The 144179-nt window shown below is 33.0% G+C and overlaps 8 protein-coding genes, 1 non-coding gene and 1 pseudogene across 13 annotated transcripts in view; 5 read left to right on the forward strand and 5 right to left on the reverse strand.

Annotated features, from left to right (window-relative positions):
• LOC125830151 (RING-H2 finger protein ATL8-like) overlaps positions 1-500 on the forward strand; it is a 796-nt gene extending 296 nt beyond the window's left edge. The window contains exon 1 of the mRNA XM_049509349.1: positions 1-500. This exon is cut by the window's left edge and continues 296 nt beyond it. Within this exon, the coding sequence (XP_049365306.1) occupies positions 1-291 (291 nt within the window). The 3' untranslated portion in view covers positions 292-500.
• A 2140-nt stretch (positions 501-2640) lies between these two features.
• Positions 2641-8503, reverse strand: LOC125830235 (uncharacterized). Of its 2 annotated transcripts, none has more exons than XM_049509443.1 (6): positions 8318-8503; positions 5067-5127; positions 4814-4949; positions 4369-4693; positions 3445-3573; positions 2641-3352 (listed from the first exon to the last, which is right to left on the reverse strand). In XM_049509443.1, the coding sequence occupies exons 1-6, from the start codon at positions 8430-8432 to the stop codon at positions 2901-2903; spliced, it is 1218 nt and encodes a 405-aa protein (XP_049365400.1). In that variant the 5' UTR covers positions 8433-8503; the 3' UTR covers positions 2641-2900. The 2 variants fall into 2 exon arrangements, with proteins under 2 accessions (XP_049365400.1, XP_049365401.1); XM_049509444.1 differs by having other exon boundaries at positions 5054-5127; positions 8318-8471.
• An 896-nt stretch (positions 8504-9399) lies between these two features.
• On the reverse strand, positions 9400-15371 carry LOC125830157 (monosaccharide-sensing protein 2-like). Its single transcript, XM_049509356.1, has 6 exons — positions 15191-15371; positions 13634-13780; positions 12874-13440; positions 11325-12232; positions 10668-10855; positions 9400-10106 (listed from the first exon to the last, which is right to left on the reverse strand). Exons 2-6 carry the CDS (start codon positions 13710-13712, stop codon positions 9671-9673), a joined length of 2178 nt encoding a protein of 725 aa, XP_049365313.1. The 5' UTR covers positions 13713-13780; positions 15191-15371; the 3' UTR covers positions 9400-9670.
• A 12533-nt stretch (positions 15372-27904) lies between these two features.
• Positions 27905-33744, forward strand: LOC125830154 (mitochondrial phosphate carrier protein 1, mitochondrial-like). The gene is made up of 6 exons (XM_049509353.1): positions 27905-28143; positions 29675-30024; positions 30114-30157; positions 30975-31189; positions 31347-31471; positions 33587-33744. The coding sequence occupies exons 1-6, from the start codon at positions 27970-27972 to the stop codon at positions 33651-33653; spliced, it is 975 nt and encodes a 324-aa protein (XP_049365310.1). The 5' UTR covers positions 27905-27969; the 3' UTR covers positions 33654-33744.
• A 10509-nt stretch (positions 33745-44253) lies between these two features.
• On the forward strand, positions 44254-47944 carry LOC125830149 (3-hydroxy-3-methylglutaryl-coenzyme A reductase 3). The gene is made up of 4 exons (XM_049509347.1): positions 44254-45282; positions 46295-46476; positions 46679-47025; positions 47315-47944. Exons 1-4 carry the CDS (start codon positions 44321-44323, stop codon positions 47546-47548), a joined length of 1725 nt encoding a protein of 574 aa, XP_049365304.1. The 5' UTR covers positions 44254-44320; the 3' UTR covers positions 47549-47944.
• Positions 47945-48818: 874 nt separating this feature from the next.
• On the reverse strand, positions 48819-48946 carry LOC125830287 (U6atac minor spliceosomal RNA). The gene has a single exon (XR_007443135.1). It is a non-coding gene; the product is annotated as a U6atac minor spliceosomal RNA (small nuclear RNA).
• A 975-nt stretch (positions 48947-49921) lies between these two features.
• Positions 49922-53744, reverse strand: LOC125830208 (thioredoxin reductase 2-like). Its single transcript, XM_049509412.1, has 2 exons — positions 52767-53744; positions 49922-50243 (listed from the first exon to the last, which is right to left on the reverse strand). The coding sequence occupies exons 1-2, from the start codon at positions 53680-53682 to the stop codon at positions 50173-50175; spliced, it is 987 nt and encodes a 328-aa protein (XP_049365369.1). The 5' UTR covers positions 53683-53744; the 3' UTR covers positions 49922-50172.
• Positions 53745-99760: 46016 nt separating this feature from the next.
• On the forward strand, positions 99761-104297 carry LOC125830153 (protein PIN-LIKES 3-like). The gene is made up of 10 exons (XM_049509352.1): positions 99761-99942; positions 100484-100563; positions 100653-100777; positions 101436-101557; positions 101655-101882; positions 102608-102700; positions 102814-102914; positions 103375-103427; positions 103533-103718; positions 104124-104297. Exons 1-10 carry the CDS (start codon positions 99808-99810, stop codon positions 104246-104248), a joined length of 1248 nt encoding a protein of 415 aa, XP_049365309.1. The 5' UTR covers positions 99761-99807; the 3' UTR covers positions 104249-104297.
• A 7986-nt stretch (positions 104298-112283) lies between these two features.
• LOC125830242 (probable L-type lectin-domain containing receptor kinase S.5) lies at positions 112284-116844 on the forward strand (annotated as a pseudogene). Its single transcript, XR_007443133.1, has 2 exons — positions 112284-113621; positions 115841-116844. The product of XR_007443133.1 is annotated as a probable L-type lectin-domain containing receptor kinase S.5 (transcript).
• Positions 116845-117844: 1000 nt separating this feature from the next.
• LOC125830244 (auxin response factor 8-like) lies at positions 117845-126226 on the reverse strand. Of its 3 annotated transcripts, XM_049509456.1 has the most exons (14): positions 125744-126226; positions 125442-125554; positions 125247-125345; positions 125093-125149; positions 124839-124994; positions 124674-124758; positions 123239-123329; positions 122957-123121; positions 122747-122869; positions 121929-122004; positions 120672-120819; positions 119184-120190; positions 118906-119096; positions 117845-118272 (listed from the first exon to the last, which is right to left on the reverse strand). In XM_049509456.1, the coding sequence occupies exons 1-14, from the start codon at positions 125784-125786 to the stop codon at positions 118095-118097; spliced, it is 2532 nt and encodes an 843-aa protein (XP_049365413.1). In that variant the 5' UTR covers positions 125787-126226; the 3' UTR covers positions 117845-118094. The 3 variants fall into 3 exon arrangements, with proteins under 3 accessions (XP_049365413.1, XP_049365415.1, XP_049365414.1); XM_049509458.1 differs by lacking the exon at positions 125744-126226 and having other exon boundaries at positions 125093-125145; positions 125442-125557; XM_049509457.1 differs by lacking the exon at positions 125744-126226 and having other exon boundaries at positions 125093-125157.
• Between the last annotated feature and the right edge of the window lie 17953 nt (positions 126227-144179).

Here is a 144179-nt window from a genome sequence, read left to right on the forward strand (position 1 = left end):
AAGTATTTACCGAAATTCAAGTATGATCCGTCGAGCGGTGAGCTGCCGTTCGCGGCGGAGTGCGCGATTTGTCTGGTGGAGTACGTAGAGGGAGATGAAATTCGAGTGTTGCCGAATTGTGGCCACCGGTTTCACCTCCAGTGTGTTGATACGTGGCTTTTGACGAACTCGTCGTGTCCTTCCTGCCGGCAGATTCTCGTCGTTGCTCGTGCTCGGTGCCGGAAGTGCGGCGAAGTTCCTGCAATTTCCGGCGAATCTTCCGACGGAGGTCAAATTTTAACGCCGGTGTAGTCTACAACTTCCGGTAGGTAAACAGTAAACGGAGTTAATATGAAAAAGTCGCCGGCCGGAGCATCGTGGTAAGTGTAAATTGGTAACGGTGTTTTTTTTTCCCGGTGATGGAAATGGGCCCCGCATGAGGTCGAGGGATAAGGCATACTTTCCTTGTGATTATGATGGGAGGGTAAGAAAGTGACAAAAATGAAATTATGGCTGTTGGAGGGGACGAAGAATATTGAGATTTTTATTTTTTTTTTGAAAAAAAAAAATCATTTTCATTTTTGTTTTATGTATTTATTTTTTGTTTTTTCATTTTGGTACAATGAAAAAGACTAAAAATATAATTTCTAGTCTAATGTTGCGCGCATTGATTCGCCTCTTTTCAAATATGTTTAATAGAAGCCTTGTTGATATTCAATAAATATCTGCAATCTTCAATAATAGTTATTAGAGGATGATGTTGTATATAGGTAGTTTATTTCCATTCTAATGGAATGACTTACAATACGCGATACAAAATTTACTAGATAATGAGTTTGTTCCTTTACCTTTTCACTTAAATACCATAATTTAGTTGGTGAAAGTATGTTATTAACTCAAACATTATGTGTTGCATTGTTATTACTAGACCAAGAATTGTTGATCACTCAAAGCTTAGGGTGCTTTTACGCAGAGTCAAGAATTAAAATTTATGAATTCAAAATGGTTATTGGACCCTAAAAGTAAGAGTAATACATAGATAGTCAATGGATTTCTTAAAACAAATATAAGATTTGAACTAAAATTACTAAATTCAATCGAGTCTATGAGTCCAATCTTATTTCTCCTAAAAAGCAATGAGCCAAAGGGATATGTATAGATAGAGAAGAAACCCACTTAACACAAATACCACCTTACCTACTAGTCTATTACTATCACTTATATTATTAAAAAAAAGAAGAAGCACAAATTGGGTAAAAGGCAACTAAATGTGGATACTCTATATTTGTTAATGTCAATAGTTAATTTTTATCAAACTTGAGTAGGTCAGTGGTAACAAATCAAGAAGCGTGGTTTCCAATAACAAAATTAGTCCATGAAAACATAATTTGGGTCATTAATTCTTGCATAATTAATTTAATTCATTTTGACTTGTCCAATCTAAAAATATGATTTGATATCTAGCTCAAATTGACTCATAAAAAATCTTATTAAAAAGTTCAATTTTCTTTTGATTTGATATACTGTATATATATGGTCGTAATAAAGACGAGATAGTTTTACCCAAAGATTTGGCCTAATGCTAATGCTCAATGAAGTAAGTTGAGAATCATTAAATCTCATGTTCAAATATATTTGTTGCGTTGGAGGTGGCAAATATTCAGTGAAATTAGTCGAGGTGCACAAAGTGGCCATTTTACTTGAACAAATTAATAAAAATTCAGTAAGAATTGATGGGGTTGAGCCATTGAGCTATAACCCATTGTTTAGCTTTCAAGCCGAAGTAACTTTAGGGCAGGTCATTAACTCGATCTATTTTGACCCGCCCAAATTCAGCCCTACCGGCTACCGGGTAGTTTGACACTCCTAATATTGCAAAGTAACCACTAGAACAAGCAGAAGACATTCCATGTGTAAAAAGGGGTTAGGAGATAAGATGGAAAAAGTGAAGAAGATATATTAGTTCCACCCTATGACCTCCTATATCTGGGAGAATAAGACCTGCACTAAAGCTTCTTTTCATGGCTTCCTCATCACTTCTAAACCTTCATCCACTAGTGGCAGTTTCACAGCTTCCAAACCAAAAAACTGTTGCAGAAAGTACGTATTTATAGCAACGTGCAAGATAGAAATGAGTGACACATATCCTATTCATAATCCTGGTTTTTGTTTTGCCTCTACATGACACCAGAAACCATGGGAACACAAACTACACTAGTTTACCTGATTAGTCTGATAATTCGAATGTGTACTATCTAACAATTGTTAAGTGATAACAATGCATGTAAAGTACTCATGAGTTTGTATAAATACCGGGCATGGAAAACTTAAGTTGAGGCAAGAAGCAGCATAGTACCTGTTTCTTGCATCAGAATATCGCGTCCCTCAAGGCCAAACCTTTCTGCGAGGACCATTCTTGAAATGTGCCAAGCCATCTTCATGATGTGAAAGAAATAGTGGACTTGAAAGTACCACCAGCCTCAGAAGTCAGAACCACTGTATTTGCTCTTGGGTGTATCAACAAGAGAAGATACCTGATTCTCATAAGTCATAACATAACCAGAAGTTTAAGAAATATAGCAATAACTGATTCTCGTAACATAAATTATTACTCTTGCTAGCATCACATAAAATCGCTTCTGCCAGGGAAATCTAAAGAACTTCTGTAGAAGCCTGAACAAGCTAAAATCATTTCTACCATCTCCAATCACCTGTTAGGACTTGTAAATACTGCTGCGTTTGCATCATAAACACAATTAGATCCGTAAATTTTATAGCAGATATCTTTGATAAAATATCTTGTCGATATCACTTGACATGAATGCACAATGTGCTTATGAGATTCCTTTAGTCTATGAACAGCTCTACAAGAAGTGAAACTGAGGCATTCGTGATCAGTCAACTTTAAAGGGTTTCTCCTATCATTCCAATCCTCCTTCATCTCCACTGCTATCACCAAACATGGAAGCCATTTTCATTGCCAAATTTGCAGCCATTTCCCTCCTTTGGAAGTCTGGCATTAACCTTAAGCTGTCTCGAACATTCCCAATCTCGGACATTAACTGTTCCAAATTCTCAAAATCATATGTTGTTCCTTTATCATCCTCTGAATCACCATCAGCTGCATCTGCTCTGGGCAGTTCTTTTCTGTCACTTTCTCCTTCCAATTGAGATGTAGAAGATGAGGGTTGCATTTCTCCTCTAATTAACCCGGCTTCACTCTTTCCATTGGGAACTGATCCCTCGGTTCCAGTGGTTGCAACGGGAGCATCTGCAGATACCCATCCTATATCTGTGTCATCCCAGGGATCAGCCGAGCCAGCAGACAAGATTTCATATTCAAGTTCATAATCAGATTCTTCATCTGACAACTCTGAAAGGTGGGAATAAAAATGTTATGTCAATTAAATAGACCCTCAAAAAAGAAAAAGATATATTTTCATCATTGACCAGATATTGTAAGACCTTGATGTTCAGGTAATGAAGGTTCAGTAATCTTATCACCAGACTTCAAGATCATTCCAGGCCACATATAAGCTGAAAGTGCCCCAAAGAGCCGTTCAGCGCCCTGAGAATCACCATCCACAGAAAGACCTGCCATAAAAAGATTCTTAATTTCATTACTGAATTCCGAAAGGTAAAAGTTAAAAAAGGGGTAAGAACTCTCCCATTTCGGCTTAAGCATCATTGAAAAGACAAACTAGAACCAGCTCATGGATCAAATAAAAAGCAGACACAAAAGTTATGAACCATAATTGGCTGCAAAATGGAGCAGGCATGCCACGATGGGGCATCAGGTCCCAAAGCTCTGCAGCAACTAATATCACAACATGTGTTGTATCATGAGTCATACTAATGTCGGCATTTAGGGCCAGTGAGTGAACTATTGGGGTATAATTTAGCTACATTTCAGATTTACTCCCATTTGCAATTACCATAGATTGCCAATATACAGATTAATACAAAGGCATATCCAGGGACATGTGAGTAAGTATCTCTCTATATACAGATAATACCAACCGACAACCTTGGAGTGACAAAAGACTCCATTTGGAACTACACTACGAAAACCTACAATGTATAGACAATGACTAATGCTGCCACAAATCTCATCAATGGTGGCACAGTAAAATAACTGGGACTAGAATAAATAAAATTCTCTAATGGGAACCTTCAGACACTCCCCTTAGACTTACATGAATCAAAAAGCGAAACAGATAACCTTAACCACCTCAATTTTCTTCCTTTCACTCTTTTGCTTCTGTATATAAGTGATGCAGCAAAAGGATTTTATCTTCTAATTAAAAAAAGAGGAGATTGAAAAACCGGGGAACAAGGAACGTTGTGACAAAGAAGGATAGAAATGTCATAACAAAAACTAAGACATACATTTGTCAAATTCAGCATTTGATGCACAGGCTTCAACATATTCTATGCTGTGTTCGAGGCACCATTCCAAGTAGGACCTTTTAGTATCAAATGAATCATCATCATCTCCTAGTAGACTGCTTCCTTCTGTTTCAGAAATTCCAGAATCCATTTCTGTATAAGGGCTACCAGAGGAGTCTGCACTTTTCAACAGGCGCCGTCTGTATTCAACATGAGCAGAATGACCAGGAAGAAGGTCCACTTTGTTGCCAATGCATAACAAAATCTCAAACTTAAGGATGTCAGTGCGGGAGACAAAATCTTTAAGTGCAACAAAAGATGAGAGCTGCACATGGTAGCAGAAGAGAAGTCATCAGATTTCTGAAATAGAGTCTATAGTCTCGTAGATAACAAAAGCTTTTGTAAAGTAGGAAACGAAACAAATAGGGAAAAGGGTCTGGCTTACATCTGTAACGTCAAAGACCATCACCAATGCAACAAGCTGATCATATGCTGGCAGAGCTCCAATGGAAAAATCCTCATGAAGATGGGCCATCCAAACAGAAACATCAGCATTATAATACTTGGTGTTGATTGTCCACCTGGTCAACAAGGCAATGATGCATAATGATAACATAGAAAGGAAGTTCAAGATACAAGAGAATTTTTTGCAACAATATAACTAATGAAAGGGGAGGGGATATACTTTGTCAACTTACAGATAGGATAGGATGTTAGAAGATGATTCGAAGGCATCTTCAGAATCTACTGAAAGTAGTCCTGCACGCAAAAAAGTTGAAGTTTATCAGGCAATGTAAAATAAAGTAAATTCACATCCACAAATTAGGTCATTAACCCAATATATTTTATTCGAAATATGACGCAGATACAGCAGACTTGGTCAATGTACCCGAGCCAAATAACAGCATTGTTGACACATTAAAAAATGAACACCGAAATTCTTCTTCACTCACAACCAAGAAAGGAATGAGACACTAAATTAGGATTTACACGTGATCCTTTTTAATTCTCCTGGTGTTGAGATAAATCAAAAGAACTAAGGGAAGATAATTCCAGGAAAACCCAAAGGGACTTGACAAAAAAAACTGGATAAAGTATACTATACTTACAGGACAAATTATAAAAACAAATGTAACATGTTTCTCTGATGAAGTTAGAGGCGCCTGGTATCTGTTACAAACTCACGAATACATTTCAAGTAAAACTTGGATAACTTATCAAAGAGAAGCACACTACTTGATCTGAAGGTAAGTTCCACATATGCATCAATTATATGGGAACTTGGGAAGAACGTTTCCATTTCCATATTTCAGTTCAAACTGTTGGGAGATATTATTATCCTTGTTCTAGTATTTGGCCCATACAACATAAGGGCTCACAAACTCACTTGTGTGGCAAAATGTGAGTGAGTCTTATGAGGGCAAATATGGAATCTTACATTGTAATAACCATCTCCTAGAAAAGTTAGCAAAATACACCCATTTGGCATGGATGCTGAGGAAATGAACAGGTCAAAAATAAGGGCTTAAATTCAAAATGCAATCTTTGGGAGTGCAAATATGGCATGAGTCCTATCAAGGCAAAAGGGGAATCTTATTTATCGTAAAATCTCAAAGAAAAATTTAATAGTATGAATATGGGCCCTCTTTTCTTTTTTATGAAAGTGGTGTCTTAGTCAACTAACACAGAACACGACTATTCCAAGTACATGTTGCCTCCCACCAACACAAGTACCGGTAACTCTGTGCACTAAGACTTGAGACCTTATATTTTCCTCCTACTTCATTGACCACTAGAACATACCCTTGGATGCTCCACGAATTGGCCCTCTTGACTCTTCAGGGCAACTTTTAGTTGGCATTATGAACACGAATTGAGAATTAGCTCCATCTTAAGTGACTTACTTCACTAACTTTAGACAATTTCATTTTACATCAGAAATAAGATTCATACTAGATAATTCAACAGAAGGGTGTGGAGTGAGTTACAATCAATGAGTCAATTCATAACTAAACATTCTCTACCTAGCACGGTAACCACCCACCACCAATGAATTGTCACGACTTGGGCCAGCTCATCATCTCATTTTCTGTTTGACTAGCATTCGTTTAGTAGCTTCTTTTAAAATTAAAAAGGAAAAGACCAAGGGTACACTTGAAGTATTCAATTCACCTTACATTTTCCCTCTGTTACCTTTAAATTGGTGGGTCCCCTCATCTTCTATTTAGCACCTCCTACCCCCCTCAACCTTATGGACAGACAGAAAGGGTCAACAGATGCATTCAAATTTACTTGATGACGTGCATGACTTATAATAGGCCTACTCAGTGGAAACAGTAGCTCAGTTAGGCTCAGTTAGGCCAAATGGTGGTACAATGCCAACTACCTTGCAGCCTCAGGACAAGAGTACTCCATTCGAAGCTCTGTCTGGTTATCCCCCTCCTCAGTGATCTGTTACTCCTGATCTTGATTCCACAGTCCAACCAGCTGAAGATTGGGTGATGAAAAGACAACAGATGCAACAACTACTTAGGCTCGGGAGAGAATGAAATACTATGCTGATAATAACAAATTAGAGATAATTCCAAGTTGGAGACCTAGTTTTCATCAAACTACAACTATACAAACAGATGTCAGTGGCGTTCAGAACTCAGTAACAATTTTTGTGGTCCCTACAAGATGTTGGAAAGAATAGGGAAGATGGCCTACAAGCTGGAACTACTGGCTAATTCCAAGACGCATCCAACATTTCATGTATCCTTATTGAAGAAGGTTGTCAATTGAGCTAGAGAAGATGCCAGTTCTTAGTTAAGACACTAACTGTATTAAGGAGACAGCTAGCTAAGAGGTGCAATGCTGCTGCTGCTGTTAAGATCGTGGTACAATGGTCTAACTTGCCTCCGGAGGATGCTACGTGGTAAGATTTTGATTATACCAGAGCTACATTTCCAGAAATGTGTATGATCCAGATTAAGAGCTGATGGAGGGCTAAGATCCAAAGTTGGATAATACATAACCAATGGATTCTAAGAAGAGACTAATGAAATTGGTAATTTCCTTCTTCACATGCTCCTTCCTTCTTCTCCTCTATTCTATTCTCTCAATCATCAATCCTTCTTTCTTCTATTTCTGCAGGTTAAGAGGTCGACGACAATGGCGATTTCTATTCTGCAGGTAGTTAATTAGTTTGTCATTTTCTCCTTCCAGTTTTAATTTTGATTTGATAAAGTAATAGAAAATTATCCCAATCTTCCATATCCTTGGACTGTTACAACAAAGTTGAACTCGACCCAAATCGGAACTACCCCAATTAAACATATATACAACAGGACTCATATAAAATATTCTCAATTTCCATTTCCTTATACTGTTAAACAAAGTTGAAGTCGATCCAATTTGAATTACACCAATTAAACACAAATTCACACAAAAGATTACAAATTTATGCATCAACCGACATCTCAATGCCAAATTAGTTGGGTCACCCACATGAATCATCAGTATCCATTCCACTTATTCTGAGTCGCATTTCATTCTATACAACTAACTAATAGCAGCAAAGGAAACATAAGGTTGTTATTTTCTCCTCCCAATTCGCAATTCCGAGTTTCCATTACGTTAGACTGTTACACAAGAAAATTGAACTCGATCCAAATTGGAATTACCCCAATTAAACACAAATACAACAGGATTCATATAAAATTGTCCCACTTTCCATTTCCTTAAGACTGTTTAACAAATTCGACCCAAAGTGGAACTACCCCAATTAAACACAAATACAAAAGAATTCATATAAAATTGTCCCAATTTCCATTTCCTTTGACTGTTAAACAAAGTTGAACTCGACCCAAAACACAAATACACCCCGAGAAAAAGAGATGTATATGAATCATCATATGTGTCCAATCTGCTCTATTCGGTCCAAATAAAGAGAGAATAGAGAACTTACGAGCGATAAGGGCACGTTTGCCGACATTGGGAGATCCAAGAATGAGAATTCCTGGCTTCTTCTCGAGCGATTTACTGTTAAATGTTGGAGGATCCTGCTCCTGTTGATGATCCATTACCTTCCTTCCTTCACTACAGTAGATGCAATGCAATGCTCTGTAGAAGAGAGGAATTTGTTGAGCTTTAATATGCTAGTGTTTTGACTCTAAAAATATTGATTATATTGTATCTATCGTACTATATTGTTTTAATGAATACAATGTTTGAATATCGTTTTTTGTAGTTACATAATGTCAAACATTCATAATTAGAATAATAAATGTACCAGCAAAGTAGGGTAGGAGGTAGAGTTAATATGAAAAGGTAAGATAAATGATAAAATATGATTATTAAATAATAAATAAAGGAAAAAATAAGAAGAAAATATTAAGATAATGACGTGATCACACCAAATCGATCATTACATAAAATGGGTTTTTTTGTCATTATCTAATGATGAATTTAAACGATACGATACGATACGATATATATTAAGTAACAATCAAAACAAACATCGTATTTAAACTAACAATACAATACAATACAACACAACACAACACAATAGGTGACAACCGTCCAAACAAAGTTTTAATTATAATTTCAGTAAATTATTTACTTATATGTTTTAAGACAGAAGGGAGTGGCGGAGCAACACTAAAGTTAGTTTCATCGAATTCGAGCAGTGAAAATGCTCAAGCTGTCCTTTTAGTATGATACCGGCGGTTTTACATCTTTATGTATTTATTTTCTTTACCAAATTGATATGTGTAAAATTGTAACTTTTAAGTACTTTTCGCAGTCATTACTTTGGGACGGAGGGAATAATTAAAGAAGGTGACATATTTTAAGTGATTAAAAGGAGTAATGGACCATGAGAACACCTACAAAAACTTTTCCAAAATTTGAGCTAAAAATATGTTCATGTACTTAATTAGAACATATCATTGTTCAAGCGTCTAGGTGAAATATACTAGTAAGTTCCAAATACTCTTTTTCAACTTCGAACTTCAAATATTGCGAAAACCGCCTACTTAGATTATAAAGAAAGGGGAATAAGCAAGTGTATAAATAAAATGTTCAAACATTAACATTAGATGGTGCCAATGACAAACTTGACATCCAAATCTTGAAACTCTGAAAGAGATGAATTCATAACTACAATCTTGTTAACTGATTACTTCACTTCTTTCTGGGAAATCACCAACATTTCTGTAGGTCTCGCATGAATCGCCTCGAGTCACGAAAATACAGTTGACCAGACCTCATATTCAGGGAAAGAAAACAGCAAGTTTTTCAAATGTCTAGTTTAGGTAACTTATTCTGTGGCAGCTCTCTTAGCTCCAACGGCGAAGAACTCTGTAATGACTTCAAGGGGCATGCCCTTTGTTTCAGGAACTTTCAAGAAGACGAATACCCAAGCCACAGCACACACAACAGCATAGATGGCGAAGACACCTCCAAGTCCAATGGAGTTGAGCATAATGGGGAGCGAGTAGGTGACAATGATGTCTCCGATCCAAAAAGTAAGAGCACATATAGCAATGCAGATTCCACGAACGCTGGTGGGAAATATCTCAGAGCAGAGGATATTTGGGATAGGACCAAAGCCCATAACAAAGGTGCAGAAGTATACCACAACGCTAACAGTGGAGATCACAGCGTGCATGACCTCACCCATGTTAATAACATTGCCAAGGACTAGTACAATAAGTGACGATAACAAGACGGGCAATGTAGCCAGCAAAAGCCACCTGGAGAAGAAACAGACAGTAAAACTTCTCTTAGACGGAAAGTCGAAAGAGTTAAAAATGCATGCTTCTAAAAGAATTAGATACTTTCATATATGCAGTTCACTCAAACTTCAACATGGTCAAAGTCCAAGTAATAATTGAACAAAAGTCGTGATCAATAAGTTTAGCGTGAAGTGTCCCTGAATAGTTGAGAGGATGGGTTGTTGATTATTATCATTATGAAGTTTCGAACAATCCTGATCTCGTGAACTAACTTACTCTCCTGATGACTTATCTAAACTAAATAGGAAGTAATTTGGTTAACCCTATTTGTAAGGGTAGGATTGTTTGAACTTCAAAGTTTTCTAGTCTTCAAAAGAGAAGACATTTTAGATGTTGAAAAGAACGGATCTTGGGCCTAACTCAACCCCAAAAGCTAGATCCTCCAGATTGATTTAGTAACAAAAACTGATCTACTCAGGAGGTAACTATGGTGTACGATGAGTAGACAATCGAGCAAGGCTTGATATGTTATCATTTTCATAGTTTCATAAACTATACAATTAATAGAATCGTGAATACCTTCTGCCAGCCAAGTCCATTAGTCTCATTGCAACACCAATAGTGGGAAGCATTAACAAAGTTGTGACAGCACTTATGAGGAAAGACGCAGAGTCTGAACCAATGCCCATATTCGATAGGAGAACTCCTACACCTGCTTGTTCAAGAATTTGAGGAGTGTAATAAAGAACCCCGTTGATTCCGGAAAACTGTACAAGGACCAAAGCAAATCAGTAGCTGAAAGTAAATGGTTTAGTTCATATGCAAGATAAGGTGACAAAAGGGGGTTAATATTAAACACAACATATGAAGGTAAGAAAACTAATGAAGTTATTTTGTCGAGTAGAACAACTAATGAACTACAACTTTTTTGTTTGACATAGTCATGCAGGAGAACCTGCTCATGATCTAGTTTCCTATGTACTTATGACTGCCTGATGACTTATCTTAACCAAATGGGAAGTAAGTAAGTTGCTTTTCTGATTTGTAAGGTAGGATTGCTTTTAACTTCAAAGATTTCCAGTCTTCAAAAGAAAGACAATTTAGATGTTGTAAAGAAATGGATCGGGAAGGATTGCCCAAGTCCATATAAGCATACCGCCATCTAACAGATGTCACTAAGCCGGAACCTCATTTAATTATCAAGGCCAAACAGCAAGTTCATAGAACAACTTTTACCTGCTGAAGTATTTGAAGTCCAACTCCAACAATCAGTGCATGCTTGACTCCTGGCTCAAGAAGTGCTTTCCAGACTGACTTCTTCGTAACAGTTTCAGATTGTGTCTCGATTGCTTCTTCTATAGACTGTTGACCCAAGAGGCTCTCAGCACGAAGAACAGACTGACTCACTAAAGCAGCAGCATGAATGAATTCACCTTGATCTGCATGAGTATCTCCTGGAAGAGAAATAATGGACCCCCGTCGTGATCCACTGCCTCCTTCTTCATGTAAATAGATCCTTTTGAGTGCTCCTTCCTTTTTCTCATCTTTTCTGTATGCTAGCTGCCAACCACCACCAATACCCATGCTGGCTTGCTCGCCGACGCCATTCGCCTGCATGAAATTGCTGCCTTGCCTCATGCTTAATGATGTTGGAGGTCCCATATTTCCTTCTGCATTTGTACCTTGACGTGAGAGCAGCGGGCTTCTCAGATTATCATCAGATTCTGCCCCAGAACCATCAGACATATGATTTTCCTCATCCTTTTGGCTTTCTTCATCCCAATTATCAGTTTTTCCTTGATTCTCTGTGATATTGAACATGCTTCCAACATTCGAAAAGAGCATGCTTCGCATGCTTCCCATCTCCGGCATCTTCTCATGAACACTGCCAAACAGAGTAACCAACGGATCCATAAGAGGCATGCTTTGGTTTGCCATACTCCCGTGACGGGAGACCAGGCCTAGAGTACTTTGTCCAGTGACAGGTTTTGCTATCCATGAAAGACCCTCTTCGGCTCCATATAACTTGATCTGATCTTTCTCATCCTGGTTGTCCACAAGTTCATTGTCCGGACCAATTATATACTCTTCTATAGATACTTCACCTCCAACACCTAAACCTTCCATCAACAATGCCATTTCGCCTGTAGATTGAGAAAATTCCATTAGACATCAGAATCCTGGTCTAGAGTGTTAAAACCAGAGGAAGATAATTAACTTCAAGTATGAAAAAGTGTAACCTGAACTTAAGAACAAAACTTAAAGAAAACTATTGTAATAATTCAATGGAAATAATGTACACTTCTTTTTTATAACCGAGAAATCCCCTAGTGCTGTTGGTGTATGTGTCTGAAACTAGATGAATGATGAACTGGCCACTCTACCCTTCTCCACTTAAAATACCAGTTTCTTGTCTGCCACGAAGTTCGAAATCATGGTGTGCACCTAACCCTTACTTCACACTTGCCTCTTACCACTAGACCAAAGCTCGGGGAGCGATGGAAATATTGTATATTTGTCAACAAATAGATGATAATGAACAAAAAGGATTTCACAACCAACATATAATCTGATAAGTAAGGCTTCAAAACAAACTTGTATCTTATGCATAGTTGGTTCTAGTGAAACAAGCCATTCAAAGAAACATTGCTGATTACACTAAAACCGAGGGGATCACAGTGTTAGCTCATTTGGCTCTTAAAAGTATTCTGAGGAGCAAATATATTCTCTCATACAACAAAGAAATAAGTTAATTGTGAACAAAGAAAGGAACCACGAGACAAACCTGAGACATCTTCTCTGCCACGTAGTCTCTGTAAAACTTGTTTAGCCTCCTTCATTCGACCTTTACTGACCAGCCACCTTGGAGATTCAGGTAAGTAAAACAATGTAAGAAAGAAGTAAGCAAGAGAAGGAATTGATAGAACCCCAAGCATTAGCCTCCAACTTGGTGCTTGTGTCAGTGACATTCCAAAAACCATGCAGTATGACAAAAACATTCCGAGAGAACCGGTGAACTGTGGAAATGTATTCAATTGCCCTCTTATTTCTGGTGGGGCAGTCTCGGATATATAGACAGGAACAAGTGTCACCGCAAGACCAATTCCAAATCCATCCAAGAGCCTTGCTAAAAGTAACACATAAACATTTGGAGCCCATAACATCACTAATCCACTGAGGAAATAAAGTACTGATGAAATTATAAGCATTGGACGTCTTCCAAGCATGTCCGATACAGGTCCCGAGAATGTTGTGATCACTGTTGCTCCAATTAGAGACATCGCAACAATTAGCCCTTCCATGGTTGGCTGTGTTTGCAAATTAAATTCCTTCTTGATGTAAAGAACAGATCCTGAAACAAAATAGACATTTTCTTTCAATAAGATCACTGTTCAAGTTGTGCTTCAACATGAATTCATTTGAAAAGAACAAGTTGAAGATTTGCGAGTAAAAACTAAGACAAGCTTTTTAATATTTCCAGCATTTCAAAAGTGCTGAAGTTCTGTATGTGCAAATCAAAGAACAAGAATGTACTGAGGTAAAACCTGCTATCGTTGCATTGTCCCATCCTTGCAACATGTTGCCAATGGCAGCAGCAAGTGCAATAAGCACAGCTCCTCTCATCCTTAATAAATCAGATTCTTGATTTTATGTAGAAAAAATGAATTTCCAACTTCTCCTAATTGGAGCACCTGCAATCAGAACATGATAGTAGATTAGACTGAATCTTGAGAAACACCGCTAGGCCCTATGTATAGAATATGCATAATTGAAAAATATCAACATGATTAATATAACCAGTCAATGCAAAACACACGGTTGTGTTCCTGAATCAGAACTAGAAAAAACAGAAAGATCCTAACTTAAGACTTCCATAAGTTTCCTGTGCTACATTTGCAACCATAAAACCGAACTGATAAACTTTTGAAACCCGCTTCCATAAAGATTCAAGAAAACGATATACTTCAATCGAGAAAGAACCTAAAAACATACATAGAGTGCGTAGTCATGAATCTGCAAATAGAGATTAACAGATCTAACTACATTACTCTAACAGCATATGGACGAAAGGACATGTCACAGCCTCATTGCAATATGATTCTCTTACATTAGCAAAAAACAACTAATCCAAGAATAGATTAGGAAACTTCGAAAAAGGAATGGCAAAAGCAGAATTCAAGATACAGATAAAGAAACAATTAAAGGCTATCAGAACTGGAAATTCTTGATTAATTCCACATGTTTTTAGCTTAAAATGTAATGAAAGACAAAAACTTTATAAAGAGACAATTGGTCTGGAACATTCAAAGAAAATAACTTTTAAGGGTACCCCAATTGGGTAAAGAAAACAGAGGTATGCCTTTCAAAGACCCAACAGACCCTTAAGAGTAGATCTAACTACATTACTCAAGTTCCAGCCCTGCGGGATACGAAGTTACTTTTATTAGGGAGCACTTTACTCCCAACGTGAGACTTCCCGCGCGAATCCGGATTTTGTCTGGCCCCAATGTAGGTGCCGGACACTGGATTAGAAACCAAACAAAAAACTACATTACTCAACTGCATATGAATGAACGAAATGTCACAGCCTCATACCAAAATGATACTTTTAAACTAGCAAAAACAACTAATCCAAGAATAGATTTAAGAAATGATGAAACAGAAAAGAATGGCAAAAGCAGAATCAAGATACCAGGGAGAAACACAGAAAAAACCAAAACTGGAAAATCTGGCTAAATTCCACATGAAATGCTTAAAACATCAAGAAAGACTGAAACTTTATATAGAGACAATGGGGTATGGAAACATTCAAAGAAAAAATGGCAAGAATGGCAAAAGCAGAATTCAAGATACAAATAGCAAAAGCAGAATCAAGATATCTGGTAGAAACAGAGAAACAAAGAATGAGTTAAAATACTACTAGAACTAGAAAAATCTTGCTAAATTCCACATGAAAGACTCAAACTTTATATATAAACCCCCACATGGCAAACCCCAATTGCTCTTTTCAAAGAGCAAGTAAATGGGGTTTGTTAAAAGTGAGTAAACATTAATGTAGCAATCATAAAAGACAAGAATGGCAAAAGCAGAATTCAAGATACCTGAGAGAAACAGAGAAAACAAGAATCAGTTAATGGCTACCAGAACTGGCTAATCTTGCAAAATCCACATGAAAGACTGAAACTTTATATAGAGACAATGAGTATAGAAACATTCAAAGAAAGTAACTTTAAGAAAAACCCCAATTGCTCTTTTGAAAGGGCAAGTAAATGGGGTTTTATTTTTTTTTATTTAATTTTTTTTTATCCTGATATATGCAGTGCACACTCTCTTGAAGGCAAATAATGGGGTTTTATTAAAACTGGGTAAAAAGACAGACTTTTGAATAAGACACCATATGATAAAAAGAGATGGGATCTTAAAACCAGTTAAAAAGGGGATGATGTGACCAAGGAACGTGCTTAGCTGATCTGTTTCCATAGCCATAATTCATTATTATATGAATACCATCTTTTGGAAAGATTCAGAATTTTGGTGAGTAGACATGACAGTGAGGATCTGTAATATTTCTTTTCTATTCTCAGCACATATCACTTCCCATATTTACCTATATTCTTCTACTTCAACTCTTGATTTGTATTTGGAGCCATTTAGACAAATTTTAATTGGAAAAAAAGTTTACTCTATTTGATGTTTTTTTAAAGTACTAAGAAAAGATTCAAATTTGCTAGTGTACATTGAATTTTTATGATATCATTTCATATTTGTCTTTGTTATAAAAGGATCTTTCAATCTTAGATGAGTTGGACATCTGACTTAACGTTTCAAATTCTTCGAGAAAAAAAATTGAAATTTATCTTCTCAAATTTTCATCATTGTTTAAATAATAACATTATTAACATATTCAGTGTAATCTCTTACGCGGAAAGGATTGAAATTTGTTAATTTACATGGAATTTTTAGGAGATCCTTTCATATTTGTCTTTGTTATATAAGGATCTTCGGTTTTAAATGAGTTGGACATCTGAACTTCACGTATTCAAATTCTTCGAGAAAAAGAATCAAAATTTATCCTCTCAAATTTTCATTATTGTTTAAACAATAGTATTATCAACATATTCAGTGTGGTCTTACGTGGAAAAGATTCTAATTTGCTAATGTTCATGGAATTTTTAGCATATCTTTTCATATTTGTCTTTGTTATAAAAAAAATTCCGTCGTAAATGAGTTAGACTTTAAGTATCTAAATTTTTTGAAAAATTAAATAAATTAGAATTTACCTTTTTAAATTTTGATTATGATTTAAGCAATAAGAATATCAACATATTCCCTGTAATTTTATTAGTAGAATATGAGGAGAGTAGAATCTAAAACGCTAACAGAGTCGCAAACCTTCCAAGTTTTTTGTGTATTTAGTACTGAATAGTCACATGGAAAAGATTCAAATTTGCTCATGTGCATTGAAGTATTAGCATATTCTTTTATATTTGTCTTTGTTTAAAGAGGATTTTCGAGGAACTTCACCTGTTCAAATTTTTCGAGAACAAAATCAAAGTTTACCCTTTCAAATTTTGATTATGATTAAAAATTATTCTAAAATTGGAGCTTTGTTAAGGGTCATGGACAAAAAGAAACTTTTCTAACCGCGGAAAAAAGATTAGATCAAAATTATAATGGACAATAAAATTGAGCAATTTCAAATAGAACAAAAATAGATTTAAACTTTTTTTACTGTTATATTTTCTTAAGGAGGTTTGAGAGTGTAATTCACGACTTTTACCTTATGATATTTTTGGCGGAATTGTAATAAAATCGTGCATTAACAATATACGCTCCCTACGAAGGATTAATTTATATTCAGGGCTCGAACTCGAGATCTCTGATTAAAAGAGGAGCAACCTCTATAATTCTTGAAATATATATTTTCAAAATAAAACTTCTACTCCATGTCCATTGTATCGAGGAGATTTATTTGAAGAGCTTTGGTTATGAATGAATAGGCATGTGGGAACAACATTGCTTGCATTGATTCAATTGATTTGAAGTGGCGGTTATACTAAACATACATATACGACCTTGAAATAAATCTTAGTCGACTTTCATTAGGATTGTTCATCATTTTCTAAGTACGTGTTTATTGACTACTGATAGTAGTATATACTTTCTTCGTCTAACAATAGTTGTCTATTATATTATTTTAGGATATCTGATAATATTTGTCCACTTATGAAATTAATGGATAATTTTACACTTAGTTCCTAATTTACCCTTATCATTAATTAAAGTTTTTTTTTTCATTTTTCAAGACATTGTATTTATTATATTCAAATGGTGATATAGTAAAATTACCCTTCTATTTATAAATTTTTTTAAAATGCAAAGTCAATAGTGAACACGTATTGTTGGAAAGAGCGAATGTATGTTAGCTTATCATAAGTTACTTTATATTTATTAAATATAACAATTTATAACTTAAGTAAATTGAGACTCAATTAATGGTATTGAAATTTGAATCCAAATTTTGTAATAATCAACTCTCTTTTTTTTATTTGAAGTCATTTTTTATAGAAAAAATATTAGTTAATATTCTTTTCAAATACATCAACGATTTATTATATATTTTAGCAGTCTTATCTAATACATTTGTCTATAAATTAGTTTCAACACAGAGTAATTTTTAGCGCTTCATATTTATCAATTATTTTCAACGCGATTTGATTTTTTTTTTCCTGAAAATCACCTTAAATCATTTTTTTTTTAAAAATAAAGTATTTTTGGAAAATATTTTTGTTTGTTGGGAATTGTTTATTGAATGGTGACAAAAAACGTTCCCTATTAATTGATTAAAACAATGCTCCCCTTGTTGTCCCAATAACCTTTTTGCCCCTCTCAAGAATCACATGATGTCTTTTTCTTCTATTTTAGGTGGGGTGGGGTATTAATGCAATATAAATTCGATAAAATTCAGTAACTTAAGTTTAATTTTTTAGTTTTTATCAAAAAACCTAACATATATAAGTATTTCTTTTTGTACAATGCAATAAATAAATATAAAAATATATGCTTCAAAACTCATAAAAATTCTGATTTTGCTGGACATGAGACAGTTGAAATATGAACTTCACATTTGTTGTCATATATCGCTTTTCGAGAATTAATTTAATTAATTTTTATAGCTAAATTAAATTAATGTGATATTTTAAAATTGAATTTATATATTTAAAAATTATACGAAAAATGCTATAAATTTTCTCATATTAATATAATAAAATATTTATATTTTAAAATGTTAATTAAAATTTTATATTATTTTTAACTAAAAGAAAATTATGAAAAATATTTTAAAACTAAAGAAATCCCTTCGAAAAGAAACAAAACTTACAGATCTTCTAAAAGGATGTTGACGACAAATAAAATCTACATAAAGATCACATCACGTCAAGAAAATAATAATAATAATAATAATTAAAAAAAAAGGTACTAATTTGATAATGGTTTATTATGTCAGTGGACCTGTTATTATTTGAATTTTCAAATCTAATAATTTAGGTTGTGATGAAATGAATGTCTATTTCTTAATTCTTGATTTAAATTTTAAAATATTAGATTGAGTCATTTATTTGTACAGTCAAAAAACTTTGTAACAATATTATTTATATAATATCATTTCACTGTAACAAATTAACAATCAAATATTTTCTTGTATTATATTTAACCTTTTTATATTAATTTTTAGCTATAACAACAATAACTATTTTTATAACAACATGTTTTTTCTTTATAAAAAAATTACCTTTCCAGAATATCTTTTTTATTTTTAAAAAAAATTGATAATATAATGGTAATAATTAACTATCTTCTTAGAAATAGAATCTCTCTGATTCAAAAATAGTTTTAGAGATCAAATATTTTGATATATTAAATTATTTATGATAATTAATTACAAAAATATATATTTCCATCATTAAAAGATTTCTCTCTTTATTAGCTTAGGATTTGACATTTTTTGCTCACAACAATTAAATATTATTTAACTATCATTAAAATATTTATTTAATATTTTCTATAAAGATGCAAGTTTACCGCTATTTATCTACTTTCATTGACTACCGTTAATATTGCCATTGACCATTGTCAATTATTAGTTTATATATATTACCATACGTGACTTACATCAGTTATAAGTTTATAACTATACTGCAAATCACCACAATTAATCGTCATTATTATTAATCATCAATTACAATTATCATCATCGATCATCATTATAACACTAATTGCTATTGAGAATTACCATCATTAATTACCATTAAAAATATATATAGTCAACCATCATAATTAACTATGACTATAATTTACAACCATCCGCAAATTACTACTATTAGTCATCACCACTACTGGTTACTATGGACAACTATCATCACTAGCCATGTACCACCAATATAAATTTTAAAACTTTTTTATTGATATAATATTAGATTACTTTAATATTTTATTTAAATTTTATATTGACTAACTTTATAGCTAATTTCCTTATATATTATTTCTTAATAGAGGCTGGCCTGCATGTCTTAGATTTCATACCATCGTGCACAATAGTAGTAGTAATCATCTTTTATGATTTTTATTTTTTAAATAAATATTTACTAAAAAAACTACTTCTAATAAAATAAAAGAAACTTATATTCAACGTATATCTTATATATTGTCCTCCTCATACTTATGTCAAGCACACATGGAATGATAGAATCAATGTCACAATCAAGCTAGTACCAATTAATTAAATTTGAAATTGATGACATAGTAATAATAATACTATTAGGAATTAAAGACCAAAAATAAATAGGTTTATAATACTTTTGGCATTTTATTTATTGGTAAATTCTAATTTTAATCTTTATGATATATATATGTCTAAATATATATACCTTCAATTGATTGAAAACACGTACTTGTAGTTTACCCACTTTATTGAGAACACGAGATATGCTTAGTCAGATAATCATAAAAATTTAAATAAAAATTTAATATTAATTTAAATCAAAATTTAATATTAATTGAAGTTAACTTTGTTCTTACTATCTACATTGTTCAGACTCTTCAAAATTTACTCACATTTAAATTTTCCAAGATGCATTATTTTTAAAGTATTTAATATATATTTATCAACATTTTTAAAGAATACAAACAATATAACTTAGAACCCAAACTTTAATATAAACATTCAAAGGTCTCTCTATCTATCACTTTTCCCAGGGAAGATATGTATATAATGTCCAAACACATAAAGACAGATTAGAAAATACAAAATTTTAAAATCGGAGACGGATAGGATCGAAGAGCCCATTCAAATTTTTTTGGTAGAAAATTATACCATAGTAGTAAATATTAAATCCTCATTAGCTACTTCAGATATTTACTTTTTCATATTTTGAATCCTTCTGAGTCCTAATTTCATTACTGTCTAGTTATCACTTCTATATATAAGGTGAGAAATTATCATTCTAATTTGTTTGTCTTACTTTCTTTTTGTCAGTTTAAAAAAAAAACATGTCTTTCCTGTTATGAAAACTCCTTAATGCTAACTTTTGACATGACATTTTTAAGATCACAATGTTAATATGAAATTTTAATATATTCTACCTCTGTACATATTTTTAGTTTAAGACCACAAGATTTAAAGATCTTCTTTATTTTCTTAAACTTCATATAAAATCAAAATCACACAAACAAATTAAAACATACATGATACGAATATACAAATTTATCTGTAATTATTTTAAAATGATTCAGATATATACATATTTTTATACTGTCAATGCTTACATAGAACTTAAATTTTATAATCATAAGTATTATTTTATGAATTTTACGATTATTGTATGACCAGTAAAAATATATAGAAATTTATAATTATTACTATTATTATTATTATTTAAAGGAAGCAGATCGATGCTGATCGATCTTGACCATCATCCTTGGCTATGTCTCTGACTTGTAAACATGATTGAATAATTTTCTTTTATTTGTCATATTTCTCTTTACGAAAATTAATTTGATTTATTTTTAGAAATAATATTTTAAATTTAGATTTTTAAAAATTATATAAAAAATATTGTAAGTTATAATTATCTCATTTCATATTAATTAAAATTTATATTATTTAACTTTTGAAAAAAATAATATGACAAGTAAACAGAAACGGAGGGAGTAAAATTAGTTTTTTGTTTTTTTATAATGAAGTAGTTGTATATATAGATCGTGATAAGCTACTGAAAAGACGTGAACATGTTTCATATACTTTCATTAATGACAAGAAAAAAAAGAGTAATTAAAGAAAAGACATTCTTAATTAAATATGTAATTTCTTAAACTAAGTACGGTTGAATGAAAGAAGAGAGAAATTAAATATTATTTCCTCTGTTTTTAATTTGTTTATGTTGTTTTGAATTGATAGGAAGTTTAAGAAAGTGAATAAGATTTTTGAATTTTGTTGTTGTAAATTAAAGATATGTAGAATATATCGAAAATGTATATAACCTTATGGTCATAAACATATGAAAAATTGAAGCTAAAGAGTTATCAAAAAATGAAAAGAGACATTCTTCTTAAAACAGATAAAAAAGAGTAAAACAAACAAATTGAAGCGGAGAAAGTATATATAGCATCATTAATAATATTTTTGGTTTGTGTATTTTGATTTTTACTTCTTTGTTATCTACTCCAATCGTTTAATTACCCATGTGTTATATCAACTTGTATTATTATTTCATTTTAAATGGTGATATGATTATAAAAATAGCTTAAGATAACATATTTTCACATAAAAGGATAACACCACACATTTTAATTAATTATACTTAGTCAGATATTATAAGAACAAAGTTAAAATTTATCAATAATTGAAGAGTCAAAAAAATTATTATTCCTTTATTCCATATAAACTTAATTTTTTCATTATATTATACTATTATAGATTAATATTCTCGTCTTGGCTGGTTATTAGATGATTAATATTGTTAAAAACAAAAATTGTAAGTCATGAAATAATCATTAATTACTAATTCAAAATCTAAAACCAAATCAATGACATGTATGCAACAAAATATTCTAGTACTATATAATTATAGTTGTTGTCTTCTTCTTAATTCTTATAGTGATTAGATCAACCTTAACTTAGTTGGATCTACGTGGATATGACCAATAATTTTTGGATTTATAATTTACTTGTAAATCTCTACGAGTGGTATTAGCACTGTTTTTGTAAAAAAAAATTATTCTTTGATTTTAATTATTATCTGTGTTTTTTAAGTAAAATTAATTTTTTAGGTCATTTATAATATTTTTTTAAAAAAACGAAAAGGTCATTTTTCTTCTATTCATTTTGTAAGTGGTCAAGAAGTTTTAATTTATTTATTTTTTGTGCTCCAGTTATCATATTGTTATTTTTTATTATTACTATTCTTTCCATGGTAAGTTGTGTACTATTCTCCATTAAATTTTACATTATTCCGTTATTATTGCTCATTTCTATATTTCCTTTCAAACTGCTGGAAAATGCATTGTTTTAATGGTCTATCAGAATTGTATCTCTATTTTTACGAGGTAAAAATAAAGATCTCATACACCTTCACTTATAAAATTACACTGAATATTATTGTTATTGTTATTATTGTATCTATATTCCACGTCATGGCATCATGTATTTGGAAGAAAACCAAAAAAAGTTAAATGAAAGATTAATCATATATATATAAATCTCCGAATTCGCAAATAGTATCTCTATTCTTACGAGATAAAAATAAAGGTCTCATACACTCTATTTTTTTCAGACATCATTTATAAAATTACACTGAATATACTATTATTATTGTTATATCTCTATTCCTCATTGTCATGGCATATTGATTTGGAAGAAAAGCAATAAAATTAAATGAAAGATTAATCATATATAAATCTCCAAAATAATAATACATAAATGTATTGCTATAAGGCCACTGCTACGCCTTTTTAATTCAACCTTTCACCGCAAAGCACAGACAGTTAATCTAAATACATGATTAATCGTATATATAATCAATTTATATGTAATCAGTATCAAAGCTGATATGATTTTTTTCTTCTCAATATGAATTCTAAAACTGGTATGAAAATGGTATATATCTCTTTATCTAAGATTTGCATATTTATTCCTTTATAAAATTACATTGAATATATTTATTATTATGTTGTTGCATCTCTATTCCTCGCTAGAGGTGTTCATGGATTGTTATGGGTCAGTTATTGATCAAAACTAAAATCAAGCCAATTTAATCGATAATTTTAAATTATCAATATCAAATCAAACCAAATCAAATCTAATATGCATTTATCAATTTGGTTGTTATCAATTTCAGTTTGGTTTGGTTCGGTTATTCGTTATTAACCATATACAAAAATAAAATGAACGATTCATTCAAAGAGGGAAAAAAAGACAACAATTCATTTCAAACAAAAAATAGTTAGACTGATCGACCGACCGACATTACATAACTTTTGATCACTAGATTTACTGTGAATAAAACTTCAAAATTCACCATTTTGGCCTAGAAGGAAGAACAACAACATTCCTAGTTCCACAAAAGATTGTCATAGACATTCATATGCATGAAATCAATAAGATAAATATTCTTGTCTTGGGCGTTTTTGCTTTCATAAAGAAATTATAAAAAAATATGATGAAAATATATATAAGAAATTTAAAATTATTTATAAAAATAATATTTTATGTATATATAATAATAAAATATATGTATGTAATCTGTTGGTTCGATTTTTTTAAAACAAAATCGTCACCAAACCAAATAATATCGATTTATAAAACTCTAAACTAAACCAAATCCAAATAAAGTAAATTTATTTAATCAATTTGATTCATTTTTCGATTGGATCAGTTTTCATCTAAACTATATGAACACCCCTATTAAATCCTCCCCATGGCATCATGTATTTGGAAGAAAATCAATAAAATGAAAGAATCATATATAAATCTCTAAAATAATAGAAAAAAAACATTGCAAATAAGGCCATTGCTACAAGTTTAAAAAGGCCCAAATGTCTTTATTTTGGGTGTTGTTTAATTATTTCCTTATAATATTTGAAGTAATCAAAAAGGATAAAAAATATCTCTAGCTAACATTGAAATATAAATAATTTTTTGAGGTTGCGGATTAGGGTAGAAGATTAGAGTGAGTTGAGGGTTGCCTCGTTTTCAAGCAAGATAGGCTTGGTGGGTAGTTTGAGGCTCGATATTGATTTCTCCTCGCATATCAATAATGTTAACATTTTTTCTTGTCCTTTAATATCTGTTATTACCTGATATTTTATGTGCTTTAATTATCACATCATTTTGCTCTAGATATTATATACACTTTTCGTATTATTTGCTATGACTTAGTTACTATTATGTGCAGAAAATCCTTTTAGAGAGACGCATATTGTCATTGTTATTCTGTAGGTTATTTGTTTATTTGATAATTTGTGTCATTCAAATTAAAAAAGCTTACCATATAATAATTGATGTAATTAATTGACAAGAATTACATAAGAGTTTATAAAAGTTAAAATAATACACCCAAATAAACAATGAATAATTTTACCATCCATCGAAATTTCTAAATTTAGCACCATTTATTTGATGCATATCTAAACTATTTTTTGTTCTAATTATCCTTGAATTTGATAATTTGATAGCTTTAGCCCCTTAAATTCCGACGTGATGAAGAGAATGAATATATCTTTTTTAGGCGTGTGAGAGTGAAAATATTTTAAAAATCTACTCACATCAAAGTATTTTTATATCATTAATCAAACTATAAACATGATAAAGTTTATTTGTTCCAAATTATGTAGTATTATTTTTCTTTGAGAATTAATGTTTGGAAAAACCAAAACATTCATGTGTGATTTTAAGACATTAAAAAAAAGTATATACGTAATATATATATATATATATATATATATAATTTTTCTTATTAGAAATAACTTAGCTTTATTTGTATATCAGATAAACTTAATTCTAATAATTCAATTTCTTTAATGTCCTCCTCTTCTGTTCTAACATGTAATTTAGTACAATTACATTCTTTTCCTTTATTACATTTTGATGTATTTGTATTATCAGTATTCTTAACATACCTTCACTGTTCATCTCTTTACCTTACTCCTTTCATCTCTTTTCTTTACCCATTTTCTTAGCACCTGCTTCTTTAACCACACCCTGGGGATTCACAGTCCTTTTGGTTTTCTGACCATGGCGGACTTTCAACATCCCTAGGTATTTACAGGTTAATCTATCGGGGTTACTAAGAGGATAGAGAACTAACCATTTACTAAGAATAAATCAAAGAGTGAACATGTTAACGAAAATCATAATAGCATATCATAATAATATGAACATCATATCATATATACACACATAATAACATACACAATAATAACATAGTACATACACTTCGGGAGAAGATTACTAGGATCTAGAAAACAGATAACTACTTACATGATAATGGTCGGAATGAGGTTTCCCTTTCGGGAGTCCCCGAAGTGACCTTGCAGGTACTTGTAGGAAAATAAACACTCACACTCTTTGTACAAACACAACAAACACTTGCTCACTTTTTATTTTGAAAGGGAAGGGGAATATGTAAACTATTACTTAGAAATATTTAAGCTTTTGCTCTCTGCTCTGCACTTCGCTCTATATCTTTTCTTGTAATATGGTTCTATTTATAGAAGTCCATCCGGATTTGAAATTCGGATTTCAATTTCTAAAAACTTTCTTCACCTGCCGGGTGCTCTTTGGGCCCCATCGTCACATGGCTTTGTGAAACCTTTGTTGAAATTGAGTGTCCTTCTTTGTCTTCTTGTGATAGTGGAGTAGTGGACATGTAGTGGAGTTTCTTTATTATAATGGACTTGTAGTGGAGTCTTGTAGTTGATGAAGGCTTGTGATGTCACTGCTTACCTATTTGTAGTGGAGTCTTGTAGTTGATTTGTAGTTTGTGATGTCACTGCTTACCTATTTGTTTGTCTTCTTGCGTTGATGTTATTGCCACGTATTTCTCTAGGTATCCAGGTTGTGTAGTGTTACAGAATCAAAACTCATCCCTGAATCATTGTCGTCATTTGGATCATAATGTTGATTAAACTGGTCTGATAAATTATTTTCGTCACTGCTACTCTCGTGGTCAGAATTTGCTGGATCTGGCTTTGGATTTTCTCGTATGATTTTTTCTTGTACTTCTTTAGTCTTTTCTGTGAGAAATTTGTAAAGGGAACTTTTTATTATTTTTTCTATCTTTTTATTATTATTTTTTCTTTTTTGGAGGAATCCTTTTGTCCTTTTACTTGTCTCTGCCATTGTATTGAAGCTTGCTGGCAGAATTCTTACACTTTTTGGTAAAGTGTCAACCATCAACGGATTTGATGAGTCTTTACCCGCTACCGTTTGAACGGGACTAGCTGTACCTTTAGCTGGTACAATAGCTTTTTCTACATTCGTTGGGGAATGTACACCCGTCTTATCCATTTTGTGGGGAGATGGAGAACTCTTATTTTGATCGGAATTTCCAAGTAAAAATCTTATCCTCTCTTGTAATGAGTGGATATGTTGTGTCATTTTCCCTTTTTCTGTTTCTAGTCTTTCGATTGTCTGATTTAGCCTTTTGAATCCTTCCGTCATTGAGGAACAATGATCGCAGAAAATGATTCTGTTTGTGTCTTTCTGAATATTGTATTGCAAAGACGGTCTTGAAATTTGTCTTAAAGCTGGACTGATGAAATAATTAGGCCCGAGAGTTCCTCTAGCATAGTCTAGTGCTTCATTCAAATTATTGAATCCCTTAAAGAGTGGGGTAGGGAAGTCTTTAATTGAATCTACTACTTCTATCCATGTCTGGAACACGCCCTGTAATTTTCCTTGAATTACTACATAAAATCTAAATTTTTTGTCTTCATTTTTGTCTGTAAAATAATGGCTTAATGAATTTACTACGGACACGAAATAACTGTTGTCTCGAGGAATCTTGTTGTATGCTATCCATAGGTTGTCTATTAAGCATCTTTGAGGTCTATCTATCTTCGTTTCTGGTTTCACCCTGAAACTTAGATTGGATGGAGGATAGAAAATTAAATTTTGTTTTCCAAAATATATTCTTTCCATGCTCGTTGTATTTTGTTTTGTTTGTGGTTGAAATGAAGTATTTCCTAAGAGAGTCTGCAACAAGTCTTTGTCTTTTTGCCCACTTGAACTTGAACTAGATGCTCCGTCTTTATCTGTACTCATGCTGAAAACAAATAGTTAGTTTTCATAAGTCTGCTTAGTTGATCTGCTAAAGAATTATCTTTCCCCTTTATATGCTCTAAAGATATATTGTATATTGATGTAGCGTCTAAAAAATTTAACCATCTTCTTTTACTACTATTTTTTCCTTCTATTTTTTGGTGAAATTTTACAATAGCCTCGCAATCCGTTCTTACCAGAATTTCTTGTTTATTAATAATGTATAACTTAAAACTATTTAATCCGTATATAACTGCCAAAATTTCTGCATCTATGCTTAGAAATAACTTAGCTTTAAATATCTTTTTTACCTTTAATAAAATAATTTCACCACACAAATTTTTAAATATTTTTTTTATTACAAGTCAAATATTATCACATAAATAAATAAGGAAACAGTATATTACGACGTCGTTTAGCTCTTTTACATAAACCCTGTCCAAAACCCTTTCCAAATTCTTTGGAAGATCCATTACATTAGCAGTTGAAAAAAAATTCGAAACTTTGGGTGCAGATATGGGTTGAAAAAGAAGAAAAACGAATTGGGGTTTCTTCGTTTTCATGGAAAACCCTAAAAAGATTGCTTCTTTAAATATGAGTAAATTAATTGGAGGAAAAGTTTGTGAAGAATTTACACCTGGGTATTATGGTGTTTGTGCAATTGGAGGGATGCTTAGTGCTGGAACTACTCATCTTGCTATTACCCCTCTTGATGTACTCAAAGTTAATATGCAGGTATATTTATCATCTTTTTTTCTTCTTCTAAATCTAGTGAGTTAGTGATAAGAGTTCGAAAAGGTCAAATCTTTGATGATTCCATCATCTATGATTGAGTTTTGTTATTTGCTGGTTAAAGAATGTCCTTTTTAGTTGCTTTGGAACAATTAGGAGATTCTCTAGAAGAAAAACTGAAGTGGGGTTAGTGACTCTTAAACATGATTAGCAGTAGCTTAGTTTCTGAAGAATTGACATTTGGTTATTATGGTGTTTATGCAATTGGAGGGGTGCTTAACACCCCCTCTCGATATACTCAAAGTTGATATGCAGGTACATTTATTATCATTTTTCTAGCAACTAATACCTCTTGTTCCCAATAATATATAGACTTCGAAAAGGTCAAATCTTTGATGATTCCTTCCTCTATGATTGAGTTGTGAAAACTTTTGGATAGGTTTTCTATATCTGAACTGAATTCTTTCTGGTTAAACTATCTCATTTTAGTTGCTCTAGAACTATTAGGAGATCATCTAGAAGAAAAACGGATTGGGGTTTTTCTGTAGAACCCAAAAAAAGAGTGATGCTTTAAACATGAGTAGTAGTACCTTAATTTGGAGGAAAATATGTGAAGAATTCATTTGACCTTTTTCGAACTTGTCTCTAACTCACCAGATTGGTATCAAGTGGTATTAGTTGTTATTAGAAGAATGGTGATAAATGTACCTACATATTAACTTTGACAACATCAAGAGGGGTGATAACAAGATGAGTAGTCCCATCACTAAGCATCCCTCCATTTGCACAAACCACATAATATTCAGGCGTGCTTTGATGATTCCGTCATCTATGATTGAGTTACGAAAACTTCTGGATAGATATTCTATATCTGAACCGAATTCTTTTTTGTTAAAGAATCTATTTTTAGTTGTTTTGATACTATTAGGGGATTCTCTAAAGAGGAAATATGGGGTTCTTCTACTGGTGATTTTCAATGTTTAACCCGACTTTATTTGGATTTTATCAACGCGCACTCAATTTTGGTGAGGATTTATCTTATATAAATAAAACTGATGTTACAGACTTGGGAGCTTGTAGTAATGTGAGAAAGCTTGTACAGGTGTGGAGTTGATCAAGACTGTAATCTTTTGGGGTTAATGTTTTTCTGTCAATTGTATTGATTAAGATTATGTTACTTCTTAAGGCTGAGAAAATAATTTTGGGTTGTCATTTGGTCAGAATGAGTCAGAAGTAAACGTAGAGTTGCATTTCTGATTTCTTATACACAAAATGCTAAGATAAAGAGTTGGCTAATGTCGCAGAATGATAGATTTTTAAATTGTATAAATATTAAAAAGTCAAATTATTCGCATTTTGAATGATGCTTCAATAGAGTGAATGGATGCAAAGCATTATTAAGCTGACCCAACTAATTTGGAATTTTGATTCATAGTTGATTGATTGATTTGTGTACACATCAATCCCCTTTCGGTTGATATAGTTGCCCATTCATTTATGGACTTAATTATGAATTACTGTTTGTAATTTGTAGGTGCACCCTATCAAGTATGGTAGCATTTCCACATGCTTTACGACTTTGTTGAGAGAACAAGGTCCCTCGGCATTTTGGCGAGGATGGGCTGGGAAGTTTTTTGGCTATGGTGTTCAGGGTGCTTGTAGATTTGGTCTGTATGAATACTTTAAGAAAGTATACTCAAATGTACTTGTGGATCAGAACAAGAGTTTGATATTTTTCGCCAGCAGTGCATCAGCTGAAGTAATTGCTAATGTCGCTCTCTGTCCATTTGAGGCCATTAAAGTTCGTGTGCAAGCTCAGCCTCATTTTGCCAAAGGCCTTTCTGATGGCTTTCCAAGAATATATGCATCAGAAGGCCTCCATGGGTATGAATCCAACCGTGGGACTTCTTTTCTCCTTTGGTGCAACGTTTCTTCATATTAACTATCTCTACAACTCCTTTTTCTGATTTCAGGTTTTACAGGGGACTTATTCCGCTACTGGGTCGTAATATACCATGTATCTCTCAGTCTTTGACACTCTATTCAGTTGATGTAAATTTGTATACATCTTATGAAATTTTGTACCTATATGTGATACCTATGAAACATTTGTGGGCACTCTTTTCTTTTGAGGTTTAGAGAAATAATTAAAATTATTATTCATAATTCTTCATATTAGTAGTTGTAGACTTGTAGTATTGCTCATGTAGTCTCTTGTCCTTCAATTCTATTACTATCTGTTGTTCCTTGTACCGCGATTATCGTATTGCTTTGATGTAGTTTCTGTTCTGTTTCTTGTACTCCCGTTACATCTTGTTTGGGGCTGCTTTGAGTTGTCTTTCTTTGAGCCAAGGGTCTATCGGAAACAACCTCTCTACTTCTGAGGTAAGGTTAAGGTTTGCGTACACTCTATCCTCCTCATATCCCACTTTGTGGGACTACACTGGGTATGCTGTTGTTATTAGTCAGAATTCTGTGGCCACTTAGAACTGTTTTTGTTAAGTCTGAGGCAGCATTATTGGCTTTAGTTGAAATCTAGCTGAAATGCGTTGCAATGGTAATACGAGTATCATTTGTGCTATAGATCAAATATTACTCTACCATCTGTTATTTCTAATCTTGGTCTAGTTGAATGGTGTATTTGTAGAAGAAATTGATGACTTTTAGCTGATATGTTGTTCGGACTCTCCAAAAATATTGCCGCACCCGCTGAAAATTTCGAGGAGTCCCGAGAAACATAGATTAGATATACTGCTACATTGTAAATGCTTTTGGGGTTTTCAGTAGAATGATATCGATAAAATTAATGTTGGTTACTGTTTTTCCCGTTGCAGTCTCAATAGTTATGTTCTCAACTTTTGAGCATACAGTGAATTTTCTTTATAAAAAGTTAATCCAGAAAAGGAGGGAAGACTGTTCAAGAACTCAGCAGCTCAGTGTAACTTGTTTAGCTGGATATGCCGCTGGATCTGTTGGTAGTATTATCTCTAACCCCGCTGACAACATTGTTGCTTCTCTTAACAACAAGAAGGCCAGTAGCCTAAAACAGGTAAAATCTCTTACTGTTTTCCCACACCCTAAAATAAATAAAATAATATGAAAACAAAAATGAAAAACAAGAAGTACCGACAAAAAGAACAAGAGATGTCTACTACAATGATTCTCATGTTTGCTTCATTTCTGATTTTACCCGTTTACCTTTTCAGGCTGTGAAGAAAATTGGGTTTCTTAATTTGTTTACGAGAAGTCTTCCTATTAGGATAATGCTTGTTGGACCAGTTGTGACTTTGCAGTGGTTGTTCTACGACTCCATTAAAATATTAAGTGGATTGTAAGTTCTGTTTCCATACTCATATAGCTAATTGGTACATGATATGATTCAATTTCAACTTTCACTTTTCTATTGTTGCATGTTTTGCATGAATATTGGCATGCGATTTCTTGTTATTTGGACATGCATCTGCCAGTTGAAAGCCATGAGAGTTATTAGTTACACATAGCTATTATTAATGTGAACTGCTTTTCTTGCTTCTCATGAATTGGATAGATTATAGGATTTTTGACCAATTATAAGACATAGAAGAGCCACAGTAACTCGAGAAGTGATAATAATTGCTCTCACCAGGCATATGTGCACACTCAAGCACGTATAATTGACATTCACGTTGAGCTTTATCTAAACAACTTAATGTTCGTGCAAGTGGAATATAAGCAAAAAGAAACAGGAGAAGTCAACAAAAGATTATAGAATACCTTCAGCATGTGATTTTGTATGCTGGATACTTTTTTTTTGAAGTAATAAATTTCATTAGAGAAGGGCAAAGGCTTGCCTGTATACAAGAAGTATTGTATGTTGGATACTTAGTGGGCTATCAACACAGCAAAAGGGGGTTTGGCTGCTTTCAGGGAGGTCGCATTGGCTGCCTAGATATTCTAAAAAATGTATACAAGAAGTATTGTATGTTGGATACTTAGTGGGCTATCAACACAGCAAAAGGGGGTTTGGCTGCTTTCAGGGAGGTCGCATTGGCTGCCTAGATATTCTAAAAAAAAAGGGCAATAGCCAAATTTTTGTCCAAGTCTGATTTGAAAGGTAGTTTCTCTATCTGAATTAATTAGTTCAACAGAGCAGTAGCCAAATACATTGTCCAAGTACTGGTTATAGCCTCAATTTGCTTGTGATTGAGGCATAGTAGTAGTGTAGCCTAGTGGTGAATGAGGGGGGAACTATGAGGTCTTAGGTTCAAATTCGGCAAAAAAAGCACCAGGTGATTTCTTCCCATCCGGTATAGCCTTGGTTGGCAGAGTTATCCAATACATGTGCTTGTGGTAGATACAGTCGAACCTCTCTATAAGCCGTCGTTTGTCCAGATATTGTTTGGTTGTTTACCAAAATATTGTTTTAGAGAACGTATAATATAACATAACATGAAAAAATGATTCCAATGAAAACCTGGCCGTGATAGTGAAATGTCATAGAGGATGATTGTTATAGAGAAGTCTGACCTTAGTAGGTACAAACGTACCCATCGAATTAGTCAAGGTGCGTGCGACTTGGTCCGGACACCACAATCATAAAAAAAGAGAGTTAAGGTCAGTACTCCATCACTTTGACAAGGGTCAACTGTAACTAATACCACTACCCTTCAAATTCATTACTATTATAGTTCGAACATCACACGTTCTGTGTTAAGCCTTTGAGTAGCTAATCACGAAAATTTTGTTTGGAAGAGTTATTATTCCGTGTAGGAATTCTTCTGTGATGGGAGATACAGAAGAATTCTGGCCTGAAAGTTCCAGTGATGGGAGACTCCATGTTTTTATTTCGCTTCAGGATAACTGGAAGCTTGGCGAGTTTTGGGTGGAGTTTTAAGGTGGATGGGCTACTCCATCCATTACTTTAAGGTATTAGGTTGTATTATCAGATTCTTTCATAAATATCAGAGTCAACTTTTGGTAAGCTCATTCTTACACTTGTAAATTATATGAAAGTTGCCGCGTAAGTGCAAAAATCAAGTAACGTTGCAGGAAGGTATTGAGTTACATGGTTGTCCTACGTGAGTTGTGTAAGAGCTTTGGGAGGGGTTTATACAAGTTTTGAGCTATTCCACCCGTTACCTGAATATTTTGGGTTGGATGCTCAGATTGTTTTGCAAAGTCAAAGCAGACATTCATGTTATAGAGGGAATACATTATCTAGGTTGACTCTCATAGTAAAAAAATCCACTAGGATATTTGTTTCGCTGCTTCTTCTGAATTTTCCCGTCACCTGCATTCTCTGTCAATGTCCAATTCTTTGTGTAATATGTGTTAGCTATTATCAATGTATCGTCAATTTGGATGACTGTCCGAGATTGTCCTTGAATCAATAGAACAAAATCGTATTTGCTTTGCCTTTTATATTGTCCAAATGCTTGCCTTGATGTTTTGAATGTATATTTTGTAGGCCAACCAGTGGACATGTAATCAAAGATATAGAAGAAGATGAAATGGATCAAAGTCATTCAAGATGAATCTAATGAGCACACGAATACTCGTGCACCTAATTTTGCAAATAGGGTGAACTAGCGATCCTCTTAACTGTTTTTCGGAAATGCTTGATCATTTACCAACAAATAAATCGATGTACAGGCCATTTGTTATCAGCAAATAGCTCAATTTCCTGGCTGGCTCTAGAGTGGGACAGATTTCTTTTAAGCTACCTGAAGAAGGTGAAATTTTTTTCGCGAGAAGAGAGGCTCTCTCGCTGTCATGCACTAACTTACACAACGGCGCAGGAGTTGTATCTGTGGCCCGGATAGTTACTCAATAATGGTTTTAAGAGATTCCACTAGCTAGAACCACAGTTACTCAAAATGTTGTTTCCTGTTTTTGAGTACATGTCAGTTTACGGTATCGATCTGGCAAATTTTGACTTCTCAGTTTATGGTGGCGGAGCCAGAATTTTGATAATAAGCATGATGAATTCATCTGATTTGTATGATTTCAAAGCTGCTCAAGTGAGCACCTTATTGTTGATTTTTGTTTTCATATTTTGGAACCATTTTGTGAAGATATTGCATAAAGGCATTTTTGCTCCTATAGCTTCTTCTCCTTTAATTTCTGTTACTCTCTGTTGTTTCTTGTCTCTCGATTTTTGTATTCTTTTATTGTTGTTTTCATTATGTTACTATCTGTTGTTATTGTTATTATCTGTTGTTTCTTGAACTTCTGTTACTTCTTTCTCGAGATTGCTTTGGAGTTGTTTTTTCATGAGGGTCTACCGAAACAACCTCTCTAGAGACCTTTGAGGTAGGGTAAAATCTGCGTACCCTCTACCCCATCATATGTTGTTGTATTGCATAAAGGCATTTTGTCTCAATCTCCAAGTTAGGAATTGGACCATATTGACACTAGTTTTTCCAAGAGGTTTCAACTATATTTTCTATGGGGCAAAATTAGGAAATAGCCAACTCTTTTGTGTTATTGAGAAATAGTTATTGTCTTGGAGTTTCAAATTTCGCTGGTAAAATTTGGAATGTCTTGGGAGTTTCTTCGGCATAATTTGGAACTTCATGATACTGACTGTTTCTCAACAACATGGCCAAAAAGAGGCTAGTGAACGTTATTTCTTGTCTTCCAAAATATGAGTCAAAATTGACATCATTAATATAGGCTATAAGTAATGATGATGACAATATTGCTGGGCACTTAAGTCTACAACCCTAAAATTGGGGACAAAACAAGAAAGATTATGTCATAGGTAAAGTAGTCCAAGAAGTTGCATCGTACGCGAATTGGTAAAGTTATTGTCATGTAACTGATTAAAATGTTACGAGTTCAAGCTGTGAGAAAAATAGTCTATTGCAAAAATATAGAGTCACCTTTGTGGTCTAGTCTTGCTTGAAGTCCCGTGCATAGCCAAAACTTAGTGCATCAAAGTGGCCTATATGCACATATAGCCCAAAAATAGACGAGATGATAAAAAAAATGAAGTGATGATCACGTGTTAGCCCGACTTTTCATTGGCCAAGCATGTAAAACTTCTTTTGATGATATGTATCGTTGAAATTTTAACCTACGACTCTTCAACAAGTCCTTTATGTGCCTTCTAGAAACTCCTATTAATAATAGGCGGAAATATATTTTACTTTTCGAGTTGCAATGAGATATTTTAAATTTAATATAAGATATCTTGTCAACTTTGATATCATATTCAAGTGAATGACCAGCTTATTTAAAAATTTAAATAGTTGGAGACGATCATACGAGACTGACCAGTTTAATGAAACAAAAAATTATATATTCCATGCATACCGATCTTAAATTTTGATCAAATTTGATTTTACTACTACAATAACATCAACTAGATGACACTATTCAAACTATTTAAAAAAAATAATCAAATTCTTTAATTACTGCTAATTTTGGTCTTCATTATAAATATCTTGCGAAATGCATTTGAACCTCATTTAATTTGTAGCATTATTTGTTCTTTTCAATTTATTTTGGGTTTTTTAGAGTAAAAAATTGCGAGGTCAATTTTTTTTTAAAAATAAATAAATTTAAAACGTATAACAAGAAAAAAATCGAAGTCTTAAACCAACAAATATTAATGGTTTAGTAGTAGAAATGTATCCTACTATGGTTAAAAAGTTTCAAATAAAGAAAACAAATTGACCACCAGAGATCGATTTTGAAAGTCATGTTTTCATTTTTTTAATAGTATTTTAATTAGCATAAATATTTTATGCTTGAGAATCAATATAAGCTTAATATTAATTATGAGTACGACATATTTAGGTTCTTTTACAAAAATAATAGTAATATCAATTTCGATTTGGCTTCTTACTCTTAAGCACATTTAAAATAACTTCAAATGTGATTTTTGGGAATATCTAATTGGAATGAAGAAAATATAAACCACATATTACTCTTTGATGAAAAAAAACAAAAAACATATCAATCGTATTAGGCGAAAACTCCAATTTTTTTGGTTTAAATTCTTATCATCACCATATAGGCTATGTCCTTATATTCATTTTTTTTAATAAAAAAAATAGTGATAATTGCGTGTTTGCACCCTTAATTACTAATAAATTCTAATTTTGATGATTCTTATAATATTTAGCTAAACACATATAACATTTAATTAACTAAACAATGTATTTTTGGCCTCTTTATAAAGATCATGTGATAGTTGGATTATATTTAGAATTATATTCTCTTGAAATATGGAGTAATAGTAAATTGTGAAAAATCGACCTCTAGAGTTTTGCTGTTTGATATATATATATCAATAAGGATAATAATACAACCACATATTACAAAATCAATTAATTACATTTGGCTTTGTTATTTCAAATCACATTATGACATTAATATGCACATGATCAACTAAAAATGGTTGATTGGCATGAAATGACAATAATAATTAAATAGATATTTATTAGAGAAAAACATGTGTCCATAAAAATTTGCTCAATCCTTATCATCATTACAAAAACTAGGTTGTTAAAATTGTTTTGAAGGTTATGGTCATGAGTTTGGTAGGAATGAAATTTTTTATGATGAAAAATGTTTTCTTATTCAAAGAAAAGAAAAATGGGTCATGATCAACAACATCAATATATGATCAAAGTTTGAGGGTGAGAATAGGAAGGAGATAATGAACGTGAAATGCTATTTATGAAATTTGTGATTCCTACGGCTTGTCAGGATGACATATTTTTTTTTTCATTTTTTAAAAAACTCATTTCCTCGAATAAAGTGTTTTTCAAAATATTTTTAACCAACCAAATATAAAAAAAATTAAAAACATTACAAACGCGAAGTTAAGATTTGAACTTTATAGATTCTATATTATAATGATTAAAAAAATACCTTAAGATTCCAAATAATTGAGACCATCAAATTAAAAGAAAGTTTTTATAACTTATAGTCTAAAATTCTAAGACCTTTGTGTGGTTATAAATACCCCATTAAAGATAAAATAACCATTTTAAAGTTAAATTATTACTAAACATTTTGAAATGCGCACAATGTCAAGTATGGTGATGTACGTCTCACCTAAATATACCCTTAATAAAATGATTTATAGCCGCATAATTTTTTATAACTTATTTTAGATCACAAGTTTAAAAAATAGTATTTTCTTTTTTAAACTTCGTACCGAGTCAAACTAACTCATATAAAATGAAACCGGAGGAGGTAACCAACTCAGGTGAAAGTTGGTTGAGCCTTTAAAAAACTACTATAACGGCTCAATGTTCTATTTGTAATCACCTCTTTCATTTTTTTTTTCCTTACCCTCGATATAATAATTAAAATATTAACTTCGCCTCCATATGATAATATAAAAATTTCTTATACATATAATATATAGCTTAATTATATAATACTTTTTAGAGTCAAACGATATGAATTTTGACTAACATTCAAGATGTAACAAACTCAATTCCAACAGAAGCACTCTTATATATATTAATTACTGAATACAAGTTACAAGGTAGAATACACACAACAAAGTAATAACACACTAATTACGGATAGCTTAACATAGACGAAGGTAACTAGAAAGGGATGAGATACTAGACCATAGAAAGGAGATGAGATGATCAGAAAGTCAAAGCTTCACATAAATTCCATGCCCCTTCTTCTAACTTCTAGTCCTTTTTAATAGAGATACTAATTGGGCCTGGATCCCCAAATAAAAGTATCTAATAGCCCCTAGGCCCTTACCAAGTCACGTCGGGTTCACAACACAAGATGTGTTTTTCATCATATTAAAATGAAAAATATTGCAATTTATAGTATTTTTCATATAGTTTTTAAATATCTAAAATTTTATTTTAGGATATTGAATTAATATAATCTTATTTAGTTTTAAAAATTATTCAGATTAACTCTTGAAAAATACATGACAATATAAACGAACGGAGAAAATAAGAGGACAGCCGCCCGCCATATGCATGCATATTGCAATTTGCATGCATTCCTCATTGGAAATCAAAAGTCTCCTTTCACTTTGACACTCGTATGAGTATTAATTAATAACTTTAAGAATACTCAATCAACTTAAGAACCACACGATATTCGAAATATGTTTAATCTAATTTATTTTGATTTGTAGGGTTTGAAATAGGGGTGTATATTATTTGGATTAAATCAAAAAATCAAACAAATCAAATTTTAATTAAGATTAATTTTTTATTTGATTTTGGATTAAAAAATTACTTTGCTTGATTTTTCGGTTTGGTTTCGAATAAAAAAAACAAATAAACCAAAAAAATCACTTTCGTTCCTTTTTAGTTATTTTTTTTCATTATGATTTAGTTTATATTTTATGTTTGGACATCTATAGTTGATATACTTTTAAGAATTGTGTTTTACGTTTTACTGGTAATTTATATTAGAAAGTATATTTAAGAGACTCAAAATTATTACTCCACCTTGTATATATATTTTTTTTTTTCAAATTGCAAATATAACTTTGATTATGTTTCTAATTATTGACATAACCGAATAACCAAATCGAAAAAAACCATATTGAAAAGAGAAAAATCAAACCAAACAAAATTATTTCGATTTGAATTGAGTTACACTTCTTCAAAAAATAAAAAAAAAAACTCAAATTGAAAAATCGAATGCACACCCTTAATTAAAAAATACTCTATCAAAAAAAATAAAATTTCTTTCTTTAACCTTAAATTCTAGCCTTTTAATAACGATATAGGTTGGCTGGAGCTATAATATATAAGCTCATTACTAGTGTTAGAATTTACATGAGGTGCAAATAGTATTAGAGAATATTAATCATATCAAATTATGATTTTTGACTTATTTGAGCGATAATATAAATTATTGAAATATTATTCATGAAAAGTGGACTTTGAAATTTACAATAAGTTAGAAAAAAGATTAGTGGAAAAATAACTCAACTAACATATAATTCATTCCGTTAAGATAAGGAAACCAATATTTTAACTAAATTAAGTAAATTTCAAAGGCATAATAGTATATTGGAATGTGGAACAAGCTAAGTCTTGAAAATTAGGGGTGGTTTAACAACACTAGTATTTTATAATTATAGGCTGCTAATCTTTATTTATTAATAGAAGATTATTTGTACTTATTTTTTAGATAATAAAAATAAAATAAAGAAAAATTAATCTATTATTAGATCAATGCCCTCTTCTTACAGACAAGTGGTTGACCATTTCCTCGACTCAGTAATAAGAATCGATTATGAAATAGTTTTTTAATCGAATTTTTCGTTCTTAAGAACTTTCTTGCCGATAAGCTTTATTAGACTTGTCTCATTAACAACTAGATAGGAACTAGGATATTACATATATAGTTATACTTAATCTTAAGAGAAAAGACATAAAGTGATACCTGAAGTTGTCCCAAATTTTTAAAAAGACATCTTAACTATGCGAACATTCTATTACACCCCTAAACAATTTCGAACTTATATTATTACATCATTTTATGATCAGTCCCATATTTTAAAAAACAAGTATTATTGCACACCAATCATTACTTGACACGTGTTAATTTAATTTGAAATATAGTTTTTTTTTTTCATTTTAAGTTTATCTTTATCTTTTTTTTCTTTATTTCTCTCTCTCTTTTACTTTTTGACTTACTTTAATTTTAATTTCATTTTAAATTCTAGTTCATCTTCCACCCTCCATTTTCTTTCTTCTCCTTCTTCTTCACCTTCCACCCTCAGTCCCTCACCCTACCCCCACGTCAAGTTGATCCCCTCCTTCATTTTCTTTGTTTTTTTTTCATATTCAATCAAATTCCTTTCTTCCAGTGATTTTTTTTCCAAAAAAAATCATACTATTTTCAGGACTTTGTTGAGTTATTGATAACAAAACTAATTATTTTTCTAAGAAAAATCAAAATTTTGAAGGTATCAACAATTAATTAATCTCCTTTTCATATAACTTCAAAATTAGAAATGATAATTTGAAAGAATCAATGAATTCCCCGAAAATCTACAAAGCTTAACTGAAATTCGGATAAAAAAACTAAATGATACCTACTAATTATCTTGAAATCTAATGGGTTTATCAAATTGTTCGAAATGTAAAAAAATATTTAGATATAATTTTAAAATTGAAGAGAGTTAAATTAACAGTAGTAAAAAAAGAGAGGTGGAGTTGTGGTAAAAGGTGACATTGAAGGTGAGAAGTTTCGATGGAGATGACAATGAATTTTTGAAGGAGGAGGAAGAAAGAAAAAGAAAAAGAATAAGAAAAAAAAGTTAAAATAATAAGAAAAACAAGAAAATATATTTTATAGCAAAATACTTGTAAAAATAAAATTATATTCGTTATTTTAGTTTGTTCACACTCTTTAAGAGAGTGCATCTCTATGTCAGGTGGATAAAAAATGATGTAATAATATATGTTCAGGTTTGTTTAGGGAGGTAATAAGATGCTTACATAGTTAAGGTGTCTTAATTCGAGATAACTTCAGGTGTTTACATTATGTCTTTTCTCTAATTTTAACTTAGAAACTTTACACACACAAATTGACGAGTCATTAAGAAAAATATAATTGAAGCTAGGAAGGGGAATTAGCATCGCGCAAGTACTTAAACGTCAGTCCAATTAACCTGATATGTCTATTAAAAAGTTCATTAAATATATACGTGCAATTCATATTTTAAATTCGCCTCTATAATAATTTCAATTGTGTACAAACGTAAGAGAGTCGATGCATGACTATAATAATTTCAATTGTGTACAAACGTAAGAGAGTCGATGCATGACTGCCCATTTCTTCGTTTTTGGCTGTCTCTATCTTATCCTATAAACCCATTAAATAATAAAAGTCTACGTTTTATTGTTTATTAAACAAAAAATAGAGAAAAAAAAAAGAAGTACTATTTTTGAAAATTTTAAATTCGGTATTGGGGAAATAAGTGAATTAAATCATTGTGTTATTGCATTATAGTGATTTTCGTTTTTATATTTTTCATTTGTTCACTTCTACATGTCCACGATGAATAATATTTATATTAATCTGTGTAAAGTCTCAGTGAATTTTAGAAATAATTTAGACAATGAATAATTAATGTTAAAGATAAAATACACAAAATAGAAAAAAAGATATAATTGTCTAATGCGTTAATTTATGTAAAAACGAGGAAGCTATATGTAAGTAATAACTCTTTAAGTTATATTAATAGAATTAATTAGGTAATCCCTAATACATTGTGTTTTGTTATAAATAGGGAGACTTTATTTAATTACGAAAGGTAACAACATTTCGATTTCAAAATAGTGACATATAGCTAAGGTGTTTTTGGACCACAAATATATTTGGAAAAAATTGGGCACTACTGTTTGGCCTTATTATTTGTCATTATTTGGCAAATATATTTGATAAACATTTCAGGTTTTCAAATTCTAGAAAAAAAAGTAGAATTTGGCCATTTGATTTTTTTTTTTAAAAAAAAATCAACCCAATTTTTTTTTATAATTTTATAAAAATATTCATATTTATAAATTTCAATTAATATCTATTTACAACCAACTCCATTAAAAAGAACAACCTGTTTTTAATGAGTTATAATTTATCCTGTATCACTGACACATTTGAGTATACAATTATTGTACTGCTCTTGCCCATACTGTTGTTTTTTTGTTGATGATGATTGACATCAACTAAATAATAAGGTTATTTTTCACGGAACATATTTACTATAAAATAATAAGACAAACTTATGAGAAATTTTAATAATTTTTAGAACTTATGGATATAAATCGTGTTATATGTAAAAGTCAAATAATTCTCCCAAATTTTATGATCAAACGCATGATCAAACTTCACTTAAAAATGACATGCAAAAAATAATTGAAAATTTGTGACAAGCTAAAAAAGTTGGGGAGAGAGATTATTATTATTCAAACTAATATAAAAATGAACTAAATTGAATTTCTAATTATAGAAGGATAAAAAGTGTTGTATAAATTACTTACAAATTTTCTCCTTAATTACAAGGTTATCCAACTGTAATTTAATCTTACTACAAGTTTATTCAATTAATTACAATCTTATCCAACTGTAATTTTATCTTATTATAAATTTATCCAATTACAAATTATGTCATTACAAACTTATCCAATTATAAATTTATCCAAAATTTTAAGTAATATACTTTCACAATATATTGTATTTATATAAATATCCATATTTGTGTTTACTCCCACATTCCAATTTTGGAGTCAACTTGACTAAATAAACAAAAACCAAGCCTTTTTATTATTTTGTATATAAGCATTTATTTTCACTCCATTTATGTGAGTTTTTGCTAGATTTAACGGTGTTAAATAGAAGGATTGAGTTGATATTGAGCAAATTGAAATGTAATAAATTAATAAAAAATCACTTGGGTTAAATTGATCAATTGAAATGAGTTGTGTCCTGATCCCGCCAACTTGACTTAATTTTTTTCTTGAATGGCCAACTCCCCCCCCCCCCCACCCCACTATTTGCTCTAGTACACCTCTCCCCTACAATCCATCGAGGCTTAAGCCTTCGATTTCGACCCCCAACTTTGACCCTACCCGATCCAACCCTGCATAACTTAAATTTGAGACATGACCGCAATCCGCAATTCGACCTCAATTCAAGACTTGAGACCTAGGATTCGATCCCGACATCGAATTAAATTAAACCTCTAGACTTGAGACTCGATAACGCATGATTTTGATATTCGAAATTCAAGACCTATTCAATCCTGACCTAGGACCTGATACTCGAGACATGGGATTCGAGACCCAAAACCCAAGACCTGATCTTATTGAGTATGATGAAACATATTTCAAAAAAATAATTGTGATTTAGTGAAGACAAAAAATGGATTGAAATTCGCGATTAAACTATGTTAAGCTAAAATGGATAAATTTGAATTCAGATTTTATGGGATCTCCTTTAATGATTAGTCTATATTAATAAAATTTAACACATGCTAAAATTGATATTAGTTATGATATTTATAAAAGGATGCAAGTCATTAAACTTAATTAATATGTTACATAATGTAAAATAGAAGATCTTTCCAATGCTATATAGAATAACCATGATATAAAATTAATATATGAATATTTTTTTTCTATTTACAAACCAAACAATATATAAAATTAGATACATAAATAATCAAGTGTATGCAAAGTTTTTCATTTCCTCATGGAGTTAGACAATTATTTTAGAAGGATTCAATTTTCAACCAAGTAATTAAATGAGAGAAAAAATACTCTGCTTATAGGGGGAGCTAGTAGCCCACATTCAGATTCACCAAATTCAATAAATTTTTCTTAACCAATATTTTTGTATCATTTCATTCCGTGTATACAAATTTAAATTTAGAATCCAATTATTATCACTTAAAATCATCATTATGATATTCAGAAGTCGTTTCTAGATCCCAATACATCCAATGCCAGATAGCTGCCAAAAAACATAAACCAGAAAACACAATATGTGCTCCGGCTACACTTTCGTAACTCTAAATACCTGGATTCGTTACAGCCCCCCCTGTGATACTCCAACAGCCCCATGAACTGGTTATTCCTAAACGAGTCATGAAGGGTATAACAAACATACCCTGTCTCCACATTGAATCAACAACATGATCAGAAGGATAAAAAACCGCTAATTCATATAGAGTCATCGAACCGGCCAAACCAGTAATTAGAGTTGTAGTTCGACCGTTATTCCCCCGTCTAACTCAACTATTCGACTGTACGACTATTGTGTTTGCGAGTCGAAAGGAATGGAATAGGAGTGAAGTGGGGATCACGAACGGTTTTAAGTGAGTTTGAAAAAGTTGAAATTCTACCTTCGTTATTTCAATTGTGTTGATCCAATATAATTCTATAAACGAGGTTCGAAAAAGAGTGTTTTTTTCCCTACATAAGAAATATAGATCTAATTAATAAGTATTAATTTATCAAAAAATATAAAAAGAAATTTATCAATAGACAAAATTTAGTTTTTTTTTTCTAAAAAAAAATACTAAAATTTAATTAAGGGGTGGCCATAAAAGTCAAGAGGGCCAGCCGATGTTTTTTTTTTTTGCTATAAATACATTTCCGATACATTAGCTTTATCACTCACAATACTTCCTCACATTCCTCCAATTTCCTCTGTAAATTCCGGCGACCGGAAAAGTTTCACGATGGACGTTCGCCGGCGACCTGTAAAACCCCTTTACCCTTCCGAACACATTTCCTCCGGCGAACCTCTCAAACCCCATAATCAAGATTCCTCTGTTAAAGCTTCAGATGCTCTTCCATTACCTTTGTACCTTACAAATGGTTTGTTCTTCACCATGTTTTTCTCTGTCATGTATTTTCTTCTACACAGATGGCGTGAGAAGATCCGTAATGGAATTCCACTCCACGTGCTTAACTTTTCTGAATTAGTTGCTATGGTTTCGTTGATCGCTTCGATTATTTATCTGTTGGGGTTCTTTGGTATTGGGTTTGTTCAATCTTTCGTTTCTAAGGGAAATAATGATTCTTGGGACGTTGAAGATGAATCCCCAGAACAATTTATTGATAGAACTGTTACACCACCACCTGTTCGACGAAATATCCCAATGAAATCTGTACCTATTGCTGAAAAAACTGCTCAGATAATCACACCATTTTTGTCAGAGGACGACGAGGTGGTTATCAAATCGGTGGTGGAAGGGAGAATACCATCATATTCATTGGAATCTAAGTTGGGTGACTGTAAAAGAGCTGCTTTTATTCGAAAAGAGGCGTTACAGAGGAGTTCAGGGAAGTCATTGGAAGGGTTACCATTAGATGGATTTGATTATGAATCAATTCTTGGACAGTGTTGTGAGATGCCAATTGGGTATATTCAAATACCAGTGGGAATAGCTGGACCTTTGCTACTTAATGGGAAAGAGTTTTCTGTGCCAATGGCAACCACAGAAGGATGTTTAGTTGCTAGTACTAACAGGGGTTGTAAAGCCATTTATGTTTCCGGTGGCGCTACGAGTGTTTTGTTCAGAGATGCGATGACTAGAGCTCCTGTAGTTAGGTTCGGCAGCGCAAAGAGAGCTGCAGAGTTGAAGTTCTTCGTCGAGGATCCAATGAATTTTGAGACTCTATCTGTTGTTTTCAATAAGTGAGTGTTCTTGATCTTGTTCTTCTTCTTCTTCAAGTTTTGATTTTTAATATGTTTATACTCATTTTACTGCATTTATCTTTCACTATGAAGCTAGTAGAATCATAGTAACCCCTTAAATTTGACTTATATATCAGACTAGTTATGAAAAAGTATTAAATTATTGTTAAAAAGTAGTAATTATGATAGAAATATCATCATATCAAAGTCCAGGAGTTGAATAGCTTTATAAATGTGAATTCTTGAAAATGGTATAAATTAAAATGTATATACTCCCTCCGTTTCAATTTGTTTGTCTTGCTTTCCTCTTTAGTCCGTTTGTTTTCTCTTTCATTTTTTTGGCAGCTCTTTAATTCTAAGGGCATTTTGGTACATTCAACATTTCTTTAGTTCACAAGATTCAAAAGTTCTCTTTTTTTTACCCCTTAAACTCCGTGTTAGTCAAAACCATACAAACAAATTGAAACAAAGAGAGTAGTATATTGCTATGTTGCTCAGACTCTTACAAAATGTTGTAAATGTCAGCGGGTGCGTGTCGGATTCTCCAAAAGTACTGTATTTTTGGAGCATATGACATGGGTCCGCATCAAAAGTGAAGAATCCGCGCAACTTAGGTATTTTGCTTTGTAGTTGATGAAAGTTACCATGAGAGTGTTCAAACAGTATGGTAGATGAGAACATCTGGATCTTTCCTTCTTTCTTCTATTATTGACTAATATTTCAGACATCTTTTCTTAATGCGTTTTCCTTTTGAAGATCCATTGATGTTGATGTTGATGTGTTCAGTGAATGAATCCATTTTTTGTTTCTTCTTTCAACAATGTCTTTTTACCCTCTCTAGAACTTTCATCATTGTCTTTATGATTTTATTAGATTTGTCTGTTACTTCAATATCTGTCATTTTCATTAATTTCTTTGGATAAATCTTTGATTTTTTTTTGGAATCAGCACGTCATCATCCAATATTATGTTTACTAGTTGTATAACATTGTTTTTGATTTGGACTTTACAGATCAAGCAGATTTGCTAGATTACAGAACATTCAATGTGCAATAGCTGGAAAGAATCTATACATGAGGTTTAGCTGTAGCACTGGTGACGCGATGGGAATGAACATGGTTTCCAAAGGTGTACAGAACGTTCTTGATTACCTTCAGAATGAGTACCCCGACATGGACATCATTGGCATATCTGGTACTCCACCTGCCTTTTTCTAAAAAGAAAAATCTTTTTTGATACCCTGCGTTCATTGGTTTTTCATGTATACTTGATTTTCATACTGCCTAATGCCAATGCAACGTAGCGTCAACCCTCAACGACAGCACACCTATTTTTTTCTTCTTTTACCCCCATGATCTGGAGACACTTATTAATTGGAATTGTTGAACTATGACAGGGAACTATTGCTCGGACAAGAAACCTGCAGCAGTTAATTGGATTGAGGGGAGAGGAAAGTCAGTAGTTTGTGAGGCAATCATCAAGGAAGACGTGGTGAAGAAAGTTCTGAAAACTGAGGTTGCTACTCTAGTTGAGCTGAACATGCTTAAAAACCTCACTGGCTCCGCCATGGCTGGTGCACTTGGTGGCTTCAATGCCCATGCCAGCAATATTGTCTCAGCTGTATATTTAGCCACTGGCCAAGACCCGGCTCAAAATATTGAGAGCTCTCACTGCATCACTATGATGGAGGCTGTAAATGATGGCAAGGACCTCCATATTTCCGTCACCATGCCTTCAATCGAGGTATGCATTAAACATATTAATACTTATTCTTGATCATCATTATATTCTTGGTACACCGTCTTTCCACCCCCAAACTTTTACATGTGACAATTTTAATGAGTTTTAAAACAACTATGCCTCAAACCCCAAGGAAGTTATAGTTGTCTATATGATTCCTCTATGCTTTTATCGAAAACAACCTCTCTACCTCTAAGTTCTGTGTACACTCTACACTAGGTATGTCGTTGTTGTTGTTGGTATGAGTTTCTTCGTGGTACTTATTATGCATATTATTGTGAATATTTTTCAGGTGGGTACAGTAGGAGGAGGAACTCAATTAGCATCGCAATCAGCTTGCTTGAACTTATTAGGAGTGAAAGGTGCCAACAGAGAGGCACCAGGGTCAAATGCAAGGCTCTTGGCTACAATAGTAGCAGGTTCGGTTCTCGCGGGTGAGCTATCCCTCATGTCAGCTATCTCAGCTGGGCAACTTGTTAAGAGCCACATGAAATACAATAGATCATGCAAAGATGTCACAAAGTAATATGCAGCAACAACAGCTAATTTCTCCCCATCTTGATGTTTCAAAATTGTACAGATTTTATTATTCCCAACAAGCAACTTTTCTTGAAATATAATCATCATCAACATCTTTGAAATAAAGGATTATAATACCAAATTTAGGAAATAATATTTTCATATTATTAGAGACAAGATGATCTGTATGCTGTGTTGTATGTATTAATATGCAAATATTTTTTTAAAAAAGATACTATGTGGGGAGAAGGTAGTTGGTATCATTAAGTTTCAATTTGTGTCAAGGTGGATGACCTTATAATGTCTTTAATTTTGTATTTTCTTTTGTACTTGTTATTACTTTGTAATTTATTGCCAAAAACAAAATGGCATCTCAATATTGGTATTGTTTTGATCTGCACAAGCCACAAAGTGTTGTATCTTTTTAAATAAATTTCCTTCATTCACTAGTGGAGTACTTTCTCTTGTCAGATATTAAAGAAAATAATATTTACTTAAAATTCATTATCGTATCTAGTGACGTGCACCCCATTTCACAATTATCTCGTATTGAAATGGATACAAAAATAATCAAGGAATTCAACTATATTTATATTATTTCTTTAATGAAAATTCTGACTTCGTCGTTACCCATATGACTCATTCCCTTCATTCACCATATAATTTCAAATTCACTTTTATGACTCCACTCGGTCTGTGTTAATTGAGACATTTAAGATATAAAGGATATTTGACAAGTACTCTTATGAATAAGGCTATCAAAAAAACTTTCTTAAAAGTTGTAAAATTATAAAAGAGTTAAACGATAGAAAAAAAATAATTGAATTACTTTGTGAGTTTCACACTTTAACTATTAATTTTCTTTTTTGTTATCTTAATTATCATAATTTATGTATTAAAACACATCTTGAAGTAGATTAGGCCAACTATCTATTGTTCCCATTTTTCATCAGAACTATCATCATTTACTCAACTAAGTGTATTTTTTTAATACATAAATGGTGATGGTTCAATTAAGAAAATAAAAACCGTCTGATATTTAATTAAGATATGAAACTCATAAATAAATAATATAGTTCATTTAGGTTTTTCTTAAATAGTACTATGACTTTTGTAGCTTAAATATAAGAAAAAATTATCTAAATACACAATTTATTTTATTATGTTCTCTAAAAAAAATTATCATTTGAAAAAATTACTAAAATTTCTACTCTGTTCTCGAAATAAAATGTATTCGAAATTGGAACGTGGCCAAATTCCGCCAAAGATAATTTTCTAAAAAAATTGGGTAAGATCCACCGAAGTGGGTAGCCTTAACCGGATGTGTCTGATAACAGGTAAAGCCCGAAAGCTGTTCCCGTCCCTGTCGGGGGAGATGCCAACCATCTCTCCTTTCTACGAACACATTATTAGACCAAGTTATGAAATTATATAAATACAATTTTTTTTTAATATACTCGCGATGTGGGACAATTTGGTAGACTTTTCTCAATTTCACTTCCAAATGTCTTTAGCAACTTTAAGCAAACACTATTGAGGTGTTAATAGGTAACTAATGAATAATTTCTAAACAAGAAATTTTAATGATACAAATACAGTATATATATATATATATATACTGATTTAGTATCAGTTAAGCATAATTATCAATCCTAATGATACTAATATAATATATGATACTGATTTAATATCAATTAATGAATTGGGTGTATGGGTTGTAATTTTTTTGAGAAAATGAATATTTCTTGAATTACTTTGGATTAGGGTATGGACATGAAATTATTTTGAGTTTATGGCTCATTTATGTAATTTCTCCTTTATTATATAACCCAGCCCAAAGTCTGCTAGTTGAACACCCATACTTTTTAGTTGTAATGGATCGATGCGAATTTAGAATTTGAAGTTTATGGATTCTTATAACGATCTTTAGTTAATACATCCTTCCTTTCACAATAAAATATTTATAGATATTTAATTAATTGTTAATACATATACATAGTTTGAACAAAAGCTATTAAATTCATGTGAACCTTCATGTACCATGGATCCACCCCTAGTAATAGGTCCTATGGATGGAGGTTACCCATTTTGTTTGTTATTATACACATTTTTTGAGGTTCTTACACGTAAAGCACCAAGAGTTTATTGCACCATTAAAATTGCAACAAATATTATATTCGAAATTCATATTTCAAAAGTATAATGAGTTCAATATCTTAGAATTTTTTAAAAGTTGAACCTATCAAGTTTAAATTTGCCTCTAAAAAGTACATATACAGTGTAATCTTACAAAGTGGAGTTTGGAAAAGATAGTGTACGCATACCTTATCACTAGAGAGGTTGTGTAAGTCATTCAAAATTAATCAAATGGCATCTAATCTTGATTACAAAATTACAGCTCTTCAAAGCATGAAAGACTGATCACATGATAGAATTGCAATAAAGCAAATGCTAGCCATTGTATCCATCAAATTCATCCAAACCTTGAGGTACCAAGGATGGCCCTAAGGTTTTGTAAATCGTTGCAAAAAAGTTTCTTCTTGTCGATAAATTCATGATAACAATAATTTATTTGAACAGATACAGAATTTAAGCAAATACCGATTCTTTCGCGGCTAGGCTGCCATGCTATCAATCACTCTTCCCTTCTTGGGCTCCAAGTTCTTGCAAATAATGCTCTGCATCCAACGCTGCCATGCATCCTGCAAAACAAGTTTTTTCAAAGAGGATCACTAACTTTGATACCTGAAACCAATCAATCTTAAGACAATTCTAGAAAGGATATTAACACACACATACAGACTAACAATAGACCATATAAATGAACCACGAGCACCAACATTGTCGCAAACTGACACTAGATGTGAAATTTTCATAAACTTGAAAAAACTTAGATATCAAGATTGACAACATATTTCATGCATTCAATGTAAAGCTTACCCCTTGAAAACTACTCTCTTCAAAGCATGTGTCAAAGTACTGGTTAATACAGGGAGTTGAGAAACATGCATTGTCTAATGTTTGTGAGACAAATCTTTGACTTAAATCCAGCTTGAAGATCAGTAATATAATGGAGATTCACATTCTCCACCAAATCAAAATAGTAAAGCGACTCGTTGTGTCATAAAGAACAACAGCCCACTTATGAAGCCCATAGCATATAAATGTTAACAGTTCAAAATTGGTTAAGGTAATATCCTTATAGGTTCAACACTGATTAATAGTTTGGAAGTCGGGGTTAGCACTGAAAGGTGCCAACATAACAAATGCACTGCTTGACATTTGTTGACTTGGCATAGAAACCTCCTATAAGTATAATGATATCAGAAGATCATAGAATCAAATGGTCGGTACAAATGTTTGATGTTGATGCTTAGACAAATAGGAGGTCACAATTTAGATTTCAAAAAGTGCAGAACTATGTTAGGAAAGGTGTAAAACCAATTTATTTTATATTTGAGTTGTATAATATTGGACTGGAAGAAATGATTAAAGTTCACTTTAGATGGGAAGAAAATTTTCTTTTCCATGGGACAACTAAGACAGGAGATTATAGTAGCACTAGCCAGAACAAGAAACCAGTGCACAAGAAACAATTGTTGGAAAAATATATATTGGTTGATCATTATATTGTGGTCCATGCAAGTATAAAAAAAAAGAAAAAAGTCCAATGCACAAAGCATCCTACATCACGGTCCGCAGAAGGGATGCACTCCAAGGGATGTGATGTATTCTAGGCAGCTTATCCCGATACAATCATAATTGGTTGATTCCATGGGTCGAACCCGTGACTTATGGGTCATATGGAGACAACTTTACCATGCTCCAGGCTAGTACATTAAGAAAAATTGGCAATCAACTTCCTATCAAATACTTTTACCTCCAGAAACTCTCAAGCTCTAGGGAATTGAAACAATTTTCCAGAGAACTATTGCTTATAGATATATCAATGCACTACACTATACCCTTGAGGTGAAAAATATTTTACCTATCTCAGGAAGTTGCTTTCTGCTCAAGTAATCCTTACAAGATACCATCATAATGGACTACAGAAAATATCTTTTTGATTAATATCAAGGGCAACAAATTTATTGTTTAATAAGGGTTGTTCTACCATTCCTCTTTAATTGGAAGTGATTTTTCACTAGTTGTCCAGCAAAATCTTGGGCAAAAGTCAAACCATAATCAAGTGACTTTGCAAAAACAAAAAAAAATGAAGAAAAAAACTCTTCCACAACGACTTCCCAAGAACATACTAATTATTACAAACAATGCATAAAGAAAATTGCTGGTTATACCAGGAGCAGCAGGATGCTTCATTTCCTCTTAATCAACTTCCATTTGTATTCATTATGTATTTCTGGTTACTCCTATATGATACCCTTCTTCTCATTCTCTCTTACATGGCATTGAGCCTTGAGGAGTTTCATTTACTAAGCTATAAGCTGAATAGATCTTTCCCCTGATCAACATTTGAACCGCTACACCACCTTTTGCTAAATAGAAACCTCACTTCTTTTATTACATCTATGATGTCTCCTGGAAGTCAGTATCGACACTTGACACTACTAATTGAATAGTTTTTGAGAAATTCCTATTTTCAAACTTTGATAACCTAACCCTCATGCAATAGAGCCTGCCAACCTTCCGTAAAAAGTAGAGATAGGGGATCCAATTAATAAAAAATGCAGGGTGCTACTGTTGTAGCTGCAATGAGGAATGCTTCCTTTGAAGCTCTCTTAATATGATAGAAAGTGCCTCCTTATTCTCAGCATCTATCAAGGTCGTGTACTGTAAAATCCTTGTACACTTGTTATCAAAGTAGCATACTTTAAAACATTTTGATGCTTTACTTCCAGCTCAGAAAATAAAGGGTCAAATTGCTAACATTTGTTCAGTATTTCCAAGAAGGACATAGTATTATCCAAACCTTAACAGTTAAAGCTATAGAGAATCACCAAACTAGAGTGAATAATAATTAATTTCAAAAAATGGGATTTTGGATTATTTTTATGACTTTCACATCCATCTATGTACAAATAGCCCAAGATTCAGACGGGCTTCGATTGAGGCTTCGTTTTCTTGTTGAAAAAAGGGGATTCTTCAGCACTGTTGTAATTTCAACTCTATGACATTCATCAAACACAACCAATAGAGAAGCTGTAGCCATTCTCAATGAAGCAAACTAACAAAGAGCAAACAGCAAAGTAAATTAGGATCACTACCTGAACCAGCAGCAGTGATGGCTTGCCGGTACTTCTTATCTTGCACATCACCAGCAGCAAATACACCTCTAACGCTAGTCTTTGTCGTCCCTGGCACGGTTGCAACATACCTCTCAGCATCCAACTGCAGTTGTCCATCCAAAAATTTGGTAGCAGGTTCATGCCCAATAGCAAAGAACAAACCCGAAACCTCCAAATCTGATACCTCTCCAGTAACCACATTCTCCACCTTTAATCCACCCAAAGACTTCTCCCCATATGCCTCCACCACAGCAGAATTCCAAATCACCTCTATCTTAGGGTTACTCAATGCCCTATTTCGCATAATCTTCGAAGCCCTAAATTCATCCCTCCTATGAATTATATACACTTTCGAACCATATTTCGTCAGAAATGTAGCTTCTTCCATTGCTGAATCTCCACCACCGATCACCGCCAAAGGCTTGTTACGAAAGATCGGAGCTGCGCCGTCACACACAGCACAAGCCGAGATCCCGCGATTCCAATATCCATTTGCGCCGTCGCCGGATCCAGGAAATTCAAGCCGCTTGGCAACAGCACCAGTAGCGATAATAACAGCGTCTGCTAGTACAGTCCTTTCATCGGACATGACTTTGAAAGGACTAGCAGAGAAATCAACGTTACTTACAGTTTCAGTGAAGATCTGTGTACCGAATCGAACAGATTGAGCACGGCACCGGTCCATGAGTTCACCACCGGCGAGTCCTTCCGGGAAACCGGGGAAATTCTCGACCTCGGAGGTGGTTGTGAGCTGTCCACCTGGCGCGATATCATTGGCCATCCATCCTTCAAAAAGGATCGGTTTTAGCTCGGCGCGTGCTGCGTAAATGGCGGCGGTGTGAGCCGCCGGTCCACTTCCGATGATGCAAACTTTGGTCTTCTGTATGTCCGCCATAGAGGTTATATTAGCGGCACGGTGATGGTGGTAGTTGGTGGCGGCGACGACGGCGACCGGCGGAGAGTTTATATTGTGTTTTGGGCTTTCTGGAGTGGATTTTTATGACATGTGGCCAATAGTTACGGATCAAAACTTTATTTTAAATGGGTCGGATTTTGGCGGGTTCGGTTTTTTCATATTTTCATTCTTGAGTGGGCTTTGGCGCCAAATTCAAATAGCGGTTAAAAACGAAAACCATTAATTTTCTTTTATTCAAATTGGGAGATTTTATTTCATCCTTTCTTTATGCATTATATCGGCCACAAGCAAGTAAGGTTGCGTATCAGTCAGTTGGGTTTAATTTTAAAATTTATTGGTTTGATTTTTCGATTATTAATTTGTACACATGTCAAATCATTATAGAATTATCTTAATATAGGTTTATTGGTTATAAATCGTTAGTGGCTCAGTTATCGGTTTAACTATTAAGACTGGACATTAAAAATAATAATTGAAATTCACTTAAAAAGAAGGTGACAAACCAAATAAACCATACATATAAGTTGACAAAGTTCATCTTGCTCAAAAACAAACATTGTTACATTGTAGGATAATCGAAAGTTTGAAGAACCAATAATAAAAGTATGAAACTAAACTCTAAATCAAAGAATTTATATATGTTCAAGATCTCAAATTTGATATCTCTGATTAAAAGAGGAGCAGCACATCCGTTGCAATATATTGATTGATGATGGTAAAAATGGTCCTGGATGTGAATTCATAATGTGAAACGGGTTGCTTTTTTCTTTTCTCTTTGGAACAAGGGATAGATGGTAATTAGTACTCACATATTATTTTTGTTGTCTTAATTAAATAACATGTCATAATTGTTAAGATGCGTGAATAATATAAAAATAATTTACACTATTGATAAACATAACAAGTGTATAATTATATAATAATTATTATTATTTATATAATTTAACTTAATTTTTACTTTTACTCTATTTAGTATGATAATAATAAATTTTGATTGAGATTATAAATAAAGCAATATGAATTCAAGAGATGACAGAGACATTATTATTATATTAACATTCTAATGAAATGATTAAAGATAAAAAAGACTTTAATCTCAACAATTGACTAATTAAAGCAAAAGTGCTTTTCATCATGGAGACATAACTAGTGAACTTTCCCAAAGTTTGAAAAATAGGACGTGGGCTTAATCTAATAATTATATTAATTTTCAAACCCCCAAAATGTTCTCAACAACACAACTTTTAACATAAACTTTTATTGATTTTAGTTATGGTCAAAATAATAGACTTTTGTTAGGTGGCCACATAATCTTTTGAATCTCCACCCTATACCTACTAAGGACCTTCTCCCAAAAATAAGGCAGTTTATAATACTATTATTTTTAGCAAATTATCAATCAATATTTATCATAAAGATTTATTTTAATTATCTTATAAATAGATTACTTATATAAATACTTTATTGGTCTCAAATAAGTATCATTTTAAGTATTCAAGATAAAATTTAGTATGTTTTTTTTTCCTTTTTAACTATACCATCATATATTATCTTTTTAATAATGTTTAATTTTTAAGAGATTTGTTAAATAAGAATACTTTTTAGTAAACTATACATTATTTTTATTGATTTCTTAATAGACATGATTTTTATCAAAATAACACTTGTTTTAGAACAGAAGGAAGACCTTTTTCCCAATATCAAATTATCACTACATACATAAAGCTTAAATACCAAAACAAATATAAAAAGTACAACACTAATGCCATAACACAAGCATAATATCCAGTCAGAGAACAACACTCACTACAAAATAAAATTCATACACAAAATTTGAACCCAAGATCTCAAAGCAGCTCCATTCATACAACAAAACCTGTCCTATTTCCATTGTAATTTTGTTCGTTTGAAAGGTCCACAACATTTCCAATCATTCAACAAGAAGAAACACAAGGACAAACAGAACAGTATCCAATGTACAAACAAAAACATCAAGAAGAAAAAGACAAACAAAACACACACAAAATGTTCTATTTCAAATCTCATGACCAGGCAATTTTCACCTGAATTAAATCTAAGGTACCATATGATCAAACAACCCAAAAACACATTAAATAAAGAAAATAAAAATCAAGGTGGAAATATATAGTACTTATCTTAATATATTTACAAGGATTTTGACTTTATTTTAGATGGACTAAACTCACTAATCTGATTAATTTGAATTATCAATTGCGTTAAGCTCATTAAAAAATAAAATATTTCCTTGCAATTTTTTTCTCAATTTTCACGATTCAAATTCAAGACTTCTCCATCGACTTGCCATCTTTTCTACCTTTCTGGAAATTTCTCTAATTTCAGAACTCAAACTCATAAAATTCAAGAGCTCTTGTTAGAGTTGCAGAATATCTCTATTTTCAGAACTCGAACTCAATCATGACACCTCTTGTTAGACTTGCAATCTCATCAACCTTTTGGAAATTCCTCTATCTTCAGAACTCGAATGCGAAATCTCTAATCAGTTATTGTGATCATTTCAACATTGAAGTTTCATGATTTTCCTCAATGGAAAGAGAATTCCTCTTGATGAAATCCAAACAATCAGCAATAGCTTCAGCATAAAATGAATTTGAACTTGTAAAAGACTTTAATTTATAATCATTTCTATTACCATACATACCATAATCAACTTTTTTCTTCACCAAATTCTTCTCATCTCTTTGTTTTCTTCCACTAAAATTCTTCTTCAACAAAATTAACAAATTCCCACAAGTTGATTTTCTCAAAATCTTGAAAAAATTCAAGAACTTCACTTGTAGTCTTTGAACTGAAAATTTTCTTGAATTTAACTTAATTCCTCTAATTCCATAACACTTTTTTCTTCCAATTACTCTGTTGTATCCCATATGACCCATGATATAATTTTTTTACAAAAATGATGAATTGTTTTTTTTTTTGGATGGAAATTGTGTTATAAATAAATGTGGAAATTGAATGAAGAAAGGCAATGATTTCAAGTTGGTGAGTGGAAAAGGGAAATAACTTGGAAAATGGGGTGTTTTTGGAGGAGACTTTTTGATGGTCTAAACGCGGATTTGTAAGACTTAGAAAAAGGTTTAGATAGTCGGAGATTTTGTTTCAATTAAGCATCTGAATATATAATAAAGTGTTTAGATATTTGAATCGAGACTTATTTTAATTGAATATCTAAATATATAATAACTGTTTATAAATTTAGAAATTTTACACAAATAGTTTGGTTTGATATTTGAAAAATCTGAACCAACCCGGTCATGTACACTCCTAACTTAAACAAAGACTTGTTTTAGTTGAACCTCTAAACATTTAATAAAGTGTTTAGATATTTGAATGAGGTCTTGTTTTAATTGAACATCTGAACATACAATAAAGTATTTAGAAACTCAAATGAATATTTGTTTTAATTGAGGATCTGAACATATGATATAGTGTTTGTATTACACATTTTCAAAATATTTTGAAAAAAAAATTTGAATGTGTTTTCACGTGTTTATTGTGTTGATAAGTTAATCTCTTAAGATCGATTTGTCACCTCTTTTTAATTGTATGTATTTGCCTTAGTAAGCCGTCACCCTAGACCTTTACAATCGAGATTAATGTATATATTTAAAGGAGATGACATATTTAACATGGTTAACTTAACTACTCAATAAATATTTGAGAACACGTATAAAAAAAATTTCAAAATTTGAATCAAAAGTGTTTGATAGAAACAAGTTGTTCCTAAAACCTGAATACATATAATAAAGTATCCACTTATACATTAGATATTTTCAGTTCAATTTTTTTAATAAATATTTGAACGTATTCTCAATGAAATTTGCTGAAATAAATTAAAATTAAAAATTAAAATTTATCAATAATTGGATGACATTTTTCTTTTTTTATTGAGAATATAATCAAGACGGAATATAGGGAGACAAACGACAGAAAAATAGGGAAAGTGTCTTATATTTCACAAACCAAAGTGACTGGAGTAGTTGTGAGATTAGATAGATAAGCATAACAAATTAGTGGATTAACAAATTGATAATCACAAATTTTGTAATGCAATAAATTAGATTAACAAGTAGATTACAACATTCTGTCATGCAATATACACAAGGTCAATTAATTAATTAACATGTAAGATTATTCGCCTGGGACTTACGCCCCGTGTCTCGGGGCGTACGTCTCGCCCCATTTAAAATGCCTTGCCTTACGCCTCCGTCTTTTAAAACACTGCACTTAATTTTGTCTTATTAATTGCGTGCCTTTAATTAAGTGGTATACTTTCCTTTCCATCAAAAGATAAGCTGTAAGTTGGTTAACTATGTACTCCTTTTATTCAAATTATCTGTCCTCTTTTTATCTCAAATAGTTTATTATTTTAAAAGTTTAATCTTTTTTTTTGTCTGTAATAGTCTTAAAAGCTAATAATTTTTTTTTGACTAAATATCTTTAATTATAATTTCCTTTTTAGATTATTGTATGCATCGTTAAATTTTTAATTAATAATTTTAAGAATCGTGTAAGAAAATATCACAATAAATAATTTGAGATGGAGCGAGTATTTCATTAAGAAGTATACTTACACTGTATCGATTACATTGGTATATACATCCACTATACATATATTTATTACTAGCAATAAAATAAATAAATTTGGACGGTTGTAACAGCAGTTTTCCACTCAATTATTTTTTTTAAAAAAAATAATTAGCAAGTGAAAGTCCAAAGAATATTTTAGAGCTAATTAAGGATGACTTTTTGGATAATGTTTATAAATCTTCGAGCAATAAAACAAAAACAAATTTAAGCAGTAATAATATGCATATTAACAAAAAATGTTAAAATAATTATCAATATTATTTAGTTTTTATTGGATCTACCGTTGCTATGAGTTTTAGGAACATTTACAAAAAATGTTAATAGCCTCTAAAAAACATACCACAATTAAGCTATTATTATTAATTAATTTTCGTTAAAAATAGTTTTGTTGTATTGAAGATCAACTCTTAATTTTGTTTAACATTATCCCATTGTCCGCTAAAAGTTGAATAAATTATTGACAAAAGAGTGGAGAAGGGTGTGTTCGATGCGACGAAGAATATTTTTTAAGAAATAAATTATATTTTTATTTATTTATTTGTAATTGATAAATAATAATAAAATATTATTCTAAAATTGTTTATACACATTTTATGTAAACATTATGGGAACGGTAGTGAAAATATCTATTATAGTAATTAACCCTGGTTCTAACAGACTATGAGAGAGAAGAAGCCATTTTATTTATGGAAAAATGAATTATGTATATATTACAAGGAATAATGAGTTGTCCTCTATTTATATTTATTTATTACAAATATACAAATATAAAATATAAAATACAAGTGGCTGGGGCCAACATTAAATAAAAGTTGAGAGAATAAAGATGAGGGAAAACTCATATTTGCGATAAAGACTTATACTATAGTATAGGAATTCATGTCTTTTCGATCGCCTTTTTGATTGTTGCATTGATTTAGTCAATTCGATTGGCGCATAGGTCCGGATGACTATTTACCAAAAACAGAGGCTTCCATAAAGTCGTAAGACCATGTATGGAGACTGACGCCTGCCCAATGCCGCAAGGTCAAGGAAGTTGATGATGTGATGATAGGGAAGCCGATGACCTTTGGACACAAATCATGATAATGTGTATTTGTTTTCGAATCAGTCATTGAGAGGAAACTAATTAAATCCTTTTAAGAAATAAAGTTTTTGCATCCTTCTACATTGTCCCCTAGTACAATATACTTAAGAAAACGATTTTCAAGGTCAACCTATTTAACTGCATGTCAGACCACTAACTCAAGTCAAGAGTGTCTCCATCTTCAACTCTAACTTCAAAATTTTCAAATAAAGTGAAAAAATATTTGTAATAATATATAGTAGCTTGTATATATAGATCTAATATATGACATTATGTGACTATTTGTTTTGAGATATTACTTTTTTAGAGCAAATTTGATAGTATGTTTAAGGTAAATAAATTGAGTTGGATGATTTTGTTAGTTTTTAGAAATTGCAAGGTATAAATCATATTTTTAAAAAGTACATTCAAATATTAAATATTCCTTGCAAAAAATATATGGTTAAACAAAACTCCAACTCCAACTTGAGATTCAAATGATGATTTAAGACCATAAATTTAACATTGTCCATTGTTTTAGAGAGGCTAACAAGTCAGCTGATGCATTAGCCTCGCTAAGTCACAAACTTGAGGAAATCAAGGTCTTCACTCTCTTCTCTAATCTTCCCAACAACATTCGAGGGCTAATCAATCTGGACAAACGGAGTCTCCCCTCCTTTAGACAAATTAAAATTAAACCATCTCATTTTGTATATGAACCATCATGAATTGTGTCTATAATTTTCCTAGTGTGTTAGTCTCCAGAGTTCTAGTCTCTTCTCAATGAATTATGTACAAAGTTTGGAATGTCAAACTCAAAATTTTAACTTTTTACACATCAATGATCAAATGAGACTTTTAATAATAATAATAATAAAATAAAAAAATCACCTTCAACTTTACTTTAAAAATTTCATAACCAAACGTTCACTCAAAGTATTATTTAAAAAATATATATTTCAAAATAATTTAACTCGTTAAACAAAAAAAAATTAAGTTAATGTTCTGATTTTATTTTGGACTCCACAAAAATAAAAATCTCGACCTTAGCTATTTCAAAGTCTTAATTAATATTTAATGAAATGGCTAGCTAAAAGTCCAATCACAAGCTCAAATTACTCTGCTACCTACCACCTCAAAGCATCTGCATTTTAATATTGAAAGAGTGTTATAGATTCAAGAGAGTATATATCAACTAAGACAATTTGTAGATAATAATCAGTTTGCAAATTGGTTCTTTAAGCTGAACCCCCAACCACAGAACAATAATAAGCTAAATGCAGAAGAATGAGAAACCTAAAAATTCAATTTTTGTTACACCAATTCAAACTCCTTACCCTTATGGAAAAAAGTGCCCTCCTAATTAATTCCATGCTTCCTAATATGTTAATAAACTGACCCCCTTAATTTCATTCTTCCTACAATGTAAATAATAAATTTTAGACACAATATTTTACAAGATTACAGATTTTCAGAATAATTTATTATAGTAGGTAGATAATTACTGAAAGAACATGTTCATCGCTCGCTAGTTGAATAAAAATTCTGTTTTGGGAAAAAAGTGGAAGTCTTTTGCTAAAAGGATGCATAATTCTCCTAAACTGCAGGGGAAAACATAATATACCCTTGACTTATCCCACATAAAAATTACATATATAGTTGCCTTGTGATGAAAAGAAGAATGTTATCTTTCCTTGAATAAACCAAATTAAATTTGGTGAGGTAAGTTTTAATAGAACTCCCTTTCATACATCACAAAGAGTTAAATTGTCTCATATGCACCAAGGAATTAGAGTCTTTTGTTCAAACCATCAAATATAAGAATTAAGCATTAAAGAGATGCCAATTTAATTATCTACTATTTGTGTTGATTAGGTTAGGGGATTAGTAAAGCTCGATCGAACATCACACAGATATTGAAACTATAAACTATATATATCATCATGTGTTTATAGGGTTAGAGTGCACTCTAGCTATTAGAAATATGAAAAAAGAGTTTCAAACTACTCAAGGGTTGAAGAAACCAGTCACAGAGAGTGCTGCTTGCAACATTCATAATTCAGTTTGAAATTTATTTAGTATTTGTGTTGATGGGATGTAGCAGGCAGGTCCATTCTGTATATTCACACCTAAACCAATTAATTAGCAGAAAACACAAAAGAATTAATTAGCTAATAAATTAAAACACAAGCAAAGAATCAAATCTACGCTGATCACCAAAAGAACCACTCTCAATCCTACAACATGATCCATTGTTATTTCCACTTCAGAAATTTCGTCCAGCCAAAATAATTAAGATTGGTCCAGAAAATCCAATTCTTTGAATATTCATCTGACATTTCATATTCAAAACCCATTAACCTGCCTCTAAAATCAAAGTTTTATGAGCCAAATGTAAAATTTGGAGAAACCTCAAAACAAAATTAAGGAAAAAATATATGAATATGACAACTTAATTAGGAATCCAATCTTACAAAGAGACAACAAAGAATTAACTCAAAATTATAGACAAGATTAATTGAAGATGAAAAGTTGCGGAAGATCTACTTCTCATATATTTATTATAGTCAACAATTTGAGGAAATTTGTGAAAAGACGATTTTATCTATTACAAAAACTTTTAATGAATGCTAAAAAGTTCAAACAAAATATTTTAGCATCACTATCTTAAACATTTATCCTAAAAATATATTTCGGATTTTTCTAAAATCTATTTTTAACTGATCTTCACGTAGTCACGTTACTTTTTTTATATTTTATATTTTTTTCTTTCTTGTAATAAATGGCATTTCTATTTTGAAATTTAATTTAAATATATATTTTTTAGATAATGCTTGATAGTTCCACAAAATTAGGCTCCATATTTTTTAAATTAAGATATTTAAAAGGATATACTAGATGGTTCCACAAATTTAGATAATGCTTTGATAGTTCCACAAAATTAGGCTCAAAAACTAAATTTCAAATGCAAAACTTCCGTGTGTGTTTTTTATTTTTATATTTTATATTTTCAACGTTTAATTTTTTATTTTAAACTTGAAAACCACTAAAAATTAGCATTTCTATTTTGAATTTAATTTAAATATATATTTTTTATGTTGTCATTTGTCATTAATAAAATAAATTGAATTATATATTTTTTTTATGTTTTTGAAGTAAAAATTAGAGACTAAAATTCTATTTTTTAATTATTATCTTATATAAATTTTAAAAATTATAAATTGGTTATATATCACATTAAATTTAAGTAATTCTATAAATAAATTTAATATTTTTAATTTCGAATTTAACATAATTACAAATAGTGGATCTTATTTTTTTAAAAATAAATGTGCAATTATATAAATTTGTTTTTTTTTCATTAACCACATTACTTGTTTTATATTTTTTCATTATTATCAAATAAATAAATGTGCAGCTATATAAATTATTTTTTTCACTAACCATGTTGGTTGTTTTATATTTTTTTTCTAGTTTTTGTCAATTGACATTTTAAATTTTTTTTCGCATTTTTTTAGGCTGACATTTGTAATTATTTGTTTTAATAGATGATATATGTCTATTTTTTATTTAAAATTTTAATTTATAAAATTAAATTAGTTTTAATTAAATCCAAAAATTGAGAATAACTCAAAAGCAATACTTTTTTTAATAATATAAAATATATAGTATAAATTCAAATACAATAATTTAATTAAAATTATTTTTGTAGTTCAAATAGTTAATATTAAATCTGTAAACTTCAAAAAAAAAAAAAGAGTTCTAAACGTACTATATTGATTTATAGTTACACGTTTTTAGGACTCCAACATGAAGAGTTAATGTGCAGATAGGAATGCTAACTAATTTGGCGTAAAGTTGTCCAGAATTTGTGTGTAGCTATGATACTTATTTGAATTAAAAATAAAGATAAGATTTATAATTTACAGTTACATTTAATTTTTTTAAAAATTGTTTTAAAATTTTATCTCATTTAAATGTAAGAATTGATTTTAAATCATTTTTAAAAATAAAATAGTAGTTTATTATTCAAACTAATTACACATCATTAATTTTAATTAATTAAAAAAATTATTTTTGTGGTGCTGACACGTGACACTTTTTCTTCTCCTATTATATATAGAATATAGATTAGGGTTTTCAAACTATCATAGACATTGGCGCAGCTTGAATATGAAATCTACACAAATAAAGTCAATTCCTGAAGAGATAATCTTCGAAATATTCTCACAGCTTCCGGTCAAGTCTTTAATGCGTTATAGATGCATTTCTAAATTTTATAATTCCCTTGTATCTGAATCAGATTTCGTGAACCTCCATCATTGCCGCTCTATGACTCGTGTTGATGGAAGAAAATATCTCGTGCACCAACCGGAAGGATTTTATACCGCAGATCTTAAGGAAGATGGAATTGGCTCCTTTTCTCGTATTGAGGATTTGCATACATATTATCGTTCAATGTGCGTTAATGGTTTATTTTGTGCATGGACAGGCGTGCAACATGTTGTAATTTGCAACGCCAGTACAAGAGAAGTAAGATTTCTTCCTAGCCTAAATGAGTATATGCACCCAAATTATGGTCTCTATTTTTATTCAATAGGTTTTGAACCAGAAAAAAAGAATCACAAAATTTGCTTGTCTATTAATGTCAATGTCTTAGAAGGGTACACAAGAAATTGGGTATTCACTTTAGACACGGATGAATCATGGAAAGAGATGAAAAGCATTAATTGTTTTATGTCCGAACAAAGAATTTGCATGAATGGAGTTATCTATCTACTGAGTTACGACTGTCTTACATCCAGATTGAAAATAGTTGCATTTGATGTCGGAACTGAAACATTTAGAATTTTAACATGTCCTTATAATTCCACTAGCCATAATTATGACTATGAGTTGATAGAATTGAAGGGCAAATTGGCTGTCTTGAAGTGCAAAAATAATTCGAAGAGAGATATAAAGTTGTGGATATTGGAAAATGATAATTGGGAGAGTCACATAATTAACATCCCTTTACCATGGAAAAACTTTGGAAGATTGGAATCATTAAATTTTATGTGCACAAATTGGGATAATCATGAAGATATCATATTTGAAAGTAATATTATGAAAATTGGTGTATGTGACTATTTCTCTTATGATATCACAAGAAAAAGTTGGAGAGAATTCAAAGTTGAAAATTTTGGTGCAAAGAGTTTGTGCAACAACATTTTTGGTTACGTAGAAAGCCTCTTCTCGTTGGGAAAAAAATTGAAGTAATAGTCTTCAAGATTAAATTCCTTTATTTTATTTTATTTATATTTGATAATTTAATTTTATTCATTTTTATGTAATTTTTTGGAACTTTCAATATAGTTTTTCATTTGGGTAGTTTAAGTAAAAAGTTAAATTTATTTTTTTAAAAATGCAGAAGTAATATATCTTATTGTGTTACAACAAATTAGAAGTCAAAAAAAAGTTTCATGATACAGGGCATTCACGTTAAATGTCTGCAGAAAAATCGAATCGATCGATAAATTAAACTTAAAAGAATGGTATTGGTTTATGGTTACTTGGTTATTGGATTAGTGGGTTTTTAATAGTTTTATAAAAAGAATTATCGGGTTATTGGTTGGTTTTGATTTATGAATATTGATTATTGGGTAAACCGATAACCCATTAAGATTGTAGTAATTTAGTACTAATTACCCGCATATAAATATTAAATATTAATTTCAATATCTTACTAGTTACCATTTTTGCTTTTAGCCTTTAATTTACATTTACAGTGACTTTTTGAGTTCACAACTTCACATTGTACAAAACGTCAAAAACCTAAACTAAGAACCCTATTCCTCTTAATTTCTCTTTGTGTTACACTAGTATAGTTCTTTTCTTGTTAGTTATTTTTATTTCTATTTTATGAGCATTAGTAAAGTTACATTATTGTCTTGTCATATTAAATTGTTGGAGAAATCATGAATTTGTTTTATAAACATTTTCTTATTGGTTAAACCGAAAACCAAACCGTTAAGGATCAAAGTCGATAAAAAAATCTTATTTATTTGACTATTAGTTTATCGTTTTTAAAAACTGAAAATCGATAAACTGAACCAATGATGTACACCCCTAAAAATATAAGACTTGTTAAAGAGGGAAGCACTCTAGAAAACCTTGGAAGTAGTTAATGTCAAGAAATCCAAGACGAATCTTATATTACACGATCATTTATATCAAATATAGTTTCCTTTTAGAGATTAATTAATATCCAACAATAGACAATAAAATTACACGATCAGTTTATTTTTAAGAAATGTTCTCAAGTATTTTCACATGTTATTAATATTTAAATAAAGATTGTTTTATTTAAAAATATATGTAAAAAAGGAAAATGATTAGATTTTCGAAAAATCGATTAAACTTATGATTTAAGAGAAATCGAATTTCCAAAAGAACAGAGTCGCCACTTAATTTTTTGGTAAAAATCAAGAAAAGAACTTAAGTTTTCAAAAAGATTTAAACAGATAAAATCAATTGAAAATAAAAGGATTCGAAGTTCAATGTACATTTCGAGAAGGTGTTAGGCCCTTGGAATGCCCGCTAACTTGCGGTTGACCGGCGATTTGACTAAAAATGACTTTGACTGATTTTGAAATTTTAACTAAATAAAAGGACTCATCACGACGTTGACTAATTTTGAAAATTTAACTAAATAAAAGAACTCGTCACGACTTTGACTAATTTTGAAATTTTAACTAAGTAAAAGAACTCATTTATATTAACTATATTTTTTTTTTGAAATTTTAACTTAGTAAAAGAACTAATCTATTATAACTTATTTATTTATTACTATCATTATTTTTATCATTATTACTTTATTATTGTCATTTTAATTATCTTAGGGGGAAATGAACTAAGGAGAATTTTTCTAAAGGGGAATAATTTAAATGACAAGACTAATAAAAAAGAGCAAAGACTAAATAAATAAATAAATAATAATAATTTGAGTATGATAAAAAGTTGAAATGACTATCTATGGGAATTTAATTAAATTAGACCATAATCAAATAAATGGTTAGTCAACATAATAAATAAATAAAGAGCAAAGGAGAAAGATATCAAACTTGGCCTTTAGCCCAAATTCATGAACCTGTCCTAATACTAAAAGTGTCCAAAACATGAGCTCGGGCCCATTTAAATTCTCCTCTGTTCTGTTGAATTTCATTTGGGCCTTTGAACCCAATTTTTTTTTATGTCTCGTATGCACAATAAATGCATAAATGTACGCATCTAGTTGTATATCAGCCCTAAAAAATTGCATTTTTTGTTCATTTTCTTTCTCTGTAATTCTTTGTCCTTCAACCTGTACTTCGATTTCTTGTCGGCTGACTCGATGAACAAGGGTATTGGGCCTTTATGGCCCGATAGGGAAGTGCTAGGAGAAGGGGTATAATCCATGAGGATTCGGAGGAGATTTCACATGAAAAAGAACATATAAATAAGAGTTAGTTCCTACTCACAATGATAACGCGAACAACAAAAAAAAAACACGCGAAATTTGATCGATCTAAATTTGATTTTTTACATGGAGCTCATTCAACGGTAGCCAATGAGAATTGTAATATAACACTCGAAGGCAATGCAAGTCATGTAACTTAGATTTAATAAAGTTAGATTTCAAAACAAAGGGAGGCATGAGGCGGCAGGAACATTAGAGGAAGCAGTAGTCATCATATTAGGAAATAATGGTAAGTTAATGACTAAAATCCAAGGGAGGTTATGTTGCTTAATATTAGGAGTCTATAACCAGATGCCACTGCCATAAGAGACCCACTTACTGCGTTATTACTAAGAAAACAAAATATGTAATAAAGTCAAAGAGTGAACCACTACTAGTATTGAAATAATTATTCATCCAAATTAAAACAATCAAGACAAGACACGGTAGTAACTTAGCTAAGATGAAGAGCAAACAAAGTTATATCGTATTACCAAAGATTCATCAAATTAAAGCCACAACTCAAATGGAGGGACAAATGACAAGAAATCTAAGGAGAAACAAGCAGCAAATAGGGTTGGGGGCAGATGAAAATAATGTACTAGTTTGTGATAAAAAAAGGGTAAACTTAATCGATTTAGGAGAGCAAACATCGCAAATTTTAGGATTTTAAAAAAAAACCCTCTAAAATCTGTATCAAAACTGATCATAAACAAACACATAAATACGTTTCATGTAAAGAAAAGAACAGGATCCAACTTGGCGAATGTATACGAAAATAGACAAAACGATGCATCACGAACAAAGTGACACCTTAATGAGCACATTTAAAGAAGGACAAGGAGAACCAAGTTTCGAATGGATAGAGCGACATGTGAACAAAGCTAACTGATTCAGTGACATATTCATGATAGAAGCCAAACTTAGAACCCTCTTGGAACTTATGAAATTATTTAAAACGAGCAGAAAATACAACACATGAACTCCAAATGTTTGGCTTCTTAGTTCATCTATCTAACTCAAGATGAGAGAATGAAGAATAAGATGTCAAATATGGAGTGAAAATACAGATTCAAGACAAACGAAAATAGACTAAGATGAGTAAAAATGAATCAAAAACTAAACAAACTTTTGCCGTGAAAACTCAAAGAAAACGAGAAGAATAACAACTTTAGCAAGAAAAAAAAACAGTTTTGATATTCACGTTCGCTATCCATACACATATACTTAGGTCATATTCTCGAATAAACAGCTATGAGAGATTACGACACGACAATATTCAAAATACTTCATGAACAAACACAGCCAACAACACTCGAACCTCTGGAAAAAAATACAAAAACCAACAAACTCGTGTTCTACTCAGTCTCCATAGATGTTTGAAGATGAGCAACTCACATGAAGGACACACTTTATATATTAATCAGCTAAAATACCCCACTCGAAACAAAACAAGTTTTGGTCAGGCTATTGGCAACAAGCGACGGAGGACAGAGCGAAATAAAGAACACGAAAAATCAACAGGGCACTTTCAGTTCTTAAAAAACAATAAAGCATCGATCAAATGAAATTAAGGTTAAAAGGAGCTCACCTTTTCCGGGGCAGCAAACGGGACAAACAGACTAAAGAACAGTGACTCCACCACAAATCGAGCTTCACCGAATTCCGACGAGCTTTGCCAAACAATGAGCAGGAGAAAAAAAAGGAAAATGAAATCTCCTATCTTTCGCAAACTGGCGATTCTTTTCGTATTCTTTCCTTAGTATATCTTTTTATACTCTATCCTCTAATTATTTTCTCTAACCCAAAATTTTCCAACTTCAAAAAATCTCCCCCCTCAACAGTGACTAAGAGGGAATATATAGGGGATTTTAGGGTTCCCAATCTTGGGCGGAAAGAGGCGAAAATTCGGACAAAAACGCCTAATTCAAAAATCAAACTCCCAATTTTTTTTACCATTAAGGGGAGACACCTTTTCTGAAGCTTTCTCCCCATTACGAAAGAGGAAAGGTAGACATACGGCTATGATCAATCTCTCGTCCTTGAGTGCCGACGTGGAGTAATCTCGTAGTGGTAGGGACAAAACAACAGTCTGCTATAGCCGAAAGCACTGTACAAGACAATACTGGACGAGGAAGAAGACGTCGTTTGGTGCCGTGTATCGCCGTTACTGGACTCTCTTGGAATTGTCGCTGATGTGGTCAATGTTTGTGAACGTTGGGGGATGTTGTTTGGTGTGTTGGACTGTTGCTGCTTAGCATTGGAAAATAGATGGATTTTTGGGCTTCTTTGTGAAGGGGAATGGGTCGGGTCGGGAGAAAAGAGTGGGCCGCTGCTATTGGAAATTACTGGAAAATGTGATTAGTTGAAATGGTGGGCTGCTGGAATTTGGATAGAGGGTTGTTGGATATTTCATGGGCTGCTGGAAAAAATTAGAAAAGGCCCAAATTTCTCTTACAAGTTGATCCAAAAAGTGGGACAAGAGATGATTATGTTAGAATGACCAAATGAGCTGTAAACTTAGTCATTCTTAAGTTTAAGATCTAACCAAATCGAGATTAATTGGTGAAATCGGTTAAAAATTAAGTAGAATGAATTAGTATAATTAACTAACGAGCTTTCTAATCTTAACGAAATAAAATAGGTAGCTCAAATATAAACTAAATAATTTAAAATATAAACTATTATATAACTTAACTAATTAACCAAAATATTTAATTAAAACAAAATCTTTTTGAAACGATTTTCAAATAATAATAAAATATACTAATTATATATATAATTATGTAAAACATATATATTAACTAAAAATTATAAAAAGTGACAAAACTTATTTAAAATAACATGCTAACTTTTTTTTTTTTTGAAATTTATAAAAACTAATATCTTAAATCGTTTAAAATTGGAGAAGCTCAATGATCAATCTATGTTGGGGAGGGTCAAAATTGGGTGTCAACAACTGTCCCTCGTTTTACTCGGATTGATGCAAGAAATTCGAGGAACATGAAATTGACTAATCCAATTTTGATCGACCACGTATTCATCTTTCTGAAAAAGGGTTTTTGGTACGGTCTTTAGGAATTATGGCCGAACCCCAGAAGTGAGTTTCCTACATATCTCAGGCTATATGAGAATTCAGGCCACTTGTAGTTCGATATGCTTGATTTTACGCACGATTTTGAAAGAATTCAAAAGTCATCCTGATACCAAATTATGGATGGACCGGAATGCTCGAGAATAAGATTTAAGAGCAAATGATTGGAATACAGTCGAGTTTCAACACTGATTCTGCCTACATATCCCTCTGCTTAGGGAATCAGGCTGTTTGTAGTTCGACTCGATCGGTTGGAAAGGAAATCTATTATGCTAAATCACCTTTGATTTCGGAAAAGCGACAAAGTGAGTCGAGTATGAAAAAGAGGTTTGCAACCTCTTAGTCATGAAAGTGGTGCGCTTCACACCCATACTTAAAAACTTACACGGACATGCTTTTCAAAGCTCTTGGCGTATTTGTCACTCGGATTGGAAAACCGCTTCCGGTAGAGACCAAAAATTTTCGGAATAGAAACTGAAATCGACAAATCTAAGAAAAACCCACATGCCTTCTGATAGGGGTGTGGTTTGATTGTGGTAGAAGTCGCTCCTCTGCTCGTGTCCTAAGAGTTTGACACTCCTCTTTGGACTATGTCCTAGTTCGCTGGTAAGAAAAAGTTCCACGTTGTGCCGTATCCTTTTTGATGTCGTTCGCACCTGTGCTTTATTTTGGAGAATTCATCCTTTCGGATGCTCTCAACAAAGACTGAAATAAAATTCATTTGCATAAAAATGCAATTCAAATGGGAGACTGTGTCTTTTACCGTGTTGACACTTAATTGTTCTCCTTGATCATTTGACGTCAATTCTATCGGGTTTGACGTGAAGCAAATAAAGCTTGTCTCATATTTGCAATATAATCTTCAATGTACTCTTCCTTTGAATGTCAAAGCAATAAAATAAGTTGATGTAATATGTTGACAGTTTTCTTGATCTCGTCTTTGCAAAGAAAAATGATGCAGTTGATGTTGATTCTCTTGTGACGGACAAATCTTTCTCTTGCGCTGCATAACTCGCTCCCGTGCTATGCATGAATCCTTCTCTTGCGATGCATGAATCTCTTTTCACGCGATGCATGAATTTTTTTCCCGCGATGCATGAATCTTCTCTTACGATGTATGATTTTTTTTTTGCGATGCATGAATCTCTTTTCTCGCGATGCATGAATCTTTTTCCCGCAATACATGAATCTTCTCTTGCAATGCATGAATCTTTTCTCCCGCGATGCATGAATTTTTTATTTTTTTATTTTTTCTCTTGCAATGCATGAATCTTTTCCCACGATGCATGAATCTCCTCTTGCGATGCATAAATCTTTTACCCGCAATGCATGAATCTTCTCTCGCGATGCATGAATCTTTTTCCCGCGATGCATGAATCTCTTTCTCGCGATGCATGACTTTGTTTTTTCTTGCTATGCATGACTTCTCCGCGATGCATGGCTTTCCGTGATGAATGACTTCTTTCTCTTGCTATGCATAACTTCTCCGCGATGCATGACTTCTTTCTCTTGCAATGCATGATTTTTTTTTCTCTTGCAATGCATGAGCTTCCTTCTCTTGTAATACATGAATCTCTTTTCTTTCTATGAATGACTTCTCCTCTCACAATGCATGACTTCTCCGCGATGCATGATTTCTTTCTCTTACTATGCATGAATCTCTTTCCCGCGATGCATGAGTCCTTTCCCGCAATGCATGACATTTTTCTCACAATGCATGAATCTTTTCTTGCAATGTATAAATTCTTCTCTGCAATGCATGACATTCTTCCCGCAATGCATGGCGTTTTTCTCGCAATTCATGACATTTATTCCGCAATAAATGATTTATTTCTCGCAATGCATGACTTCTCTTTCTCACGAAACGTGATTCTTTTCTTTGATGCATCTCTGATACCGAACAAAGATAGTGCTTCACCGAGCAACATAGGTGATCTTTTGGGTATCTTTTGGATGGCGGTATCGTCTCAATCGACAATATAAATTAAAAATGACCCTCGGAGCAGTGGTATCATCTCATTTGACAATACGATATAAATGACTCTCCGGTTAGTGGTATCGTCTTATTCGACAATACAATAAAAATAACCTTCAGGGTAAGAATATTATCATATCTAACAATATAATGCAGATAAACATCTTCCAGGTATCTTTAGTTGCTGGAAAAATATAATATCGCTCTCTTCGTGGTTTTCATTTGTTCCATCTCCGAACAATAGTTGCAATGTTCATTATGATCCTCGCTTTGCTGAGGATTTGAATGACATAATGCTACTCTTATTCCAATTCTTTGGTATAAGAAGCATAAAAAATTTTCCTGCATCCACAAGAAAAATTGTCAGAGCTCTTCGCTCCTTTGACTTCACCATATTCATTGAATGGAAGAATATGTCGATTTTGAGGCAACCTATAGACCTGCATCCACAGAAAAATTGTTAGTTTAAAAATGAACTGATCTGTGTTGATTTCTTCGGTTGTCTGCTCCTTGCCTTGCTGTCTCCGGTTGATTTCTCCGATCTCCCGCTTCTTGATAGATAAGACAATACATTTTTATGCAAAATAATTGAAACATGAAAGAAAAGTTTTTTTAAAAAAAGGAAACTAGATTTTCAAAACTAATGTTTGGAAAAGGTTACTGCCAAGTCACGTCACGTCGAGCTTAATGAACGTCTTTGAGGTTGGCGCCTCGAGGTCTATCTGATCACTTGTTGGGAAGTATTCAAAGTTGTTATGAGCTGCCGACAAACCCTGTTGAAATTTTGAGTCCATCTCAAAATTTCTGTCTCAGTTAACTGTCTTGGCTTATCTTTAACCGTTGGTGAGCAAATCAAGGAATTTTTGAGATCCTCTCAAAATTCTGTCATAGTTGAGTTATCAACGCATTCTCAGTCTTTACTTGTTGAAGAAATCCTCTTCTCGAGAATTTTTGAGTCTCTCTAAAAAATTATGTCCTAGTTTCTATTGTAAAGAGAAATAGAAATCTTACGGGAAATATGACCGAGCCGTTGTGGCGCATACGTATCTCGTTGAGGCAGGAATCAGGTCAGACGTAGTTCCCCTCTCGAGGATTAATAAAATAAGAAATTTACAAAGAAATCGACCGAGGTCGACATAGGCCGCCTACGTATCTCATTCTTGAGAATTCAGGTGGAACGTAGTTCCAATTCAAAGAAACATTTAAAGGGGATAAAAGGGTGACCGAGGTCGACATAGGCTGCCTACGTTTCTCATTTTTAAGAATTCAGGTCAGACGTAGTTCATTACAAGAGGGATAAAATTCTAAATATAGACGATTACAAGCAAATATAACGATTACAAAGAAATGACAGAAAATACAAACAGAAACTTCACACATAATATCTCTTGACTGCATCTGAGTTGATCGATTTCGGCCATTCGGTGCCATCCATCTCCGACAGGACCAAGGCACCTCCCGATAACACTTTGCGAACCATGTAGGGTCCTTGCCAATTTGACGCAAATTTTCCTTTGTACTCATTCTGATAAGGGAAAATGCGTTTAAGGACCAACTGACCAACCTCAAACATTCTGGCTCTTACCTTCTTGTGGAAAGCACGAATCATTCTGTGTCGATATAGTTGTCCATGACAAACAACAACCATTCTCTTCTCATCAATCAATGTTAACTGATCAATCCGCTTGCGAACCCATTCAGCATCACTCAATTCAGCTTCTTGGATGATTCTCAATGAAGGTATTTCAATTTTTGCAGGTATAACTGCTTCTGTTCCATATACTAGCAAATATGGAGTAGCTCCAACTGATATTCTGACAGTCGTTCGGTAACCCAACAAAGCATATGGCAACATCTCGTGCCAACCTCTGCGATTATCAATCATTTTCCTCAAAATCTTCTTTATGTTCTTGTTGGTAGCTTCTACGGCTCCATTCATTTGGGGACGATAGGCAGTTGAGTTACGGTGAGTAATCTTGAATTGTTCACATATCTCTCTCATCAAGTGACTGTTAAGATTCGCTCCATTATCAGTAATGCTAGATTCTGGTACTCCAAACCTACATATCAGATTGTTGCGAACAAAATCAGCTACAACTTTCTTGGTTACCGACTTGTACGAAGCTGCTTCCACCCACTTGGTGAAGTAGTCAACAACAACCAAAATGAATCTATGTCCGTTAGAGGCGGCTGACTATATTGGACCAATGACGTCTATGCCCCAAGCTACAAATGGCCAAGGTGAACTCATAGCGTTGAGTTCGTGAGATGGCGCCCGAATCAAATCTCCATGCACCTGACATTTGTGACATTTCAGCACAAACTTACAACAATCATGTTCCATAATCATCCAAAAATAGCTGGCTCGAAGCATCTTCCTCGCCAAAGTGAGCCCATTCATGTGAGTACCACAAACTCCGGCGTGTATCTGTTCTAGAAGCTTCGTAGCTTCGCTAGCATCAACGCATCTGAGAAGACCTAAATCTGGAGTCCTCCTATAAATGATTTCCCCACTTGCAAAGAAATTGAGGGCCATGCGGCGTATCGACTTCTTCTGGTTGAACGTTGCATTCTCAGGATAAGTCCCGTCCTCTAAATACTTCTTGATGCCAAAATACTAAGGCAGACCATCTGGTGCCGCTTCAATATGCGAACAATGGACATGCTGCTCTTTTACCTCTATATCCACTGGATCAATATAACTTGTATCTGGATGTTTAATCATTAAGGCGATGGTGGCAAGAGCATCAGCCAACTCATTCTGTGTCTTGGGAGTGTGTCTGAACTCAATCTTGCGAAATCGTTTGCACAACTTCTGTATATACTGCACGTACGGTGTGATCTTTGGGTTCTTTACGGCCCATTCTCGTTGAACCTGATGAATCAACAAATCTGAATCTCCAATAACCAGCAACTCGTGAACATTCATATCAATTGCCATCTTCAGACTGAGGATGCAAACTTCATACTCAGCCATGTTGTTCGTGCATTCAAATCAGAGTTTAGCCGCCATAGGATAGTGTTGACTGATTTCTGACACTAAGACCTCTCCGATTCCTTTTCCTTGGTTATTTGCCACTCCATAAAAGAATACTCTCCAACCAGGGCATGCTTCAGAAATATCTTCACCCACAAATGAAACTTCCTCGTCGGGAAAATAAGTCTTGAGCGGTTCATACTCCTCATCAACTGGATTCTCTGCAAGATGATCAGCCAAGGCTTGTGCCTTTATCGCCTTCTGAGTCACATACAAAATGTCAAACTCACTCAAAAACATTTGCCATTTAGCCAACTTCCCGGCCGGCATTGCTTTCAGGAAAATATACACCAACGTGTCCATCCTGGAAATAAGGTATGTGGTATAAGAAGACAAATAATGTCTCAGCTTTTGAGCGATCCAAGTCAAAGCACAATATGTTCTCTCCAAAAGAGTGTAACGGGCCTCATATGGAGTGAACTCTTTGCTAAAGTAATAAATGACTCGCTTTTTCTTCCCAGTTTCATCATGTTGACCAAGCACGCATCCCAATGCGTTATCTGAGACAGACAAATATAGCAATAACAGACTCCCTTCTTGCAGAGGGACCAACACCGACGGATTGGACAAATAGGTATTGATGGCATCAAAAGCAGTTTGACATTCTCCGGTCCACTTGGTCGAGACATCTTTTTTCAATAACTTAAAGATGGGCTCACACACCACGGTGGATTGAGTTATGAACCGGCTGATGTATTTCAACTTTCCCAAAAAACTCATCACCTCTTTCTTGGTCTTCGGATGAGGTAATTCCTGGATCGCCTTGATCTTGTAAAGGTCAAGCTCAGTGCCCCTCATGCTGACTATAAATCGCAACAACTTGCCAGCTGGCACTTCAAAAGCACACTTGGCGGGATTTAACTTCAAATTGTATCGGCGTAAACGGTCAAAAAATTTCCTCAAGTGAGTCAAGTGATCTGAACTCTAGCAAGACTTGATTATGACATCATCTACATACACTTCGATCTCTTTGTGAATCATATCGTGAAAAATGTTTCTCATGGCCCTCATATAAGTAACACCGACATTCTTGAGACCAAAAGACATCACTCGATAATGATATACACCCCAAGCCGTGATGAAAACTGTCTTTTCTGCATCTTCTTCGTCCATCAGGATGTGGTGGTAACCCGCATAACAATCCACAAATGACCGCATCTCATGCTTAGCACAGTTATCAATGAGAATGTGAATATTTGGTAATGGAAAATTATCCTTCGGGCTTGCTTTGTTGAGATCTCTGTAGTCGACATAAATTCTGATATTTTCGTCTTTCTTGGCAATCGAAACAACGTTGGCTAACCAAGTCGGATATTGCGTCACTTTCACTACTTGAGACTCGATCTATTTTGTAATCTCATCTTTGATCTTCAGACTCAATTCAGGCTTGAACTTCCGAGTCTTTTGTTTTACTGGACTGAAATCTGGATTGATCGGCAACTTGTGGGACACCATATCCGTACTCAGCCCTGGCTTGTCTTTATAAGACCAGACAAATACATCAATGTACTCTCTGAGCAAACGAACCAGGTCTCTTCTTTGGGCTTCTATCGGATGGACAATGATTCTGGCTTCCTTGACACGTTCCTCATCCCCGAGATTCACAGTTTCAGTTTCTTCAAGATTTGGCTTGTGTTGATTGTCGAATTGTCGAAACTGTTCAACAACGTATTCAGGTACCTCATTTTCCTCTTCATCTTCCTCGCACTCTTTATTACCTGCCTCATTTTGTTCACTCGGTTGATGACATGACATTGACAGGTTTTAAATTATTATTACTGAAATTATAAACAGACAAAGTTAGAAAAGTAAAATATAATCAGATAAATAAACAATTTTTTATAAAAGAGGCTTTCATTTAAATTGAAAAAACAAGCACAAACTTTAGCCATGGCCGAGGGCCATTTTACTTTTTTAAACATCACAAGGGAATTTTAAAACTTCAAACAAATAAAATTGCATAAATGGTGGGTCTCAGGCCTCTTTCGAACTACCACCGATTTTAAAATAAACAAAGACACATGCCTTTTCTACCCAGATGAGCGGGAAATCAGGAGTGGTGTGGAGGTCCAGTTCTGCAATCGCTCCTCAGGTTCTGCATCACGGATGCCTGATGTCCCAGCCTCTTCTTCGATGACCGCATCAATCTCCTCAAAAAGGCCCAAGATTCCTTCTCCGAGACCATCATCATTGACATATCCTCGCACCGGAAATGATTGGTACAGATGAAGAATTGGCCTGGACAATGCCTGATCAACATTCTTGTTCTTCATCTCTGCTTCGTCATCTGTTGGGACATATCACAAACCAAACTTTGCTCATTTGGCGGGAATTTGGATAGGCTCGACAATTCCTTGGAAATCCTTCCTCAATCCAAAACCTGGTTCGAAACCATTCTGGAGCATGACAGTAGCAATCATTTTGTACACGACAGGCATAGGAGGTTGCAGAGCCAAGTCATCACCGGTGGCATTTACCAGCTCCACCTTGTAGAAATCACAACCTCGAGAGACATCATCAACGTTCGATGCATACCTATTGGAATGACTCTCTTCACCATAAATGACCAATTCCTGGTCCTTCCAAACAAACATCATTAGTTGGTGAAAGGTGGACGGCACAGCCCCAGCCATATGAATGAACGGTCTTCCGAGAAACAGGTTGTAACTGGTGTTGATATCCAACACCTGGAACTCAACGTTGAATTCCACAGGACCAACCTGAATATCCAAGTTCACCGCACCCAATGTGTCTCTTTGCACTCCATCAAAGGCCCTCACATTGACTTGGTTTTGATGAAGCTTTCCCAAGTCGAATTTCAGTTGCCTCAGAGTTGATAGTGGGAAAATATTAAGATCAGATCCGTCATCGACCAAGACACGATTAATTATCTTGTCTCAACACATACAGGTGACGTGCAGAACTTTGTTGTGCATTCTCCCTTCAAAGGGTAGCTCTTCGTCACAAAAAATGATTCGGTGTCCTCGGATGACCTGATTTATCATGGCTGCTAAATTGTCACTGTTAGTGCCCACATACACATAAGTATCATCCAAAGCACTCATCAGAGCCTGCCTATGTGACTGCGAACTCATCAATAAGGCCCACACAGAGATCTGAGCTGGCGTCTTCTCTAAATGCTTCACAATTGAATAATCTTTCGACTGCATTTTTCTATAGAACTCCTCGGCTTCAGCTTCACTAATCGGCCTTTTAGTCTGATCCTTTTTCTGCCCCCATTGGGCTAATTCTTCAGGTGTGTAGCACCTGTCAAATCTGGTCATGCCTTGAGTAACAGCTGTTTCAATCACAAATTTTGGTCGGGTAAGAGTTTCTTTCGGCACCAAGGCAACAACCTTTTCAGGTGTCAGAATCACAAACTCTTTCTTCTCTCTGATGCTCGACAAAGCTACGACCTTTTGCAGTTCATCAGGAGCAATCGAAATTATTGCCTTTGTCACGCACCAATCATCATCTGTCTCTATCATATTGATAGTGGCGCCTCCATGATTTGGCAAAGGATTACTATTGACATTGGGCACAACTGTCTGAAGAGAGACCGCATTCTGGTTAATCAGGTCTTGAATCTTATGCTTCAGGTTGATACAGTCTTCAGTATCATGTCCAACACTGTCGGAGTGATACGCACACCTCTGATCAGGTCTGTAAAACTTTGAGCTAGCGTCAACCGGCTTGGGACCCACTGGATGATTATATCCTGCCGCAGTTAATCGCTCGAACAGATTTGTTCGGCTTTCAATAAGCGGAGTGAAAATCCTAGCAAGCTTCTTCTCAAATCTAGGACGGGAGGGATCGTAATTGCCTTGTTGCGGAGGAGGCATTTGATGATAATTTGGAGCGTTTGGACGGGGGGCTTGATATCTAGGATATGAGTTGGTTTGGTAGTTTGGTTGTGGAGCTTGGTAGTTCGAGGGGGTATTTTGGTAAAGTGGAGCTAGGGTTTGGTACATTGGGGAAGGCGTTTGGTAATTTGTCTTAACGTTGGCACAGTTGGGGGCGGCATTTCAGTAGTGATGAGATGGAGTCTGGTAAATTGGAAGGGGAGTTTGGTAGATAGTAGGGGGAGTTTGATAGCTAAGAGGATGAATATTTTGATAACTGGGAAGAGGGGTATTTTGATAACTGGGGGGCGGGATACTTTGGTAATCAGCCTGTGCATGACAAGCCGGGTATGAACTCTGTGAAGATCGAGAACGACCTTGGTATGCTGAGGATTTCCTTGGGGTCTTCTTCCCCTCATAGGAGATAGAGGACACATTCTCTCTTTTCTTCTTCAACAAGCCTGAAGATCTGGGCGAGGCAGCAACACGGGCAATCTTCCCGGTTCTCAATCCATCTTCGATAGTCTCACCTACCTTGACTATCTCAGCAAATTTTGCTCCAACGAGCAAGATAATTCTGTCATAATATTTGGGCTCCTGCACCCGCACGAACACTTCGACAATTTCCTTTTCTGACATAGGAGGTCTAACTCTAGCTGCCTTCTTTCGCCATCTATATGCGAATTCTCTATAACTTTAGGTCGGCTTCTGCTTCATCTTCTCCAAGGAGTAACGATCAGGAACGATCTCCACATTGTAGGCGAATCGTTCGATGAAATCCTTAGCCAGAGCGTTTCAGCTAGACCACTGTCTCGTTTCATGAGACGTAAACCATTCTAGAGCCTCTCCGCTTAGACTTCGGCTAAAGAGCCGCATTAACAAAGCTTCGTCTCTCCCAACTCCCATGAGTTGGTCGCAGTAGGCCCTCAGGTGTGCTAAAGGGTTCCCCGTTCCTCCAAAGATGTCGAATTTTGGCACCTTGAACCCCTCCGAGAGGTCCAAATTCGGATGAGTGCACAAGTTTCGTAACTCAACCCGACGACCTCAGGATTGCAGTTCAACTCCCTCATGGCTTTTCTAATTTCCTCCTTCATATCTATCTTGGCGGTCTCTTCCTTTGACCTCCACTCTCTCTCCCTCTCGTCATAGTGGTCGAGCTCCGAACCATGGGTGTCATGCTCGTTGGGGACTAGTATTTGGAAAGCGGCTTTTTGAGGTAGTGAGGGAGCAATAGAGGGACTCTGGCCATTTAAAGGGGCGTGATAGTTTTGGGGAAAAGTCTGGGGGTTGGTGTACTGGTTTTGGTGAAGGAGGGAAGTGCGTGGGTTGTTAGCGTTTCGGTTGTGAGGGGGTAGGCCAGTTTGGTGGATTGCATTAGGGGGAGGGAGTGGTGCTTGGAGGTTAGTATTTTGAGGAGGTGGTGGTGTTTGATAAGAGGCTGAGGCGTAATGAGGATTTTGGGTGGTAAGGTCAATGATGGAGGGATTACGAGTAGGACTTGAAGGCAGGTTTTGAGCTTGTTCCACGTTAGGAGGGGGAATTTGAGTTGGAGGTCTTCTGTCTGGTTGAGTGTTCACAGCAAAAATCGAAGGAGGCAAATCTTGTCTTTTCTGCATCTCGACCCTCATCTCAGCAATTTGTTACATCAACTGTAGGATCAGTTCATTCTGATCGGCAATGGCGGGCTTAGCTACCACGACATCAGTAAGGCTGGTTTCTTCGTTGTTATCACCCATTGCTGCTTTTCATTTTTGTAAACTTTGACTAGGGAAGGAATTTGTAGGACCTTTAGATCTAGTGAAATAAGGATGATCGATCAGTGTATCAACACAGATCAGTTCTAATTACCTGTAGAGAAAAACAACTCAAAGGCAAATCTGTTAGTATTAGTTTCAGACGAATAATGCATGATATCACATAGAAGACATATAAACGCACAAGAGTTGCTTCGTTTGAGGACCAGTTAACCCACGAGTAATGGGGACTGATTTTTTGAACAAGCAGGAATTTGCTCGTTTTATTTTGAGGCTAGTGACTCAGAAATGTTAAATTGCATTGAGCTAAAGTCTTCTTGTTGCATCTTCTGGCATCTGTTGATCTGAACTCAAGGTTTCCTTGTAGAATGAAAGAGGGGAAAAGAAAATTTGAAAAGGATAGCGGTCGGGACTTGAAAGGCTGCCTATGTATCTCCGAAGGAGAATTCAGGCCCTACGTAGTTCGAATACCAAGGAATTTTTCATTTTCATTCATTCATTTATGGTGATTGCAAGGAAAGTGAAAACAAATAATAAAGCTCATAAAAGATAGATGGTGCTTCCATCCAAGCCATTTTTCCTTTGATTGTTGCATTAATCATGGAGGGGTAAACTCGTATGCTTCGATGACAATTTCTCATTCCCTTGTTTCCACCGTCCCTGTAGAGGAGGCATATAAACAATTTCCTCCCCAGTATTTTTTTCGGCAGCTTCAATGTGAGTGTCTTCGGGACTATTGCTGGTGGCCGCTTTGCTGAAATAAGAGTACTTTCCACGTGGCTTCCGAAGCGTCATTGTTACATCTTTGAAGGCATCGCGTTTTTTCCGCATAACAACTATCTCTTCATTTATAACAACCTGTTTTGTCATCTTAGCTGCCAACTCCACGTCTAGTGCCGCATTTGCTGCTCGTGCGATTGCGGTGGCTAACTCCACTTCTATTCTCCTTTCTCTAGTTTCTTGGATCTCTTTCCTGAGCCGCTGCAATTCCATCCTCAAATCCTCCTAGGTTAGCTCTATGTCGAAACCCTTGCCTTTTTCCATCTTAGCAGTAAGTTCACCTTTTCTGAGATGATAGAGTAATATTTAGGATTTGGTAGTAGGATTTTATTTCTGGCTGAGAAACTTAAGACTTATGGAATTTTGGTCGGACATTTGGTAGTGACTTGTATTTGGCATTTTAGAGATTTTTGGAAATTTTTTGAAAAGGGGTGGGCTAAAATATCCTCATTCAAAGCAACAATATCACATAAACAGATAAAGCACACAAGCATATATCGCATGTCCTAAACAAGTAGGGGGCCCTTTTGTGCCAAGGGTAGGCCTAATGTATTTGAAAGATGTATGTGTAGAATTGAACTATTTTGTTACCCCAAAGCAAATTTCGCATATAAAATGATGTTCAAGAAGTGAAAATAAGCAAGGGAAGTAGGGAATAAACGAAAAACACAAAGGAAAGGCCCACACAAGGGTCATTTGAAAAGAGTACCAAAATACAAGAAAGGCAAGCCCACGCAGGGGCAAATAACAATAAGTACATATAGAAAAACCCTCGCAGGGGAGAAATCCGCTAAGATGTTCCCGACGGCCCCGCCTCTGATCTGCTCCTCTTGTTCTGTGCCATGAGATGTTGAAGCCTATATTGAATCATTAGCAAGTATCCTTCGCTCCGACGACCTTTCTCTTCCTAGTCTTCGAGACACATTCCGCTTTTCTTATCTCCAATCCACAAGTTAAGCTCCCCCAAATCGCTTCTCAAGCTTTCTAATTCTTGAGTTACGCTCTTGAGGGCGTACTTATCCTCTTCTTGCTTTTGGAGAAATTCCTCGTGCATTTCCTGGTCTTTTCTTCTTACCTCTCTTAGTTCTATCAAAGCTTTGGACTCTTTGTCCTCTACACTGCGGTAGATGTTCGGAACTAAGAAGGAGATACCCTGTATATTGCGCTTTAACCAAGCTTTGTAAGTTTCATCGTACCCCGCATTAAATCGGTCCGCGGCAATGGTGCCGTCTTTCATTCGCACTACTCTTTTCCATTCTCTCAGCATCTCTGAAGCCTCAGGCACTCTATCATCCCCGTTGTCGAACACATAGATAAGGTAGTATGCTTCTGGAGGTGTAGTCTGTCTTCTTCCAAACTGTCTCAGGACCCGAATGGGTTTATATGGGCGAATACCTCGAATGCTTGGCAGAGGAAGCACAAGTTGTCTATCGCCCCATATTATGGCATCTTTCGAGATGAAACGGCCGAACATCCATTGGATGTTTTCTTCTCTCAACTCAGAGAAAATTTGAGCCAATCTTTCTCTGGTTCTTCTTTTTTCCAAGTCTGCCCAGAACAACATGTCATTCAAACTCTTAAGAACATTATGCTCATCGAGGGTATGGAGTTCTTGAGTTCCATGTCTCTTCACCAAGTGACTTATTATCCACCATTGGAGGAGAAGGTTGCAACCCTGAAAGTAACGATGTCTTCCTTGCATTTTCCCAAAGCACGGTACATGTCGGAAATAATGATAGGTGCGATAGGATAATACTTTACTTGCCCGTGGAACAGAGTGTGCGCAAGCATTATCACTCGGGTGTTGTTACTGAGGCTCGGGCCGTGTGGGAAAACCATGGTGCCCAATAGTGCGACGGTGAATGTCAAAGGTCTGATCCTGTCCCATTCTCTGTAAGTGTCCCTGAACTCTTGGTTGTAATTCGCATAAAAGTTCGCATCCCCGAATCTAACATAGAGATCCATGAAAGAAACGCTAGAACCTTCGGCCCAGTAGGCGTAATCCTTTCTTAATCTAAGCCAGTTTACAATATCCTCGAGGGTAGGTTTGTTACGGATTAAGATGTTTTTCCATTTTCTCACTCTTCCTTCAAGCCCTGCACCGACTGTGTCTATTCCATCTCGAATTTCCTCAATTGTCGGGGTGATTTCCATGGTTCCAAATCGGAACACCATTTTTCTCGTTGTCCCAATAACTTGTGAGGACTTCAATCAGCTCGGGCCACCCAACCATATTGATGAGTTCTGTTAAGGCTCCTATATATTTGTTGAGGGCCCTTTTATGAACCACAGTGAGGTCGTTGTACCACATCTTGAGTAGAACCGGAGCATCCACTACCATGTCGAATTTGGGAAATTGATCCATACCTACAAAACAAAACACGGTTAAGATTCCCTCCCCCAAATAGGCAACAATCAGGTTTCCACACATACATCTTTCAAATGTCCAATAATATGATATGTCGTTAGGTCGTGGACCTTGGACATGATTTTAGCGATTTTACTAATGTACTTAATACGCCTTGGGTATTAAGCCGTCTTAGGCTAATGCTTAGATTTGGATTTGGTTTCGCTCTACTCTAGGTTGACTAGATTTGGTTTAGAAATGACGGTTACCCGAGTCGGACAAACAACGGGGTGAAGTATAATAAACGACGTTGGATGACCACAAATCAACTATTCGTTTATCATTTCCAAAGGATTTAACTTGTGTTTTTCTGAAGGACAACCGTGGTAAGCCACATAACCGCCTTTTTACTAATGCAATCTATTTGCCGTTTGACGGAATCGGGTGCCATGAATGCCACAATTAATATAAGATACGATAATTTAAACAAGCAAATAGTTAAACACATAGTCAAATACTTAATCTTAAGGTTAGAACCCTTCAAAATCCCCGGCAGAGTCGTCATTCCTGTTTTGTTTAAAAATATATGTAAAAGGAAAATGACTAGATTTTCGAAAAATCGATTAAACTTATGATTTAAGAGAAATCGAATTTCCAAAAGAACAGAGTCGCCACTTAATTTTTTGGTAAAAATCAAGAAAAAGAACTCAAGTTTTCAAAAAGATTTAAACAGATAAAACCAATTGAAAATAAAAGGGTTTGAAGTTCAATGTACATTCTGAGAAGGTGTTAGGCCCTCGGAATGCCCGTTAACTTGCGGTTGATCAGCGATTTGACTAAAAATTTCTTTGACTGATTTTGATATTTTAACTAAATAAAAGGACTCATCACGACGTTGACTAATTTTGAAAATTTAACTAAATAAAAGAACTCGTCACGACTTTGACTAAATTTGAAATTTTAACTAAGTAAAAGAACTCATTTATATTAACTATATTTTTTTTTTGAAATTTTAACTTAGTAAAAGAACTAATCTATTATAACTTATTTATTTATTACTATCATTATTTTTATCATTATTACTTTATTATTGTCATTTTAATTATCTTAGGGGGAAATGAACTAAAGGAGAATTTTTCTAAAGGGGAATAATTTAAATGACAAGACTAATAAAAAAAAGCAAAGACTAAATAAATAAATAAATAAATAATAATAATTTGAGTATGATAAAAAGTTGAAATGACTATCTATGGGAATTTAATTAAATTAGACCATAATCAAATAAATGGTTAGTCAACATAATAAATAAATAAAGAGTAAAGGAGAAAGATATCAAACTTGGCCTTTAGCCCAAATTCATGAACCTGTCCTAATACTAAAAGTGTCCAAAACATGAGCTCGGGCCCATTTAAATTCTCCTCTGTTCTGTTGAATTTCATTTGGGCCTTTGAACCCAATTTTTTTTTATGTCTCGTATGCACAATAAATGCATAAATGTACGCATCTAGTTGTATATCAGCCCTAAAAAATTGCATTTTTTGTTCATTTTCTTTCTCTGTAATTCTTTGTCCTTCAACCTGTACTTCGATTTCTTGTCGGCTGACTCGATGAACAAGGGTATTGGGCCTTTATGGCCCGATAGGGAAGTGCTAGGAGAATGGGTATAATCCATGAGGATTCGGAGGAGATTTCACATGAAAAAGAACATATAAATAAGAGTTAGTTCCTACTCACAATGATAACGCGAACAACAAAAAAAAAACACGCGAAATTTGATCGATCTAAATTTGATTTTTTACATGGAGCTCATTCAACGATAGCCAATGAGAATTGTTATATAACAATCGAAGGCAATGGAAGTCATGTAACTTAGATTTAATAAAGTTAGATTTCAAAACAAAGGGAGGCATGATGCGGCAGGAACATTAGAGGAAGCAGTAGTCATCATATTAGGAAATAATGGTAAGTTAATGACTAAAATCCAAGGGAGGTTATGTTGCTTAATATTAGGAGTCTATAACCAGATGCTACTGCCATAAGAGACCCACTTACTGCGTTATTACTAAGAAAACAAAATATGTAATAAAGTCAAAGAGTGAACCACTACTAGTATTGAAATAATTATTCATCCAAATTAAAACAATCAAGACAAGACACGGTAGTAACTTAGCTAAGATGAAGAGCAAACAAAGTTATATCGTATTACCAAAAAGCCACACACTCAAATGGAGGGAGAAATGACAAGAAATTTAAGGAGAAACAAGCAGCAAATAGGGTTGGGGGCAGATGAAAATAAGGTACTAGTTTGTGATAAATAAAAGGGTAAACTTAATCGATTTAGGAGAGCAAACATCACAAATTTTAGGATTTTAAAAAAAACCCTCCAAAATCTGTATCAAAACTGATCATAAACAAACAAATAAATACGTTTCATGTAAAGAAAAGAACAGGATCCAACTTGGCGAATGTATACGAAAATAGACAAAATGAATGATGCATCACGAACAAAGCGACACCTTAATGAGCACATTTAAAGAGGGACAAGGAGAACCAAGTTTCGAATGGATAGAGCGACGTGTGAACAAAGCTAACTGATTCAGTGACATATTCATGATAGAAGCCAAACTTAGAACCCTCTTGGAACTTATGAAATTATTTAAAACGAGCAAAAAATTCAACACATGAACTCCAAATGTTTGGCTTCTTAGTTCATCTATCTAACTCAAGATGAGAGAATGAAGAATAAGATGTCAAATATGGAGTGAAAATACAGATTCAAGACAAACGAAAATAGACTAAGATGTCAAATACTGCTATGATCAATCTCTCGTCCTTGAGTGCCGACGTGGAGTAATCTCGTAGTGGTAGGGACAAAACAACAGTCTGCTATAGCCGAAAGCATTGTACAAGACAATACTGGACGAGGAAGAAGACGTCGTTTGGTGCCGTGTATCGCCGTTACTGGACTCTCCTGGAATTGTCGCTGATGTGGTCAATGTTTGTGAACGTTGGGGGCTGTTGTTTGGTGTGTTGGACTGTTGCTACTTAGCATTGGAAAATAGATGGATTTTTGGGTTTCTTTGTGAAGGGGAATGGGTCGGGTCGGGAGAAAAGAGTGGGCCGCTGCTATTGGGAATTACTGGAAAATGTGATTAGTTGAAATGGTGGGCTGCTGGAATTTGGATAGAGGGTTGCTGAAAATTTCATGGGCTGCTGGAAAAAATTAGAAAAGGGCCCAAATTTCTCTTACAAGTTGATCCAAAAAGTGGGACAAGAGATGATTATGTTAGAATGACCAAATGAGTTGTAAACTTAGTCATTCTTAAGTTTAAGATCTAACCAAATCGAGATTAATTGGTGAAATCGGTTAAAAATTAAGTAGAACGAATTAGTATAATTAACTAACGAGCTTTCTAATCTTAACGAAATAAAATAGTTAACTCAAATATAAACTAAATAATTTAAAATATAAACTATTATATAACTTAACTAATTAACCAAAATATTTAATTAAAACAAAATCTTTTTGAAACGATTTTCAAATAATCATAAAATATACTAATTATATATATAATTATGTAAAACATATATATTATCTAAAAATTATAAAAAGTGACAAAACTTATTTAAAATAACCTGCTAAATTTATTATTATTTTTTTAAAATTTATAAAAACTAATATCTTAAATCGTTTAAAATTGGAGAAGTTCAATGATCAATATATGTTGGGGAGGTTCAAAATTGGGTGTCAACAATGATAACGAGAAAAAATATTATAAAGTTACTTGGACTCTAAATTAATTAGATAGAGTTTATTTAGGATTCTCACTCTTGTAGAATATAATCTTTTTATATAGTATAGACCATATATATTCGGAAAAGAAATCGATAAAACTACCTAATTTTATAGTGTAAATTATAGGAATCACATACTTTTAAGGCGAAATTATCATCTATCCCTAATAAATTCCTAATTACAGTAATCCCTTAAAAATTTTAAAAATCGAATACAATAATTGAAGTTCAGATACATTATTAATTAAAGGTTATATATTTGTTTGTTGCGCTTTTAATGAAAAAAAAATGCAAAATCAAAAATTGAATCCCTTAAATCACGCCAATCAGTTTCGCTCTTAATGTCAATCATAGAAACGTGATTCCCCCAAAATAACAAATCAAATCAGAATTTAGAGTTTCAAATCGTGTTCGTCTTCTTCTCTGTTTCAACGAAGAAGACTTCGACTGAGAATCAATTTTGTTCGTTGTGATTTTGATCGGAAAGATAATGAATATATCAATTTTGTTGAGGTATTCTGGAGTTTGCGAGAGTGAGATTAAATATGTAAGATACAAGAGTGATGGGATAGTGGTTGGTGAACATGTTTCCTTCATGAATCTAGTTTCAACAATTGCGGCTGAGTTGAATATTGATGAGTCGAGAAAAAAAATTGAAATACGATACATTGTAAAAGGAAACTCCTCTCCAATGAGTACAAGGACTGGTATGAGAGTAAAACTGTATGTAGAGGTGAAGAAACGTGATATTGGATTTGGAATTTATCCCCTCTGTATTGATACAATTGATAAGGATGTTGGCGATATTGAAAGTTTTGATGTGTTGACTGGTTCAATCATCTGTGTTGAAGGTGCTGAACATGATACACTCGCTCTCAACTTGGTAAAATCAAAAAATGGTGATTCGTGTTATATACCAGAGTTGGAGGTAACAAATTACATATCTGATACAAAAAGTACAAACGTGAAAGTGGATCAATTGTACAAGGATATAAATAAAGCCACTCTGGTATCTGTAATGGCAAAATACAAAATAAAACATGGCTTCAATTTCAGAGTAAAGCTGTCTAGATAATGGGGAGAAGATTAAGGTGAGAAATAAGAAAGTGATAACCTCTAATTTTTAGTGTAGAAATTTTTGTATCCGGAAGTTTTGACTTAATTTAAAAATAAGGGATTTTGGAGATTTTGAAAAGTAATAGGGGATAATGGAAATAAGTGAAATAAAAAGGTGTGTATTTCTGTAATTTTGCTAATTTTATAAGGGAAAGGAAAGCGGTCATATATATATATATATTAGGGTTTTCAAATATCATAAGGCATGGCCACAACTCCACTCTCCTCCAATAGGGAGGAGAAGATGAAATCTACAAAAATAAAGTCAATTCCGCTAGACATAATCTTTGAAATATTCTCATGGCTTCCGGTGAAGTCTTTAATATGTTACAGGTGCGTTTACAAATTTTATAATTCTCTTGTTTCTAAATCAAATTTCGTGGACCTCCATCATTGCCACTCTATGACACGTCCTAATGGAAGAAAATATCTTGGGCACCAATCCAAAGAATTTTATACCTTAGATCTTGTACACCCAAACCAATCCAAAGAATTTTATACCTTAGAGCTTAAGGAAGATGAAATAGGTTCCTTTATTCGCATTGATGAGAATCTTCATAAATTTTGTGAGCATTATCACACGTATTATCATCCAATTTGCATTGATGGTTTGTTTTGCGTATGGAAAGTTTGCAATGCCAGTACAAGAGAAGTAAGATTTCTTCCCAGTCTGAATGAGAATATTCATTTTCACCGAAATTACAATTTCTATTTTTATTCAATAGGTTTTGAACCAAAAGAAAGAAGCACAAAATTTGCTTGTCAATTAATTATGTCTCTCAAGGGTACACAAGAAATTGGATATTGACTTTAGATACAGACAAATCATGGAGAGAGATGAAAAGTTTTGATTGTTTTATGTCCCAAAAAAGAGTTTATCTTAATGGAGTTATCTATATATTGAGTTACGAGTATGTTCCATTCAAACTGAAAATAGTTGCATTTGATGTCGAAGTTGAAACTTTTAGAACTTTAACATGTCCTTATGGTTCCATTGATCATAATTATGACTACAAGCTTATAGAAGTGAAGGAAAAAATAGCCGTTTTGAAGTGCAAAATTAATGATTTGGAGAGAGATATCAAGTTGTGGATTTTGGCTCAAAACGACGATTGGGAGAGTCACATGATTAACATCCCTTTACAATGGAAAAACTTTGGAAAATTGGAATCATTAAAATTTCTGTGCAGATATTTTGACGATATTATATTTGAAAGTAATATGAAATTCTTTTTGTGTTTCAATATTACAAGAAAAAATTGGAGAGAATTCAAAGTTGAAAAATCTAGTGAAAAGTACGATTTGTGCAACAATATTTTTGGTTACGTAGCAAGTCTCTACTCATTAGGAAAAACTTTGTAGTATAATATAAAGTCTCCAAGATTATTTTCCTTTATTTTTTTAATTTTTGTTTTGACAATTTTTCATGTAGGATAGTGTTGAATATAGTAGATGTTATTCAAAGTTAGTTACAAGATAAACAATGATGTCACAAAGTTAGTTAGAAGGTGGTTACGAATTAACTATGATTAAGTTAGGATTAACTAGTGTAGTTAGTTAATAACAGATTTTAGAATCACACTATAAGTGTTCTTGTATGAACACTCTGTATTTTTCTGTTTCCAATCTATTTTTCATGGTATCAAAGCTCAAGGGTTTCCATTGAAGATCTCACTGTTTTTCAGTGCAGCTGAAGAATTGTTGCATTGTCCATTTAGCAGTTCAGATCGAGTGTGATTTCTAGGTGTTTATTCATGGCACCTGATTCAAATTCAGAGATACCTACCAGTTCAGTGCAAGGAGGATCAATGGTGATTGATGCGCATCATCTCCTATATCTTCAAGCATGTGATACTCTAGGTAATTCTCTAGTTTCTATTCAACTCACTGGTTCTAAAAACTATTCACTATGGAGTAGATCAATGAAGATATGATTACTAGGTAAAGGCAAACTAGGATTTGTTGATGGAAAATATCCTAAGAATCTATTTCCAACTCATCTGCATGATCTCTGAGAGAAGTGTAACACCATAGTCCTCTCCTGGATTATGATCTCTGTTAGCAGGGAGTTACTTAGTGGAATAGTGTATGCAAGTAGTGCTCATCAAGTTTGGAATGATCTCAGAGAAAGATTTGATAAAGTTGATGGATCTAGGATTTTTTTTCTTCATAAGGAAATTGCCACATTGACTCAAGGAGTCTTATCAGTGGCTCACTATTTCTCTAAGCTGAAGGAATTATGGATGGAATTTGATTCTCTTATGCCATGTCCTAGTTGTGCTTATGGAGTGTCAAAAACCTATACTGTTCTTTTTTAATATCAGAGATTAATGCAATTTCTTCTAGGGTTAAATGAAACCTATAATCAATGTAGAAGTCAGTTAATGATGATGGATCCTAGACCAAGTTTGAATAAGGCTTATTCCTTGGTAATGGCTGAAGAATGTCAAAGAGCTCTGGGCAAGTCCAATATAGTTCGTGCAGAAACTACACATCCTGGACAGCTATCAGATGCAATGGCATTTTTTAGTTCTGGCAAAGGTCATTCTCAGTCTGGTTCAGGTTCTTCTTCTCATTCAGGATTTGGCTCCAAATCTCAGAGAGCCTCTAACAACAACCTGTATTGTGATTATTGTAACTGGAAAGGTCATACAAGGGCTAATTGTTTTAGACTCCATGGCTATCCAGCTAATTGGAAAGGAAAGAGAAGAACTAGCCCTGGCCCTGTGTCGGCTGCTAATTTTGCAACAAGATCTTCTCCTCATAGTATAAGTGGTCATGTAGATGGTTCACATGGATCAGTGTTTGAGGGTCAAGGTTCCTCCTCTAGCAGCTCAGTATGTAGATCTCAGTCTTATCCAAGACCTCTCTCATCAGGTGGTGGTATCTCTTATCCTACTCATGCACTTATGTCTAATGTGCAGCCACATCACTATCCATCCGTACAGTGGTTCCCTCCCACTTCTTACCTACAACAGTATCAACCTTTTGACTAGGAGAATGACAGGCCTAAGGTGATTTCAATATGCCCGTCACAGGTATGCCTAAATGGATCATAAATTCTGGAGCTTCTAAGCATATGGTCAATGATTCTAAATTGCTCACTAACTTTACATCACTACCTTGTTATCACGTGGGAAATGTTTCTTTGCCAACTGGTAGTTTAGCTAAAGTTACCAATATTGGTTCTTCTCAGATTCTAAGGGGAGCTGATATTCATAATGTTCTACATATTCTTGAGTTCAAGTACAACTTGTTATCTGTGCCTAAGCTAACTAGGGAATTGAATTGTGGTGTCCTCTTTTATCTTGATTTTTGCCTGTTCCAGGACCTCTCCAGTGGAAAGGTGAGGGGGATTGGCAAGTTGGAGGATGACATGTATGTTCTTCCAGTTGATCACCAGTTGAAGTCACAAGGACCTTCACTATCATCTTCTATTGTAAATGCAGTGTCTGTCTCTAAGTCTACTTCCTTAATAAATGCAGATAGTAAAAACTTGTCTCTATGGCATAGAAGGCTTGGCCATGTATCATTTCATACTCTTAGAAAACTTGATTGTTTCACCAATGTATCTCCTACTTCTGATGTTCCTTGTATTGTATGCCCTTTGGCTAAACAATCAAGACTTCCTTTTCCATTGAGTAATACTACAACTTCTACTTGTTTTCACATTTTGCATGTTGATGTGTGGGGTCCTTATAGAGTACCTACTCATAATGGGAAGAGATATTTTTTAACCATTGTTGATGATTGTTCTAGATATACCTAGTTGCTATTAATCAATTCCAAGTCTGAAGTCATTGTGGCTCTTAGAAATTTCTTTACTATGATCAAGAATGTATTCTCTGCAACTGTAAAAATATTGAGGACAGACAATGGTTGTGAATTTTTTAACTCACAAATGACTGAATTACTTCAGTCCCTAGGGGTTCTTCATCAGAGTTTTTGTGTATATACTCCCCAGCAAAATGGTGTAGTTGAAAGAAAGCACATGCATATATTGGATACAGCCAGGGCATTAAGGTTTCAAGCCAGTCTTCCACTTAAGTTCTGGGGTGAATGTGTGCTCACTAGTATGTATCTCATTAACAGACTTCCATCTACTATACTTAAGGGAAAAACTCCATTTGGTGTTCTGTTTCAGACCAGTCCATCACTAGCTCATTTAAGGGTATTTGGTTGTTTGGCTTTTGCAACTGAAGTGAAAAAGGTTGATAAATTTTCCTCCAGAGCTATTCCATCTGTATTTCTGGGCTATGCTACTCTCCAGAAGGGGTACAAGTTGTTTTCCTTGCATACCAAGGAGTTTCTGGTTAGCAGGGATGTTGTGTTTAAAGAAGAGATTTTCCATTTCAGTGTAAGGACATTAATGTGTCCTCAATTTTTCCAGTCCTTCATCCCTCAGTTGTGTGTGAAAGTTCTCCTTCTCTAGTTGTTCCTGCTGACTCTCATCCTCCTCCGAGTAGTTCTGCTTCTGATTTGGATCATATCCCTGCTGTGGAATCTACTTCGTGTGATACTACTACTCAGTCTCCTACTCTTAGAAGATCATCCCGGACCAACAGACCATTCATCTGGCTGCAAGATTTCCTCACTTCTCAGCCTAAGTCTGTTTGTTTGTATCCTGTTTCTAATCATGTCAGCTATGACAAACTTTCCAAATCTTATGGTCAAGCATTGGTTGCTTATTCCAATATTGTTGAGCCTGTTACTTTTGCTAAGGCTGCTGCTAATCCTCTGTGGGTGGAGGCCATGCAGTCTGAAATTTCAGCACTCGAGGACAATCAGACTTGGATCTTTGTTGATCTTCCTCCTAGTAAACAACCTATTGGCTGTAAATGGGTGTTTAAGGTCAAATATCTAGCTTCTGGGGCTGTTGAAAGATATAAAGCTAGGCTAGTAGCTAAGGGGTTCAATCAAAAAGAAGGGTTAGATTACTCAGAAACTTTTTCTCCTGTGGTAAAAATGGTTACTGTCAAATCAGTTGTGGCTATTGCTGCTGCTAAGCATTGGCCAATTTTTCAAATGGATGTTCATAATGATTTTCTGCATGGGGATTTGCCTGAAGAGGTGTACATAGTTATTCCTCCTGGCTTTGGCAGACATGAGGGGTCTAGTAAAGTCTGCAAGCTCCATAAATCACTATATGGATTGAAGCAAGCACCTAGACAGTGGAATCTTAAGTTGACAGCAGCTTTGGCTCAATTAGGCTTTGTTCAAAGTCACTATGACTACTCTCTTTTCACCAGGCATGTAGATAAGGAATTGATAGTGGTTCTAGTATATGTTGATGATCTTTTGGTGACTGGTAGCTGCAAGAATCTGATAGCTCAGACCAGGAATGACTTGAAACTCAAATTCAAGATGAAGGATTTGGGAGAATTAAAGTTTTTTCTTGGGATTGAATTTTCCAGGTGTGAGAAGGGGTATGTAATGGGTCAGCGCAAGTATGCCTTAGAATTAATTTCTGAAATGGGGTTAAGTGGAGCCAAGCCACTCTACACACCATTGGATCCTAATATGAAACTAACATCCATTGAGTTTGACTCACATGTGTAGGGAGCAGAAACTACAGTAAAAAACAATCCTTTAGAAGACATTGGGAGGTATCAAAGGTTAGTGGGGAGACTACTATATCTAACTATGACTAGAGTGGATATTTCTTTTGCAGTACAAACACTTAGTCAGTTCATGCATGCTCCTAAACAATCTCATATGGAGACTGCTTTGAGAGTAGTCAAGTACATCAAGTCAGCTCTTGGCTTAGGACTGTTTATGCCTGCTCAAATCACAGGAACTCTAACTACTTACTGTGATTCTGACCAGGGAACTTGTGTGCAAACAAGAAAGTCAGTCACAGGATATTTGGTGAAGTTTGGAGAGGCACTTATTACCTGGAAATCTAAAAAACAAGATACAGTTGCTAGAAGTTCAGCTGAAGCTAAGTTTAGAAGTATGGCTTATGCAGTGGCAGAGATAACTTGGCTTATTGGCATCTACAAGGAGTTGAGAGTTAATATCAAGCAACCAGTGGATTTATTCTGTGACAGCAAGGCTGCTATACAGATTGCAGCCAATCCTATTTTTCATGAAAGAACCAAACACTTTGATATTGATTGTTATTTTGTTAGAGAGAAGTTACACCAAGGTATGATCAAAACTCATCATGTGTCTACCAAAGATCAACTAGCGGACATGCTAACAAAAGGTTTGTGGAAAGCTTCACATGTACATTTGATGTCCAAGCTAGGCTTGAAAGACATATTTCAGCCTTTAGCTTGAGGAGGGGTGTTGAATATAGTAAATGTTATTCAAAGTTAGTTACAAGATAAACAATGATGTCACAAAGTTAGTTAGAAGGTGGTTACGAATTAACTATGATTAAGTTAGGATTAACTAGTGTAGTTAGTTAATAACAGATTTTAGAATCACACTATAAGTGTGCTTGTATGAACACTCTGTATTTTCTGATTCATTGTAGTATATTGAAACTTTCTTTTCTGTTTCCAATCTATTCTTCAGATAGAAACGTTATATATATAAAATTTGTGCCTTGAGTTGATTCTTGCTTTTATTAATCAAAGAAGATATGGGTTGTTAACATTATGAATTTCGTCATAAATATTGTCACAGTTTTGTGACAGATATGTCAAATATCGAAATAATTTATATTAGTATAAATTTTCTTATGCTTTTACTGTCCAAATCGTGGATCTCGAGATACATGAGTCAAATTAGGTGTACTTTGTTCGAGATACATTGTATTCAAGTGGATTCACATGTATATGAGTACATAACAAATTTTGGTTGCCTCCCTCCCATCTCTCTCAACACTCTCCTATGTATCTGATATCCCAAATACATGTGAATTACACCAGATACATAAATATACATGTATATATCTAGTGTGATTCACATATATATGAGATACATGACTATTTCGCTCTCCTTCTTCCTCATCTTGCTCGTTGTTCTCCCTATTTTATTGTATCTGGCAGCGAAAATACATATATCTAGGTGTATCTTCCTCGATATATGGTAGAAATTCTTAAATAGTGGTAAGCACATATTAACTCCGTCCACTTTTATTTGTCATGTTGCGCTTTTCGAAAGTGAATTTGATTAACTCAAAATTAAATTAAATTACATTAATTCAATATTTTAAACAAAAAATGTAGCTATTAAAAAACTATACGAAAAGTACTATCAATTGCAATTTTTTGCATAGCAATATAATGAAAAAATACATCATAAAATGTTAGTCAAAGTTCATATAATTTGACTCTAAAAAAGGAAATCATAATAATTAAAAGTGGACGGAGAGAATAATTATTTAAAAGTATAAATAGAATTAGTAATATATATAATATGAATGTATGTCTAAGAAAGAAGTTTTCCCTAATTATTTTGACAAATTTAAGGTAAATATATTTTTGTAACTTAAAATAATCAATTAGAAGTCTAAAAGAGTTTCCACAGTTATGGCCATTGGGAAAACTTAATTTGCAAGACTAGTATCAAAGATTAAATTGTACTAATTTGGATTACGTAATTTCTACATTCACATATTTCGAATTCGAAAACTTTGATCAAGTATGAATATAACGCTAACATCCATCTTACCTTTCTCCCAAGTGGCTGCAAGTGTTATGTCAAGAAGCTTTATATATATTTAGGTATTCAATTTTTTTCATCTTACCATTAGGTTAAATCAGGTCAAAGACACTCTCAACATAATTTATTATATTATTCAATTTGGGTCAAGTTCACATAATTTCTTCAATGACATTTAAATTCATTATTATGAAAAGTCTTATTTTATTAAACAAGCAACTTGACATTGTCGTATTGTTACCTTTTTTTTCCTTTTCATTTTGCCTTGACTTATTATTTAAAAATTATGTTTTATCCTATTGTATCTTTATTTCATTTATAATAACTCCACACCGTACTACTCTTTTTTATATATATAATATCACTTAATCGTATTATTAATCTGTGACATTATATTTGTAACAATATGAAATCATATAATCTATTAAAACGTTATATTTATTTAAATAAATATAGTACAATATGATACGATACGATTATAAAATCATATGCAATAATCATCCAAAGAGTTAATTGCCGTATATACATGAAGAATGCAAACGGAAAAATTCATAATATCAATTAGTAACTACGCTTCAATCTCAAACCTATTAAATTAATTATACAAATCACATATATGAATTTAATATTCAAATAATATCTTATAGTCAAGACAAATCTTATATTGGACCATCCACTTCATGAAAGGGCAATGTTCCAATTAATATCCACTTATAAAAAAAATACTGAAAGATTCCTTTTTTTATTTTAAATAAATTTATGCAGTCCACAGATGATATATAGTTGCTACCATTACATATATAGTTTATTTTTGTCTATATTCTGCTGGCCCTTTTCCATTTTTGTCAATTTTTTATATAAGAAAAAGACTTTTATTAATTTTTAATTTTCATCCTAATACCTACGTCACAAAAATTGATGAGCTACAAAAGAGCCGTGGCTTATCTTGCTGCCCCCACCCCCCCCCCCCCTTTTTTTTTTTAAAATTAATAATATAGTCCAAATACTTATAAGGTAAGGTTGTCCTTCGTCTCCCACCAAGTTATATATTTGCAAGTTGTCTCGAAAAAAGTCTATTTAAGTTATTGTCAATCAAGGGTGAATTTAGAGAATTGCCAAGATGTTTACTAAACTGTCTCAACAAAAAAAAAATATTTAAGATCTTTTTTTGTGTGTGCATATATATAGATTTTGAATCGTATGAATACAAAATTAGTTGTTGGTTTAGTAATTTAAGGGGTTTAAAATTTATCTTGAAATTTCAAGTGCAAACTCCTTGCAATATATATATATATATATATATTTTATTTTTATTTTTTTATTTTTTTTTTCTTTTCATTCTTTAATGAAAAATCTAAATCCATTTAAGATGCACATTCTTTTTAATTTTACTAATAGAAATGATGAATTGCTTGCACGCTTTACCAAGTAAGAGGGAGGTTCTTAGGCCGAAGAATCACTAACTCGAAAGGGGCAATTATACTTTTCAACTTTGTGATTTTGATTGGATTATATCTCCGTTAATAAAATGGTGTATAGTACCTCGTTGTTTAACAAATAATATATATATATCGAAAGGGGCAATTATACTTTTCAACTTTGTGATTTTGATTGGATTATATCTCCGTTAATAAAATGGTGTATGTTACCTCGTTGTTTAACATATATATATATATATATATCTTCGATGTCTAAAAAATGCTAAAATCATTTTCGCATATTTTTGTTATCCATAAATATCTTCAATTGTAGTGTTTGATCCAATTTACGCGCACCTCTACTAATTCCACATGAATCTATTAAAAAAATCATCTAGTATTTTTTATTTGTAGAATATGAACTCCCTGAGATCTTCATGATTCTCAAACCACTTTATATTATCTATTCTAGCTACCATTTTAATTAATTTTAAAATGCTAAAGAAATTCAACTCTAACTACTATTTTAATTAATTTTAATGCTAAAAAAAAAATCATCAAAAACACACTCCTATTTGGTTAATAATATTAACATAATTTAGTACTCCATATTTTAATATATTTTTTTTACTCATCAATCAAACATTCAAAAATATCCAATGAAAAAGTGACTTTATTCATACAAATCACAATAAAATACTGTTTATAAAACTCCATAGTCCTTATATACTACTAATAGACAAGTGAAAGTGATAACGCCAGAATTGTAGCAGAGTGATAAATACTCTATTTACTCCAAATCTTCATAAATACAACACGGATTACGAAAAGAAGGAAAAGAGGAGGGCCATTATGTTAGAAATGGAAATAAGGGGTGTTTGTGTAATTTACAGAAACTGTCCAAAGTCATACTATATATATATATATATATATATATATATAGATCATGAATCTCTGTTATAACTTCCATAAAATCAAAACCAATTTTGCGAAAGTTAAAGATTTGCGCGGGAAGCAGTTTCTAAATTTGTAAGTCACTTCACATTCTTTTTTTTTGTGTGTTTCGGTTACGGATTCAGTTGAACTCAATAGTTTTTTGTCCAAATTTTGTGTTTGTATTTAAATAAATCATTTGAATATGTAGAAAATATTAGCTTAGAACTTAAAAGACTAGAATCTCGAACCTATAAACTTTAAATTCTGACTCCGCTTCTGTCAGTTATAGTTCCATCATCCTTAGATTGCTTTTATGGTCCAATTTATAAGAAGTGTAAAATTTTTGAATTTAGTTTATTTGGATCTTCTAGAAAGAAATATAATGGAATAGATGTATGGAGGATCCATATAATTGATTGTAGTTAATTCACGATTGAGACGTAGTTGATTGATTGTGGGAAAATGTTCTTTTCTATTTAGTTACTTGCATAAAGAGGCAAAATTTGAGCTATTAGTTGTAGTTGCAGCTAAAATGCGCGACGATTTGCATCAATGATTGATAAATTTTCAGATGGTCATTCAACTTGTAGTTATTATCTCAGAAAGTCACTTTTTTCTTTAACGAAGAAAGCGACTTTCTAAGTTAATATCTATTAATTGAGTGGCCAAATCAACCCGAGGAATGAAAGAATAAGTTGTGCACCAGACTTGCTCTTTGTTAGAAAATGCCAATTTTCGGGTGCCACAAATTTGACTTCTGGCAATTTGTGTCCTACGTGGCGTCTACGTGAATCTGATAATTTTGTGCCCTACGTGGTATCTACGTGTATTATGTCACATAGGACATGTGTGTTTATTTGTTCATATTCTTTAGTGACTTTACTGTTGCAAAAAATAGTTTTTGTGTTTTTGGTGAGTACGTTTAGTGATCATAGGTGTAATTAACCTCTCGAAATATCTTATTGTTTTCGAATTATTAACTTGAAAAAGAGATTTATGGTGTTTGTTTTTGCGGTTGAATCCTGTTAAATTGGATCATTATCTCATCTAAAAGCTTAAGTTGTTAGACAGATTATACTTTTATTTACTTCATTATGTCTTCAACAAATCCGAGCTTGAGAAAAAGGACATGATTAGTGTTTAGTTACTTTATTGCCTAATCTTTCGATGCATATAGACTTGCAGGAGGGCTTGCTTCTTTGAGGTTGTAGAAGAGTATTTACTATGAACATTCAAGAATTGTTTTTGCTGGCGTTATTGCCTGTTCTGAAAACGCTGTTGATTGCGGTTGTTGGCTTATATCTTGCCCTGGATCATGTGAGTATTTTGACTGCAGAAGGACGGCACCATCTGAACAATGTAAGTTAACAAGAGACTGCTAATCCTAATCCTCCTTGCGCGTATGAAATTTCAAATGAAAGATTATGCAATCAGATATTATTATATACTATCTGTGTGTCTTCTCGTGTGGATGGTGATGTGCTCAAACGTTCTGCTTTCGTCAGAGTTATTGTTTCTGCAAATATGTTAGATTATCTGCTTGTGTCACTCAGAAATATATATGTGTGTCTCCTATAAGCTATGTTGCTCGGGAAGTCCAAAAATGTTGTGTCAAATCCTCTAAAAATGCGCTACATCCGACACATAGTTGTCAACATTTTTGAAAAGTCCTAGCAGCATTTAAGCATGAAACTGAAAGACGGGTGGCTATATGTAGCATCTTTCTCTTATCGTCAAGTTGTCTTATCTTTCATGACAAACAAAAATATTTAACTGGCTCGAAGAGAAAATGAAAACCGGAAAACAGAAAAGGGGAAAGAAGAAGCAGAGTAGTTTTGTCGTCTAACCGACCTTGCAAGGACTAAAGAGGGTCTTGTGTTTTTATTTTAATTTTGGGCAGCTTGTATTCTACGTCTTCTTTCCATCACTTTGTGCTAGTGGTCTCATCAGTTCAAGTACAGCGACGGGAATATTTTCTTTGTAGGTGCATTCTTGTCTCTCCAACTTTTTTTTTAAATGCATTTTTACATTTTCCTTAGTTTTCAACATTTCTTGTGTTTCAAGTACAGGTGGTTCGTCCCCGTGAGTATTCTTATTACCTTTCTTGTTGGATCAGCTCTCGGGTGGATACTTGTCAAAATCACTAGAACGCCTCAGCATTTGCACGGCCTTGTTATTGGCTGTTGCGCGGGAGGTAGATAAACAGCATTTTGTCGTTTTCCTTTACTACACTAACTTTTCCATCTTCAAACACAAATTGTTTCTTCACCACTCAGCAATATCAGCTTAAGATTTTGGGTAAACTAAGATGAAACCAACTAGCTTTTCGGGCCAACAAATTGAACCTACATAATCATAGTATCACGGACCAATCTTCTTGCCTCTCTAAATGACATATATACAGAACAAGAGAAAGGTGCCATCTCAGAAATCTAGTTGCTTTTATGTTCTTTGTGAGACATGGCCCTTGAACCTACCTCAACTCCGAAAACCAGCTCATTAGGAGGATTGCCCCAAGTCCATATAAGTAGACCATCAGTACATTCCCCAACCAATGTGGCTCTAACCCACTCTAACACCCCGTACGCCCAGACTGCCAACTGGAGCGTCAACAATATAACATGGTCCCCAGACGGACTTGACTCTAATACCATGTAATTGAATAGGAAGAACTTGTCTGTAAATAATTAAAGAAGAATTCTGCTTCCTAAATATATGGCTATGTACATTACTAAGAATAAAGTCTATATACATCCCGTAACATCCTTTAATGGATTTTCCTAAAACTTTTCAAGTTTTTCTTCTGAAGTCAATATTCATACTCATGAGTTTCTGAAAAATGATCATGACAGGAAACATGGGGAACTTGCCTGTCATTATCATCCCAGCCATCTGTGCCGAGAAAAACAATCCATTTGGAGATTCATCTACATGCTCGATAAATGGGATGGGCTACGTATCCCTCTCTATGGGGGTATTGAATACGACTTCATTCTATACGTGCTAAAACATAAACAATTTCTGTCTTGGATGTGATGACCTTTAGCTTGGTTTTATTGTCCTGTTTCCAGATAGGGGCTATTGGCATTTGGTCGTATGTATATAATATCATACGGGCATATGGAAAAAGGGATGACGGGGATGTCTCAGCCTACTCCAAATTAAGAGAAAATAGTCACACTGAAACGTCAAAACGAGCCTTGGATAGTACTACACAAACATTGCCACCAAGTAGCAACTCGAAAGGTGATGAAGTTTCAGCTGAGCTTATTTACCAAAGATCCATGGACGAAACCAAGGTATTTTCTTCATTTTATCTCATGCACCGTGATATGGATATTGTATAGGCGAAAATAACTGCATCATTTTAAACTTCATTAAAATTAAGGAGAAACTTCTCTTGGGACGAAGTTTTTTCCGTGCACTTAATCAGCATATAACCGTTCTGTGAGAATTAATCAGTGATATCAAACTTATTTCTATCGTAACTTCATGTTATCAGAAATGATGACGGTTAAATATGTACGATCACATTGACTTTAAGTAGTACTTTAGCATTTTACAAGTTAATGGGCTAATGGATTTACTGGCTAACGTTTGCTTGCTTGAGTAACATGGTTAAATAACAAGGTGTGACAAAAGAAATGGTTTCTTCCTGTGTTGCTCGGACTCTCTGAAAAAGTCGATGAGTGAGTGTCAGATCCTCCAACTGTTTTGGAGAGTCCGTGTAACATAGATCAGTAACGTCATTAAATATCTTAATTTCTCTTTTCTTTCGTCTGGTTTATATATATATGTGTGTGTGTGTTGAAATATCTACTAAATATGAATAAATAATAGATTCTGAACCTCTGCTGGTATGGTGTTTCATGTAATCGTTTTTGTAATCAATAATCAAGATAGTGTTATAACAATTGTAGTTTGTTCCACTACTTTTCATCAAGATTTATCCTCATTTATTACTTTTAAGTTGTTTGATGTTTCCAAAAATCAAATATAAACACTTCACAACTCGAAATAACAGGTCTCGATACCTGCTATCATTGAGAAGAAGGTGAAGTCGTTGGTGGAATATATCGACCTGAGTGTTCTTTTCAGACCACCTACAGTTGCAACGGTATGACGACAATGGTGCTTAACTGCTTAGTTATTACAATGTCGTCCCAATTAGGTTCATGGATGCATGTTTGTTCAGTTCTTTCCTTATACGTGGCTTATTGTTTCTTGTAGGTTATTGGCATTATCATTGCTTCAATCTCTCCCATCCAAAATTTCATGGTTGGCTCTGGTGCTCCACTTCGTTTCGTTGAGAGTTCCGTTGTTTTGCTAGGGTATGATTCCTCATGCAAATAATTTTTTTTCCCTAATGCTACTTGAGTTACTTGTAGGAGGGTATATCATATCTATTGCCTAAATCCTCATAGCTCTTCACCAACAGAAATTAATAATTTATACATATTAAAATAGATTTCTTCAGACAAATACGATGTTTGAACCAAAGTTACTGTATTTGACCGAACTCATACCTAAGCCCATACCCTTGTCCCAACGAATCCCTAATGTTACAACAACAACATATCTAGTGTAATCCGCCACATGTAGGGTCTTTGGAGGGTACAGTGCACATATACCTTACCCCCCGGCCCACCTCGTGGAGGTAGAGAGTTTGTTTCTGAAAGACCCTCAACTCTAAAAGCAAACTCAATCATGGCCTAGCATGTTGAGCATTTCCATCATTACTCTCTTGGTTCTCAACGCGGCCATTTGGTTACACGATTTTATCTACTGCAGGGAGGCAGCAATTCCATCAATGACCATTATAATGGGCGCGAATCTTCTAAGAGGTAAGTTGTATATCAAACTTAGTATCCTATACAATTGTATATCGTTCGAAATCCTCTGCATTGTTCTGTAACATCATTTCAACTACTTTATACGTAACCGTTCAGGTTTCAAGCGATCAGGAGTGGGAATCTGGCTTCTTTTCGGGATCATTGTTGTTCGATTCGTTATCTTGCCTATCATCGGTGTTGCCGTTATTACAGTTGCAAAAAATCTAGGCATGGTGGGAACAGATCCTTTATATCACTTTGTTCTTCTGCTTCAATATGCAGTTCCACCTGCAATGGCTATAGGTATAGTTCACTTGTAATGATCCCTCATTTCATCTCAAGTTTTAATCAACTATGTCGCTCAGACTCTTCAAAAATACTGTGTCCGATCCTCCAAAACTCGAGATCGATGAGTGAAGTGACGAACATATGACGTTCGTTAAACAATGAGATTCCTCATTGATCTCTAAGTATACCCCTCAACTTTGTGATTTAGAGTGGATATACCTCTCGTTAGAAAAATGATGCATATACTCAATATAAACCATTTTTTTAACAAGAGGTATATCCATTTTAAACGCAAAGTTGAGAAGTATATATATCCCTTTACTCTTTAATAAATAATGTCGCTTAGACTTTTCAAAAATATTGTGTCGTGTGTGTTGGATCCTCCGAAAACTTTGAGATTAATGAGTGAAGTTTTTGCAGGTACTATCACACAGTTGTTTGAAATTGGTGAAACTGAATGTTCTGTTATCATGTTCTGGAATTATGCTGTGGCAGCAGTTGCTCTGACCTTTTGGTCGACATACTTCATGTATATCTTGTCCTGATCAAGAGGGGAGCCTTGACGCAACGTTAAGTGTTGGTGTCGTGTTACCATGAGGTCATAGAGATTTAAGTTGCGGAAACAATTTGTTACTTAAATGCAAAGGTTATATTGTGTACAACGGATTATATGTCTTTTCTAAGCTCGAGTATAGCGAAGGCTTAGTGCATTGGATTGTCATTTTTTTGGTTGATTTGTGAAAAAATATATATATTCATGGACAAAATATAAATATTGTGTTGATTGACTTGAGCATAATGAATAAATGTGGTGATGATTTATTTGTTAAAGGAATCATATAGGAAAAGGCAAAAAAATGCAATAAATAAAATAAATGTAATAAAAAACCTAATTATAATTTGAAATAATTCCATATTGTTTCACTAATTAATAATTTCATATTATATTTCAAGTCAGATACACTTAGATACATAGGGAGCGAGGCGAGCGAGATAGTATGCAAATCACACCAGATACATATTATATCTGAAATACCAGATACATTTTGAAATACAGATAAATAAGGAGAGAACTGAAAGAGATAGAAGAGAGGCGAGCAAGAAAGGAGATAGGAGAGAGTCAGAAACAAGTGAATCCACTTAGATATAGACATATAGTGTATCTGGTACAAATTACTATTGAGATACGTGTATCTAGATCCGCTGAATACATGTATCCAAAGTTCAAATTCTGGTAAAATTTATTATATTGAAAACTCGCGGGAAGTAATTTACTTCTTAACCAGAGGGATTTGTGTTGTTTATGAACTTAAAACAACAATAAAAACAACATTCTGAAATCTGAATATTAAAGTAATCAAATATCTGGCTCACTGGCTCAAATCATTAATTTATCCACTTTTGAAAATTAGCAATATTTGCAACGTGCATACTAACTTTTTTAAAAGTTTGTTAAATAGCTATCATTGTGTTATGCCAAAGTTTCTAATCCATCACTAGGTAAAGATTAAGAAAATATTAAATTAGAAGAAAGTGAAGATGTGAATTAGTATCAGCTAATTACATTTACAATATGAACAACAAAAAGTCTTTGGTCCACCTTACAACTCTATATTAATAGTGTCTTCACTTTATACTACTAAAAATTACTTTTGAATAATTATTTTCTCCAGTAATGATTCGATTATTTATTAATAATTTAATTCATTTTGATTTGTTCAATTCAATTCAACTAAAAAATGTGTTGATTTGGATTAAAAATGTAATTCAGATTGATCCATGAAAAACCTTATTAAAATATTATTTTATTTTATTTTAAAAAAAAGATATTTTTGGTTCGATATGTTTTTTTTTCTTTTTCTTTATATAAATATGTTGTCCATCTTGAATCTTGATTCAGATGATCCAATTCAAGTAATGAATCAATTTATTATTAATTAATATATTTTAACTCATCTTAATTCAGTCTAACTCGCTTATTTGATGCGTCGATAAGAAATGCATCAAAAATCATCTTAATGTTTGACTCTATGCTCTATAATTTCAACAACCAAGACATATGTTCAATTGATGTACTTATTACACTTGTCCTTTCTTGTATCATTATATTGCACTATTTATTTATTAAAGGCTTGTAAATCGTGGAAACTACTTTAATTTTCTTTTGCTTAATAGTCAAAGTATTTTTTTTTTTAAAAAAGGTTTATTTCTCTTTTTTTCTATCAGTTCCTTTTTATTTTTTATTTTTCGTATTCTAATTATTTTCTAGGTTTCAAATTAATAATCAATAGAAGTGGAATCTTTGATGTCTAGACGCAGTAGTACTCTTCTTAGAAGGTGATTGTCCTAGATGCTCATTAATTTTGTAACACTTTTTTGGTAAAGTTATGGTAATATTTTATATTATCTTTTTATTAAAGAAAAATCTTTTTTCTTATGTGAGGGGTATGGTTTTTTTTTCTTTTTTATGATTCAAGTATGTAATTTTTTTAAAAAATAATGTATGACGGTGAGACTCGAGTTAGGATCTTTATTTGCTTAGCTATCATATTAAAGTGTGTGATGTGATTATCTTATTTAAAATTTAAATTGTCAAGAAAGTCCGGTGCTTAAGCTTTCGCTAAGCGCAAGGTCTGAATGGAAGGATCGAAACACAAGAATCTATTATATGCTACTTTATCCTACATTTTTGCAAAAAGGCTATCTCCATATAGGTCAAACCCATGACCCTCTTGGCAACATGACAATGATTTTACCAATTACGTCAAGACTTTCTATATTTTTTTTATTTAATTAAGTAAAAAATAAAAAAAATTAACAACTTTATATTTTTATAATTCCCCATGTGGTCCATCTGAGATGAACAAATTAAAAGAAGATTTCTTCAGTCGATTTTTTCTTTAATAGTGACTTTACTTTATATAAAAAAGAAAATAGTAAAGTATCCCTTGATCAATTGCGTAAATTTGATTAAGACATAGAACCAATTAATCTCCTCCTACTTTTTGACTCTATTGGTGAGTTTGGTAAGGAGGAAAAAAAAATTTTAATTTTTTTTTATATGTTTAATTGATCAAAATATTTTGGTAGAAAATTAAGTTATGTAAAACTGAACGAATAAATGACTTAGTAAGAAAAAAAGTTTCACAAGTGACATTCTAAATGTATTATCTCCTCTCTATCCACCTAATGCCCCAATCTCAAATCCGTATTCATCCCACCTCTTCCGCCCCTGAACCTCCACTCTCGCTTCCCATTCCGTCATAGTATTTTGTTAAAATACATATAAATATTTGACATAATACATAACCTAACCCTTAACTTGGCTTCAACCGGTAACTATGACCTTTAACTTTGAGTATGCACAAGTAGACACTTAAACTTGTAAAAAAATGAACAAATAGACACATTCGTCCTACATGACGTCCTACATGACAATTTTGTGTCCTGCGTGTACTATACCACGTAGGACGCGTGTGTCTACTTGTACACACCCAAAGTTGGAAGACATAATTGTCAACCGAAGCCAAGTTAAAGGGCATATTTATGTATTATGCCTAAATATTTTTGGGATAAATATTTTCTTGCTTACTCATCAAACATTGATAAATAAGGAATAAATTAAACTCATTTTTTTTCTCAAGAATCATTTTCTATTTTCCTACGTACCAAACATACCCTATGTTTTGACTAATTTTATATAGATACCACTTAACTAATTGATGTAATACTTATCTCTTATATAATGTACTGTGTTAACCAAATGTCAAAGCAAATCTTGGCCCAAAAGAAAAAAGGACCAAAGAAAGAGAGATAGAGATAGAGATAGAGATAGAGAAAACAGCTAAACAAATAGCATATTAAAAATTCACTTTATAATAGGTATAAATAATTTTTTAAAATTCACTTTACAATAGGTATAAAATTTATTAAAAATTCAATAATACCGTAAAGTTTAGAAGAAAAATTTGAACTTTACATAATTATCTATTTGATTTTTAAAAAAAAAGGGAAAACCTGATGGGGCTAAGAAAAGGAGACGAATATAGCTAAACAGCTGCAGCAGAAAGAACGAAAAGCCAAAAGTCAAGGTGCATAGCGGTCTTTTCAAGAATAGGGGAGTACAAAATAAGGGGTTTGCAAGACAAAAGAGAGTCCGCTGGAACTACGGACAAGGATATTTTACTCAATTCCCCTCTTACTATTTTGAAAAGCAGAATAAAATGAAATTCCACCAGTGTGTAGGTAAGACAACCAACATTCTCTATGTTCAATTGGGCAAGCCAGAGGCCTTTTTCAAATAAGCCAATTCATTTTGGACCCTGCAGACCCACTCTTTTTCCTATTCAAAGTTCTAGTTCAAGGCAAGGCAGGACGGGACTCACGGGGGTTGGGGGGAGCCTTCCCCAGGGAAAGCCTAATAAGATTGTTGAGTCGTCAGACTTATCCACCAAGGGATTCGTGAAATTTCTGTGGATTGTGGATTGCGTTGGGGGAAATCTACCAAAGCTAGGCAGATAGATAGACTCCTTTCCCGCTGCTAAGGAGAGCAAGAAAGAAGAGATCTGATATACCCCTCAACTTTGTCATTTAGAGTTGATATACCCCTCGTTATAAAAGTGACTCATATATATCCCTATTGTTATACAAATGACTCACATATACTCTTTTCCTCTACCGGAAGTGAAGAAATTAATTTTAGTTTAAATTTTTTAATTATTTAAAAAAAATATAATCTCATATGGGTATATTTAATCTTCCTCAAACATATATTATTATTTTTAACTTTTTTTGTTTCAATGACTAATTTAGATTTATTATTTTGATGGTCAAATTTATTTAAGTTTTGTTAATATTCTTGTAAAATTTATTTAGATGACCCAATTTTTTTCTTCAAATACAAAAATCAAATTATATCCGAAAAAAATAGTTTTAATTTTTTTTCTTTACACTAAGGAATGAAAGAAAAAATAAAATAAGAATAAGAAACTCAAATAATAATAATCAAAAAGTCAAAAAAATAATTGTCCGAAAAATTAAAATAAACCTTGAAATTTGCTAGAAAATCATATATACCCCTAAATAATTTTTTTTTAAAATCAAAAGTAAAAAATGTAACTTAAAAACTATTTTTTTCACTTCCGTTAAATGAAGGGTATATGTGAGCACATTTTGTAACGATAGGGGTATATGTGAACCGTTTGTATAACGATAAAGGTATAAATGAGCCACTTTCATAACGAGGGGTATATCAACTCTAAATAATAAAGTTGAGGGGTATATCAGGCCCTTTTCCAAAAAAAAAATGGGTGCATTTTTTCAATAACTATAAAATATGCCGTGAATGGTGACTTTTGCTTCGTGTAAAGTGAACTTTATGAACTTGAGTGAAGTGTAATAATTAATTGTTTAATAAACTTAATGAGAGGTTTCTATTTCAAGCTTTGTTAGGTAGAAAATTGTTATTTATAAAGAGCGATTTATTTTTAATATGAGATTTTTAAAAATAAAGTCAAATTTAAATGAAAATTAATATGTATATCGGGTGAAAAAAAACATATATTAAAGCTATATGTCCAAATGAAAAATATTGGCAGTGTGAAGAAAAGAAAATAATGCATTTTCCCCAAATCTACATATTTTTCAACTCAAATTAACTAAACAAAGAAAATAAATAAAGTCCTTTCACTTTCTCTTCTTTTTCCCTGTTTCTCAAACAATAACAAATAAAGGGCTAATAATATTTTTCGTTCCCTAATTATTTTTAAAAAATAATTTTAATTTTGTAATATTGACCAAGTATATTTGATTTTTAATTAGTGAAAATGTGCCTTTTTGATCCGTTTTCTTGTGAATATTCATTAATTTCGAGAATTATTAACTGTTCCATTATTTATTCACTAAGTTTGTATTCCATATTTGGAAGTAGTATACTTCTAAAAATAGTTCATATACGACATATTTCCTACATAATGAGACCAAAAATTTATATTTCAATTAGAAGGATCAATTAAAATTTGTTAATACTATAAAGTGTACTTACCAAAAAGTCCTTAATTTTTAAGAAAATCGCCTAAAAGGTTATTTCATAACCGACTCATGTTGCCGAAGTGAGGGAACGTTCAATCGCTTAAATTTAAGGAGAGATGACTTGATTGGTTTGTACTAGGCTCTAAAAAGGTTTTCTTCGAGCGAACAATTTTCTATTTTTTTATATTGTATGTTCAAAACAATATTGTTAGTAGATTGAGATGGATTAATTTTCATTATCGTGCCTCCTCTTTCTACCAATGATGATGGAGCATTGCTTAATATGAGTTTTCTTATGCCCCAGAAATAATTGAGGAATCAAAAATATTATTATTCAAGAATAAATAAAATTAAAAAAGACAGCCAAAAAGATAAGAAAAGTAATTTGAAGGTTTTTATGGAGTACATTATTATTATGTCACTTCATACTTTATTTTCTCTTTTTTATTTCTTTAAATACAAGTTGCTCCAAATTAATCAACATCCTTGTGGTCCATATGGAATTTTATTATACCTAAAAGAATTAATTAATTAGCTCAGCAGGTCATGATGCATGTGAAATTTTATTATACCTAAAAGAATTAATTAATTAGCTCAGCAGGTCATGATGCATGATCAAAATTCACATTAATAAAAGAAACCTAATCCTACTATTTACAATATTTAAATGCATACACATACCTTTTTGTACAATTGAAAGCTACTTTTATTAATTTATTTGTTAATTTATGTAATCCTTTTGTCTTTTTCTTCGACAAAAAACCTTTTTTAATCATTGCGTAGACACAAAGTTCTCTAATTGCATATATTCGTAGCAGGGTGGGCATAAATACTCAAAATCGAAAAATCAAATTGAACTGATTCGGTTCTTTGATTTTTTGATTTGGTATTGATATTTTTTTCAAAAGTTCAATTCCGTTGTTCAGTGTTTGGTGTAATTTATAAGAGTCTCAAAACGTTGGTGCACTGAAGAATTAAACTCTTATTTAAAATCTTATAATTTGATTTTATCCTATTCTATTTTTCATCCGCATCGAACAATCATTTAAAAAATACTGAATCAAATCAAACCAAATTGAATCAGTTTGATTCGGTATTTGATGTACGTTTTTTAACAATCAAAACCCAAAAACGAAATTTAAACTTGATAAAATCGTGTTGGGGATTTAAATTTCAATATAATTCTTCAGAAAATTTAAAACTATATAGTATAATATTCTTATAGGAATTTGTGATAATAAAATAAGTAGTACTGAGCTTGCGTGGGGGAAATCTGAATTCTTTTTATAGTTCTTAAGCTGCAGTAGTAGTAGTGATAAAGTAAAAAATTTTATTAAAAATATTTAAAATTTAGTATATTATATATAAGAAATAATTTTTAACTTATATATATTGTATAATTTTTTGATGAATTAAAGATATTCAACCGTTAATTATTCACGTCACTATATGTGACCAAGCCACTGGGCTATGGGAGCTGCCTTTTAGATAATAATTCATGTGACTAATTTTGAATGTGTTGGTGAGAATTTAATATTTTTTTTCGTTCTAATTTATTCAAAATTATGCATATAAAAATTTTAGAAAAAAATGAAAAACTTTTGAATAATCATCTCATGAAAAAAATTCGAAGTAAGTAACAAAAAAAATATGATAATAAGAAAGCAAGACATAAATCAAATAAAATAACAAATAGTAATACACATAAATAAAACAAAATGTATGATAATATTCGATTACGTACTAATATTTCAGAATAAAATACTAATAAATATATCCAAATTTGGATATGGCCATCAATACCATTCATTATTATCAAATAAGAAGACAAAAGGAAGGTAGGTGGCAACTTCTTTGTATATTAGCAGGAAAAAGGATGAATAACAGGACATATACTATATAAAAAATAGGAAAAATGTTAAAAAAAATATTTACTCTACTGCATAATTTATTTATTTTAATTTAGCAATTGTTATACTTTAAAAATCATTCATATTCATTTTGTTAGTAAACCATCTCATATTTATTAAGCTGCTAAGTGTAGAGTTTAGAAAAGAGTCAAATTATAAGATTTATTATATCAACCATATCTTGCATTTTTTTAAGAGCCTATTTTCACAACTTGAAGATGTGATCTCCTGATCACTTGACAATAACTTTATCAGTTACATCAAGACTCTCCTTCAAGGTGTACTAAACTTTCTTTATGCGCGGGGTTCAAGGAAGGATCGGACCACAAGGATCTCTATTGTAAGCAGTCTTACCCTACATTTCGATTGTTTCCACAATTCAAACACATAACATCTTGCTCACATGACATCAACTTTATCAGTCACGTCAAGTTCCCCCAGAAATTTTTACAACAAAAACATCAAACAAATTTGAGGAAAATTAGTGTGGGTGGTTGAGATAGGGAGGTGGCAAGTTCCTAGTAGTGCAATGAAAGACCAAAAAAACCAAAACATATTCAAAGTTGAAAGTTCAAACTTCAACCCTCCCACTACCATATATTATCATTATCATCATCATAATTGTGTATATCTCCTCCAATAATATCTCATTTTACACAACTCCAACATGCTTCAAAATAGCTTCTTTTATTGACCCTTCCTCTTATTAAAATCCCTTACATCTCTATACTTCTTTTCACTACACAATATGGAATTTTTGACACCAAAAATCTTCATATTTTTCTCTTGTCTTCAACTCATATCACAAGCCAAAATCATAAAATTTGACCAGCAATATGGTGACCCTTTTGATCATACATATGTCCCCCTTCTTGAAATCAAACATCCTGCACAAATTAGCAATCAAGCACTTCAAATCACCCCAGACTCATCTTCCTCTGATTACCAAATGTTCAATAACTCAGGCAGAATCCTATTAAAACAACCTTTCAAACTATGGGTAGACAATGATATTTCAAGGACAGCGTCTTTCAACACATCATTCCTTGCAAACATTTATAGACCGGATAACAAAACACCAGCTGAAGGTCTAGCTTTCTTGATATGTCCAAATTTTGATTTGCCACTAAATAGTCAAGGCCAGTATTTGGGCCTAACGAATGCTACAACAGATGGTGAATTATCCAACAAAATAATCGCGATTGAGCTAGATACATTCAAACAAGAATTCGATATTGATGATAACCATATTGGGATTGATATAAACAGTGTTAAATCCGTTAAGTCGGAACCTTTAACACCACATGGAATTGAACTTGCTCCAATAGGTGTAAGATTTTACAATATATGGATACACTATGATGGATTCAAGAAAGTACTTGATGTGTACATTATTGAACAAATGACGAAACATGGGACAACACCAACAAGGCCAAAAGTACCAATACTAACACACAATGTTGATTTGAGAGAATTTGTAAATCAAGAATCATATTTTGGATTTTCAGCTTCAACAGGACATTTCAATCAGTTGAATTGTGTGTTGAGATGGAATTTAACAGTTGAGTATTTTCAAGAAAAGAATGATCAAGAAAAGGTACTAATAATAAGTCTAAGTGTTGGTGTATCAGTATTGGTTGTTTTATTGATTTTGTCAGGGTATTTTGGGTATTTTTTTATAAGAAAAAAAGGGATGATAGATCACAATCTAACATATTAGGGGCATTAAAGAGTTTACCTGGAATGCCTAGGGATTTTGAGTTTAAAGAATTGAAAAAAGCTACTAATAATTTTGATGAAAAGAATAAACTTGGTGAAGGTGGATTTGGAGTTGTGTACAAAGGGTATTTAGTTGGTGAAGATTTGGAAATTGCTGTGAAGTGGTTTTCTAGGGAAAGTATCAAGGGTCAAGATGATTTCTTGGCTGAGTTGACAATTATCAACCGTTTAAGGCATAAACATCTTGTCAAATTACTTGGTAAGTATTTTGAACTCTTTACCTTTATGTTTTTTTTTTTTGAGTATTTGTTCTTTGTTCAAGCTCGGATAAAGGAGGAATGTTATGACGACCAGCAAAAGAATAATCAAATTTTTTTGAGTGGATATAAAGATTTTGATATGTATGCTTATTGAGTTGAAGTGTAATTGGTTGATAGATTTGTCCTGTCTTTGGAATTTTATCCATGTTTTATGTATAGGTAGCAAAATCTACTAAGATTTTATGGAGAAAAAAAATAGAGACAGGTTTTACACATAGTCATTTCTTCATTTTGAGGACACTTTTTATTTATTGAGTCGTGTTTCTTATCCTTCCTCAACATAGTGACCGCTTTCATATTTTTTTTGAATTTTATAAATTTCGAGTACAAGTGCATGTTCATCCATTTTCATAGTCATTTCTTTGTTCCTTTAGTCGTTTTGATTGCATTTTTTTATTAAGTCATGTTTCTTTTCCTTCTTCAACATAGTGATTGCTTTCATGTTTTTTTCCAAATTTCTTAACTTTCGACCACAAGTGCATGTTCATCCATCTTCGTTTCGAACAAAAGCTTGAATTAAATTTTATTAATTATGGTACCAAGAATATTTTCTTGTGTTCTAAGGAGTTCCATTTTGACTCATATTAGGCCCATCTCCATCTTGAGAATGGTCCCAATAAGTCATATCCAACTACTATAAGATAAGTGAAAAAGTTAAAAGCTTTGATGCAACTTGCAAGTGTCAAAAATGGTGTGCTCATGTACCTTTTACAATAGTTTGAAAGTGATAAACATATACTCTTTCGTCTCAAAATATTTATTTATATATTTTTTATACGCCTTTTAAGAAAACATTAATTAGTAAAGATATTTAACTATTTCCTCCTTATTTATATTTTAAAACATAATCTCTATTTATATGTCATATTTGAGGTATTTGTAAATTTCAAAAATAATTACTAACTACTAAATATAAAATGAGGTAGGGGTGATTAATTTTAACTTGAATTTTTAAAATATAATCCAAAGTTTCTTGGAGGACCTACTAACTAATAATTTTAATGCCCTCTTGATGAAAAATCCAAAGTTAATAAATATTAAATTCTTAGCTGGAAGACAGAAGAGCACTGATTCCATTTCCTTTGTGTCTTTTTGGTTTTCTATACCACCAATTTCAAACATAGGGTCCCACACTCTTTTGTGGTTTGTTAGCTTCGGTATAAATATCGAGTAATTCTGATCATTTAAATTAATTATATGAAAAAAATTGTCTAGTGTTTTTGTTTCGATTAAATTTGAATCATTGTTTGAACAAACTTTTCTTTTGTAGGGAAGCTTCCTGTCTTTGAAAATCACTTTCATTCAAATGTCACCTATTATGATAAGTTTGGTACTTTCTAATATTAATATAATATAATTGGACAATTGCTTCAAAATGCACTCAACTCCAATTAAGACTAAGATTGTAACCCTACAACATGTCATCATAATTGAGAGAGGTCCAGATATTCCAAAATTAGGTCCTACAAAAAAGTTGATTGGAACACATACAACCCAACTTTTTTTGCCTTGTAAAGATTTGATATCCTCAAAATAGTATTGATTAGATATATTTATAGATTATTATTATTGTACTAACAATTTAGCTTATATAGGCATTAACAATTTTAACTCCACCTGTGTGAGCTCGCTCAAATTGTCTGTCCTTAATCCGAATAAAGAAGGAGGGTTGTTGAGGATCACTCAGAAACACCATTCTCTATCCCATAAGAGTAGGAGTAAGGCTGCATCGATTCATAGATCATTATTATTGTAGTCATAATTTGGCCTATATGTATATGTACTAATAACAATTTCAACTCCGTCATCAGTGTGATCTCGCTCACATTGTCGGTCTCAAGATTGAATAAAGAAGGAGAGTTGTCGAGGGTCAACCGAAAACAGTCTCTCTGCCTTATAAAGATAGGAAGAAGGATATTTACATCTTACCTTTGTCAGACGTACCCCACATGTAGGATTTCACTGAATTTGTTGTTATTATTGTTGCACTAACAATTTCAAGTGATCTAAAGTAATTTTTGAACCTCCTTTACCTTCTAATGAGAACGTAACCTAGATGTTACATGTAGTTATCATTTAGGTGACCTAATGGTATAAAAGTTCTTTTACGCTGTCAGTGTATATATATATGCTAATCACATGCATATTATTGTGACAGGATGGAGCCATAGGCATGGTAAGCTACTACTTGTATATGAATACATGCCAAATGGTAGCCTGGACAAACATCTCTTCTCATCAGAGCAAGAAAAAGAGCCACTCAGCTGGAGTGTGAGGTACAACATTGCATCGGGAGTCGCGTCAGCTCTGCACTATCTTCACAACGAATACGAGCAGAAGGTAGTCCATCGCGATCTCAAGGCAAACAACATCATGCTCGACTCAAACTTCAATGCACGTTTAGGTGATTTTGGATTAGCACGAGCAATTGACAACGAAAAGACCTCTTATGCTGATGAAGCTGAAGGTGTACTTGGCACGATGGGATACATCGCGCCAGAATGCTTCCACACAGGAAAAGCAACTCAACATTCTGATGTCTATGCATTCGGAGCTGTGTTGTTGGAGCTAATATGTGGCCAAAGGCCTGGAACTAAAGTTAATGGGTTTCAACTCTTTCTTGATTGGGTTTGGTTCTTGCATCGCGATGGGAGAATCCTTGAAGCTGTTGACAAGAGGCTCGAGGATCAATACGTGGTTGAAGAAGCAGAGAGATTGTTACTACTTGCTCTGGCTTGCTCCCATCCAATTGCCAATGAAAGGCCTAAAACACAAACAATAGTTCAAGTTATATCAGGATCAGTACCAGCACCACAAGTACCACCATTCAAACCATCATTTGTATGGCCTTCTATGGTTCCAATTGACATAGATTCATCGAGCATCGTCGATACAATATCCATCACAACTCCTCAGTACAGTTCAGAGAACAACAGTATTGAATATCAAAGCAAGTCGAGATAGCAATAGCTTGATTTAGGCCACTAAGATATTTTTTTTGCTTATTGTGTAATGACAAGAATAGCAGCTCATGTATATATTTCTCTGCCTTTTGTGTTAAATTCCATCCTATACATTGTTCCTTCTACGGTGTGATTGTTTGGTTTGTTGTATTAAAAATGACGTGTATTTCATAATTTCTAAAAAGAAGTTGTTCGTTTACATAAGTACTCTCCACCTTAGTAGAAAAAAGGTTGAGGGACTTTGGGGGTATTTTTGTCATTTTTTATTATTTTATTCCAGGTTAACTAATCTTGGGACTATTATTCCAACGTTTAACAGAAATAACTTATTCCGATACTAATTATTGATCTTGCTATAACTTATACCAGGATTAGTAACCAAACAAGAGATAAGGTTGTACTAATTTTTTATCTCAAAATTATCTATGTTGGTCCAACATACCAAACAAGCCCCAAGAGTAAGACCAGTTCAAGAGAGACCAACAAGGGTTGTAGTGAAGTGGTAAGTACTTTGTCATCTTTAACCAAATCAAAGGTCTCGGGTTCGAGTCCTTTTGGGTACGGAGTCATCTTTGTTAGAGAGCGCTTTACCCCTGAATGTGAAACTTTTCAGCGTGAATCCAAATTTAGTCAGACTCATTTGTCCAATACCAACATATGTTAGTGTCAACTGTCATATTGGACTAATATACCTGTCTTTTATATCTCCTTATATTCCTAACATGCAAATTATGATAAATCAGAGATCCATTAGTCTGTAGGGTGGTCGACCTAGAAGGCCTGCCTCCTCTTCAGATGTGTCCTCAACAACCTGACAGTTCTTCAATAACCGCTTTTGAGGTGGGAGTGCTTGTTCACTAAGGTTCCCTTTTCATCAACCAATTTGATTGTGTCAGCCCTGAGATTGGTCTAACATTTTGTTACGAGTTAACTAGACAAAGAGCATAATGAGTATCTTACTTCTAAAAAGAGGGCTTTCTAGTAATGGGATGTTATCAACCATCCTCCACTTTTTTTGGATCTACCTTTTCTTTATCAACCCGCTTTCATGGTTTTCATGTGATTATAGGTACACATTTCTCGATCATATGTGATATTCACCAATATCTCGATCATCCAACCACGCTGCTTTAAAACAGCTGCATAGTACTAGCATTTTGCGGACATAGTTCTAGAGAATCCTTTTCGAAAAAAGGGAATTTACTCACAAAAGTTCAACTGCATTAACAAGTTTACAACTCAAGATTCTTAGTCTAAATCACATATGTCCTGAGCCTCAGTACAGTGATTAAGATTATAACTAATACAAATAGCATTGTAATACAAATGACAGATGGGGATTAAGTAAAAAGAACAGTGTCTTAGAAACGAGACCGGATTAACTAGGCCGAGCTCTTGGTAAGCAGAGAATTGGTGAACCACACTTGGTTTATCGAACGATGACAACAGTCAGTACTCGAGTGATCCTATAGATGAAAGTCCGGACATGAAATCTCGACCATCAGCACTATTATTACTGTTCATCCTTTCAGGTGGACCGCGATTTAGGGATCCAACCTCCTCCCCCAGTTTCTGCACATCCTCGGGTGAAAGAATTTTGATGTACCAAACATTATTGACAAATTCCCTGAAAAAATATCATGTCTTGGTTTGAACAAAAGATGGTAAAAAGCCAACATACCAAGTGTAATCCCACAGGTGGAGTTTGGGAAGGGCAGTATGCACGCAGACCTTACCCCTATCTTGGAAGGTAGAGAGGTTGTTTCCTATAGACCCTTGACTCAAGGAGAAGCATTTCAAAGCAGTTCAGAAAAAAAAAAAAACTGGAGTACAAAGATGGTAAAAAACCAATTTTTTTTAACAGAACGAATAATTCATACAAAGGTACTAGAATTGATATATAATCAGCTATCACTACCGAATACCCGATGATGCTGTGAGTAGTACAAGGACTTGAAGCATAAAGTTGTTCGTTCCATCAGATTCAAAAAATTTGGAGCAGAGTCAAAATGTAAAGCAACAATAATGTACCCAATCTAGTCTCACAAAGTGGGGTCTGGGGAGGGTAGAGTGTACGCAAACCTTACCGTACCTCAAAGGTAGAGAGGCTGTTTCCGATAGCCAAGGAAAAACAATCCAAAATGAAGTAATGGAAGTGAAAGCATAACAAAACATGTTTAGCAGTAACTACAACAAAATAATATGATAATCGAAGTACAAGAGTCAAAATGTAAAGCCTTCTGGTTAATTAGGTACTTACTCCCATGGATCGTCTCCAAGGAGAAGGACATCATTCTCCCTGTCAACAAATACAAGCTGCCAGCCTGATCTTTGAGGGTCTTCAAGAAACCCTTCGATCCCGAACATCTGTCCCAGTTCCTGTCGTAGCTCATGATAGCTATTGAATCGAGTGATATCCAATGATCTCCCAATGGACGCTGATTTGTAAACCTGCAAAAAAAATAAAAAATATCCATATCTTAGTAATATGCAATAAAGCAACAATGAAATGCATAACATACACAACAGAACTAGCACCTTGACAAATGTACGGGGCGCAGTTTGTGCATCAACTTGCCCTACATTATGCAACATGTCAGAAGAATCTTGCACATAACCATACAAAGAATTCGGAAATCCAGAAGTCCCTAGTGGCATAGAGGATATATCAGCGTCAATTGATGTAGTAGCGCCGTTAGACACAGTTGTCGGGAGGAGAAGCCCTGAAGAATCAACATTAGCACCAAAAAGAGATTGATTCTGGGCATCTAGACTACATGTTTCCTGTGAATTGGAAGTATCTTTCCCATATCCAGAGACTGAGGGTGAATTGGAGCCCATGTTCAATTGTGAATGCGCAAATTTTGCCATCCAAGATTTCTGCTGCTGCTGCTGCTCCATGATCACAGGCTGCTGACCAAGTATATTGAAATTCAAAAAGTTACTAGTTCCTTCCGAACATAAAGAACCCAGCGCTGTTGGCATGCCTGATGGAGCAATGGATGCCGAGAACTTGGAGCTTGGATCTGCTATATCTGGCTTTGAGAATGATGGAGAAGGAACATTTGATGGTTGCTTCTGCTGGAGCTGGCTGTTTGGTATTTGGTATGCTTCCTGGTAAGAATGATGATGAGATTGCTCCTCTGTCTGATTGCTAACGTGTTGCTGTTGTTGCCTTTGAAGGTTATCTTGAGTTTGTGCAGGCAACATATGCTGATGAATTGTCTGCTGCATTGCTTCTTGTTGTTGCTGCTGCTGCTGCAGGAGAGGATTAAGACTGCCTGCATGCTGAACATATTGGATGGGCTGCGGAAACTGCATCAGTTGCTGTTTCATCAGATCTCCGCTCCCAAAATTTTGCAAACCGCTAGCCAGCATAGCTTGATACTGCTGGTTAAGATCATTTCGGAGCATTGTTGGATCAACTCTTTGTTGCATCCAGGGGAGCATGCCACCAAAAGACTGAAGATTCAGTAGATGTGGTCCTTGCTCACTACTTTCCCCTCTCAACCATGCCATTCCATTAATAGCTTCACTGTTATTTTCTGGAAAAAAAAAACAAACGGCAAATATTCATAATAGACCATGGGAAAAACAAATAAGCTGAAAGTTCAAATAATGAAATAACTGATACTGCTAAAAAATGGTTTTTTCCTTCTTAGAAGAGCCATCTGGATGACAACGGATTTTACATATTTCTCAACAAACAGTACTCCCTCCGTTTAAAATTGTTCGTCTAGTTTTGACTTGGCACGGAGTTTTAAAAAGTAAAAGACTAATAAATCTTGTGGTCGTAAACGAAAGATGTGTACAATGTACCCAAATGCACTTTAATCTTGTGGTTTTAAACATGTTATGTGAAAAGTTAAAATTTAAGAGTTGTCAAAAAAGGAAAGAGGCATTCTTTTTGAAACAGACTAAAAAGGAAAGTAAGATAAAACATATTGAAACGGAGGGATTACAAGGAAACCTCAGGATTGTACAGCTTCACTTTCCTAACAGCATAACATTGAGTACGCAAAATACCTTGAAAAGATGAAGTTCCTGGATACCAAGGCCGCTTTAGCCTAAGAGGGAACAAAGATGGATACATTGGAAAAGTAGTCAAAGGCTCTATCTCCCATAGGGAAACCCTAGGTTGCCTCTCGCCTGCCGTTGACTCATCCCAACCAACCTACAATTTCATAAAATTTCTTTTGTAAATAGATATCTGCGAACATAGAATAACTGTTTACGAACATAGAATAACTGTTTACGAACATAGAATAACTGTTTACGAACATATAACAATAGTACAATCGTAAATTTGTAATTTCCCTATGAATGGTGGTAAAAGCAAAGCAAGATAGCCTGATTTCTGCATTTGCTACATGAGTTCTGAGACAAACAAGTTCTATACTCTAATGAACATAGCACCAAAGATAGACAACCTTGTGGAGAAACAACTTGACATAGTAAAGAAAGTTGGAGATTTGATAAAATAAACGAAAATCACTTAGCGCCTAAACTATTAAAAGTTCAATGTATTTGAATAGCTGATAGATACGCATTTGATGCTGGTGAAGTAAAAGTCTTCCTAATTAGGCAACAAAGTCTACAATCTTTGCCAGCAAAAGAACCATGAGTTCCGATGCAAGTATGTCAAATTTCTTGTGGAAAAACTTAGGCATATTTTAAAATTGAAGTATCAACCGCAGGAAAAGGAAAAGAGGTAGCAATTCAGAGGTGTATTTTGCTTGCACAAGAGAGAGAGAGGTGGGGTGCGAAGTAGCATAGCAATGTAGAAAAGTATAAGTATATTTTTACAGTAAACAATAGAATAAAATCAAACTGGGATCTAGGACAAGAATGTAAAAGTAATAGCTAGTTTAACATAAGCAAAGCTAGTGCATGCCAACATAAATTGAAGAAGATCAAAATTAGTGCCACGGAAACATGACAACATCAATGACTGAAAATCAAGCGAAAAAGAAAGTGAGAGAAGAAAAATCAGTTGAAAAGATTTTCTATTAAAAATTTTGAATTTCCTAATAATATGGATATACAAGTAAAACCTAATATGTGCACAGAAGGCATTTTAAACTAAGTTGCTCGGACTCTCCAAAAATGTTGCCTCACCCGTATCGGATCCTTCAAAAATACACTACTTTTGAAGGATCCAACACACACCCGATGACATTTTTGAAGAGTCCAAGCAACAGGTTTTAAATGCTATGACTTCAAAAGAATCGTATATAAAAATGCTAAAAAGTAAAAACTATGACAGAGCTAAAACACATTTACCTTGACAGACCGCCAGTGAGAGTTGGCCCAGCGAACTGGATCTAAGTCACCAATGCCAGTAATTGTGCCCATGTACCTGAAAAGTATCAGATCCACATATAAGAAGAGAAACCTGACACACAATTTGCCACTCGAATTTCAATTATAGCCACAATCCCATTCCCAGCTATGGAATTCCAATTTAATTGGTTTATATACATGTACTAACCACTGAGTTGGCCCAGTTTATACTCTAGCGTTACTTGTTGCAAGCACTAGACTAAACAAGATATGCAAATTATGAGTAAAAAGTGAAGCAACAAGGCAAAACTTGCACCTTCATCTTAAATCACCTTTCCCTACATTATTAGAAATTATTGACAAAACAAAGGAGCCGCATCCAAAAAAAACACTCATCTGTGTTTAGGAGCCAGATCAAAGATCCACTTATGTTAAGTATCAAAAAGTGCCTCAGATCCATCAACAAGAAACTAATATGCTACTCCCTCCATCACAAATTATGTCGCACCATTTGACTTGGTACAAAGTTTATGAAAGAAGAAGACTTTCGAAATTTGTGGTCTAAACCACTCCTTGACCATATTTGTAGCTATAAATCATTTTATTAAGGATGAAAGGGGAACTCAAAAGTTAAATTGTTACCAATTATAGAAAGGTGACATTCTTTTTGGGATAGATTCAGAAGAAAAGTGTGTCACGTAAATTGGGACAGAGGGAGTACTTAAGTAGCTATATGCACTTGTCTAAACAAAAGAGATTGAATAAAACCTAACCACGAAGGAAACAAGGATGAGATCTAAGATCAAATACTTCCGTACCTTCGAACACTTGATTCTTCAGTCTCAAATAGCATCCGGAAACGCATTCCAACAGAAACACGTGTGTGATAAACAGCTTTGATGTATTTTGAAAGTGGACTAACAAACTCAGATGGGCTAGCCCTGATGCGATAAGTGTTAGTTCAAATAGCAGAGAGGATATGACTTTTTTATAAAAAAAACAAGGAGCAGACAATCGTTCAGCACCACCTTGGGTTAAAGAAAACAGTGAAACAGCTATTGGTAGCGGCAGCATGAGCAGCAGCAGCAAGTAATCCAATGTGCATGCTGTCGCTAGACAGAACAGATGATGGCATCACAGTCTGAGGTCGAGTTGCACGACGAATTCCCAAAAAAAGCTGATTTTTCTCATTCCTGGCACCGAAACAATGAGAAACCATGTAAGAGAGCCTCAAGGAATAACAAGGCACTTAGTTGCAATTCCTACAGTGTAAAATTACTCGGATATGTTGATAAAAAAACTTAAACTACCAGATGAAAAGAACTGAATCTCCAGCGACAAGTCTTTTGGCACTAACAAACACACTCCAGCCAGTCGTCAGAAGATGCCGCTTAGGCTGTCCTACATGCATAGACAGAAAAATATGAACAAATTTCAGCATTATTTAATTTCATATGCATTATGCTCATGCTTCTAAGGGACATCAGTATTCACTAGTATATCCAGTAAATGAGCCAACAAACAAGCCAAGAATGACAAGGGAACAGGATTAGGATGACAAGAGAAACAGTCCCATAATAAGGTTAAAGAAATGAGAATTTAAGAGCACACAGCCAAGAACTATGAACCATTTTTGGAAACCATTTTCATTTGGATGTCCAAAAACTATAGCAGAAGTCTAAAGACTACAATAATCCATGCACCATTTATATGTACCGAGAATTCAGATAAATTAAACAATTAATTTTGAAGCACTGGTGCAAATCTCACTCGCAATGTCAGTCCCAAACCGGGATAAAGGAGGAGTGGTGTGGTAGGTTCGCAACCAGCGTAAAACAAACCAATTCATGATAAAGCCCCAATTTGTTTGGGAATTGGGACTAAGGCGTAGTTGCCGTTGGTGGTACAAATCTAGTAAACATAAGAGTAATGTTCTTTCACCACCAATATAACCTGGAAATTGAACTCTTTCATACTCTTGCACACTGAAACTGTGCAGACATTTGGAGATAGATGGGTTAATAGAAATAATTGACCTGCTTCTTCATTCTATAACTACCCCCATTCTAGGCCATCCACAAATCTATTTGATTCAGCCTGTTATTTTGTTAACCTTTTTATAAAAAAAAATCATTTGAAGTACATTTATGATTTACTTTTTCCTGCTCAGGTTACCTAACTCATAATGTGAACCTTAAATAGAAACGTTAGTTCCAACTTGAATTTCACATTTACACAAAAAACCGAGATAGCTTCCATACCATCTCACCCACGGCCCACTGAATAACAACTCTATTACTACATAACAGATTGTCAATCCTCCATAATTATAATCACAACTCTAATCCTTCATAAGGATATTACAGTGTAGGGGAATGCAGAAGACAAAACATCAGCCCTACACACCAGACACTATCCTGCTTCTTTTTTCTCTTTGCTTTCAGTCCGGTTGATTCAAAAAAGAAAAGAAAAAATGCTTTAAAAGATCCTCTCTAGACACACCATCATTCGTGTTGTTACAGTACATTCATGTAAAGAAAGTACCCAAAACTGAAAAAGACTCTAAACAAGCAAGTACTTTAGAGGATTAAACTAAAGTACTGCTAAGTGACAGCATATATCTAAGTGTGCCTATATCTATTTTTTGTGCAAACTTAAAGAATCACCAGCTGTTAGATTAAAGCCAAATACACTTAACACGGCGTAAATCTACACATAGCAAAGAAAGGATCCTCCGAAGCTTGCCTCGGAAAATATGCCTGAATTTCCATTCAATGTCATGCAGATCCCTCGCAATTAATTCTTGGCAGGGTGGTGTCTGTGAGAAATCCTGACCAGAAGAAAATGAGAATAACATCAGACTTAGAATCAGAGTGGTATGGAAATACAAGACAGTGGACCAGTTATCACCAAAGGAGGGAAAACTTTCTCTGCAGCACGACGAGGAACAGAAAAGCCGCCATGCGTACTGGTATCACTTGCAGTAAGTGTCTTGCAAAAATAATTAGTAGGCTGCCTGCTAGGAATACCCAACTCAACAGGAAGATATGTATCCTTTTGTTCTTGCTGAAAATGCAACAGAATATTTTGTCACCCCCGATTCACACAAAATATAGGAAAATCAGTAAAAGTAAATGAGCTTTATGGCATCGTTCAGAAAATACCGGTGTCAAGGGTTGCAATGTCATCTGAGCATATACTTCATCCGTTTCAACATCTGCCTAAAATCCTAGGAATCGTCATTCCCTCGTAAGCCTATATTACAACTTACACAACACTAATTCATAAGAAAACATAGAATATGAACAAAGAACCTACATGCATTGTGACATTGTGGAGTTGACAGATCAACTGTGGTGGCAAGTTCGGGTAATTAGGTATGTGAGCATCGACTTCTTTATTAGTTGTTGCCGCAACCTGACACTCAATTCCAATGGTAACTATCAGCAATTGACTAAATACTAATATATGCAACAATTTGTTCAAAATTAATGTAGCTAATTTGAGAAAGACCTGTTCACTGTGACCCTGAGGAAAGTAAACCACTCGACTCCCTACCGTTGGTAGACATACAAGGGGACCAGCACAAGCATGCCATAGTTCTGAATTCAAACACTTGTTCTCTCCTTTTAGAACCAAATAAAGAATCCATCATCAATAATTGAGTTCAACTTAAGTAAATACTTAAAGATCTCTCTTTTATTAGCTAAACACAAAGCATAAGCATAAATATACAGATAAAAACAGAGACAAAGATATATAAAAAGGCAAACTTGGGAGGAAAAAAAAAAAGACATGAAAGGAAGAGAAGATACCTTCATGAGCTTGTTGACCCATTCCTGATGTTGAAAGCTTCATATTTTTAATCACACAATTTCCCTTAAAATTATATCACCCTTAAATTATGATTATCCAGACAATTATATAAAAAAACCCTCAATTACCCCCACCCCCAACCAAAAAAGACTCTTAATTTCAGCTCCCCCACATCAAACCTTAAAGAAATCAACACTTCTCTTTCTCCAAAACCTCCATTAACAACCCCAAAACACCAAAACCAGCTTTAAAAAAAAAGATCAAATTTTTGAAGTGTTTGTGAAATTCTGAACACTACTCTTTTCTTGATTTTAGTTGAATATCAAGAAAAGAAGTTCAGTTGAGAGCAATCACTATCTATGAAAGAGTGATAAAGAAATGTTCTTTTTTCTGTTTTATAGCACACCCGACCAAGCTCGACCTGAATAACAGTAGAGAGAGAAAATCAAGAAACAGAGAGAGAAAGATAAGGAGTGTACTCAATCAGAGAAAGGGGTTTTGGTGGAAAAAGCTTCAATCAACAGCCGTTTGATGAAACCTGTACATGAAAGATCCTCGCCATTGAAATTGAGGTGGGGTATTGGATTTGACAGAAGTGGCATGTGCCACCATTCTTGAATGGTCATTGTCAGAGTACGGACCATCCAATATAATATTTGCACATGATCAACAAAGACAGAGAAAGAAGATTTTTTTTTAGTGTTCGATATTCATATTAAAATGAAATTAATCCAGCTTTACACCATTTAGAGACTCTCTGTTAAGAATATTTTTATATTCAAACTTAAGTCGTTATCTATGATTAAAAGAGAAATGGTTTCATCTAGCACCATATTCTTTAGTGGTGACTGAAGTAAGAAGGTGAAGAAGAAGAAAAAGTTTTAAAAAAGAGAGTGGTTGAACGTAATACACTTCATTCAGCATTATTCATATATGTGTTATTAATCGATTCTTACCATGTGTAACTTTAACAATATTAATAACATATTTAGTATAATTTCATAAATTGATCAAAAAAGGATGCACACTGATTTTCTATCTTTGTGGAATATAGAGATTATTTTTTATAAACGTTTTATGCTCATTTCGAAATAATAAATAGTAGTTTTTACTTTATCAATGTATTTTAACATGTTATGATTGATAACCTACTTTATAATCTAGATATTTTACTATCAATGCTATAGCAAATACAATTATATTTTAGTATACTATATTTTAACATGTGTTATTTGAATTTTCTCGTGAATATTATTATCTCTAATCTTATCTAGTCTTGTATGACAGTATATTTATTTTATTGTTCACTTTTTTAAGATCATTTTGTGAATGTGTTGGACTTAAACAACTAAATATTCATTCTCGTATAACATTATTGATCTTATAATTATTCTATAAAATCTATCTCACTTGAATATACATGCATTCTTTTGTCACATAACACATGATAACGATGTTTAAGTTCATTATTCCAAAATATGCAGACCCTTAAACTTGTTCCTAAATTTTATTTTGGCACTCCAACTCAATCTTGTTCCATTTTAACCCTTCAACTCCAATTTTTATGTTCCATTTTGGCACTTCTTTCCAAAGAATCAACAAAGTGGGATGTGTGTACTTCACATGTCATTATTGTGTTAAAAAATAATGGATGAACATCATTTTAAAATAAAATAATATTTTTTTTAGAGTTTCTGTACATTATTGTGTGAAAAAATAATCGGTGAAAGTGTGTTGATTTTTTTTAAAAAACAATTAGTTAATTAAAATAACATCACATATATTTTTTTTCATATCTAGTCTACTTGGACTAACTCAAATATCAGCTTTCTAATTTTTCATTCAACTAAATACGAGTAAAAAAAACTCATGTTCATTGCTAATTAATAACACTACAAAAAAATGTTGAAACTCGATAGACTTCGTTGGGTTGTCATTGATTTTTTTAAGAAAGAAAATCGACGCACTTTCGCCGGTTATTTTTCACCCAAAAATTATAGGAAACTCTTAAAAAGAAATTGTTACTTTTTTTATTAAAAAAACAATGATAATCCGTCAGTTTTAATTTTTTACAATAATTAACAGATGATCGTCGATTTAAAAAATGCAAAATTGCAGTTGAATAACATAAATAGAAATAAAGAAATCATAAAATTAGTATTTTGTGTTAAATGGTACATAAAAGAAATAGAGTTGAAGGGTAATCTTTTATAATTTTTTTAAAAATACTTTTTTTTTTGTCTTTCACTCTCTTAGAGAATGTGTGATGCACACTCTCTGCCATATCACTTAGAAGTGCCAAAATGAAACATAAAAAATGGAGTTTAAGGGTTAAAATGGAACAAGGTTGAGTTGGAGTGTCAAAATGAAATTTAGGGACAAGTTTAAGGGTCTGTATATGTGTTTGGCCTATTAAAATGGAAACTTAATCTTAAATAATGTATTAAAATGATTTTTTTTAAAAATAAGGTAGGAGACATGGTAAACTGGTCCATTGCCTAAAAAATTGATAATTTACTACTCCTATATATATAGTCCTAGGAGGACTTGGTTTAGGAGGGGACCAAATTCTTTTTCTATCAAACCTATAGATTTTTATTATAAATTTGGATATATAGATACTCTCTTTTTTGTGTGAAAAAAGATTTTCCCATGATTAAAGAAATCAATCATAGTTCTTTGGAGACATCAACAATTCCAATGTTGAATTGTTTGGAATCTATTTTGACAATAATTTATAGCTAGTGATGACTGCATCAGCCTAGCTGTTTAACTCATATTTAATTATAGATTTTGAAGTTAAAATTTACGTATTTAAAATTATAATTTTTAAAGTTGTGTTTGAATATGCATTTTACTTGATAACTTTTAAAATTTATTAAGTCGAATAACCAATTTTTGAGAATTTGAAAATATTTTAAAGAATGAACTCTAATCTTATTAAAATATACAGTCAAATGCTAACTTAGATTGAGTTAAATATAGAGTAATAAAATAACTTGTTGCGATATTATCATTTTTTTAACACTTTCAAGGTTGGATATATAATTTTATCCACTTAATTCTATTGAATTAAATTCAAACAGAAATAGCCCCTTAACATTCATAGTTTATCAAATATTTATTTTATAGAGACCAAACAATGTTTTCTTTTAATAAATTTAAAAGATCAAAATTAATTAAAATTGCTCAAAAATATATTCAATCAATCATTATAAATATACATCAAACACTAGGGACCATATTTTTGTCATTTTATCATCAAATTAAACTCACATCAAATATCTTTTTTCGAAAACGGTCGACATATAGCAAGGACCAAAGACATTTGAACTTTGTTTAATTTAGTATAGGATAAAATTGCAATCAAAGAAGTGCAAGGGTGAATTTGAGATGCGAGTTCGATAAAATTTAGTAATTTTAGTTTGAATTCTATATTTATATTAAATATTTTACTTTAATATACATAAATATATGTCCCAACGCAATTATTATTTTATTCTTCTATTTAATTTCATAAATTCAAAATTCAAAATTAATCTCGATTGAAGTGGAGTTCGAAACTCATGGACACACTCATATAGACTGGAATAGTTAAAATTAAGGTTAAGCTTATTGACAATTTCTTAAAATTGTTAGTAAATTTCATATGAATACTTAAATAATATGTCTCAATGAAGCACTTGAACATATGATAAAGTGTTTCTATATAGACACTTCTAACTCATACTTCAAAAAGTTTCCGCAAGTATTCTCAAGTGCGCTCATTACGTAAACAAACTATTCATATTTTTATTTTCTCCTCATTTAATTATACACATAACATCATCAATGAAAACAAACCTATGATATTACGACTTGTTGAAGTTAATGAGCATATTTGAATAAGGTAAAATACTTTAAGGAAAAAATCTTTTGGCCAAAATGGTATTTTACTTATATTTTAATTAAAAATGGAAAAAAGATTAATTTATTTTAAAATAAAAAATATATTATAATTTTTTTAAATTTCTGGCCATTTAGCATTAACCTATCCATATTTTAAATTCTTAAAGTATCTACTAAATGGGCTCTACCTTGAAAACATGCACATAAGATTTTACAAAATTTGAGTTGAAGTTATTTAATACAAGTACTTTATGAAGTATTCAAATGTTTAATCAAAACAAATCATACATAATTCAAATATCTAAATAAAATATATTAAATTTTTTAAAAAGTTATCTATATATTCCAAAAATAAATAAAAGGAAGGTAAGTGCATCTTTCCTCTCATATCTAAGTGGACGTTTTCTAATACGTCGTACTACTTTTGGTCAAAAAGTAAGAAAAAGAAAAGTATATGCATACCTAATATAATAGACCTATATTTTCATTTGATAAAAAGCAATATGTTGTGGCCACTAATTCCCCCCCCCCCCCCCACCCCCCTTTATATTTTTTGAGAATTCACACTTTTTTATTTTTGGAAAGTATACTGAAAAAGATTTAGGATAGGGAGAAAAATACAGTGTATATGCTACTCACCGTGAAAAAAAAAACACATAGTGGAGCACTTGGACGGATTTAAGATTTTCACCTAAGAAATTCAAAAAAAAAAAATTAAACTTGAAATCTTTCGATCCCTAGAGGGTTAACAAGTTATGGAGTTTTTTGGACGTAGAATTGTTTTCCCTTTTTTTAATTTCAAAACATTGTTTGATTCTATATATTGATTTTTTTGTTAGTTTCTGAAGATGAATTTTTCAAGTATGACAAATTGATTTTTACTTTAATTTGATAGGGAAAGGAGAGATGGTTCATATGAGGTTATTTATAGTGACGGGCCATATAGAGTGAAAGATGATCAGTTGAATACGATGAATTAGAAAGTTATGTTGTGTATTTGTGAAATCAACTATTAATATTTACTTTAGATCGAGTCGGATAGTTACCTACAGACAGGTTGCGACCCTGACCAAACCCTAAACATATTTGAATTTCCCAAAGACTACAAAGACCAGTAGACCACATTTGAACTGGCAAACTCAGAAGTCAGAAGCATTACTATTTTCTACATCTACATTGAGTTGGAATATCATTAACTAATTGCCCAACTCCATCATCAAATATTACTCTTTTCATCTCAGTTTATCTAGTATTATTGAAATTTTGAGATTTGAACTTCTAACTTTGATTATGAATTCGGATATAAAAACTTTTAATTTTTAAAAAAAATAAGGTTTATATATTTAAAAACTATGTTAAAAATAATATATAAATCACAGCAATTAACAGTGTAACGTAAAATATTTAAGAGATAAACAAAAACAAAATCAAGTCAAAGGAAAACTTGGTTGACTTACAAAAGTCGAATTGTGCTACATAAATTGAGACGGAGGGAGCAGTAATATAGAGTTGGCAATGGCCTGCATATTTAGTACTATAGTCTAATATGGTACAATATACTTAAACCTTTCACACGTTGTGGGGAATACAAAGATTTTAGTGAAAGATATTCAAAGATTTGGAGCAACAACCCTTCATTTCATGGTAAAATACTTTTGTAATATAGTAAGTAGGTGCTGTGTAAAGTAGGTGGCAACCGACAAATGATTCAAAATTAATAAACAATTGTTGGATCAGACGATTCAAGATTTGAAGTTTACGAGTGTTAGGTATTGAAGTTCATAAATTCTGGAATTTATGATATGTACATATTCATGAATAGAATTTTTCAAGTAAATATATAAGACATAGATCAAAGTTATTGAATTTTGTCGAAATCATATTGTTTACCCCAAAATTCGTTATTCTGATTAATAGTAGAATTTGTAAAAATTTGTTGTTTTCAACTACTTTTCTTATTAATTGTTATGTTTTTTCATTGTTTTCTCTCTTTTTTTGTACTTAGGTTTGATGCAGTACTTGAGCCGAGTGTCTTTCAAAAAACTCCATGAGGTAGCAGTAAGATCTGTGTACATTCAACTATTCTTAGATCCCACCAAGTGAGATTTCACTGAGTATGTTATTGTAGTAGTAATAATAGAATTTGTAAAAAGAGAATTAAATGAACGTGGTTTAAGGTCGATCAAATTCAATTTCTGTTTTTTGGTTAAATCAACAAAATAGAGATCGAGTACAAGTACGCAGATTACTCAAAGGAAAAGGAAAATACAAGAATGAAGATGGTCGAGAGTCATTTTTCATTAAAACTATAGAAACAAACAGAAGTAGCAATATTTTAGAGAGTTTTTCATGCCTTCTCTTCTTCTAAGGGGGGCATTTTATAGGCCGAAAAGTCAATGCTACGCTCAAATGTGAAATGACTACACGCTACTTCTAAAAGGCTACCTAATAGTATGTGCATGAGTTTTGGCATTGGGATCGAGGATGATTGAGTGCAAGTTGGTGCCAAGCTCGAAGCTAACTGTTGATCTGGCCAAGGGCCATTAATCATTATGAAGAAGCTTTAGTCGTAAAGTGATTTTTTTTCTAAGAAAAGGTCTTTCAGGTTAGTTGATTATAGAGCGCATTTTATAGAGACAACACCGGTCTAAGTCAAGCTAAGGGCCATGATCCCATGATTTTCTCAAGCTAAAACGTAAGAAGGAACAATATCTCCTTGATTTCGATTTAGCCATGTGTCATAGTCTTGGTCACCGACCTGTTTGCCAAGCGCAATTTTTACCATTTACACATACTTCTCAAGTTAGCTTTGTCCTCGCATTTGGTGCACTACTCTCCTATTATGTATGTGGCTCAAGTAATGGACTACGCCAAATATATTTTATTATCGTATACAGTTTAATCGTACATTCTTAATAAAAATTTGTCTTCATAACTTGAACTAGCTTGTGACCTTTTGATTATAAGATGACAACTCTTATTGTTGTGCTAATTAAAGCTCTGTTTCAACAATTCATGAAAACTAATAAAGGTCAATATAGTTTAGTGGATTTGAGATATGGTCAATCACATTATAAGATATTTTGAATGTAGTCTTACATTATATTTTTATAAAAAGTTCTACGTATTTTGTAACTCAAACTCATGACTTCCTAATCACTTTTAATTTGAGCCATTGAAAAATAATGATAATATAATCACCAAATTCAAGTATCTACCCAACACTAGGCTTCTAGGATTTCCTGAGTAAGAAATACAATAGTGGAGTGAGCTTGGCATAATAGGTTGCCTATAACATGTAATTTGGTACAACAAACTTATACACTATAGTTAATGCAACTCATTTCCTTGAGGCGAGGGTCTATAATTAATATCTCGTCATGTAATATTTGAGGTTGAAATAAACTTAATATATGTTATTTTATTTCAGTCTCAAAATACTTGTCATGTTTTTATTTATTTAGACGCCTCTTAAGAAATTATTAATTAAGAAGGGTGTTTAATTATTTTATCCATATTTATATATTAGATAGAATTAATTATCTTTATTAAATATGTACTCTGTTTACTCTATCTATGTACCATAATTGAAGTGTTTATATCTTCAAAAATATTTTTCTTAAGTAAAACGAAAGAAAATAATAATTTAATTTTATCTTGAACTTCTAAAATGCTTATAAATATTTTAATACGGACAATAAACATTTTGGCACAGAGAAAAAAAGAAGCTATATATAAAGGTCAAGTCTATGGGACAGTTGATTGAGGAATAAGTAGTGACATTATATGGTTGTTGAAAATCTCACATCAAATAAATGAATATGAAATATATTGGAATTCCCAATTACATTATTTATCAATTTTCTAATATAAAATGTTTACAAATATTTTTAATAAGGATGATAAACAAGGTCTAAGCAAAAGATATTGAGTTTGTCTGAATCCTTAAGTAGTACTCAACCTCCACTCCTATCTACATGTAACGACCCTTTTGGTCGTTTTGAGTACTAAAGTTTTTTATTTCATAAAATACTTTTTGAGAGATTTTAAATGGATATTTTGGACTATTCATAACTATAATTATGAAATTAGTGGGATAATTTTAATAATTAATTTAGTTGATGGTTAAAGAAGATAGAATTAAAATTAATAGAGGTCACTTTTACCACTTTTATAATTTTAAAATATACAATTAGGGTGATAACTGACATGTAGAAAGGAGGAAAAATAGAAAGGAGCCGCACGATTGTCAAAGCAAATTCAAGAAGTGATTTCAAGTGACCTTTTACTTTAACTTTTCGTAGTTATATTAATGGGATGCATATGCTTTATTGATTAGGGAATGGTAGATGCTATTGGAACATATCGTGTATGAGAGTTCTTCCGTATTGCAATTCAATTGGGTTTCCATAGAAAATATTGTTGGTAAATTACATATATAGTATATTGAGTAAAGGCTAATGAATTGAATTTGGCTATTGTGATGGTGTAATTAATTTAATAATTGGTTGAATAGCAGTAAGTGAAGTCCATGGTTTAAGCATAAAGTTGATTGGCTTGGTTGGTGGGGTGCAACATACTTAATTGGATTCACTGCATTCATGAATTAAAGTGTCGATTGTTATTTATTTATTATGATTATTTTATATTATAAAGTGAAGTGTGCATATGTATAGTATTGTTGTTAGATGAATGATGAGAGAAAAGTTAGGCCAACCATTCATGTTGTAAAGAATTGGAATTGAGAAAGAAAGATGGAATTAGAATTGCAATGCTAAGGTTCCAATTTGTCTTACGTTTTGAAACTTAGAGTGACGACTCTTATTGGTCCTTATGCCTAATTATGGCTGATTATTAGGTTGAGTAATGCTTATAGTTTTAAACCATTATAAAGATGTTAGTTCTGCCATTCATTTTGCAGTACGCCATGGTTTGCTAATCAACTAGGTTTGAGATTAATTATTTACTTTGTTATATAGTGTTGACACCTAATTTTGACCCTCCCCGATAACAATTAATCTCGAGCTTCTTAATTTTCAAATGATTTAAAGTAATTAATTTTAGAAATCTCGAAAAAATAAAATAAAAAAATAAAATAAATAAATATATATATATATAATAGAATAATTTGCAAGTTGCTTCGAATAGTTTGTCACTTGTTATAATTTTCAAATAATAATATGTCTTTTATACAATTATGTATATAATTAGTGTATTTTATAAATATTGGAAAATCGTCTCAAAAAGATTTTGTTTAATTAGATATTTGGTTAGTTTGTTTAGTTATCTAATAGTTTACAATTTTGAGTTAATTAGTTAGTTAATAATTAAGTTAATTATTATATAATTATGTGTCTAATTAGTATATTTTATAAATATTTGAAAATCATATCAAAAGATTTTTATTTCTTTTAGTTAAGTGTTTTACTAACTTAGTTTAATTTAAATCATAATTACGATTTTGAATTGATCAGTTCATGTTTAAATTAATTATATTATTTTCAAAATTAATTACATTATTTCGTTAAGATTGAGAAGCTCCTAAATTAATTATATTAATTCATCTTATTTGAAATTTAGCCAAATTCACTACATAACATTCAATTTTGGGCTAATTTTGTAATGCACTTGGCTATGATTATTACAAACATACCCATTTTCTAACCTCAATTTAAACCCATCCAAAGACCAAATTTGGGCCATTTTCCCTCACATTACAGCAGCCCACTAACAATACTAATCCCTACCAAATCCATATACATACAATACCAACAATATATCCAAACAATATATCAACACAAATATCAAACCCATGTGCCCAACCCCACCCCTGTACCAGTGCTTTCTTCTTCCAACAAAAACCAGTACGCTGCCAAACCCAGAACGAGCAGCAGTACGCTTCAGCAACCAGGCACGCGAAAATTGTCCTAGCATCGTGAGATGATGCCACGTTGCGCCCCAAGGACGGGAGATCGATCACAAGCGTTGATTCGCCCTTTCCTCTTTCGGAATAAATTGCAGAGAAAAGGTTGCCTCCCCTTATTTGTGAAAGATTTTCGAATTTCGAATTGGTCCCTTGTCTATTCGTTTTTCCAATCCGTTTCCCTCCGATTTGGAACCCTAATACCCTTCTATAAATATTCTTGTTCTTTCCAATAGAAAGGGGATTTTTTGGGGAGTTGAGATTTGTTTTTTTTCGAAGGCAGAGAGAAAAAATATTAGAAAAGCTAGAAAGAAAGTCGGAATCAACTAGCTTTGGAGACCTAATACACTCCAAATTCCCAGTCATCCTATTATGTATAAGTATTTTAGATAAAAAATTTTAAAAGCGGTTGAAATCGAGAGTCCAGATTCCTGTTTAGTTTTGTTCTTGGTTTGCTCTTTCCTGCTCGTCAGAGTTCTTGGAGCCATATTCCGGTGGTGGAAGCTCTCTCTCACGGCCGATCCGTTCCCGTCCCAGTACGCTGCACCAGAAGAGGTGAAATTCCTCTCTGACTCTAACTCGTTTTAATCACTCTTGGCTTGCACATGAAAGCATTTTGGTTTTTGTAGACTCCCCGTTTCTTTTTTGTGAAGCTTACTTGCTTTGTTCTGTTCATCACTGATTGTATTTTATTTTTATTGGTTTAAAGAATGGATCGCCTTTGTATGAATTAATGTGTTTTGATTGTCGAGACATGGAATGAATATGCTTTGTATGATCTAAGCTCAGAGCGCCTTTGGTTAAAGAGCTTTGTAGTTTTTCTCTTGATCCTAGTGTCTAATATCTCTGGTTATACTTGTTATGATGCTAGGAATGTCACCCATGTTGTTAGTTTGGTCATCCTGCCTACATGTTGTATTCCGAGTGTAAGGGTTAGTAGTTTTATGTCTTCTTTGTGGGTTTATTAAAGGTCTTTAACTTGATTGAGATTTATTTTGTCTTTTATCTTCGTGTATCCTCAAAGTTGTCGAATGAATTAGTGTGTCTGTTGGTTTCAACTTTATGAGTGCCATTTCGGTATGTGCTCGTTTCGGTGCTTCACTTCTTTAGAGCATTTCAAAAATGTAGTCCGATTTTCTTTGATCTTGTTTAAGCTTAATGGAGCCTTTATTTCCTATTGTCTTGAGCTTTAATCTTAGTTGCCTATATTTTCTTTTCTTTCAAATCCCTGTACACTGTCCATAACACTTTAAAAAATGAGTTAGTTTCATAGAAATGGTCTTGTGTATTTTTGCTTCACTAAAATGATTCGGGTGTTTTGAATTTTAACGTTTAGTGATTAAATGTTAAGGTTAGTCATGCATCTTTGTGTCTTGCACGAGTTAGATGTTATTCCCTTGTCTTGAATGAGAGTTTAAGTGACATAAATTTTTATTTGTTTATTTTTTTTACTTTTTTTATTTTATTTTATTTTATTTTTTGTCTACTGTTTTGATTCATGGTCAAAATGCTCAAGTTTAATCTATTCTATACATGGGTTTATCATTGCTTTGTTTAGTTTCATATTATCTTTTCTTAGTTATTTTATCTTGCTTTAGCTTAATGACATCGACCTCAATGATTTGTTTCATTTTTTTTATTGGTAATTGTTACCGTGTTATCATATTTGTCTAAGTAGTTGTGCCTAAATTACTCCATTTAGTTATTGCTAGCCTTAAATGCTTAGCAGTCACCACCATTTGGTGTCTCACCTTATTGTGTGAAGTTGGGGTTTTAATTTGAGTAAAAGTTCTTTTAAGTATTGTGTACATTTGTTTGTCGTCCTTGTATAACAATGGTATAATAAATTAAGCGTATGTATCTTTGCCTTATTTCAATTTTATATACCTTGGTTGTATTGTATAGATTTAAAATATTCTCCAGCACTAATTCTTATTTTATTTTTTTTATTTGTTTTCTATGCGTGAATCTGCCTCGGGTCCTCACGGACTTTTCTATTCCCCTTTGCATTCCGATTTGGGCCGTCAAGGCCCAAATTTGCTCTTCTTATTCGAGTCAGCCTCATATCGGATCAGCGGAACTGGTGTACAGGTTGAAAAGCAACGAGATAAGGGCTGGAGATTAAATTTTGGTGCTCCGAAAGAGTCTAAAACAGGCTGATATGCCTGCCATATACACTGATATACGGGCAGAAAATACCATATACAGGGCAAAAACGTGAAAACACAGGTGGAAAACGCAAAGATACATAGTTAAAAATAAAAATTACAGATCCGGGAGTTCGAGAATTAGTGATATACATAGCGTACACCTCAAATACATACTTTGTGTATATCATGGGCAAGGAAGATGGAAAAAGGGCCAAAGCCCAAATGAATTATTACTTCTTCCTTTTTTTTGCAGATTTGGGAAATTTGGGCAAAACCCAAATTCAATATATTCCTCTTAAGTTAGTTGTTTATCTATTTGTTGATTGACTAACATTTTATTTATTTTTATGGTTGAATTTAATTAAGTTTCCGAAGATAGCCATTTCTCTCTTCTTATATATATATATATATCCGAATTAAACTATTTCATACTTAGCTTTGTTTATTTTTCTTATTAGTCTCGTCGCTTGAAATTACTTACCTCTAGGATTAACCCTCTTTAGTTTATTTCCCTTCTAAAAATAAAATAAATAATAATAGTAATAGATAATACTAGATTTTTTTATATATATATTTTATTGTTCCATGGTTAGTTTCATTTTTTATTAGCCCCGTCAACACTTGAGGTTTTTCCTTTGAAAGTTTTCTTTTAGTTATTCCCCTTGATAAAAAATAATAATAGTAATAAACAAATAAGTTTTTTTTTACTTAGTTAAAATTTCATAACTGTTTAAAATGAATGAGTTCTTTTACTTTATTAAACTTTTCAAAAATTAGTCAAAGATGTGTGCTCTTCACTTAGTTAAAATTTTAAATATTTAGTTAAAGTAAATGAGTTCTTTTACTTTCGCCAAAATTTCAAAATTAGTCAAAAAAATCATTTTGGTCAAATCGCCGGTCAACCGCGAGTTAGCGGGCATTCCGAGGGCCTAACACCTTCTCGGAATGTACATTTGAACTCGAACCCTTTTTCAATTGATTTTATCTGTTTAAGTCTTTTGAAAAATCTTGTATTTTTTTTCTTGATTTTTGCTAAAAAATCAAGTGGCGACTCTGTCCTTTTGGAAATTCAATTTCTCTTAAACTATAAGTTTAATCGATTTTTCAAAAACTCAGTCATTTTTCCCTTTCTACATATTTTTAAATAAAACATATAGGTAATTAAATATAAGGTGTAGTATATTATATGAATTACATTAAAGTTATGCTAAATGGAGGAATAAGATTTATTCTTGGGCTTGAATTTGAGGAAATTGATTATTGAATTGGATGAGTTTTGGGTCTAGGCTAGACAAATAGTAGCATGAGTGTTTATATACTTGTTAATTTACAAGTGTTATATATATATACTTGATAGATTGGAAAGGTTCGGAGACGTTCAGGAAATGGAAGGCATTGGAGAAGTAGCTTGCTTGACTTCGGTTCTTCGGTGGAGGTAGGTTATGGTTTATTTTATTTGATAGATAGACTCTTAATAGTAATTGATATGCATTGAATGATATTGTAAAGTTCTCTATGTACTTGATTGTGTGATTGTGTAGGTTGGTTATGTGGTTTGTGATTGGTCTGAAATCTTGAGACCGTGAAATTTATAATCTTGAACCCTCTCTATCGAAGTGATGCCTTGAATAAAGAAAGCTTGATGAAATATTGGTAATAAATTGAAAAGTGGTGATAATAAATGATAAATTAATGATATTATTGGATTGGAGTGTCACATTCCGACACGGTATAATTGGATCGCAGTGTCACATTTCGACACGGTATAATTGAATCGGAGTGTAACAATTTGACACGATATAATTAAATCGGAGTGCCACGTTCTGACACGGTATTATTGGATCCGAGTGTCACGTTCTGACACAGTATAATTGGATCGGAGTGTCACGTTCCGATACGGTATTATTAGATCGGAGTGTCACGTTCCGACATGGTACAATTGGATCAAAGTGTCACGTTCCGACACAGTATAATTGGATCGGAGTGTCACATTCCGACACAGTAACATTAAAGGAAAAAGATATTGAATTAACTTAATGTACTCAATCTCAAAGAACTCAATTCCCAAATTGGTTTGGTTTGGAGGCATGAGTCCTCATGTGTGATCTTGATATTGTTGACTGATTACGTACTTACTTTAGTGTGGTTGACACTGGTTCATGTGTTTGTTGCTTGCCACCTGCTAAGTGTCATAGTTGATTTTATACTATTATTCATTACATATTAATTTCTATTTTGGGTTGGTCGATGATATCTACTCAGTACATGTTGCCCTGTACTGAGTCCTACTTGTATTTTTTTTTTGTTTTCTTTTGTGGAGTACAGCGAGTGTATTAGTGACTTCGACTCGCCCTCAGCTCTAGCCAGTCTCCAGCACATCAGGTTCCAGGGTGAGCTATTCATTCCAGCTCGTATTGGATTCTCTTGGTCATGGCATGATGTCCTTAGTTATCGGACATAAACTATTTTATTCATTTATTTTGGTGTCTTTAATACTCTGAGACTTAGTATTTGAAGATTAGATGTCCTTGATGTGATGACTTTCAGATTTTGGGGATAATAAGTGTTAGACTTTAGAGGTTTATTTGATTGGTTACTTTAATAAGTTTTGAGCCTCCGCATTATTGTTGTTATTCATAATTGAATTATTGGTTTATGCTGGGGTTTGGATTCCTTGGTTCGCCCACTTAGGAGGTTAAGTGTGGGTGACACTCACGACTCATTTTGGGTCGTGACACTACATGAATTATACCCTAGTTCATAAATCATAATTAGCACCAGTAAATTTTCATTTTAGATTAAATTAGGTAGTTTAATCATATCACTAAATAAGTCAATTAATAGAACACAATTTCGAAACCCTTAATTACTAATGATGTTTGAGAAATGGCTGACAAAGGTTTTTAGGTTAAAAAAAAAAGAAAGGAGGGTCATAATCAAAATCATAATCCTAAGAGATTGTGATTTTTTTTGCTTAATTATAGTGTTTTTTTCTAGTTATTATACATTAAAAATTTCTTGTTTCATAAATGTAAAAAGATTAAGGTGATAAACTTGAGTACTCGACTATCATTAAAATATGGAAGTGCGATTTGCTCTATTTCCAACATCATCATTATCTACATTCTACAATAAGGTATTATTATTAGTAGGGGTGTTCGTGGTTCGGTTTGGATCAGTTATTGATTAAAATCAAAACCTAATCAATCTAATCAGTTTTTTAAATTTCTAAAATCAAACCAAACCAAACGAAGAAGATATCCGTCGGTTTGGTTAATGTCGATTTGGTTCGGTTTGGATCCGTTTTTCTGATTTATTCGGTTTGAAAGTAATAGTATTTTTTTTTGAGGACTTACGTTGATAGACACAAACACCTAGCACATGAACAATCCACATTAAAACTATTGTCGGTTCAATTAAGCAATTAAACAATACTAGAGTTATCATTACACGAACAAAGTATTTCAATTAAGAGAAAGTTTGACTATTTTATGTGAAGTAGAGTGGTAAAGACTAAAATGGATTTTGATGGACTTGGACTTAGGATTGTTATAGTTGGGAGTGTTGGGCTTGAGAAAATTATAAAGTTAAACATTTGAGTTAATTAAAATTTAACAAAATATTTATATTTTATTTATGAATAATATATAAATAATTAAAGAATTTATATATCTAATTTATCGGTTCGGTTTGGTTATTTTTGCGGTTTTATTTTAGTAAAATCAAAATCAAACCAAATAATATAGGTTTTCAAAATTTAAAACCAAACCTAACCAAACCCAACCAAATATCGGTTTTTTTAATCGATTTGGTTTGGATTGAGGTTTGGTTTGGTTTTTTAATCATAACCATGAACAACTCTAATTATTAGTATTATTTTTAGGAGAAGAAGGTGTACTTTTATATTGAGTTTATTTCATTTTTATTCAATGTCAAAGTAAATAAAATTTACTCCCAAGTTAGTTAAAAGAACATATGAATGATATTATGTTCTTGTGGAAAAGACTGATATTCAATTTATAGAAGCAATTCAAAATTTTCCTTACAGAAAATAATAAATATAAAATAGTTCTTTCAGTCAAGAAAACTTTTTCGAAACAAAACAAAATTACAAAAGAATTCAGATAAAATTGAAAATTTAGCACAAATCCTAATACAAAGAACTTGATCCTATTGAGTCTTATATATCCATACTATTCTTGAGTTGTAATAGTTAAATTTTCGTAATCGTATACGTATTACATTAATAGTATTTTGTATTAGGTCTTGATTTTACATGATAAAAGACTTTATAGAGTGGATAAAATTAACCTCATAAGATATGATTCATGATTAAATTTGTCTACAAATATAAAAGATATATTTGACATTTTTAATTGTCAAAGATTTTGTTGTGTGGTAAGGTTAAGGTTTTTAATTTGGATATGGCATAATATATTGCTAATGATGATTTTTTTTATAAAAAAAAAACATGTCTGGGTTTCTAGACAACCTCTAGGCAAGACATTATTATATTATATTGAACCACATAACTATTTCTTTCAATTATTTCCTCATGCATTTTTGTTTAAATTTATATCCCATTGTTGGAAACTTTTTAGTGTAATCCATTATGCCAAATAATTTAACTTCAATTGGATAAATTATCTAAAATGAGGTCACAAGCGACCTAATGAATCTAGATATTGTAGTAATGTGAATGTAATGATATTATTTGAGACGGAGAATATGTGCAAAGTAGTAAAGTGTAACTAATGTAATTCACGATGAAGTCTACAATAAGGGATTTAGAACTTGAAACCTCCAACATAAAAGCTCCAAGCTCCAAACTCAAACCTCTGGGCCATTCGAAAGGTTGAGTTTCTCAATTTATTTTTATTTATTTATTTTCTTTTCTTTTCATATCATCTTATTAGATGAATGTTATTTTATATAGGATTTTCATTTATTTCACTGGTTAATTTTCTAAATGGTCACTCAATTAATATTGATCAGGGAGATAAATAACAATAGCTAGCCAAAAAATCAAATCAATAGACATATGCACTACTTACTAGTAATACCATCAATTTTTTTGATGAAATCGTAAATACTCCTTTTAATTTAAATAACAAGTCTCGAATTGAGTATTGAATATATATGTATATAATGTATATTGTATATTGTATATGTGTATATTGTATATGTGTGTGAATTGTGTCATTAACAAAAGCTGCCCTGCAATAACACTTTATCCCCAGAACAACAAGAGTTTTCTTGAGAGGTGAACGGTTATGCTATAAAAAGTATAGTTCCGCAACAACAACAACAACATATGTAATGTAATACTATAAGTAAGCTCCGAAGAAGATAAAATGTATGTATTCCTTACTCTTATCTTCCTTGTGTGAGGTAGAAAGACTATTTTATCATAGACCCTCGGTTTAAGAATTGTAACTCCATAAGTAAACTCAGAAGAAGATAAAATGTACGCATACCTTACCCTTATCTTCTTTGTGTGAGGTAGAAAGACTATTTCGCCATAGACCCTCGTTTCAAGAATTGTAACTCCATAAGTAAATTCTAAAGAAGATAAAATATACGCATACTTTAACCTTATCTTCCTTGTGTAAGGTAGAAAGATTGTTTTACCATAGACCCTCTGCTCAAGAATTAAAGTAAAGCTCTTGCCAGCTAAAAGATGATAAAAAACAATTTTTTTGTTGATTTATTAAAGAATAAAAATGTAATACATAGATAAACATTTTAATTTGATGTCTACTAAGAATTACACACTCCGATTTTAGAAAATGCACATCTAGACATTTTGATTTATTTCATTCTGTCTTGTGAGCATCCAATGCTGACGTAACACATAAAATTTGAAGGTATTTAAATGATCTTTTCGTAAGTTGAAGAGTTTAATTGACACATTAAAGAGGAGTCGAGGAGTTTAGATGTACATCCTCGAAATTTGACTATTTAATTGTTAGAATCAAATTAAAGAACCTATCTATATATTATCATGCCAAGAGTAACATGTTGTCAAACTCAGAAATCTCCATGTTAATTGCCAATTGACAAAACTAATTAAGAAAATTGATATTAAACCTAATTCAATAATCACTCTAATAAGAAAAAGTACTAGGCCAGACACAATTTCAACAGAACTAGATCAATATTTTCATTTTTAAATACTAATTTCAAAGGGCGATTCCAAATTCTATAACAAAGCGTTTAATGAAAAGTAAAACTTTCAAATTTCAAATGTAAAATTTGATCTATAAGTTTATGTTTTGTATTTTTTTTATTTTTTTTTGAATTTTGTAAAAAAAACAAAAAGATCATACTCAATGTGAATATGGAATATCCAATTTTCATGTAAAATGTAATTTCAACTTCAAATAAATCAATATTTGATATAATATCTAAACGTGTCCTTAAATTTAAGGTTGTGCAAAAATCGAAATCCATATCTATATTCTCTTATTATAT

This window comes from Solanum verrucosum, unplaced genomic scaffold (assembly GCF_900185275.1).
Source record: "Solanum verrucosum unplaced genomic scaffold, falcon-dt-bn FXZP01000072.1, whole genome shotgun sequence".
In the NCBI taxonomy this organism is placed as follows: Eukaryota; Viridiplantae; Streptophyta; class Magnoliopsida; order Solanales; family Solanaceae; genus Solanum; species Solanum verrucosum.

What these genes read in the sequence shown, in the direction of transcription:
- LOC125830235 (XM_049509443.1), bottom strand. Translation starts at nt 8,432, where the DNA reads ATGGATCATCAACAGGAGCAGGATCCTCCAACATTTAACAGTAAATCG. An exon ending in TCTAACATCCTATCCTATCT is followed by an intron (nt 4,950 to 5,066) that starts GTAAGTTGACAA and finishes CTTGTTGACCAG; the next exon opens with GTGGACAATCAACACCAAGT. An exon ending in TGGTCTTTGACGTTACAGAT is followed by an intron (nt 4,694 to 4,813) that starts GTAAGCCAGACC and finishes TACCATGTGCAG; the next exon opens with CTCTCATCTTTTGTTGCACT.
- LOC125830157 (XM_049509356.1), bottom strand. Translation starts at nt 13,712, where the DNA reads ATGAGAGGAGCTGTGCTTATTGCACTTGCTGCTGCCATTGGCAACATG. An exon ending in TGGCAGAGAAGATGTCTCAG is followed by an intron (nt 12,233 to 12,873) that starts GTTTGTCTCGTG and finishes CTCAATCTACAG; the next exon opens with GCGAAATGGCATTGTTGATG. An exon ending in GACTTCAAATACTTCAGCAG is followed by an intron (nt 10,856 to 11,324) that starts GTAAAAGTTGTT and finishes GTCCTTGTACAG; the next exon opens with TTTTCCGGAATCAACGGGGT.
- LOC125830154 (XM_049509353.1), top strand. Translation starts at nt 27,970, where the DNA reads ATGGAAAACCCTAAAAAGATTGCTTCTTTAAATATGAGTAAATTAATT. An exon ending in TACTCAAAGTTAATATGCAG is followed by an intron (nt 28,144 to 29,674) that starts GTATATTTATCA and finishes TGTAATTTGTAG; the next exon opens with GTGCACCCTATCAAGTATGG. An exon ending in GCATCAGAAGGCCTCCATGG is followed by an intron (nt 30,025 to 30,113) that starts GTATGAATCCAA and finishes TTCTGATTTCAG; the next exon opens with GTTTTACAGGGGACTTATTC.
- LOC125830149 (XM_049509347.1), top strand. Translation starts at nt 44,321, where the DNA reads ATGGACGTTCGCCGGCGACCTGTAAAACCCCTTTACCCTTCCGAACAC. An exon ending in CTATCTGTTGTTTTCAATAA is followed by an intron (nt 45,283 to 46,294) that starts GTGAGTGTTCTT and finishes TGGACTTTACAG; the next exon opens with ATCAAGCAGATTTGCTAGAT. An exon ending in TCACCATGCCTTCAATCGAG is followed by an intron (nt 47,026 to 47,314) that starts GTATGCATTAAA and finishes AATATTTTTCAG; the next exon opens with GTGGGTACAGTAGGAGGAGG.
- LOC125830208 (XM_049509412.1), bottom strand. Translation starts at nt 53,682, where the DNA reads ATGGCGGACATACAGAAGACCAAAGTTTGCATCATCGGAAGTGGACCG. An exon ending in CATCACTGCTGCTGGTTCAG is followed by an intron (nt 50,244 to 52,766) that starts GTAGTGATCCTA and finishes CTTGTTTTGCAG; the next exon opens with GATGCATGGCAGCGTTGGAT.
- LOC125830153 (XM_049509352.1), top strand. Translation starts at nt 99,808, where the DNA reads ATGAACATTCAAGAATTGTTTTTGCTGGCGTTATTGCCTGTTCTGAAA. An exon ending in GACCACCTACAGTTGCAACG is followed by an intron (nt 102,701 to 102,813) that starts GTATGACGACAA and finishes TGTTTCTTGTAG; the next exon opens with GTTATTGGCATTATCATTGC. An exon ending in GGGCGCGAATCTTCTAAGAG is followed by an intron (nt 103,428 to 103,532) that starts GTAAGTTGTATA and finishes GTAACCGTTCAG; the next exon opens with GTTTCAAGCGATCAGGAGTG.
- LOC125830244 (XM_049509456.1), bottom strand. Translation starts at nt 125,786, where the DNA reads ATGAAGCTTTCAACATCAGGAATGGGTCAACAAGCTCATGAAG. An exon ending in GGGTCAACAAGCTCATGAAG is followed by an intron (nt 125,555 to 125,743) that starts GTATCTTCTCTT and finishes TGGTTCTAAAAG; the next exon opens with GAGAGAACAAGTGTTTGAAT. An exon ending in CGCCCCGTACATTTGTCAAG is followed by an intron (nt 119,097 to 119,183) that starts GTGCTAGTTCTG and finishes TTTTTTTTGCAG; the next exon opens with GTTTACAAATCAGCGTCCAT.